Source organism: Acanthopagrus latus, chromosome 24 (assembly GCF_904848185.1).
Source record: "Acanthopagrus latus isolate v.2019 chromosome 24, fAcaLat1.1, whole genome shotgun sequence".
Taxonomy (NCBI): Eukaryota; Metazoa; Chordata; class Actinopteri; order Spariformes; family Sparidae; genus Acanthopagrus; species Acanthopagrus latus.
In genome coordinates, this window is record NC_051062.1 from 877,145 (window position 1) to 1,021,323 (window position 144,179).

Genomic DNA, 144,179 nt, shown 5'->3' on the forward strand with positions numbered 1-144,179 from the left:
AAGGTCCAAAGTTTACAGCACAGCTGCTGGAACCTGAGAGATTCATTGGGAAAGTCATGGATCTGTCATACTTTTGAAACAAAGTGGGTGAAATATTGTGACATTCAAGAAACAACATTTTTGAGATTTGAATTCTAAGGCTCTGAGTGACAAGGAAAGGCTCTTATATATACAATTCTTGGTCACATATTGACTTACCTCTAAGCAGAGGTTTGTCAAACTGAGGGTTAAGCACTCTCTGTAGTATTATTGTCCTTTTATAATTTTTTTTTAACTAGGTAGCTTACATTACATTGTTTTTGCTGACTTGTGTATGGCAGCATGATGTCATATGATTTCCAAAATGTAACTAAAGTCCAGCAGTGACGTTTTTGCTCTTGGTACAGTTCCTCTAATATCAGCGCAGACTGTGAGGGTAGGAGCATGGGTTTGCTAATGTTGATGTCTTGCTTCTTAAAGTTAAGTTGTGAGCGAATCTTCATCCAATAAATCCCAACAGCTAAAGATGTCATGTCGGAAATGTCCGGTCGCCATCAACAACTGCTGATGATGAATGAAAGTCTTAAAGAATTGTCTCATTTCAAGATTTCAACCAATAACTCTGTTCTGAGGGGCAAGAAAGCACTTTTAAATCCTTGTTGCTAAAAATAAATGTTACTTACAAAAGTAGTAGAGGTTTGATCCCCAGTCCTTGAAAGACAAGAAGGAGAATACTGTGGTTGGCCGAGATTGTTCCTTGGAAATCCGAAACTCTAACATGGTTGGTAAAACGTCAGTAGATTGAACTCTACACAGTCTGGCTGATTTACTGAGCCAGAAAATACCATCAATACCACAAAATTTCAACTCACCTCTTTTCAATTTAGCATCTTATTTACTGAGTCATTTGGTTTGTGAAGACAAGCATTCATGAAGACAGCAAGGCACCCATAAAGACACAACAAGCAATAAATCACACTTGGATTCTCACACTCAAATCTGAGCCCGATGAAAATGTTGTCAACATCACAGCTGCCATGGAAAAAAAAGAAAAGGGGTTCACTCAGCGCTGCTTTCATTACCAATCTCCGCATCTACTCTGTGTTCTCCTGCACTGAAGAGAGAAACCAGACGTATTCTGATGGAGGGGTCCTTTAAACTTTTCCTCAAATTGTGTTTCTCTGCTGCTCAGACATGAGCAGCGCCTTGATGTTGAGATGTATTGACTGTGGAGCTGTAGGACACAGATTCTACATAGCCAGAACTCCCTTGTGCCATCTTTGATTCATCAATCAGCTACAACTCTCCCGTCATTTATAGATCATAGTAGGTTCCCTCACTGAAGCTTCTCTTCATTTTGTTGCATCTGGGCTGTAGTGGATATTGATTAACACTAATCCCCTACAGGGGTGACTTCTTTTTAGTTTCCAATGATGCCTATTTCCTAAAAAGACCATCTGTAATCAGAGCACACGAGCACAGGAAAGTGACTGTTCATATGATCATTGGAAAATCTGAACAGTGTGGCATCACTTACTGCTGATGACTGTTTCTTTCAGTTAGGAGAGAAAACAGGTGGGCGCAAGATGTGAACTGTTCTGAACTGCATTCAAACCAGTTCTGGGTGACAAACAGACAGCTTTATAGCACAAACAGGTCATGACAAAGAGGAGGGCCATGAGCAATCTGGTCCAGCTGTCAGGCTTGTTTAACCCTTAGTTGTCAGGATGGAAAATATTGATTTCATCTGCAAGAAGAAAGATGTTAGCTAGATGAGGCAGGTTTAACAAAGAGGGTCACAGACATTGGAATTTCTCAAAGTGTGACTCTTTCAGGTCAAATCTGCTGAACTAATTTGGGATTTCCTCATGGCTCCAGATGTTTTTTCTTCTGGAAGATAAGACTGTGGCTGTATTCCCAAAGTGATGATTGCAAGTTTCTAGGTTTCATGAATAATGGTGACCTACTTCCTTTGTCCAAAACTTACATTCAAATTTGAATATTTTCATTTTGAAAAAAAAGGAAAACACTTCTATTTCTGAGTTATAGTTAAAACATTTAATAGATGCAGTGGCAAACATTCCTGAGTCATCATTTCTCCATTCTTATGCTTTCCAATAATAATAAAAAAGGTTTTGTTTTTGACTTCGAGATTGTTAAAAACAGGTGAAAATCTTTTATTAAAATATGGGTAAATTACTATGCATCACAGCTTGTCAAAGACAAATAATTAACAAATGAGGACACTGAACCTGCTGTATCAGCATTTTTCAGAGGCAGAGTCAAAGATGGCACACGTTGCAGTTATGGGATTATCTGACTCCACTTATGCGAATACACACAAAATGTTTCAGATGGGCTTTTATGAAAGGCACTGAAGTAAAAAAATAAAATTGCCTCTGCCATAAAAAAAAATCTTAGCAGTTTATAGTTTCAATTGATTCAATAATAAAAGTTGAATAATATTTTCCAGTTAGAGAATACTAAATTATGAAATTCTTCACAACTTGACATAATTGGCCATTGTCAGAAAGGACTGTACTTCAGCAAGTCATCAAAACCAAGCTTCATATAGAGCTGAGGATGCTACAGAGAGTCTCTGCTCACTGCTCAAGACATGATCAGACAAATCACTTGTTTAAATGGGAAACATCTGGGGGCAGAGTATGATGTAATTGTGTAGGCTGTTCCTTAATAATCACTTGCTGTGTAGGAAAGGGAAATAAAATACCTAGAACTTGGATTGTCAAATTTGCTTCAGACAGAGTGAATAGTTTATAAGATGTATAACGGTGTATTATTACCTCCAAGCAGATTTTGCTTTTTTTTCTTTATTTGTTTCCAAAAGTCTTTGGTCCAACGTGTATCTTACAACAAATGCCATGCCCATTTTTACCCACACATATTTTTTTCTAGTCATTTGTTGCACTTGTTTATAACTCTTCTAAATTGATTAAAATCTAAAAATAATTTATAAACTGAAGTTGACAAATTACAACTTGACAAAAAAAAATATTTTCTTGCTTTACTTCTATTTTAAATGGCCTACTCTTTTTCTCATAGTGTAACTGGTTAACAAGGCGTGGTCTTTCTGTCAAATTGCCATGATTCTTCAACACACTGTAAAAAAGGTTTAGATGATGCTTTGGTGCATGAAGTTACTTCAGGGGGTGGTCAAATTACTCTCGCTAATATTTCGAAGGTCAAAAATGTAAACCTGACTGAAAATAGAGACTATCTATCTATCTATCTATCTATCTATCTATCTATCTATCTATCTATCTATCTATCTATCTATCTATCTATCTATCTATCTAAACATATTGTTTTGCAAAGAAAAAATAACTTTTTAGTTTACGCTGATTGATGACAATCTACCCATAATTCCAACGGCGAACCAGTCAGCTAACTATGGTTTATGAAACATATTGTCCAGTTATGTGTATCATTATCCTAAGTGTCTGCGGTATCTTATAAGCCACAGTAGAAAGATTTGATAAAGAGCAAGATACTCTGATGAACCTTCCAGCTCAAAAACTGCTGGAGAAATTGCAGAAGGTGAGGCTAATGTGCCTAACATGAGCCATGCTCCAGCTGCTGCCAACATGTTAATGCGTGGCACTACATGAATCCTTACACTTTATTCTAGGTCCACTTTAACATGCAACAGATTATCAAACAATACATGCAGCAAGGGGTCCCTGCCCTGTCTCTCTGCCACGATGTCCTTGGCTTTAAAAATGTTAAACCACCGACTTTGTGGTGATTATCATATTATACGGAAGAATTTAAGGTCTTGTCCTGCCTTTGTGAAGGAACTTTTTTCCCAATTTATGCTCTTTAAGTACACTCCATAGAGTAGTAACAAAATTCCACAAGATAGTAGCTATTATTGATTCTTAGTATGGTAGGACTGCCGAGACACATGTTTTTCACCTGTGTGGCCCACCTCCCTGAGTGATTTGAAATATTTAGGAGTTTAGAAATGTGCCCCTATATTTTATTTTATTTTTTCCTTTTGGCCTGCCCATAGCCAATTCATTATTATTATTATTCACTATGCATAAGTGCTATTTACTTGTGGGATGAGGGATCATTTTCAGACAACAATAACAGTCATTAGCCCAAACACAAACAAAAATACAAAAACTGAAAGGTGACCCAAAATAGTCAACAGCATAGGCAAACTGGGACATATGACTTTGTCCAACCAATGCATTAATGTAGTCTGTTTTCCAAAAGTATTTCATGGCAAACATTGCTATTATGCTCAAAATTTGAAGTCCATTTATATTTCCCAGTGTTGTGGATTACCCACAAGATTGTAAAAATTATAAACTGTGGTGAACAAGATACTGCAAAATGTGGCCTCTATACAGGACACAGTCAAAGCAAGTTTCAATCATGTCATTATTACATCATTGTGACAGCAGTTTTTACAACATTTTGATCATCAAAAACAATAGCTGTTTTTAATTAGGCAGTTGCTTGGGCATACAGTATTGAAATGGACATAATGGACAGTGAAATTCTTCAGAACACGTTGAGAAATGTAGCTTTAGAGTCTATGCCAATGGTGTTTCTGGCTGTGCATCGGTAGATGCCAGTGTCTCTTTGTGTCGGGTTCTGGATGATGAGGGAACCTTGTGGGTGGAGGTACTTGTTTCCAAAAAGGCGTGGCTGTGCACTGACAGCCAAGCGTGTTTTATCAGGGGTTTCCCATGCTACGTCTACCTTAGGGATCCCTGTTGCTACACAGTTCAACTGAACAGCAACTCCATGTTTAGCATAAGTCACAGAAGGAGGACCATTTGTAATTTGAGGTGGGTATGCAATCACAATTACTGACACAGGAAGCAGAGAGCTGCCATACTCATTAGCAGTCCGGCAAACATAAGACCCCCGATCATAGACTGATACTTGTTGGATGGCAAGTGTCCCATTGGGTAGTACAGCATACCTTCCAGCTCTCTGTGGCCTGTTGAGGACAACTCCGCTGGGTAGTGTCCATGATAGCCTTAGAGGTTCACCACTAGTTAGACAATGAAGCAGAAGTCTTTCCCCATTCATGATGCTGACAGGAGTGTTATATCTGTTGACAATCTCTGGCTTTCTCCCTGGGGACAATGTGATTATCCGCTCCATAAGCCCTCGACCATTGCGTCCCAGACAGCGATACATACCAGCTTCAGATACAGAGGGGTTGCTAATGATCAAGGAGCCATCTGGCCGGTGGAAAAACTTAGAGGATCGAGTTCCACTCTGCAAAGGTGTACCGTTAGGTAAGAGCCAAGTGACATGAGGTATAGATAATCCCTCAAAAGAGCAATTCAAAATCATGGCATTCCCCACAGTCAGTGACAGGCTCTCTGTTTTGGGACCTATAATTGGTGGCCTCTCAACAACCTCCGTCACATCCAAATTAACCACCAGCCTGACCTCCCCTCCTTCATTACGGGCAATACAAGCCAGCTGCCCCGAGTCTGTCCTTTTGGGTGACCGAATTTCCAATGTACCATTTTGGTGAACTGTCACTCGGTTGCTATAGTATGGTGCGGGAAGGATCACATTTCCTGGTAGAACCCACATGACGCGAGGGGTGGGGATTCCCTTTGCCACACAGTCCACAAACTTCCGTTGATCCGGAACTGCAGTCACCTTGATGTTGTTGGCAGTTCCACTTAAGTTGTTGATTACTGGAGTTGCTACCAGGACCTCCAGCCTGATGATTTTATGGTCTTGTCCTGCATTGTTCCTGGCCATGCAGGTGTAGTTTCCTCCATCAAAACGTTGGACCTTTTGAACCACCAGTGTCCCATCATCCAGGATCTGGTATTTGTCTAAAGCAGGGTGGATCACTCTATTTGTAGGAGATATCCATGTTATTACCGGTATGGACTCCCCTTTGGCATTACATCTCAGTGTAACAGTCTCACCATAGAAAACCCTGACAGTCTTTTGGTCTTTATCCTGGATTTGTGGGGGCAAAGTTGTACCCTTGACTGTAACTCTAACCTTCATCTCATCTTTACCAAGTTGGTTCTCAGCATAGCAGGTGTAGTCGCCTTCCTCTGGCATTCCGACATCGTTTAAGTACAGCGTTCCATTGTCAAACACCACATACCTATTCACAGTTCAGAAAAAAGGAAGGAGAAGAAGGAGAAGAATACTGATTATGACGTTCATGACTGCAGCTGTCAGTTAAGAGTTATGTGCATTAATCGAATTACATATGTAGTATAAACATATGGAATTTTGGTCATATGTAGCTTTTTGTTACATATATACATATATATATATATATATATATATATATATATATATATATATATATATATATATATATATTTTATAATTATTTTTTTTTTGCTATGTGTTCTTTCCTTCCGTAACAAAAAGCACATTTAAATAAAAATGCTCCTTTATATGAGAATTGTATATGTACAAGTGGGAGCTGCTAGTGAAGATGAATACCAGAAATGTAAGTTCTGTTTTTAAAGGTACTGTTGTTTTCTGCTCTGTGAGCCTTTCTTCTGTGGTCTGTTAACTATTATGTGTCACAAAGAAACATATATAGTCAAATAACCTTAACAGACTGACAAATAGTATTTACAGTGTGCTCTATAGGTCATAGCAGGAAACAATAAATACAGCTGAAATACTGAAAAAATGAGTTTTTGTGTTGTAGCAGGACATGCCAAAATTGGTTCTTGAAGTATTTTTCTGTGGAAGTGAGGAGTCATTAATCTTAGGGTGCTGAGCTGCCAGTGTAGCACGGACTCAGGGAATAGTTGCAGATAAATGGACATCTAAAATTAATGTCTTAAATGTCTTAATTGATTAAAAGCACAATCATTGTTAAATAAAAAATGACGACACTAAGGAGTTTTCTGGATAATGATTGATTGGTTTAAGAATTAATAATCAATTTGAATTATATTTTTAAAACAAAAGGTCAAACTCCGGTTCTAACAAAATCTACACTGTGAAAACAGATATTTTTAAAAAACAGCACACAAGTTGTGTTGATAGCATTTCGACACATTTAACAATTTTAACACACAATGTGTAATTAAAAAAAAATGCTTCTTTTTGTCTGCCACACAACATGTCAATACAGTGACAATCCTTGGGGAAGAACAGTTTGTGCTTATTAAAAACATGCATATATTTTGTAAAGCAGCACATAATAATCTCTAAAATGAACAAATATAATTCATAAAATATGTGTATGAGTATATTGAATGTTCTTTCTATTCAAAACTAATGGCTTATTTATTTATATTTTCAGCCAATCTTAACATTGTCTTTATATTTGTCTTTGAACTGCTGCAACCCCCCTTTTTACATTTCCCTGACAAAAGAGGAATTCAAGCGATAGTTTGGGTTTTTTGAAGTGGGGTCATATAAAGTACATATCTATAGTCAGTCTGTTCCCTACCGCAACCACCGATCAGTGCAGCCTCAGTGTGGAGAAGTAGGGAGCCGTCAGACCTGCCTTACTTTTGGCATTGCATTTTTGTCAACCGTAGAACCTCCGTATCCCTGCGCAGTTGCACTACTGCGGAGGGATACAGAGAGTTAGGTTTCATTTTTATCGTAAGTAAACCTCTCATCCAACAGCTGGGCCTCCCACTGTATTCCGCTGCTCACAGATCAACCAGTTGCGCTAATACGTAGGGATACAGAGGTTCTAAAAAAAAAAAAAAAATGTAGTGCCAAAAGAAACGGCGGCCTGACGGTGATGTCAAGCGGTGTGAATTTTTCATATACAACGTACACTTGAACTGTTATAGATTTTTTAAGGTGAGCCTTGTTTTAGGGGGTTTATTTCACTTTTTCTCTGGACCACGTTCACTGCAGTACAAAGCTGAGTGTCTGGGCTGGAGCGACTCTCTACATCTCCAAACTGAGGCTGCGCTGTGATCGGGGATTACAGTAGGGAACAGATCGACTATGAACATGTACTTTATATGACCCCACTTCAAAAAACCCGAACTATCCCTTCAAGGATTATGCTGTCAGAATCTCTTCTGCTGAGCAGCTCATACCTGCGACTGCGCCCCCCATTGACACTATGTCTTTGTTTGACTGGGTTGACCATAGTGCCATCCGGTAGTGCCCAGCTGATCTTTGGGTTAGGGAGACCAGAGGCCACACAGTCAACCTTCAGGTCTCCACCATAGACCACCTCTTGACTAGACTGCTGCTGCTTCTGCTTGATCTTGGCTGGCCTGGTTAGCACATTGACCCGCAGAAGAACGTAGTCATCACCCATCTTGTTACGTGCCACACACAGGTAGTCACCGCTGTCCTCATCAGTCACAGACTGAACAGTTATACTTCCATTGGTGAAAACCTTGATCCTGGGGTCAAAACTGTAAAAGTAATAGCATTCTCATGTAGGCATTTATTTATACACATAATAGAGAATGCATTAATAAGCTTGTGTATTACTTACCTGTACTGAGCATCCACAAGTTTCTTAGAGGGTGTCCTCCAGATGATCCGGGGCTCTGGCTCTCCTCTTGCCACACAGTTCAGCTGCAGCCTCCTGCCATAGATCACATCTGTTCTCTGAGGAGATGACGACGTGATTCTGGCCTTGGCAGAGGACGGATTCCTCATTATGCTCAAGATCACTGTTCTCCTGCTGGACGCCACCACGTTACTGGCTGAGCACTCATATCTTCCAGCATTCCCCGGCCCTAATGTCCTTATGTAGAGGGTCCCATTGGGAAAGACAATGAGGTTGTGTCCGGCAACAAACTGAGAAGCAGTTAGCTGTACACCATCAGGTGTGATCCAGCGGACGACAGGCTTAGGGGAACCTGTGGCAGTGCAGTGGATGAAGGCAGTGCTTCCCTCTCGGAGGGTGGTGTTCTCATGTTTGGTCTGCTGAATCACAGGTGGCAATGCTGAGATGTAAAGCCTCACTGAGACTGTGTCTGCTCCGGCTGCACTGCTGCCAATGCACTTATAAATCCCTCTGTCTGTGTAAGAGGCCTGACTGATCCGGAGGGTTCCGTTACTCAAAACAGTCACACGTTGTTGAGGTATGACGCTAAGTGGTGTGGCAGTCATGTGGATATGGTTAGGGAGCACCCATGTGACTTGAGACATAGGGTGCCCCTCCACTATACACTCCAAATCCACTTTGCCACCTACATGCACAGTTATGTCACTGTGCCGAGGCTGGAGGACCTGATGGTGCTGAGACATTAAGACAATAAGATTGATTACCATCTTGTCTGTGCCATACTGGTTTTGGACTGTGCACAGGTACTGGCCCCCATCCATGGGCTGGGTGTTCCTGATGATTAATGTACCATTTGGATGAACCTCAAACCTCTGGACCCTGGTGTTCTGAGCAATACTCGCCCCTGCATGAGTGAAAAGAGAGAATTTAAATATGACAGTTATTTCTTATACATAGTATGTAATCTAAGATGTAAGTAATACTGTATCTAGCATTTAAAGGTGGGGTGAGCAATTCTGTAAAAAGAGTTGGTTAGTTGGTAGTTCACTTTTAGTCCCAGGTTGTTAAATACCAATACTTTGTGTTGATTGTTGGTTCTCGCTCCAAGTTTGTCGGTATTTAACAACATGTGTATGGGACTTCAATGGCAGTCAACTGTCTCCAGAATTGTTCACCTCACTTTTAAGTATTTCGTTTATAACAGATAATTAACAAAGGTGCTGTAGGTAAAATGTGTAGAGTATGGTAGTACTTATTAGGTAGTATTGAGTATCTTTTCTGTGGGTGCCATACCTAACAAAGGAAAGCGTAAAATTGTTCTTGGAATAGCATTCATATCTGACATATTGGATTCCTCAGGTGGGACAGTAAGGGAGCGGGGTTGATGTGAGTTGGAATTCTACAACCATATCTTTACCTATTTGGGTTTGCATTATTAAAACAATATAATTCTTTTCTATTCTTCCTGGCCAAAGCCTCTGGCTTGATTTTAGCAAGTTATCATGTTTAAGAGAAGATGAAAATAACTCAGAAGCAAGTCATAAATTATATAGATTTTTAATTTCCTGCACCAGACATAGTACATCTAATATGTTATAATTGTGTTCTTTCATTAATTGTAAAGATATCTTGCTTAGTGTGGTAATAGGGTCCAAATTAACTACAGTATATCTTAAACTGTTGACAACGTGAAGTACAATTTTGCCATGGGAGACTGGCTTTCTCCAATTAATAAGAAAGTAAACAACAACAAAAATGTGTTGTATCACATTTTACCATTATTTACCAACCTTATTAATTCTAAAAGTAATGTGTGAACATTATGTTGGACTGTACACATTTAACATCATGAATATAATGCAACAGCTCTTTACTAATTATAAATGTCTAATCATATTGAACAACAATGAACCCTAACCCAATTTATGTACAGTTAATCAAGTTAACTCAAACTGTCAGACATAACAGAATCAGTAGCTGTGATTCCCACTAATAATGCCTGGTACTGCAACAACCAGCTCTCTATGACTTAAAACCATGAAAGAGAAAAAAAATGCTCTTGCCCCAGTGCCTACAAGATCTGGTCAACTTGTAACACCAAGCTTAAAGAATTTTACAGGAAAAAAAATAACGGTCAAACTATTTGATTACTTAATATCAATATCAATCTCTCTCTCTCTCTCTCTCTCTCTCTCTCTCTCTCTCTCTATATATATATATATATATATATATATATATATATATATATATATATATATATATATATTTATATAAAATATTATTTTACTTTTGTGTGTGTGTTTTTTCCCATAGCATTTGTTGAAAATTCAAAGTTGAGTTATGAGGTTGAGTCATACATACCACTTGAAACTTTAGTCCATGACAGGAAAGGCATTGGCTCACCCTCAGCCTCACAGGGAAGCTGAGCATCTGTTTCAGCTTTCACAGTGAAAGTCTGGAAATTACTCTTCGTTATCCTTGGCTTCCCTCTTGGAATCGATCCTTGTCCAGGTAGCTGGTGCTTTCTGGACATATTCTGAGATCTTGTTAACAGTCCCTCTTTGAATGTCTCAGTTTGGTTTGAAGCAATTGTTGGGACAGGAGTGGCCATTTCCTTAATTGTCTGTCCACTGGTCAATTTTAGGGCTGGGGAAGTTGGATTTATGCTAATAAATGGGGGCGTTGGATTTATACTAATAAATGGAGCAAGTTTGTGGTCAGCTTTTGTTACAAGATGGAAGTCCTTTGTTCTCTGGGGCTCTGATGTGTTGATGGAGTGGAAATGTTGGCTTTGTCTGCGGTTGTCTGGTATGTTGTGGATCTTGGGAGTCTCCTTAGTGGTACCCATCAGTAAAGGGTCCATTGTGGCTCCAGTAGGAGACATTTTAGGTAGTGTAACATATTGCGCTACTCTTGATGGAATCAGAACATCGGGTCTTGAAATTACAGAGGGATTTATTGTTACGATACTGGTAATAAGAGCATCAGCATTCATTCCTATATTTGCAGTTTCTTCAAGATGTGTTTCTCTCTCTGATTCATTGCTTGGGGTTTTATTTTGATTAAAAGTATGATAAGATGTTTCAAGTAATGTAGGATCCTTTGTGGTGACCTGTTCTTTGTCCAAATCACCCTTGAAAAGCATGCTTGGTGTTGTAATTAAGCCTCGAGAAGTATATGCAGAGGTTGTCTTGATTTCATGCTCAATGAAGGAAGCAGTTGAGGCGGATGGGGGCGGCAGCAGGGAAAACTGCATAGCAGTCTCCTTGACAAGCATATTTCCATCATTTTCATGGGGTATGTATTGATGGCCTGATTGAGTCAGCCCGACATCTGTTTGCGCTTGTGTTACACTGTGAAAACCCCCAGAGGAATTGTTTGTGCGTGGCACAGGTCCAAGGTCTCCCGTAATACTTACCCTTTGTGTCTCTTCTAAGGGTTTAACAGGTGGAACGAGGCTGCCTGTAAACCTCTGCTGAGTGGCTGATGTGAACATTTCCAAACGTTCTGCAGGAGATGCACTATCTGGTATTCTCAAGGCTGTTGGAGAACTCGTCTTTCCGTAACCCACTCCTGGAGAGGACATTGGAAATGATGGTGCCGCTGATGTGCTTTTGAACAGTGGTTTGGCCAGGGCTTGAATGCTGTCATTTGTTACTGGGGGAGACGCTGGTAGTGAAGAATGTTTGGTGGCTGCTTTGGCATCATGCCCTTGGTCTTTGCTTTCCTCATGACTCAGTCTGCCTGATGACGCTGCTTGGCTGCCCCTGAATGGAACAGTGGTATTGAAACTGGCTAATGTAGCTTCTAATGCTTCTATTTTTAGCTGTGAGGAGGTTGTGGTCTTGACTGTTGCTAGGGGAGCAATTGTAGGTGTGGTGGCAATTAACTGTGTGGGTTTATTCAGCTTTTGTTTCCTTCTGTTTGGCCTTCTCCGACGACTGTCATTCTTTCTCTTAGAGTTAGGGTGTCGCAGGCGTGAGGATGATTGTCCTTCAGATCCCCTACTTCTTGTAGTGGTGGGTACTTGTGTAGTTGTTAGAGGTGCTGTTGTGAGCATTGCTTGTGTTATTGCAAGTTTTGTGTCCTTTGGCTGAGTATGCAACTCGAATCTTGTTGAAGTTTCAAGAAAATGTTTCCCATTGTGGTTGTCTGAAGGGATAATTTGACTTCCACTCAAAAAAAGTTCTCGGTCATTATTGGAGCTGGCAACAGCATTTGGTATATGCACATTCTCGTTCTTCTCCGACGCCTTGGACCACTGAGCTGTTTTGACTCTATCAACATCTGTATTTGTGCTAGGGTTTTCTTGTAGAGAAAATGTACTGCTGCTGCTTGCAATGTTTGTGTTCGCCTGCCAGAAAGTGACAGCGTGTAGGGGAACAGATGTGGTCTGTGGGAGGAAAATCAGACTGTTTGAAATTGTCTGTAGGTCCAAGTTCGTATCAGGGCTTGTGTGTTGTACATTGTATGCAGTCTGTGTTGTGTGTGGCTCCACTGTAGAATGTATGTTATGTATGTGCTGACTGTTTGATGTCATATCCTGTGTATCATGTGAAGTATCGCTATTAGATATCACATATGTGTCTTCGCCTTGTGTACTATGTTTATTAGTTGTGTGTAGTACTGGAATGTGTGGTGTTGTGAGGTAATCCTTGCCCTCTTTTTCCTGCACAGTTATGCCATCAGATGATCCCTCAACAGTTTCTTGTGACTTTGTGGTTTGCTCTGTCAGTGTTGTCTGTGTTGTACGCAGAACTAGGAGTTGTGTCACATTATTATGAGCATTTCTGTCTCTGATCTTCGCCAAAATATCGGCCCATTTCTCTGGGTCAATTTTACTCTTTGACATATTAATCTTCCTCCTGCTGTCAACTATATTCTTCCTATCTTCAACACGTGATCTTGTCGGTTTTCGAGGCAGTTGCGGCCTCCTCCACATATTCCTTGATGGATGGATGCCCCTCCTGCCTGTGGCCACACCTCCTGGAACTCTCCTCCTCAAGAGATCCAAGCTGCTTAATGGAGGCCCCATCGGAGGACCCTCATTATCCCCTGATGCCTCATCTGTATCTATTGTGGGGACTTTAATCTGAGTGTTGACTCCTGAGGCTGACTGAGGTCTTGCTGGAAACTTCCTCAAAGGCCTTATCAGCCCTTTGCGTCTGATGAGAATTATTTTTGTAGCTAGGGTATCCACACCATGTTGATTTATGGCAATACATTTATAATGACCACCGTCCAATAACTGAGTCTGTGGGATATGTAGCGTGCCATTGGAAAAGACCAAAGCTCTGGAGGAGTTGGCTTGGAAACTAACTATGTTGCTGCTTGGTAGAATCCAGTTAATTTCAGCATCGGGGGAACCAGATGCAATGCAAGGCAGGGAAATGGGGTTCCCGACAAATCCTTCAATAGGTGTAATTGAGGCATCCTCTCCTGGGAGAGGGCTGGAGGATTCCTGTACTGTCAGATGGAATGGCAGGACAGCAAGATCTCCATGAACCTTGGCAATGCAGTAGTAAATTCCTGTATCTGTGTGGCTGACAGCTTTAATGACCAGCTGTCCTTCACCTGACACAGACACCCTGTTGTCTGGACTGCTGTGTGGTGCCTCCATCTTGGAGCCATCTGGCAGCATCCATTGGATGACTGGTCGGTCAGAACTTTGCACGTTACAGTCCATTTGACTGGGGTTTCCCAGGATAGCACTCAACGCTTTGCGAGTAGCATTTGTTGACTCAATCATGACCCATGTCCTTCTCTGTCTCCGCACCAGCTCTGCTTCCACTGTCTCAGAGAAATTTGTGCTTAAGATCAATTTTACCATCTTGGCTGATGATTGAAGTCGGTTTAGCTGAAGGTCCGCAGATGTCTGCATCAGCCATTTGGGCTGAGCCATGATATTTACTTTAACACCTGTGTAATACAACGCATCCTTCTCAGAGTCCTGTCTATACACATAGGTTGGATGAGGCTCTTGTTTGACCATATTTCCCCTTTGCAAATGGGCAGGTACATTGCTGTAGTATGCGATAAGCCTCCACAGTCGCTCATACTTTTCTCGATCAACAGGACATTCTATATCCACTGACAAAGTTATGTTAGAGGCCAGCTGGAGCTGGTTGACCTGTTCCCAGCTGATCTCGGGAACTTCGCTTGGTTCATTAATGCTACACTCCAAATCCACCTCATTCCCATGTTCATCTGACAGGCCCAGAGAGATGTTTCCAAGTGGTTCACTGAAATCCTCTGTGGTCATGACCTCACTTTCCATGTTATCAGGTGGTGGAGTCATCTGAGGAGAGCTGATGACAGGGCTGCTGCAAACTAGGCTCTCTACCGCCTGGAGCTCTCTCCTCTTGAGGTGCTTAGGAGATGAACACATAGGACAAAGCTGCCCACCGGGAAGTGCCCTATCCTTTTTACATTTCAAGACATCTGGAAAAAAACAAACAATGCTGTCAAGTAAGATATAATATAATATTAATTATTAGGTCATCAGTATCACCAATGTTTGAACGCAAGAATAAAGAATTATCTAAATTAAACTGCTAAATTACAGTGCATAAATTTAAAGTCAAACCTGGTGAGGTTTTAATCCAGTCATGGAGCCACCTCATGTTGCAGTCGCAGGTCCATGGGTTTCCATGGAGATACAAGTTCTCCAGCTGAGGCATGGTGGCCACCAGGTGGGAAGGCAGAGACATAAGCCCATTATGTGACAGGTAGAGATGCCTCAGGGTGGAGACATGGAAATAATCCATCAGAGTGAAGGTGGTGAAGGTGGCTGGGTGCAGCTGTTGCAGTCGGTTGCCTTCAAGCTGCAGCAGCCGCAGGGAGGTGAGGCCTTGAAAGGCATCTGGGTGGATGAACTCCAATTGGTTGTGGTCCAGGTGTAACCTGGCCAGGGCCCAGAGACCCTGAAGGGTGTGTCTGTTGATCTCTGTCAGTTTGTTGTAGCTCATCTTCAACATCTAAACCAATAAGCAACAAGGAGACATAATTAGTAGTGACATTATGAACCTTTTTAACTCTGCCACACCACCTTAAAAACAAGATTCCAAGGATTCATATATTGGACACATCATCAATGTCCCACAAAGCAACGTTACAGGACCAAACAAAAGGAACATACTAACTGTAACTGTCTTTGGCCAGGAAAAAAATACTGCAGTTATAGGGTTAGTGTCTGTCCTCTCACCTGTCCTACCGACTCTTCATCACATTTCTGCCCGAAAAACAGTGTCTGTCACTGGCGAAAAACTTAAACTCACAAAGCATTTACGTTGGAAAATAAATCACTGCAACGGTCAGCCCTCCTGACTGAGACTTCAGTGATCTTTCCCCAGAAATCAGCCTCCCTCCCCGCGAGTGACAGAGTCAGCATCGTGTTTACTGATGGCAATTTTGTAATTATGTAATTTAGACCAAAAAACTTAATTTTGTCACTTTCCAGGATGTTTGGTGGATCAGTATCTCAATCACAACACATCATAACCGCATCCATTTGAGTAAAAACAGTCAACGGTTGCTTGTTTAGAGTGACAGGAGGATATCGGGGAGAACTCCTTGAAAAAAAACAACAAAAAAAAACCCAACACAGTCATCATCATGATGTGAACTGGTCAACATTTCAAATATATTCATGAGTGTGGTCTCCTCTGAAAAGGTAATGCTTTGGAGGAGAAAATATGGTAAACATGTTTCTTTTTGACTAATTTTCTTTGCAGTGTTTTGTATGACTGACTTTTTATTGTTCCTGTAAACTGTTCCTTTAACAGATGTAAGGAGCACTTAGTAATGATCCCACTGGCTGTCTAAGTTGTAAAATACCACAATCTGGAAAAAAGTCAACAGAATGTGCAAAGGCATTTCAAAAGATGCAAACAAAATAACAAATGTAGATTTACTTTGGAGTTCAGTGTAACATTTTTATGGTGTGTTCAGCTGGTGTACCTGTAGTGAGGTCAGGTCCCTGAACACTCCATCAGGCAGACTGTGGACATCGTTCCCATGGACCATCAGAAGCTCCAGCTTCCTCAGACCAGCCAGCGACTTGTCTGTGATCTCATTAATGCTATTGAACCTGAAACAACAGGAACAGAGTGGGCAGTATGAAAAACACATAATCCAAATTAATGAGATACAATATATGAGCCTGGTTATTGACATGCCATAAAGTGAAATCCTTCTCTAATCATGCATTCATGAGTGTAATCCAATCTCTCACAGTATAGCAAAGTAACAGGCATGCCAAATCATTGCTGAGGAATTGCAAAAAAAACTGACCCCAGGTTCATGCGCTCCACGTGTTTGGACACAGCAGCTGGGATGGTGAAGAGGGAGCGGAAGGTGCAGTGGAGCTCAGTGGGCTGGGGGCAGGAGCAAGGCCGGGGACACAGGGCAGAGAAAACGGGGGGCAAGGTGATCATCAGCAGCAAAGTGTGGAGGAGACACACAGAGGCAGGGTCCATCTTCAGTTGGGGGGGGGGGGGGCGTCGGTGCTGGGGCAGCAGTCACAGCAACTGTCCGTGCATCATCATCATCATCATCATCATCATCATCATCATTAATATTATTATAATTATATTGATAATATTGAGTGATTATTTAATATTGATAAGATGAGATGATTGATAAGAGCTTTTAAAAGAAAAAGGGTGATGAAGAATGAATTGACGTTCCTGTGAAAATAAATCTGGAGCTTGAATAATAAGCCTATGGTGACACAATAGTCATACTAACCCAGCAGTCGGCTTATAAGTGAATTTGCTGGAGCACTGATGCGTTGGCTCAAGTTTCCAGTGAGACCCTCTGCCTCCATCTCCGCAGCGGAGGTGCCAGGCAAAGTGCTATTATAATACTTTATCACCTCAGCTCAAATATTTGCAATGATAAAAAGATGTTCTTACCTCAAAACCTTGATAGCCTCTCTCTGGGGATCTCCTCACATTCCATTTCAACATCGATAAATGTAAATTAAAATTGAACAAAAACGGAGACCCGAGAGATGGGCTCAAGCTGGTGTTACAAACCGAGGATATCCAAACCGAGGAGAAATTCAGCACAGATTTGAGTGAGAATTCCTTAAAGCAACACGTTTTTGTCCCCGAAATGTCCCTGTGCGCTCAGTGGGTCTCCAGCCTGCAGCGAGTGAAGGAGCCTCTCCAGCTGCCAGCAGCGCGCAAGGCGGAGACGCAACAGGAGGAGCCACAAGTTTTCCTTAACGACAGAAGTGGAGGAGCGTTTCGGAGTGTGATACCGTGGCACAGCAGAACACACAGCGAGGCTGCTCAATGCAAGAGTGCTTGGTTAGCGTTGCTGGGATATATTCAATGAGTCATACTGGAACTATGAGAAATCAGACTAACCTCAGAGGCTGACAGCCTCGAGAACAGCTGGATGGGAGCAGAAGCCGGAAAACACGACCCATCCAACAATCGCTGAGCGTCATTATTTGACGAGTTGGAAAGGATACTTAAAAATCAACTTTTGTTACAAATGATGTAAAATTCTGGCATTTTACAAATACGCCTTTTAATTAAAATTTAACTAAGTCAAACATTCTGTGTGCCAACTTGTTCTGTAATATACACTACATTTAATATAATATGATATAATATGATATAATAGAATAGAATAGAATAGAATAGAACTTTATTGTCATCATACAGGTATATATCACATCCATCTGTCATATTGAGTGTTTAAAGGAAAGGATTAACTCAAAGATTAGGACAGAATAACTACTGGACTATGTGTTGCATTTAGTTCTGACATGGACCGAATTCTGACATTAACAGTCAGGTCAGGCTGAAAGGTGTGAAACTGCTGATCTTCCCTTCTCTCCATCTCTGACTGTCAAGCCTTGTAAAGAGAGGGGGGCTGGTAGATGAAGGTAAACTTCAAAGCCCTTTCATTAACACTGACTCACATGCACAGCATGCAGTCTAGACACAAACCCATTGAACAATGGGCCACACATAAAAACTAGAGGTTGACAGCACAGCCTGAGGGAAAGTTGAAAAAAACCTATTACTGCGCCATTTTCTGAAACTGGGACCTGAATATCTGTCTGATATCAGCTTCAAGCTGACTCCAGAGCTGATTTAATATCCTACTATGATATCATGTACTGGAAATTTGGGCTCATTTATGTTGATGTTGAATTTCTGCTTATCCTGCTTGAGACACTACCTGCAGTGTTAGCTTTGGCCCCTAAGCTTCCCTCCTCTACTCTGGATGTCTCCATCACCTACATGCTGCAGTCCAGAGGCCCTGCAGCGGGTGAGGCCCAGCTTTGTGATAGTGTTTAAGTTTGAGGAAACTTTAGGTCAAAGGTGACAGAGGGAGGGTTAGTGGAGGGCCTCCTGTCCTCACTGCTGGACCGAGAACCTCCATCCATCACAATGTCACTGTGGGCCCATATAGCACACCTTCATCAAGGGCACATTGAAGGAATTTCACTCAAGGTATGTGGCCTGAGGCACCAACTAAGGGGTGCTTCTGTGAATTATCGGATAATCTTATTTAGAGAATTAATATTTCATCAAACCCCTGAAACAATCTGCACATGGATCTTAAGCTTACACTTTACATTCAAAATACAGGTGATTTCTTTATGGGCGAAAAAGGTCAAAAGGTTCAGTACCAGCAGGAGGCAATAATGACAGGAGCCAAAGATGAATGAGTAGAAAAGCGCTGGTTCACTAATAGAGCTTTTACCCAAGTGCTCACGGTTTGGGTCTTGTGTCAAGCCAAGAGGGTAGGGTGATTGTTCTGATCGAAACCTTTGTTACTTTTTATTTTGAACGTCTAAATGGACATTGGATGTTTGTTATTGCAACATAGAAAAGCAAAGTTCTGTCTCTTCCAGTGTGGCCCAATATAGTGGTGTGGTCTCTGGTCTTAAAACTCAGAAATCAGTCAGCATTTTTGGACTGTTACCTTGTCTCAAAGTCTGTGAGTTCTTTGAATGTGTTGTCAGTTAAATGTCTGAAATAAGGTGTGAGGTTATCACAGGTTCAAGATATTTACACTTTTTGTTTGACAACATAAAATACATCATTAAGTGTCCATAGTTTAATTATAAAGCTCTTTGATGTGTTAAAAACGCTGGTTGCTAAAAAGTTTTTAAATAAAACTACAGAGGTTGTTGGGGACTATAAGCATCATCACAGTGAATACTGAGACTAATCTACTCATTAGCCCATCTTCACAGCCTGACTTTAGATACACACTTTCCTAACTCTAACTTTACAACTTGTACATTGATCAGTTTATAGAAAACCTGTATTGTAATTGTGTAGTTAGACGCTTAATGGTGGTGACGTTTAAGTCATGTGACCATGATGTAGTTTGTTTATAGCCTAAAATTAGCTTTTAACTGCTAGAGATCTAATTTCAGGCTTCAAAAATCACAAGGTGATGTTGTTCCATGGAGATTATCTCGGTGAACAAAATTTGTGAATATCATAAATTTGTTTTTGTCACAGAGATTATTTTCTGTCATAATCCAAAATCCAATTAAAAAATGCCACAGGCTTTTTGTTGAGGGAAGCAGGGCGATGCTAACTAGGGTTAGCCTACAAAAATACACCATCACTACACCACTCACACTGTGTTAGTTCTATAAATATAAGAAATTAGACACATTTTTCCATTTCACTTTTTCCATGTTGATCAGCAATTTAAAAGACAATGGCCAGTGAAAATCTGTCGTGATAGTGGGCATATTTCAAGGTAAAAACAACAAATTTGATAGCTTCTGGACAACAACAATGTTGGCATTCAACTACTTCCTAGAGAACATTACCGCTTTAAAACACAACATTTTGAAAACTTGGATTCAAGCCTGGGTTTACCACAAATGTTGTCTAGGCAAGAGATCAGCTACAGTGACCCAGGAGCTGATCGCTGGCCTGAAAAATACTTAATACTTACTCATGTTCCCAACAGCTGTGTTGCATCATGGCACATTTCATCAGCATCCCAGTGACTACAGAGTGTTTGTAACAACCAGCAGAACAAAGTTGTACAAATTTTTCAAACACAACTTTCAAATCAGTGCCAGGAGAACAGCTTGTGAGCACTAGCGCTAGTTCAGCTTACCCTGGTGGGCACTGAAATATCACTATCTGTACTTTCAACTTTTCAGGGGATATTTTACAAAAAGGAAAAGCCGCACTACTTGATTATTTTATATGCACAATGAATTAAATTATAAATTCTGCAGGTCCCAGCAGCTCTACAGAGCTTCTTTGCCTCAGCTCTGTTGAGCCATTGGTAAGAATTTACGGCCAATAAATGTATTGTTTTCATTCACTCTTTCTTCATCAACCTTCTAGCAGCGGCAGGAAGCTGTAGTGAAAAGCTCTTTTAAACCCACCGTACACTACCTGCTCGTCACAGCAGACGGATCCCAGTTAGCTGCTGATCTTTATGGAGTACTGAGCTGATCAACAGCCAGATACTTTTCTCAGAGGTTTGTGGAGACCAAACCAGAGATAAAAGTTAAAAGGGGGGGTAAATATTGAAATTAAATTCAATAGATGGACAAAAACTAAATTCCAAATGTTGATTATATTGCTCTATGTTGCATATGGCCAGTCAGATCACATGAGCGCACAAAAAGTACAGTGAGGAGAATCAGTCTAAGTTAATGGAAGAAATGGGTCTTTTGGGTTGTAATTTTACCAATATCTTTTTTTTCCCCCTCACCATTTAAGTTGGGTTATCTTGTAAGATAGGTCTGCCTGCTCTTTTGGGAACAATCTTTAATGATGGCACTGCATTGTCACATTTCAGTTGTGACTTTGTGGCTTTGAAATGATCATTCCATGTTTGTTTTTGTGCTGCACAAATGCAAGAGATAAGCCGAGTCTGTACTGCACTTGTAATTACTGAATATGATGTCAATGCTGCGTAACACCAACAGAAGCATAATGTCTGTTCTTTAGCAGCCACATATTGATATGATTCAGAATTTGATTTACCCACTTTCTGCACAAGTCTATGTACAAACATAAATACACATTCACAGTTGTACTGACAAAAAATAAACACAACCTCAAACCAGCGACATGGACTTGATAGGTGATATATCAAATAAGTGACATATGTGATATGATAGGTAAAACAGGAAAAAGATCACAGATGATGTCCACGTTTATTACAAGTTACTAGAGCCCCTAAGAAACACTATAGTCCAATGCAAATAGGGTTTATAATGTCATTATTAGTGATATAGCCAATGGCCAGAGCTATAAAAATAAAAAAAATCAAACCAAGTTTTTAAGGTAATTACATATATAACATCACTTTGCTGAAAGGCTGCCTCAGTCCATTTCTTGCCACACAAGGCATATTATGAGTGTAAATTGATCGATTGGTGGACTGAGACTACTTCAGCAGTTTACAGTTGAGTTTCAGCAGATCAATCCTCATGGCTGGCTAAGTGGTTGGAGAAAAAACAAAGACGTGTCAAAGGACATTGCACAAGTGTGAAATCCTAAATGGATACTGTGCTGTGCTGCTCAATGCAAAAATGGCCAATTTCCAAAGCAGGATCCAATGAACTAACAGTGAAAGCGTTCACAGCCATCACTTCCAATACAAACAACACTATTCTCCATTTTCCAGCAGTTTTGTTCCTGGAACTCCTCGTCGCTCCTCAGAGTTATTACCTGAGAAGAAGAAGCAGGTCGTTTATCAGAAATTGAATGCCAACTAAGCAGCTTGACGGATATCTCTCAGGATTGATGAGGCTTGTCTGCGTCCAGGATATTTGATTGACTTTTACCATGAGTGGCTTCCAATGAGCAGTGGGAGGTAATGTGAAATTAAAAGCAGACAGCAGACTCTCTTCTGGAAGCACCGAATGAAATGTAGGCCTGCTGTTACCTTGAGTAAACGTGTGGCTTGCTTTGTTTGTGAAACACTGTGGGCAATATTTGGGATAATCTAAGTATAAAACTAAACAAAATATAGAGCAAAGGTCCAGTCATTTTTAGACATTTTAATGTAGGATTCAAATATATTATATCTTTAAAGGTGCAATATGTAAGAATTGGCCATCTGGATGAATTCATACTCCCAGCAAATTCACATATAACAATAGGGGAATGTTTTAAACAAAAAATCTTACATAGTGCCCCTCTCATAACCTGCACCATCATAATGATAAGTTAAACTCACTAAGGAAATATCAAGCTAATTTAATGCTGCAGCACTCAGTAGTTGCACTAGCTGTAAGCAAGTTAATGCCGTATGTAATTTTTCTCCAAACTTTGCGAAATGTAAATTAAGCTGTATGAACCAATCACGACCTAGATTAACCCAGTCATAAATGAAAGGATGAAACAGGCAGCAAAGCCCCAGGTAGGACAGCGGTATCTTTATCTGTTGAAAAAGCTTCAGTGAACTGAGAGTTGAATGACAAGTGTTCTATAGTCCCCGATAGAGAGCAGCAAATGGATAGGCAATTTCATAACAACATGGTGATGATTATCCTACAAACTGCCTCTGGCTGATGTGCTGTCAATCACAAAGCAGACCCTGCTGAGCTGATTGATGGATTGAGTGTGAATGTAATACTTCTATATTCCCACGGTGAAGTGAGTGTTATGACATTTGTACTAAGACTGAATGTCAGGGTAAATTCCAGCTGTGTAAATAAAAAGATGGATGATTTCTGGAGTTTCCATGTATTTCCTCGGTGCAGTTAATAAAGGACAATATACACTGACAAGAGCTGCAACATGGCTTGGTTAGACTTAATAGCTTTAGTTTGGGAGTCATAACATGATTTTATTGGAGCTTTTTAACCGAATCACGATTAATTTTGCTGAGTTCTGTGTTTCCTCTTTATAATGAGGGATTCCTTCCATGAGGTTTGGTCACTGATTAGAGGGACAGGGACCACAGGAATGTGCTTCAGTTGCTAAAGGACACACTGAGACCCAATCTGTAAAAAGACATAAAAACAATGCAGTTGGAAAATTCTGTCACCAGTGATGTTTTTCAGTAGAGGAAGAGAGGTTGCTTTAATCTGGGGAAATTAACCAGAACAGAACATAGGGTTTCTAAAATCTTGTGATCATGTGGGTCCTTTGATTTCAATGACTGTACCAAATTCGGAAGCAATTACTCAGTATTCAGTTCAACAATGTTAAGCTATGCCAAACTGTTTTTAATAAATTATCCCATTGCTGTCTCATTAGAATATACGATAATTCATCCACCTAAAAGTGGCTGAATTTCCAAAGTGTCCTCCAAGTTGGCTGCTTCTGTTGTAAAACTTTACCGTAAATGGTGAAATTAACTGCTGCTGGACTGTGTTATTTAAGCATGGACTATAATTCTAACATAATGATTCTTCATCTTGAGTCCAAAAATGTCAAACAGTTCAGAAATTATTAATAAACACACTGACACACACAGTCATATCTTAATACAAAATACTATGATGAGAGGAATTACTGGTATCAGCTGCTCCTGTCAGGGTCGCTCATTATCAGGAGACGCTCTTAACTGCAAGTTTCTCTTGGCTTGTTTTGTAGAGTGGACAGGCTAATTGTTTGCTGCCACCAGCTGCCCTGCCACCGCTGCTTCGCCACCCAGCCTGTCCACTCTATCTAACAGTCCCAGAGACACAGCAGTTTCAACAGCCAAAGTGGTTGATGTGTGTACCAATAGGACAACTACTGCTCACAATCTGCTGCATCAGCTCCACCGCTGGCTGATGTTTTTACAAATCAAGTACAAGAAAACCACGCGCATAACCCATGAACACCAGACAACCACCGTGTTAGGAAATCATAACATGTCAGATAAAGGGTAAATTTATCATTGTCCACTGACCTTCTTCCCTCCCTCTGGTTGTAAAGTGGGACTTCTATGCCACCCAAGGGGGTGTGGCAGCCAGTGGCGTGCACAGACTTATTGAAGGGCAGGGGCAAAAAGAAGGGTATTTTAGTGCATTTTGGCTCCCAATAAGGCACTTTAGCACGTGTTTTGGCTTCCAAGAGGGCACTTTAGCATGTGTTTTGGCTCCCAAGAGGGCAGTTTATCATGTTTTAACCTGCCAAGGGGGCAGTTTAGTGTGTTTTGCCAACCAAGAGGGCACTTTGGCATGCTTTTTTGGCTCCAAAGAGGGCACTTTAGCGTGTGTTTTTCAACAATTGGGCCCCCCCTCGCCAACCCCCCCGGGACCCCTTGTGCACATCACTGGTGGCACTGGATGACCGAGAACCTTTATCAACATTAATGGTAGCTTGTCTTGTATCCATTAACGGGATAAATCTAGAGTGAACATACTCCAAGTTGAGTGAATAAAGTTCAAGAGTAAAGTTTTCCATCTCAGGGTTCATCCTAAGAAACCTTCCAAGTAGTTTCTTAGGATGAAAATTAACTATTTAAAAATAATTATAATAGTTAAAAAAAAGCACATTATGGCCGACCTGCAATTCCAAAGCATCAGTTTTTGACAAGTTGGGGAACCCAGAGCGTAATTATTTGATGGGAATTAGACATTTTTTGTCTTGTTATCTTTCAATTGATGATGTGTGGCAAGGAAAAAGTAACTTTTTTCTACATTGAGGACTAAAACTAAGCTTAATCTAACTCTAGGGGCAATTTATACTGAAAAAACTAAAATCCTGTCAGATAAATTAAATAACAAGAAAATAATATCATATAATCTGTAGCTATTTCACACAGCCCAACAGTTTTTGTGCATGTTGCTTTCTAGGTTAAACTGGAATTCTTACACTGTCTTTTCTTTAGCAACATGGTGTAGGAGTTGAAAAGTCCTGTTTCTGTTTTAAGTAGCCACATTAACTACACAGTAACTTCAGTGGCCATGTGAGGCAGATAGGTATAATATTTAGTTGAAGTACATTGTAATCCAGATGGCATTTTGATAACGGAAATAGTGGGATACGAATACACTATGTTGGATCTGAGGTAGTGCAGATCATATAGTTGATCTTATAGTTCTGTATATGGACCTTCAAACCATCAGCAGATGGCCTGTTGATGAGTAGACCCTCTATTCCCAACCAGCTACTGTGACACGGCTCAATAAACTGAGTTTAATAGAAAAGGCTGAGGTATTTTCTGACTGTGTGCCTGTGTGATAGAGAAACAGACTGAATTAGAACTGCAATAAAATAAATATCTCACAGTCAGACATATGGCTTTCATATGTACTCAGGGTGACTTTTTGCGATCTAACGATGACTTGGTTGGACAAAAGCCCACAGATCTCGGGCCAGAGTGCTTGGATACAGTTTGGACATTACGTAAACACCAAGGGAAGCCTAATGCCTGGAAATTTAGTGGGTGAAATCCTCAACATCTGCAGATTGATCCCGGGTGGTAGTGTTTGAGGCGGACGAGTCAGCAGAAGGTAAAGGGATTAGCTCTTCATCCTTCTTCCCTCAAGAGTGTTTTCAGTTAGAGGCAGTGCAAGGTGAAGCAGGATTCCTCAAGATTTATTCACACGCCCACTTCATTTCAGTCTCCGAAAGATGAGGCACAAATTGGGAACTAGAGAACTAGAACTACAGAGAAACAGCAGCTTTACAGTCTGAATGGAGAGGAGAGGAAAAAGTAACTCACTGCTGGATGGAAAATTCTCCATGACCTCGTCACCCCTGGACATTTTTATAACATGAGTCAGGCCTGTGCAACCTCAACTAATTTTCGGCCTCCCATGTCCTTCTTGATGAATGGGTCTGACCTCATGTAAGAGCCTGACCTAGCAGGTGACTGCGGGGGAGATTGATGTATGTCACTCAAACTAAAGGTGTGATATTTTTTTCTACCACAGGACAGGACTCATGAATAAGTGGTGTTTAGTTCCAGCAGTGCAATTCACAGCTCAATTAAATTACCTTTGAATGTTTTTGACATTTTTCTTATTTATTTTTTATTAATTAACCAAGAGGATGCAGATGTTTCTATGGAGACTATTAAAGCTTTGCATAAAACTAAAAATGATTTATTATTTAGCGTCACAGCCAAATTTTTCAGTAACTAAAGTTAGATGATCTGGGGGAAGTGGGGAGGGAAAGTATAAACAAGATTTTGTTTAAATTGGAGAAATACACATGTGATCCACTGCTACTAACAGTTCTTCATGCTAACCTCTTCAGGGTGCCAGTATTGTTTACAAGCTAGCAAACACTTTGCCGTTGTCACATCTAAACCATGTCATCACTGCTGATTCTGTTTCCTCAAAGGTTGCTCCCTGGTCTGATATTTTTTTGACTGGCCACAAGTGCTTAGAGCTTGAAGGCCAGACAAGATTACAAACCTGTGATATTGCGAATCCAGCTGCCCTGTAAGCTAACCATTACCCTGTGAAGCAGCTACAATTACGAATTTGTAAGAGCCTGAGGAAAGAGGAAATGGGATCTTTGAGACCGATTTAAGATGGGAAAATTTCACCAACTTTAATCAGAGTTTGATTTACCAATTGGCTCCACTGGTGGTAGCACTCTCCAACTGTTGATCCATTGAAGTTAGCCCATGGTAGAAAATGTTGCACAGATGGATCATCTAATCATCTATTCATCAATTTTTTGAAAGTACCTGCCCTTTTCAGAAAGGTGTCAGATGGCACAGATGAAAAAAAATGCAGATTTGCAAAACAACCCATCTGGTGTGTCAGGATAAAGTTCATCGAGATATAAAATGTCCATACAGGATGATCTAAAAGAGTCTAAAAGTTAGATTTAGCTCCCCAACTGTACAATAATTGTTAAAATGAGCGCCACTTCAGCTGGATAAAACAGTGAAATGCTGCTTACACATTAATGCATCAGTAATAATAATGCAGTAACACAAGCTATATAATGAACCATAGTTTATGCACTAAAAACATGATCTTTCCCAACTTTAAGCATAGTGTAGTTGTAGTTCAAGAATGCTACCAGGATACCAGGAAAAGTTACGCAATAAGGTGCTACATCTCTATGAAAGACCACGACTTTCCCATTTGTAATCTGGCTACTTTGAATTTCCTGGGGAGGGTATTGGTATAACTAGCAGTACAGCTGAACTACCATAAGGAAAAAAAATGTCATGCTAACTGACTCACTGGTAGCACTGTCAAGACTGTAGAGCACTAACTAAGTGAGCTAGGCTGGGCTATAATATTGTAAGTGGTATTCACTCAATAAAGTCACTAACCTAGATCTTCATGAATGGATGATACTCTGACCAGTCAATCTAAAAAAAGAGTTCTTCCAGGATCACCTGGTTACGGTTAAGGTTGCATCAGAAGTCATACCCATAATTTGCAATATAGTATCGAGACATCAGTTGTTTGGAGCATGTGGCACTGAGATGGACATTTTGATTTATTTTGAATCTTTTTTCTTCCATTTGCCCTGCGTCTGTGGTGTCATTGATATTTAATTTGGATCAGTTGCATATATGCTGTCAGGAAGTGTTTTAAGTTTGAAATATCACACTAAGAAACATATGAAACCATGATCAATCTCATCTCTGACTCCAAAAGAACACAAATTCAAAAACTGAAAATGTCACATGTACCAAACTACCATTCATACCTTCCACTTAAGCTGAAGACGATAGTAGATGAAGAATACCTTACTTTGAGCACAGTCATAATCATTTGATTGAATAATTGTCTGAAGGTATCTGGCAACTGTAATCTAATTTCCTGCACTGCCTCTTGCACTCCATGTGCACTAACTAGAAATCACTGAAGTTTCCATGCTCTGTGAAGTAATCGGCCAGATACTCTACCCCAGAACCCCCCCCCCCCCACACACACACACACACACACACACACAAATGCATTGTGGATGTAGGTTGTCTTTCTTGAAAACACCTCTGGGAGTAGAAATATCAAATGATAAAGACAGACATGGTATATAACAGCATCAGTTTTATATTTTGTATCTCTGGGAATTGGTTTTAATGCAATAACATCAAAACATCAGCAGTGAGCTGGGAGGAAACTTTGTCAGCCTTTATAAATCACACAGTTATTTTGTTGCAGATATTTGAATTGCTGTGAGGACTGCCTGATGAGACACACTAAAAGTTTAATAATTTAATCTGATCACTCTGGTTTTGAAATACATCATTTTGTGCAAATTAAGTTGTTTATTTGTTAAATACTTACTTTATAGTACAAGTCACATTATTGTAGGGTACCTTAAAAATATGACATTGTTATTGTATTATTGTTTATGATATTGCTGAAGTGAGATGTCTGTATAGAGCCCAAAGGATACCTACAGACAACACCCACCCCAGCGACAGTCTGTTTATCCTGCTGCCATCTGACAATAGATACAGAAGTATTAGCTGCTATATCACCAGACTACAGAACACCTTCTTTCCCCAGGCCATAAGACTCCTCAACTCTCTCAATATATTTTTTCTTGTGTAGCATAAAAAAGTGCAACTTGTACATTACAAATCAGAAGGCTATGAAACTCTTACCTTGTCTGTACAGACAGAGGACAAAACAGGGAAACAAAAAGAAATACAGAACTTGAAACAGAAAATCACTCTCGAAGGAGGAAAAAACTTCTACACCGATCTGAAAACAGAATAAACTATGAAAGGTCACATCAACAGAAGATCACTCTCGAGGAGGGAAAATAACAAATGGCTATAAAATCATGTATGCTACACTGAACTGTGAACAAACAAAATCAAAGCGCTCCACAAGGAGGAAAGAACAAAACAAAAGAGCAAAGAAGCTTTCTGGAAAAAAAAAGTTCACAACTGACCAAAACCGGTTATCAAATCAAAATAAATCAAATAAAAAAGAAGCAAGGCAATACTTATCAAAAACAAGGCAAGATTGTGGCATGGTTGAGAATGGCTGGAGATTCATGATACGACAAAATACTCTGGCGACGAGACAGGGCAAGACAAAGACAGTATATACACCAGAGAAGGGAGCACAGGTGGAAACAATCAGGGTTAAGGGGAGACTCGGACCGGTGACACAAGAGAAAGGGCAAGTGACCTGAAACGAGAGGCGAGTTACTTTTCAAAATAAAACATGAAATTCACAAGACAAAAAAAAAAATAAGACAGGATATTCCTCACCATGGTGTGACACCAACTACTATGTCCTAAAAAAGCTTGCAAGTCTTTTCGTTGGTGTTCCTGTAGTCCAGTCTAGATTGTTGAACTAATTTAAGCCCCTCTCTTTTTTCCTAAATATCATAAAGTCTAAGTCTAAACTGTTGATACTTGTTTTCGTCGCCCTTGAATACACCTAGAAGATGTTATGAGCTGTACTTTTTGCCAAATCAGACAAAAACGAGAAATAATGTGGTCTTTATTTACTAACTAACTTCTTAAAATTGCAATTTTCTCCAAGGTCAAACCTGCAGGTGCTCAAGCCCCCCTCGCGGTCTATGTGTGTACATATGCATGATTGACTTTCTACTTCAGAGCTGCTTCACAGCTGACTGTAGAGGCCACAGTAGCTCCTTTTAGATAGAAAAGGTGGCACATTTGCTCCAAGGTGAAGGCTGCAATGCGCCGCCTTGTCTTCCTAAAAGGGAGGTGTAATATTTCTCCTTTTCCAAAAGCCACCACTTGGCTGCCACTGGGGTAGGCGTAAACATGTGATGTGAAGCACGAAGTTGGGCAGTGAACAGTGACAACGAATTTGTCTTAAAAATAAAAGCTTTACATTGCACCCCATTGGAGTTTAGAACTTGGTTCTTAGCAGGGGGCTTTTAATTTGAAAGTAGTTACCGTTCGCTGCTTGCCACTACAACAACAAGCGGACAGCAAGACAGCTGCAGAGACCGAGGAGACGCTAGCATCGCCTAGATCTCAGCCGCTGTCCAGTTGCTCATCTTGATGTCTGCAGATGAAGTGATGGACTAACTGTCTCAGACGCTTTGTTTGTTATGATAATTTTTTTATCTTACTCTTGATCACCTGAAATTTGTGGCCACACACCACTGACTTACTGTAGAGCATAACCATATCTCCACATGCCACACTGACCCACCATCAACACCCAGCAAATCTATAATGTTCAGATTTTGCTATGGTTTGCTAAAATCATTCCTCTTGGAGATTAATTCTAAAATTGTACTAGAAAAAAACAATCATTAATTTGTACTGTGTGGCAACTTTGCCCAGTGACACACATACTTATTAGTACACATCTGAACAAATATTTCAAGTGTCCCCTTAATCATGAAACCTTGATTATTAAAATAGACCTACTAGTTGCAGTGATACACTCTGTTAGTTGTTGAGCAGTGACACAAATTAGAGGCTAGATCTTACTCAAGACACACCTTCAAGCAGGTAGCCTCTTCGTGGTGGAAATGCAAATCCCGAGTAAAACTGTGTAGAGCTAGGCTGCAGATGTAATGGAAAAACAGTATAAGGCTGTGAGTAGGCCTGTAGTCAACATTTCTGATATGACATTTAGGGCAAGACCCAGATGTGCTTTAAAAGTAATCAGCAAATCTTAAATCAATTCTAAAACAGACAGGGAGCTAGTGAAGACAGGCTAGGATAGGAGTGATGTGATGTCTGTTAAAACCAGTAAGAAGCCTTGCTGCTGCATACTGGATGATCCCTCTGTCTATTACTAATTATCTCGTGTGGCCTGCCCTCTTCCAGGTCATCACGGTGGAGAGGAGGTTGTGTGGTTCGAACACCACTTGGCGATGCCTAGGCCTGCTCAGTTGTCTCCTGGATCCACACACTTTACATATATTTTATCATTTGTATCAGATATCCTGTCAAGGCAATTAGTAAACTGTCATTCTGGTGTTCTATTCTGTACATGTGACATCTATTGCATGTCTGTCCTACTGAGAGACACTCTGTTCAATATGCCAGTTTTTGCTAACTCAAATCGAGGGTCCAAGGACAGAGGGTATCGTTCAGTGTACAGATTGTAAAGCCCATTGAGGCAATGTCAAGTGTAGTGCATTTTGGGTCTAATAATGCATAATGCAGTTTCTAATTACAGTGTGATTTAACTATTTAGATGTATGATTTACAATGGGATATAAAAACAAATATTATATAAATATAATATGCAAATATGTATAATATTTCTAATAAAGAACAGATTTCTAGGTTTTGCCTACTTTAATACACATCATGTATTATGATGTCTTATTAGTTTACTTATCTTTGTTACATTTTCAATAAAGACCACATTGTTTCTAGTTCTTGCCTAATTTGTAACAAATTATGACCATTATGTCATTACTTAGGATATAATTGTGTATGTTTACTGTCTAATAAAGACCATATTAGCCAGACTTTTTGGGGGACTTGGAGAAAAGCCGCTGTTCTTCCATGTTGAAAGGCGCCAAGTTGAGGTGGTTTAGGCATCTGATCAGGATGCATCCTGGGCACATCCCCTGAAGAGTTAACCTAGTGTGCATGTGTTAATGGTGGATAAAAAACAAATTACCTTGAGGAAACCCAAATAAGCACAGGGAGAACATGCAGACTCAGCACAGAAAGGCCCTACTTCAGCAAGATTTGAACCTAGGGCCTTCATGCTGTGAGGCAACAGTGTGCCACCATGCTCATAAACAGTATGTCTTATCTCACCTAAAGGTTTCCTTAGGATCTTTGGGAAGCAGTGGAAATGTTGCCGGATAGACGGTCATACAGTCATTCTTACTTAGCCTGCAACTGTAAAACTTATTAGATTAACACATGTAGAAGACAGAGACTGTTTTCTAGTTGGCTTATGCATTCATATCACAGTTGCAGTAAAACAGAATGATTCTTTCATATGGCCACATGTGATCAGCAAATGACCATCAGTAGCCCCAAGGAAGTGACTGGCAACCATTTTCCCTCCTCTTGTTTCTGTGGTTGTGTGTGCTCAGTTTTGTATTCTGCTGGCCTGCAGCCTCACTTCAGGGAATAAACAGCCTTCTCCCTGCCTGCTGTGCTGCAGCTGTGCTCAAACCCCACAGCTGCCTCATGTCAACTGGCTTGTGGACAGAAAAAAAAGGAATCATACCCCTGGCATCATAAAGCTAACAGGCAGTAGTGCCTGAGACAAAGGAGCAGCAGGTCAGACTGAAACCCTGCGACTGGCTGCCAGGTGGTGGGCATTCTTGCTCTGTGTCATTAAACTTACACACTAATTACAGGTATGTGAGAGGGTTCATAGACATTAAACACACATAGGTATGCCTACAGGCATGTAAAGGAATGCTGAGACATAAACGAAAACACACATGTGGACCAGGGAGAGGAATTTAGACCTTTACCTGTGATTGTACTTTTAGTGGCACTTTGGCTCATTCCCTGGATAACTCCAATAAACTTTATTATATTTGTATTTCACATGGGCAGCATCATAGACTGTATGCTAACTCTATATTGGATCAACAGTCCTGTACATGGATAGGTTCTAATGACACTTTTTCAATGAATTTCACAGACATCTTCAGTGATGCTGATGAAAGTTCTCATTCATCCAAGTGCTTTACTGTAGGCAACTGGAAGTTTCTTGAAACACTGAAACTGAAACATGTCCAGTTGACTACAATACAACATTTAGAATCTTAACTGACTTTATAAGCCTTATCACCCCGCCCACAGTAACATTTAAGGGGAATCTTTGGGATGAATTTTCAAACACTTGTTAGTTCTACCACTTTTGGCAACTGAACTATTGAAGTGGTTGTACTTCTATGGTGCATATATCTTGGGCAACCAAATGGTGATTTCTAGTGACTTCAGGTTGTGCCACCAGCAGATCAAACTGCTCACGCATCCAGATAAAAGTTTCATCATCTTCATAGAGACTTGGACAAAATATGGTAGACACAGAACTCTATCCCAGCATTTATTGTAGATCAGAGACTTACTTGAGAGCTCATAAAAATGAATATTTAATAGGTTGACAGATCAAAAGTGCTCTTTGGTTTGCCCTCTTGCTAACTGTAGTGTGCCTGTGCTGTGTTGTCTTGTCAATAGTCTTTCTTTATGTTTCTGCATGGATGACTTTCATTGTCACCACATTAAGTAATAGCTTTCATTGTTTACGTGAAAATTACATGAAAATATAATGCAGTTTTGTCCTGTTTAAGTCAAGTCAAGTTGACACCAAATCACAACAAGCGTTAACTCAGACAGTTTTGATATCGAGCAGGTCTGGACTGTATTCTTTATGAAATTATTCACAAAGACCAAACATTCTCCCATGATAATGTAATTGGTAACACTGGCGAGGGGAAACTACCTTTAGTTTTCAGTCCTTTATTACTCTACATGCTGTTTTGATTGTTTGCTGCACAGAGAGTCAAGGGTCAGGGTGAGTATGTAGCATAATGTATTCCTCTATATATTATTACTGCTCTCAGTATTTGAAAACAATTGCAGTGACTCTTTTACTTGTAATCTAATATTCCGTTAATAAAGGGCGTCACATCTAACCATGTATGGATGACTGAAAGGGCATACAAACTAAAATAAATTAATAATGGCTCAATATATAAATTAATATGCCACCCAAAATACATTTCAAAATAAATGTAGGCATTTGTTAATTTATAACATATGATATGGAAAAACATTTTTCTTTTAATTTGACTATTTATTTACCTTAAATGTTTAAAATGTATTTAGTTCTGTTTCCTCTACTTTTCAATTTTTTGACAATTATTTCTAACGTATTTATTTCTGGCTTTCCCCTCAACATTTCTGTAGTCATATCTGCTTCATTATTCAAATAAGAGGTCTGTCAATCAAAGGGCCAACTTTTTGCCTTTTGGTTGATCAACTGGGTGCATAAATATGACAGTTTCAGCAGCTTGGATGGTAGGGATACTATATGTAGCATTGAATTTGATTAATTTACTGTTATCGGACACAAATGAGACATGAATTAGGTTGCAAAAACAACAGACACTGCAAGACTTTAGTGTCCCTGGGGAAGCATGTGTTGCAAGACTCAATTCACGTCTGTGCATGAGACCAGAGAAGAAAGGCATTTTTGAAAGACTTTGTTCAGCTCTCAGTATTTTTTTTTTTTTTTTTTTTTTTAACTTTTTACTGAACCCTTGTAGTTTTTAGTTTTGTATCTCTCCAGTGTTCCTGTTATTACTTTCAGACTCCTGTTGCATCTTACTGTTTCACTGTGTTTGCTGTCAGCTGTTTTATTGACTGCAGGTGAAAATGCAACATTCCCTGATTTACTGCTCCATAACAAAAGCTTGAAAACAACTAAATAAAAGTAATTCAGCTTAAAGCTCAGTTAAAGCCTTTTCTTTGATAATACTCAGAAGAGTAAGACAATTTCCAGATGCTTCTCTAAACACAACACAAGACAAGAGAATTATCATTTAAAGAGACAGCACAAAGACAAATAACAAAAAAATGGTTCTGAAATCATTCTATCCAAATCTATTAGATATAACCTGTAGGCCCACATACAGTTGAATTCTTACACGTGTAGTGTGACTGGTTACATATGGGGAGGCCTTTTCCCCTCAAGGGACTAAAAGATCAGCTGTACATGACTCCCTTGTCTGGTATTTGCAGTACATGAAGATGAGGAAGGCAGCTGGATCATGAAGAAGCTTGAGGGTAATAACGATGTGCAAGCTAGAGTTTCATGGGAAAGTAGAGGATGTTTGGTGACCACCTGTTCCTGAACAGGATACTGCATCCATTATGTCATGTTAAGTTGTGTCATTGCTGAAAGATCTCATCCCAGTTGCTAATGGTAACTTGACAGCAAGGTTTGATAGTCAGATTTTTCCTTCATGTTTAGGAGAAATTGTCCCTACAAACTCATATCTCTTCTCCTGAAACTCCCTGTGAAGCTATCAGTATTAGAGACCATCATTTAAAATCTAAGGCATGCAGCAGCTCTGCAGTGTGTGTTATTTGCAAACTTTGAGCTGTATGAGCAGTTCTGGATCCCTTCACATTATTTGGTAGAGACAAATCTTTCTACTGATGGAAACAAATGGGCCTGGCTGAATTCCCTGTCCCCAGCTGAGGAAACAGAGAGGCACTGTTGGTGCTTAAGAGTGCGCTGAAACCCAGTGTTTAGTTCAGTGATAGCCGGAGTGAAGGATTGAAGGTTTGCTGAAAGGCAGCGCTTTTATGGGCAGGAAGCAGTGCTGTTATATTGTAGTGCTGTTATATTATGTGTCATTTTGCCAATATTGTCCTTTAAATACAAATTGGACATCCAGTGAGATGATTTTCTAGATTCAGCACAAACACAGCAAAACTCCTGGTGTCAATAAACTCACAGCTAAGACAGTATAACTATTGATCCATTTGTCAAGAAGACAGATTCAGTTAGTCCCAGTTCTTTCAGTAGAAGCCATATGGTGCATGGCAGGACCCAAATGTGGACAGCGAGGCAGCAGTAGACTTCAGACAGGTTTATTGAGTTCAAAAGAGTGGAAATGCCAGGCGCCATGTGACGGCTTGGGTTGAGCTCAGGGCGAGGGTACTGGTTGTAGAGGTGCAGAGGGCTGGGCTGCGGGGTGTGGAGCCGCTGGTAGCTGGAAATGCAGGTAATCGCTGGAGGGAGAACCAAACGATAATTAGATCAAGCGTAGACAAGAAGATACTGACTAAGAGCTTTGTGAAGTATTTTTGACAGGAGCCATATACTACTACGATGTGGCAAAATCATCTGGCAGCAGGTAGCGTGAAGATCAGGGCTTTTGAGCGGTCACTCATTGCCAATCTGCCGCTGGTGTGCATGTGCCGCTCTGATGAAATGAAACTCCACCCAGCCTCCCGGTGCACTTCTGCAAACACCTTAAATAGAACAGAAAGCAAAAAACACACAAGTCCGCCCCAGACCTTGATAGGCCATAACAAACTCAATCCCACATGTACTGCCCTCTGTTAGAAATACTTACCTGTACTCCAAATGTGGATTATAATGTGCAGTGTTGGGGAAGTTACTTAAAAAAGTAATTAGTTACCTATTACTAGTTACTTCTGTTAATTGTTATGAGATTACTTTACTAGTTACTGCATTTGAAAAGTAACGTCACTACTTATTACTTTACTTTCCCATTTCTTAATTTACCGAGTAGATACAGGACAAACATCATAGCCCTATCATCACTTAGTATTTATTGTATAAAGGTATACAACATGGCTTATAAAACCATATGAAAGAGCAATATCCCTGTCTGCACAAAGAAATATGCCTCACTGTAAAATCCACAAACAACAGGACAAAGGAGGCTATAGTGAGGTCAATCAGTAGCAACATGCAAGTTTCTAAACAAAGGCTTTGGGAAGCATGAGAATAAAAATCGCCTGGGCATAGAGTGCATTTCACTCGAATATTTTTGAAAGTAATGGGAATATCGCCAAAGTCCGAAACCCCCTCTCTCCTGTTCCTGTTCGCACCAGCAGCAACGTCACTCGACTCAAATCAATCTCTATGGCAACGCACACAGGCAGCACGCACACATGTTTGCACCACTTAAAGAGATCATGTAGTTTCTGGGCTGTCTTCCTCAAAGGTGTCGGCGTGTAGTATGTTGATAAAAGGCAAGGCTGGGTGGAATGATAGAGCAATCTTTATTGAAACAGACTTCAGATAGCCTAGCTTAGGAATTCTACCAAATGCCACCCCCTCAAGTCTCTACTCGTGGGATCCTTCTTAATGTCCCTTGGGCAGTACCTGCCTACTCCTGATTGGTCACTGTGGTGGGTTGATGGTCCATCTATCCAATCAACTAGAAAAGGAGGTGGTCCATCTCCCATAAATGACTAAATCTGTTACTGTCACTCCTTCGGTCTTGTACTCCTAAATTACCTAAATGAGCCCTCTATCCTTTTCTGGAGATGTATGTGTTTAGATATCATCCTCAATCTGACACAGGAGTCAGGCTCCATTTTAGTCCCTATAGTGGCCTTGTCCTCTGCTAACCTTTGACCCACACACAGCTAAATGCTGGCTCCAAGGTCCCTTGGAGCTGTGAGCCCCGTATTGTCTGCATTCCGTACCTCACACAAGGAGGAGGAACAGGTTATATTTAAACTGAGTTGAATTAAAGGCCAGAACGTGTTGCCGTCCAGAAACCTCAATCACAACTCTACACACAGGCAAACACGGCTTGGGTAACGCAGGCGCAAGCGCATTCCTAGAGTCTAGTAAAGTAGTGTAGTTACCAATATTTTTTTTTTTGTGTAATGCGTTACTTTACTTCGTTACCCAAAAAAGTAATATTGTTACAGTAATCCGTTACTTTGTAACTCGTTACCCCCAACACTGATAATGTGCTGCTGAGAATAGTCCCCAACAAATGAAGTTTTTCTCCTGTTTCACTAGCATTTGTTAAGAACTAGGAAGGACCTGCTGTTTTAAAGCTCTAAAGCGTGTGCTTAGAATTGCCCAGAACCTCACTGGTACCCATCCATGGAGCATTGGTGATAACAGTGAAGCAGATTCTTTGAGTCCAGTGGGTTGGGAGGTGGGGACCACATGGATTGGAGTGCGACCTAACAGGAAGGCTTGAGGAGCGGTCCACCATTACTCTTCTTCCTGTTATTTTGCACTCGGGGATAGACACTTTTTGTACCATGACGGTGGTGTGCCGGTGATCCAGCTCCTACAGTGAGTAGCTCAAAAACCTTCTTCAAGAGTTCAAGGGTGGTGTCTTGGCCTCAACAATCCCCAGATCTCAATCCAATTGAGCATTTGTGGGATGTGCTGGATAAACAAGTCCAATTCATAGAGGTCCCACTGCACAACTTAAAGGATGTGTGGCTAACATCCTTGTGACAGTTACCACAGCACACCTTAAGAAGTGTGGTTGTGAGTCCATGCCCTGAAGGGTCAAAGCTGTTTTGGTGGCAAAAGTGGGACCTACACAATATTAGGCACGTGTTGCCTAATATTAATTGTGATAATGTTATGGCTTATTCACACAGTCTAACTGCCGTGGTTCTGGAGATGAACTGTAAAATATGAGGAATCCTTGCCCGGTGGCTGGGAATATTCCCTGCATGATTCATAGAAGTCTGGGCTGTTGACCTCATGCTCTGGACCAAAGTGCTGGGAAACAAGCTTATTCACTGTCCTGGGGCCAAGCCCTTAGAGAGACAAGAGCCCTGATTTCATTGTTAGCCTTCTAAACCTGTCTTTCTCTACTGAAGTCTCTATTCTTAAGAGTTGATTATACATTGAAACATTGCATTTATCACTTAAAGGGATAGTTCGGGTTTTTTGAAGTGGGGTCATTTACAGTGTTAATTTCGTTGACGAAGATTATGACAAAAAATATTTGCCAACGAACCTTTTTCACGGACAAAAACTGAATGAAAGCTAAATAAAAAGTCAGATATGATGACGAAGACTGTGATGAAATATAACTGACACTTTAGTAAACGAATAAAATGAGACGAAAATGTTAGGGAGGGATGAATGGAGAAGAGATCTAATCAGAACTACTCTTTTTGAGGGGCAAGTTGGGAAAAAAATCCAATCAGACTGAATCTTTTGACCAATGCAGAAGCAGTAGAGCCATTTGAAAAAGCCTGCATTTGCCACTGCAGGCCCAACAGCTAAACAAAGGCAGCAGCAGTCACGCAGAAGGAGGACAAAGATGAGTAGCAGAACTCAGCACAGTTTTTTCACAAGAGTTTGGTTGTTTAAATTATATTTAATTGTGTTTAGTTGCACAGCTTTGGCTGCACTGCTTTCAGTTGACTTCGCCTGTCAGCAAACGCTAACGTTTTACAGTGCACCTGGTCCAAGGGCAACGGCATGTCTCATGAACAACAGACATGTCAGAGCTAGGTCTTGGTAACACTTCAGATATGATAACAAGGACAACAAGACCGTCTGTACACTGTATGGAGCTAAAATCGCGGGGAAAAACACCACCGACTTGAAGTGACTTTTACAGGCGTCTCATCCAGAAATACATGCAAAGATAAGCATACACTAAGCTAAGCTGAGGGGCTGAGGCTGTAGCTCAGCGGGTAGAGCAGGTCGACTAGTGATCGGAAGATCACTGGTTCAAATCCCAGCTCCGGGCAGTGCTGAGCTGCATGTTGAAGTGTCCTTGAGCGAGATACTGAACCCCACGTTGCTCACAAGTGAGGGCCCTGCGATGAGCTGGTGACTTATCTAGGGAGTACCCTGCCCTCGCTTTTTAGCTTAATGTGATATTTACCTGTATCTTCATGCTGAGAGAGTGGGTGTTTATTTACTTGAACATTAAGGAGTATTTCTGTGGTAGTGTGTGCATGGCATTACAGCCAAAACATATTTTATTAATGTTCTAATGTTCTGTTTAAATCTTGTTGTTTTTGCACAGAGTAGCAAGGCATTCTAAGGCATTGTAGCCTAGCAGTTAGTTTACTTCCCTTGAGGTATGTGAACATTAACAGTAGTGAATTTTCTGTATTTAGATACCTTGTGCAATGGTATTACAACCAATAATTGTATTATTATTCTTGAGAATTTTTTACAGTCGACTAAGTCTACTGTAGATTTAGTCAACTAAAACTAGACTAAGACTAAAAGACTTAAGACTAGACTAGGACTAAATCTCTTATGATATTTAGTCGACTAAAACTAGACTAAGACTAAAAGATTCAGATGACTAAAATATGACTAAAACTAAATGGTGAGTTATTCAAAAGACTAAGACTAAATCAGAATTTGCTGTCAAAATTAACACTGGTCATATAAAGTACATATCTATAGTCGGTCTGTTCCCTACCGTAATCAGCGCAGCCTCAGTTTGGAGAAGCAGAGAGCCACTCCAGCCCAGACGCTCAGCTTTGTACTGCAGTGATGGGGTCCAGAGGCAAAACGAATTTTAACCACTTAAAATAAGGCTCAAATAAAAAAATCTATATAATTTCAAGTGTACGTTGTAAAGAGAAAATTCACACCGCTTTATGTTGCCGTCAGACCGCCCTTTTTTTTGGCACACATTTTCTCAACTGTTCAACCTCCATATCCCTACGCTGAAACTCTGACCCAAACAGGTGATCTGCAAGCGGCAAAATACAGTGCGAGGCCCAGTTGCACTAATGTGTAGGGATACAGAAAAGACAGGGCAGTCTGGAAGATTGAGAGAAGTGGTCAGCCCAAACACAGAGCTATGACTGCTTTAGATTCCTTGTCTTACCGCATCTTCACCTAGGCTTCCTGCTCTTTACATCATTTTATTGGTAACAGAAATCAAGCTAGGGTTGACATCGTCCCTCATTGAATTGCATTATATGTGACATAATATAACTGTGTTAAAATAACTCACTGTTGACTTTTGCTTTCAAACTGGAGCAGTGGTCCCCTGGATGAAAATCTTGTGTTTGTTTGACCCTTCAGTCAACCCCATTACGTGGACTTTGTTGCTCTTTATCCCACAACACTTGACTTCTTTCCTTTCTGCCAATATCACTACAGCCAGAGGTCTCTGCCTTAGAGAGAACATAAACCGGTCATAATAAATTCTGTGCATGGTCAACCCATATGGTCATTTTCTGGTGAAGATGGGCTGGCATCACTTCAGAATAGCGCCTCGTCCTCTGTCGCTGCCCCTCTCTCACTAGTAATGGATCAACTAGACTGAGGTGATGGAGTTACAACTGAGCAGGAAAACTACCAGGAAATGAGGGAAACCATCTGTCCACAAAGCACTCCGATGAATAATTCTGATTGCCAGGTTCCTCATCTAACAAGGGTGTGAGTGGCTGGAACTCATTAGCAACAGAGCAAAGTGGGGAAAATAAAGGAAAGAGATGCTATGATGAATGAAGGGTGTGAAGCTTAAATCAACCTCTCTGAAGAGCCTACACCATGAAAGAAAAGAGAGGATGAAATAAAACTTAACTGGTGACAACTGCTGAGAAAATAAGGAGATCCATTTATATAAGAGACATGAAGCTGATGACCACAGACAGGATGTATATACATTCACACTGGACTTGAATCAAAAATCTGAATGTGTCCCAATTTCTCATGGCCTTGCATGACCTGAGACTGAACAAACTGCCTCCTATAGGTTTATAGAATAAAAAGAGACAACCTCCAGTGAACTGAATTCACACCTCTAACTGCTCCAGCCAGGCCAACTGTGAGACTGTCACCAACAATTCAAGTGATGATTGTAGCCTGCCTTTGTTATCATGCTCCCCCAGGGTCAGGAAATGATGAAGTTATGTTCATGCTGGGCTTAGTTTGCCTGGCTTGGTGGACACAAAGCAATCAGCTAAAGATGGGACAATATTGACTATATAGCGCTCGAGTCTCTTATATGATACGATTTTATGACTTTGAAGACACTTTGGGCCCTATATAGACAGTCTGCACATAGTCTAATGTGCACTACGGCAGTGCATTTAGGGCATGTACAAGTCAATTTTGTTTGTTGAACATTTGATAATCTGGTGTGGCACACGGTGAAAAGAGTTGGTGTTTAATAGTTTAAAAGCAACGTGTGCCACAACCTGGCATATATTAAACAATGGCACTCGCCTTCACTGAGGGACAGGGCTGAGTTCCTTGGCTGCTGGACCCTCTGCCCCACCATTTCAAAGTCATCTGTCCCATCAATAACTCTATTTGACTGCATATGAAAAAATAAATTGAAATTTAACCAAGGAGGAGGAGGGGCACTACCACATCCCTATTTGTATGCACGATTCTCAGTCTGTGGAAAACATCTTGTTTGGGTTTTAATAAGTCCATTAATCATGTGTCTTAGGTGCGGGGCACAAGTTATGGGTGAATTCCAGTATTTATACCTAGGCCCAATATCTACATCCTCTGTTTGTGTGTAAATGATTCATAATAACCAGAATCAGTCCAGTCAGTCGCCTCAGCTGGCAGTATAACAACATGGCTGCAATTGGAAACGATGTGATTAAGATTGTTAATAACAGAAAGTATCCCCACAGAAAGAGACCTTTGTTAAATTATAACATCTATTTTGTAACCAGAAAGTCTCATTCAAGGAGAAGTCTTGCTCTGATATCTCACGAGATGCGAGTTGCGAGATGTTGAGTTCCATGACAGTGGAAATGAAACAGACTTGGAGAGTTTGAATGTTCACTTAGGGGGACTGCCAGCAAGGTTTTATTCTCAAGACATGGTTGAACATTTAGCTGATTGTGACTGTCTACAAGAGACAGCAACTGTGACAACTTGCCTCATGAGATTTCAGAGTCGGACCCTGACATCCCCCCAGTGCAGATTTTTCATACTCACCTGAGTTACCCATCCTCCTCCTTTGCTTCTGCAATAATTACTATGTCCAACAGAGGTCACCATCACAATAAATGTAGATATGCTCAGGGGGAGGCAGATGGGACTGTAGGCCTCCGAGTGTTGGGAGCTGAGCAAACGCGTCTCTGAAACAGAAACACATGGATGTCTTGTGAGCAATGCTACAGAGATGCCTGGATGAGCATATGGAGAGGGGATCACAGGGAGGGAAGCCAGACAGACACACAGAGACAGAAAGGAAGAGGGAGAGGAGAAATGCGCTCCAACATCTCAGCAACACCTGCCTCAGATAATTTGACACAAAATCATAAATGCATATGTTCAGAATATAATTCAATAAATGTTGTAATTCATACAAACCAGGACCAGGAGCCAGACATAGAACAAATACATAGATACATAGATACATACATACATACATACATACATACATACATACATACATACATACATACATACATACATACATACAAAAAAATCTGTTGGCCATCCATGCGGACATCAAAACTAATAAATCACCAAAACCAAAAAATCAGAATAAATACTAAATACACAATTTATCCTCTTTTCCAGGCTTCTTTAGATAAAGTCGGCAACCTTAAACACATCAAAATTAGACAGCCATTCTCAGTTCTACTCATCTGGATAAAAAAGGAATATTTCAGGAGTCATTTTCCACTTTGCTTGAATCAAACTGCTCAGACGTTGGTTCCCCTCCTGAATATGTTCTCAACTGATTCAGGACAAAACTTTGTTTTGTCTGCACATATGTCCTTAATTCTGGCTTTGACTGGATGTGTTCCATTGGTCGAATTTAAGTTAATGTTACAACACAAATGATTTCTTTTCTGTCCTCGGTCACATTGGATTATTTGACATTTTGGTTGCACTGATCCTGGTATCATGCCCATGTCTCTCTGAATTGTTTAAACAGGAGCAAAACCTTGAGAAAATGTAGTAACTATTTTGCACGGTGTCAACACTTTTAGATTCCTTTCCCATAATCCAAAATCCCCTCTGTCTAGTTTAACACACTGTGCCAGTCACATAACTGATGCTCCCAGTCATTGCCTCTCTGGCTGCCAGTCAGCTGGGATCCACTTTCTAAAACATGTCCCACAGTTCACTGCAGAGTAATGTTTCTTTGTTTAGTTTCACGGTTAGGACAGTTTTCTTTCCCACACTCACAGTAGCTCCTGGAACCCATACAACGATTCCTGTTCCATTATTAGATAAGTTAATTAGTGATTAATTTAAAAGCTAACAGCTAATTGATTAATCAAAACAGCTCTGATTATTATTATTTTTCTTTTTTTTAATCAAGGATCAAATTGCATTGTTGTTTTTTTCTCAATTATATTGTAAAACATAGTGACTAATAGGATTTAATGCTGCAGTCACAAAACACAAATTTCAGCATTTTGGGATATACACTGTATTCAGTTCAGGGGTGGAGAGTTCAAGAGGAGATTAATATCACTCTCATGTCTGTATGGTAAATATAAAGCCGCCATCCACAGTTGTTTGCATAAAACCTGGCGTAAATTGGCATTGCCAGTTTACAGATTGGGATGCACTGGACTATTTTTATTATCATTTTTTCTTACATCTGAGTTGTTGCCATGGCAACAGCACATACTCCCGAGAAAAAGTGTTATTTTGGCTGCTGATTAAATAATTTAAGACATAACATAAGAAATTCAGTTTTGTAAAGAAAACTCATTAACTATCATCAACTGAATTATAATGATTCACTGATTTGTAGTGGGCCAACAAAGCTAGAGAGCAGGGCTTGGTTGTGTTCCTGGCTAGCAGGATGATGAATCTCTGAAGCCGTCTCTCGCTCTCTCTTCTTGCAGCCATCAGTTTTTGTGTAATGTTTGCTTCCTCTGCTGCCAAAGCGATGCCTCCAACAGCGGCAGATCTCACATTGTGCTCGACAGTTGACAACCATGCGAATGCTGAGTGGCAGGGCACCAGCGAAACACTTACTGTGTGTCAGGGGGTCACAATGTTAAGTGGGCTTAATGTGTAAACATTGCTCAGTAGTAATGGGGGGATCATTCAATTAAATGAATTCTATCATTCTATAAATAAGTGAGCAGGGAGAGAAATGTCAGGCATACTTTAAAACACATGGGAGGTATTTGGATGATTGATCCTACTGGTGCCTTGAAAATGGGCGTCCTCCAGAGAATTGGTTTTGACGTGAAAGAGCGAGTCGAGAAAGAGAGACAGCAAGATGAGACTGTGTGAAACAGAGTGTGTGTGCGTCCTCGTCTCCGGAGAGATCAGGGACGGCAGAGGAACACTCAATCACATCCAGCTGTTGAGCTGTTGTGCTGATGGATGGGAAGCACCGGGCATGTGTGTCAGTTTACTGAGAGAGGAGTTCCAGTGTGACGTGCACACACAGAGACAAGCAGCGCACAAACACGAGCCAGCTCTCAGCTCTTTTTTAGAATTTGGTAAAGCCCAAACATGTCAGTGGAAATGTCTTCAACAAAGTTGCTGTACTCAGTCACACAGTTTTCAGATGAAGATGTCGGCGTGTAGTATGTTGATAAAAGAATTCTGCGGAGACAAGGCTGGGTGGGATGAGCGATCTTTATTGAAAACAAATCTCAATGCCTGCGTCCAAACCAGGGCGGCCACTCCCTGGGGTCCTTGAATCCATGACAAAGTTCTGCCCAATGCTTTGCCCTCTGCTCTAACAGAGCAAAGTCCTATCCCCTTCGACCTAGGAAAATCTACAAAGTGCCACCACTTTTTAAAGTCTAATCACTCGCATCAGCCCACTTCTTCCAATTGGTCACTGTGTAGGATTGAGGGTCCATCTATCCAAGAGTAGAAAGAGAAGGTAGTCTGCCTCCTCCTGTACATTATCTAACTTCCGCAGTCACTTCCGAGGTCACTTCTTGGAGCTTACAGCCTAAAATGGACCGGATTGTCTCTTCATGCTTATATGGAAATGTATATTTTAAGTCAGCTCTAAACAACTAGTATGGGGGTTAGATTCAGCTTTATTGCTCCATATGGATCTGTCTTCCAGCTGAACTTTAACGCACACACAGAGAGCTGTTTAATTGCTCCGGGGCCCCTAGATATGTAAACATCACATCGGCCACCTCTCTTCCCTCACAGTAAAGGAAAACAACTATCACTATTAAAGCTTAGCTCTGAATGTGTAACTGTGCAGATACCTCATAATTCCCCCCTTCGAGGCCCGCAAAGTCTCGAAAAACACAAACACATTCACAATACTTGATACCCAACTACTGTGGCGGCTTGTCTGTTTTCAACAAAGTCCCCCTCATCCAAACCTAATTTCAGAGTCCTATTTTGAACTGAAATTTGGAATCAGCTAATTAACTAGTTCGCTCCTCAGGTCCTATAGCACCTTATTTTAAGTTACTTTATGACAAGTTAACTCACTCACTTGTCCTAATTAGGTTGAATTTGGCTACTCTTAGCCTCACCTGCGGAACTCCCTTCAGGTACACTCCTTTTCAGCAAACTCTGAAAAGTACTTCTTATTCTTGAAATTGTTGCTTATGGCTCTTCAGGTGTAGTTGTAAGGGAATCCCACAAATCAGCTGTTGCATCCCATTCCAAAAATCTACCCTTCTAAGGAGTATCAAAAAGAAATAGGAAACCTTACTAATCAACTATGGAGAATCCACGTCTTCAAGCCAATCCAGGAGGGGAAACTCCTTTTGTAATTTACAATTACCAATTAACATTTATCCACTAATTGAATGACCATATGCCAATTGGCCATTTAACTCCAAAACTTTCACAAGTCCAATTTTTTAAAATATAAATAAAAAGTGTATACATCGCTATACCATAGTATAAGAGTGAAACCTAATTAAACTATTATATTATTCAGATCATGCTCATTCCCTGGTTCATTTGCGATTATCACAGGATTACAACAAACACAACAATTTCCACATTATAATGCATACATATATATATATACATATATATATATATACATACATATTCATTTAATTCTACATAACATAACAGACAAATCATCTTGCTGTGTCAACTGCAATCTCGCTCTTCAGCAGCATTACCATCTGGTTTGGCGAGTTGTCAGTCCTGTCCTGTCCCCAGACAGGTCAATCTCTCCACTGTCATCCTGAGAAGAGAAAACCCCACTTTGCAAACAAAAATATCAGATACCATATATCATGAATACAACATCCATCACTGTTACTTTGTATTTTAGATCAGGCAGGTCCAAAATCCAACTTCAGGATTGACTCTTGACCTCGGCAGGCGGCGCGTACGGACGCAGCGGCCCCTCTCTGTCCCAAAATGGAGTATTTTACGTGTTTTTCATGTTTGTCTTCCTCTGTGTGCACGAGGAATTGTACGTTTTCGTCGCGTTTGTCCGTCCCAAGGCGCACATATAGCCGCAGGACTCTTTTTGACATCGGAAATACTTTTTTCTGGAAGATAAACCCGACTCATGCTGAGGAGCTTCACAACCATGGCCTTCTCCGGCGGCCCGCTTCAACACCGACCCCCACTATTGCAGCCCACCCACAGAGGAAGCGCCGCAAGCGGTGCGAGAGGAGGCAGAAGCGAGGAAAGCGCGGAGGTATCCGGGCTAGGCTAACGGCTAACCCACACAAGCCGGCTATTCCATCTATCGTACTAGCCAACGTACGCTCCTTAGACAATAAACTGGATTACATACAGCTCATGAGATCGACCCAGCGGACTGTGAGAGAGTGCTGTGTTTTTGTGTTTACGGAAACATGGCTGAACGATAACACACCGGACTCCGCCATTCAGCTCGACCGGCTAACGTGCCACCGAGCAGACAGAGCCCTCATAGAAGGAGGTAAGACCCGCGGTGGCGGGGTCTGTGTGTATATCCGGGATGCTTGGTGTCGGGACGCTGTGGTGGTTTGCAGACACTGTTCAGCCCTTGTGGAGTTTATGATCATCAAATGCCGGCCTTTCTATCTACCGAGGGAGTTTTCTGCTATCCTGCTTGTTGCAGTCTACATCCCCCCCAGCTGTAACAACAATGACAGAGACAAGGCATTGAGTGAACTGTACAGCTCCATAAATGAACAGCAGACTGCCCACCCAGAGGGACTTCTCATCGTGGCTGGAGATTTCAATCATGCAAATCTCAAAACAGTGTTTCCTAATGTGTACCAACACATTGACTTTGCAACAAGGGGAAACAACACACTGGACCAGGTTTACACTACATTGAGAGGAGCATACAAGGCAGCACCCCTCCCCCACCTCGGCGCTTCTGACCACATCACTGTTATGCTAATGCCAGCATACAGGCCTAGGGTCAAAGTCACCAGACCGGTTCAGAAACAGGTACGGGTGTGGCCAGAGGGGGCCTCCTCAGCACTCCAGGACTGCTTCTCCACCACAGACTGGGACATGTTTAAGCAGGCAGCCACTTACAACCACCACATCAACATACAGGAGTACTCGGACACTATTACTGCCTACATCAGCAAATGCATTGATGATGTCACGGACACCAAGACCGTCACAGTACGGGCCAATCAGAAACCATGGCTGACGGGGGAAGTACATTGGTTACTGAGAGCCCGGAATGCTGCTTTCAGAGCAGGTGATGAGGCTGGTCTCAGATCAGCAAGAGCCAACCTGTCCCGTGGCATCAGACTTGCAAAGAGGCAGTACAGCAACAGGATAACTCACCACTTCACCGACAGCAGAGACACAAGGAGCCTGTGGCAGGGGTTACAGACCATCACGGACTACAAGCCTCGACCACAGACCTGTGATAACAACATAACTCTGCTGAATGATCTGAACCACTTCTACGGACGGTTTGAAGCCGACAACAACACCTCTGCACAGAAATCAGCACCCCCTCCAGACGACCAGGTACTGTCCCTGTCCCCAGCCAGCGTGAGGAGATCCCTCTCCAGGATCAACACACGGAAAGCTGCAGGACCAGACAACATCCCGGGTCGCGTGCTGAAGGACTGTGCAGAGGAGCTCACAGATGTCTTCACAGACATCTTCAACATCTCCCTGAGCCAAGCTGTTGTCCCTACCTGCTTCAAGAACACCACCATCATCCCGGTTCCAAAGAAGGCCTCTCCATCCTGCTTCAATGACTACCGCCCCGTGGCACTGACCCCCATCATCATGAAGTGCTTCGAGCGGTTAGTCATGAAACACATCAAATCCAGCCTACCTCCCTCCCTGGACCCGTACCAGTTTGCATATCGGACCAACCGGTCCACTGACGATGCAATTTCCACCGCCCTCCACTCAGCTCTCACCCACCTGGACTCTAAAGACTCATATGTGAGGATGCTGTTCCTGGATTTCAGTTCAGCGTTCAACACGATCATCCCCCAGCAGCTGATACAGAAACTGGACTGTCTAGGACTGAACACCTCACTCTGCAACTGGTTGCTGGACTTCCTAACAAGAAGACCACAGGCAGTTCGGGTCGGCAGCAGCGTGTCCAGCACCATCACACTGAACACAGGGGCTCCCCAAGGATGTGTGCTCAGCCCCTTACTGTTCACCCTGCTGACCCATGACTGCACACCAACACACGACAGCAACCTCTTCGTCAAGTTTGCGGACGACACGACTGTGGTGGGGCTCATCAGAAACAACGATGAGTCAAACTACAGGGACGAGGTGAGCCAACTGGCCAAGTGGTGCAGAGACAACAACCTCTCTCTGAACGTGATGAAGACGAAGGAGATTGTTGTCGACTTCCGGAGAGCCCCCACCCAGCACCTTCCACTGACCATCAATGGTGCTGCTGTGGAGAGAGTGAGCAGCACCAAGTTCCTGGGTGTGCACCTCTCTGAGGACCTCTCTTGGAGCAGCAACACCGCATCACTGGCCAGGAAAGCTCAGCAGCGCCTCTACTTCCTCCGCAGACTGAGAAGAGCCAGAGCACCAGTCCCCATCATGCGCACCTTCTACCGCAGCACCACCGAGAGCATCCTGACCAGCTGCATCACTGTGTGGTACGGCAGCTGCACTGCATCCTGCAAGAAGACCCTGCAGTGCATAGTGAGAGCAGCTGAGAGGATCATCGGTACCCCCCTCCCCTCCCTCCAGGACATTTACAAAACACGCCTAGCCTGCAAAGCACTCAGCATTGCGGGCGACCCCACCCACCCCAACCACCATCTCTTCAGTCTCCTGCCATCTGGGAGGAGGGTGAGGAGCCTCCGGGCGAGAACCAGCAGACTGAGGGACAGCTTCATGCACCAGGCCACCAGGATGCTGAACTCTCTCCCAGAACTGCCCCCCCTTCCCTCTCCGCCCGCTGCCCCCACAAACTCTGGACCTTGCTGACCCCCCCCTGACCCCCCTCCTCCCCCCACGGACATTACTGACCCCCCCCCACCCAAAAGGCACCAGCCACTTTACAAACTCAGTAAAAACTCAGTAAAAGAACACTTAGAAAAATATATATATATATATAAAAATAAAAAAATTGCAAATTGCACTATGTACAAATGTTTCACATGTTTACATTCCGTGATGTCACCTGTATATATTTAAAATATATATTTAAATCTTTATTTTTTCATTTTTACTTCTACTTTTTTTACACTCATTGTGGATAGAGAGTAACAGAATTTCAATTCTCTGTATGTCTTGCACATATTGCAGCATTGACAATAAAGCCAACTTTGAACTTGAACTTTGATAAACAACACTCAAATAATCTCCCCTTTATTTCTATTTTGCTTTGTATGGCATATCATGTATGTCTGCTTTTAATATACCCCTTGTGTCAAACTAATCTCCTAATGTACACTTAATAACAGCACTGGCACACTTGTTTAATGTCATACATTTTCAAAACTTCAAATCTTCAATTTTGCATCTGGATTTTTTTTTTTTTTTTCATAATTTTTTTTATTTATTCTTCCATTCCCCCCTTTGTCCATTCAGATTCATATTCAGAGTTTGGACACCTCTGCTCCAGGCAATGCTACTACTTTCTTGTTGTTGTTGTCAATAACCACTCATCTTTTCATTTCATCTCATCAGCAAATTGAATAACACACATCAAACAACATTTTTTATTTGGTTGCATTTTACTTAAACTCCGTCCCAGGGAGTCCGTTATTGTGAATTGATGTCACTAAATATTCCTTCTTGTTCATTTATCTGAGAGGACATTCCCAGCATCCTCTTCTGCGCGCTCGAGTGCTTTCAACTTCTTGTCCCTGGTGAGGCAGATGTAAGAGCAGCTGCCTTTGGAGCTGCACTGGGTCAGCAAAACCGATATGAACCTCATATTTGCATACCACTATACAAACAGGTACAGATTAATGATGTTTGAGTTTTAGTGGTAACTGCAACATCCGTTCCTGTTTCCTAGAAAGAAAAACCCCAAGTTGTTGCCACATTTCCAGCTGCCTGAGCAGACACATTATTAGATATTGCTTATGAGACATAAGGAGATCCATTGGTTGGATGTTTCACAGCAGACTCATCTGAAAAAGAAGATAGCATTAGGGTTAATGAGTGGTGTGTCAAATAATGCTTTGTTGTTTAGACACAGTATCGGCCACTGCCACGTATGGATGTGGTTCTCCATCCCAAGCTGTGGGAAGCAAAACCTTATGTGTTAAGGACTGTACATCTTTGTAGTGGCATGCAACATTATTAGTAAGATGATTAGGTAAGTGATAATTTCAAGGAGCAGCATGCAAAACACAAACACAAAAGTTAGATGATACATGGTTATATCAGCTATGGTCATAACTTTTTGGGAAAAGCAGCTATTACAACCCTTTGACAATTTTACTATAACCCTGTCTGTGGTGGAAAGTCATCTCAATTACTGATCAATCAATCACTATTTGCCACCATGGGGCTAAGGGTTTCCAAATACACCACCACATTTCAAAAAGATTGAAGTGTCTATCTATGGTTTGAGAGGCCTAAACGAAAATGCTCAGTAGAGGTCAGTCAGTAGAGGTTATCTGCCTCACAAGTCAGTCAACATCAGTCTTAGTCAAATGTTTCCCCCATGTGTGAGGTCATACATTGGTTGGGAAATCACCACAAAATTATTAAACCATGGACAACAATGGCCTGTTAAGTCCAATGAGGCAATCGTTGAAAACTTTAGGACTGTTTTCTGCCAGAAAACAAAGTAGAGACACTTGTCTTAGTTTAACAATGCCCCTGTATAGGAGAACATACACACAACCACTGTCAACATCCCAAACATGTGCATTATCACCCAATTGCCACTAATGTCAGTTACATGATAAACACAAAATTAATTGGAGAAGAAACCCCTATGGCATCTGCATCCAAGAATAACGTTTACCATTGATAGTGAAAGCAACCCAGAACTATGAGTTTAGATGAACAGAAATGCTTAAATATGCATCGGTTAAATCTACAATGAAAACCCCATCTGATCAAATTTTTAACACTAATATTACAACATCTGCTGATCCACTCCATTTTTGACCCCAAGGGGCTTTCATGATCTCCACCCCCCTTTGACATCTTTTCAGACAAAATGAAGGCGACACATGGCAACGGGTGACAATGATTTTAACTTTTAGGGCTGACTGGATATTTTCTTTTCTATGACATAGAATTTTCTATGACACTATGACATATTTCTATTCTAGACCATGACAGAATTCAACGCACCCTAGTCTGTCTAGTCAGGCTGTATACTTGTCACTGAATGTCACCACAAAGTTTATTCTTTATACTTCTGTTTGTATATAGTTTATCACTCATACGTTCATTTTATTGTTGTGGGGCCTGGGATGGGGCGAAAACATGGTGAAGGTTTGCTCGAGTGACCTTCTATTGATGCAGCGCTATCCAGTTTAGACCTGTGTTTTGGCAGATTAAGACAATGCATTTTTTCAGAACACCATTCAGTTTTTTTCTCTTCCCGAATACTTTGGCTTTGAGGATGATAGACCTCTCCTAAACATTGAACTCCCAATTTCCATAGAATTAATTTTACCGTTTTATCCACAACCTCTCTCCCATTATCTGAGGATATGCAATCTAGAAGTCCCCATCAGCTTATGATCTCCGGACTTAAGAACTTGGCAACAGACTGAGCATTCTTACCCTTAGTAGGACAAGCCTCAAACCATCGCAAAAATCTGTCTATAACTACTAGAATGGATCGCTTACCTCCAATTGGTTTAACATATCAACAAAGTCGAAAGTCCATGATTAGCTCATGCATGAAATCTTTTGGAGTTGGGACGTAACCAGGAGAGACCATCCCCCCTCTCCTAACATTATTTTCTATTATGATCAATTTGTTCAAGCAGGTATGGTATGGTAAGGTATAAAAGCCCTACTTCTTTAACAATGTTCTTTAAAAAATGTTCAAAAATGTTCAACAATGTTCTCTTAACTTCCCTCCTTGCAACATGGGCTTGCCCATTTTGCTACGTGATTCAATCATGTGGTTCTCCATCTTCTGGGGTTGGCAAATAGCAAGCAGAATCTACTGTCTTCACCTCATGTCAAGTGACATCCTCCTAATCCTATAGCCTATAAGAGTCTAAAAGCCCTCCATGACCTTCTTTTATCATGCTCTTGTCGATTATGATTTGCCCCAGCAGCCTAATTGGGTAATCTCTCCTTAAAAATAAAAGCTCAATTTACCAGGTAGTAAAGTCATCTAGCAGGCTCATGATTGAGCCACAGCTCAAGGTGGAGACCCTGTATACAAATGTATACGTAGTTTAATATTAAATGACAGTTCCCAGCTATCACACAATAAGTTACAACTTATCTCCTGTGAATGCAGTTTTACAATCACTAAGTATAGGACAAAAAGACACAAAAACAGTTTTACTCCTACAGCCAATACACTGCGGAAAAGGTCACGGTTATATTTTGCAAAGGTGTCCATTTATTGCTGTTTTAGTCTATCTACTTTGTTACTTATATTTTACCCCTTATGTATATTTTTACAACCTAAGCAAGTTTTATTTTCTCTTTACTATTAACATTGTAGTTCAGTTCAATATCTCAGTATGATCTGGGCCTGTAAGAACTATTTAATGTATCACATTTTCATTTCCACAGTCCTAAATGACGTGCCTCTATATTTTGTCCTATTTGTGTATGAGGATTTTACTGCAAACAAATTCTATTTCTGGGTAGGATTTACATATAAATTTTGTTGTACAATGTACATCGACAATAAGGAGCTATCGATCTATGGGAACTAATAAAGTAACTGAACTGCACATGTAAATCCTCTCCTAATGCAAGCGGATACATATATTACAACATGTTCAGAGTATCCTGACAGTGCAAGCCCTGATACCTCCTGCAATCTTTATTTAAACGTTTTGAATGCCAATGAAACTTGTTATTTCCCTCTGTCCCTGATTTATTGTCTGGCTCAGATAAGTAACCTCACCTTCCACACCTTCATTCACTGCTCTTAAACTACATGGCAAGCGATAACAGTCATCCGGTTTCTCTACAGGCGGCGATCGTGTGTTGCTTTGAGGATTCAGACTTATCTTCAAGACATTTAGCAGCCCTTTAATTTGTGGCTCAATCCTCTCTTCCCTCACAGTAAAGGAAAACAACTATCACTATTAAAGCTTAGCTCTGAATGTGTAACTGTGCAGATACCTCAATGTCGAATGTATCTAGTGGGGTTAAGTGATGCTTGCCACGATTCAATAAACTAATGGGTCACAGACCTTTTTATTATAGCTCCATCAAGCATTGTTGTCATTAAAGGACTGGTTCACTGATAATAAGAAAAAAATGAAAAGAAAAACATGTTTTGCAACTAAGTGATTTCTATGACAGTTTTGGTTGTAAGATGTACACTAGCTGTTACCAGCTGTTACTATACTCAGTATTTTTTTAAGTAAACCTGAATGGTATTATGATTTTATTGTAATTCTTACATTCACACCTTTGTATGAAACTCAATTATAATTAGACCTTTAGAACAGGTGCAAAAAGATCCCTGATATCCAAAGTGTAACTGATAACATTTTGCCATATGTAGTGGAAAAGTAATGCACACCAAGGGCTGTAGTGAGATGCTGATTACTGGATTTGGACTTGAAAGTAATGAAAAGTGATAAATAATAATGTCCACTGATATGTTGTATAGGCCACACCTTAGGAACACATGTGATAGTGATCAAACGATCATCCCCCATTGCTAGGCTGGGAACAAATGATCAAAAAGCCTTGAGTGACTTTGATTTAGAAAATAATACATACATTTAGTAGTGCAGGGTAACACTGTTTCATACCACATGTAAGGATTCAAATTTCACAAATATTTTTGTTGAATATCTCCCAAAATGTAAAAAAAAATAATAATAAAATGGATGCATTCTATGTGATTTCTGGTAGATATAAGGAAAAATTAAGCATCAGAAAAATATAAACACCTTTGTCTACATATCCAATAAGAGGAATCCATTACAGAAAACACTTCATAGTCATATCACAATTATAATCTATGGTGAATCCATGAGATGCCAGCATTCTTAAATGGTGGATCCAACAGTATTCCCTCTGCCGTCATTAGACTCAAAGCAAAGCAAACATTGGATTGATGGTAACATCCATTAACAGGTAGTAAGAAATATTTCATGATCTTCAGTTCAGTTCAGTTTTTTTTTTTTTTTTTTTACATTTTGGAAAGTATTTAACCAAAACCAAGTGCAAATATTAACCTGTACCTGTAGCAGCAGGTATTCTTTGCACTTTTGAGGCCTCTGATCGTTTGTTTCTACCCTCCTGATGGACTATCTGATGTGTGGCCTGTATAACATAAAAGTGCCTCTTCCTCAAGGCCTGAGGGCTTCAGTGTCATCAAATTAAAAACAGAAATGCATATGGGGCAGAGGGGCCTTTTCTGCTACTACCTATAAAAAGTTTTCCAGGCAATAATACTTATATTGAGTGCAACTTTTAATATATTAATTATAAAAGATGCTTTCAGGAAACTTTCTGCCAACACACCACAGAGAGGTCCCCACATTAGGCAGTCCAACAAAGACAACAAATTTTTTTGAAAGACATATTGCTGTAGAGTTTTTATCTTAGCATCAAAACATTTAACACAACACGCATCTAGGTGATTGTGTTAGTTCAGATTGTTATGCAAATAAGTGTATATTTAATAAGATTGGCTAATTTGCAAACTGAGACATAAAATTAATGTATGCAATAGACTGGACAAGTTTCATGGTGAAATGTATTGGCTAAATATTTGACACTATTCACTGTTTGACACTATGATGGGGAAGGTGAGCATCTGTTTGTGGAGATTAAGAACAAGCGGGGAATGTTCATATTAAAAGTCTTTAAACTAATTCAAGCTTTTAAGATTATTTTGCACAAAATACTGGACTTGCTGAGTTTCGGTTTGTTTGTTATGTTCCACTACTCTGACCCCTGGCTGTCAGTGACCACAGCAGGCTGGTACAGTTAACTGCCTCTCAAATCAAAGTGAGCCGCTCTAAATTCCAACACCTAATTGCCTCAAATTAATGTACATTCAAGCGGATTCATGAGGAGAAAAGATTTTTCAACTTCTCTCCCAACTGACATGTTTACGGATATATTTTTGTAAAGTGGAGGTCATGTGAACAGGACCTTTTTCTTCAAATTCTGCTGCATTGTGGGTTTTTGTTTTCTTCACTTGGCTTTAATAATCTTCCACAGAGGACAGCCTGTCTCTGAATGGTCCCTGCAGAGTTCCAGCCTTGATGTACCTCTGCAGGACAGATACAATCATGACTATTAGTCTGGGTTGGTGGGCAACACCCTGCTTGGTGTTGGGTGGTGTGTTCAGGTGTCATCTCTCTCCCAGCAGGGGTGTGGTGCATTCACAACCTGTACTGATGACAGGAATCCCAGGTGAGCACTGCTGACATGACCCGAGTGCTGACTTGTCATTAGAGTGATATCACAGGGCATGTTAACGAACGCACCCTGTTGTTTGTCTGGGTGGAGCTTCACAGGGCCAGGGACATTAAATAGACCTTACAAGACAGGGTCAGATAATTTACAGTGTATACTGCCATAAATGTCAGATTGTCAGCCAATCAGTGTTTCTTCTTCTGTGATGAACTCTCCTTCTGAAAAGAGGCAATCAATATGTTCTATCTGATAACAGAGCAGCATCAGTCTTGTAGCCCATCATGGTTGAAACACAGTTTCAATGGAAGTCAGTGATGGTTGACCCAAAAATAAAAGCTATTTGTTCACAAAGACAAACCACTTTTGCTTTCCTTATGTCCCCCCTGAAATCCAATACGCACCATTTATCACAGACCAGAAGACTGGGTGAACCTGCTGGGTCCATCAGACTCATTTTGTTCCACCAATCATTATTCATACATAACTATTTTACATTCTAGTGTACCCATACAGAAGCACAGTATATGTACATATATGTGTATATATTTGTAAACCAAATATGAAAACGATTATGGCCTTAGTATATAGAAATTAAACATTTTTCATACATGTATCACTATATACGCAGAATATGAATGTATGTAATAATCATTTATCTACGTATAAGTCACATATACAAAAGCCTGATATAGGGGCATTTATTAAGTATATTACATTTTCATATGGGAAGGTCCGTGATGTCCGAGTGAACTGAGACACATGCATTATATAATGTTGATGATATACAGGAGTAAATCTCATTTTGATGGAGACTTTTCAATAAAGTGTAAAGTAAAAGTGATACCATTATACAGTGTGATAAAAACCTCCCCTTTATCTTACATTTCATACAATAGTATGTCGCACATTTCTGTGCTTTATAATTAAGAGTATGAGAAAACCAATATCAATTTTAAGACTCTCTCAGACAGGATGTGGGATCAGTGCTGGGATTAGACAAATAATTTGGACAGGTGTTTGATTTATATGAAGAGCTCAATGTGCTCATTATGAATTCATTAAAAGCTTATTTCCGATTTCACTGTTGGATGAAATTCAGGCAACATTATGTCAATTTTTTTAACCTTAAAATAACAGCATACCTTGTAACAGGATCAATGGTGTCTCTGTTGCTTGTTTCTGCACTACATATCTTCAGTGAGAGGGTAGAATCACAAGTTTACATCAACATACATGTTTTCAACATATAACATTGGTATGCTGTCATGAGTTTTGTAGTAGTAGTTAGCACTTACATTACGATTGACAAGTTCTTACAGACATGGGATTTGTACTGACCATAGTGGTGTTGCACTCAGAAACTGCGGTGGTGTGAACTCACACAAAATGCCATTTTTTACATAATGTTGATTTAATTTGTTATTTGCTGTTTAATCGTGATCATTCTTGATGCAATACAATGCAAAAATAGCACCATTACTAAGTCTGACACCCGAACCTCTGATCAACCCAATCGCCAGATTTCTCCAAAGCACAGATAAGTTCAAACATTACATTTCTTTTTGGCACTGCTTTAGAGGTCTTTGAGGTTCAGACACAAAACTTGGTCCAACTTGGTGGGAGTTAAGAAAAATAATGGTTCGGCTTAAAAGACGTGGCTCCTTAAAATTATCCCAGTTTTGTCATCAGAAACAGGGCTGGGTGTCTGCTCAAAAGTGTCCAGTAATTTCACACTCGTAAATGTTGGGTCTTCAGGTTTTTCATCTCTTTGCCTGTTTGGTAGTAGAAGCCATAACCAGGAGTGCTGAATCACAATAGCCAGTGTAGGTACCAGAGCAGGAAGATCCTGCGCTCTGCGTGTTCACTGAACAGACAGGACTGCCTCTTTAGGACTCTGTCCCAATTGGATGAATCAGGTAGGGATACCAATCAAATCTTTTACAGTTTTACCGCGTGAGAGAGGGTGAGAGACAAGGGTTCCTGACCATCCACTCTATAACAGTGATTACAGCTGGAACACAGAGCTATATAATAGTTATATTATTAAGAAATTAACACTTAGAGCAACTTTAACTATTTAGTCCAGCAGTAAGGCATGGTGGGAAATGTGGCCCGTCATCGAATAGAGTCAAGATTTAGGCCATCACAAGTCATCATTAAAAGGTGATGACTTTGGGTTGGGTTGGGTTGGAGTATCTACCTACCCTTGTTAGCGAGTTTGTTCGCAGCTGTTCACACACCATTTGTGTCACCTGCAGCCTTCATTTGTGTAGGAGTTGATAATAGAAGCTGGATTGAAGTGACAGAAGTTGAAAAAACCTTAGGAGAATCCAGGTAAGCTAAATCTAATCTTTCAGTTCTGTAAGCTTAGTCTAGCAAAGGACAGTAATGATGAAAGGTGGACTGTTTTAATGCTAGCCCATGTTTATTGTGTTTTGAGTGTGTTTTGTATCGTCCACCGAGTTACTGAGGAGGTGGTGGCCATTCGCCACAAGGTCATCCACTTTCCAAAGACCGCTGAAGACTGTGGGTTTGTAGGGCTGGCAAGACACAGAGCTTTTTCAAAAGCTGCTGAAGTGATCAACAGCTGCCATGTCAGGATCAAGCCACCATGCAGCCCTGATGGTCACTGCTGTAAGAACAGGAAACTGTTCTCCTCCATCATCCTTCAGGCAGTTTTGTGCAGTACTTCATCCATGCAGACAGCGGGTACCCGTGCCTCCAACATCCACACCCCCTCATCACTCCCTATAAGCGGTTGGTGCAGGGTGTGGCAGCCCAGCGCTTCAATGGCCATCATTCCAGGGCACGTGCTGTCACTGAGCGTGCCTTTGGAATGATGAAGACCAGGTTCAGGTCCATCCTCCTGAAAGCGCTGGAGGTGCACCACACCTTTGTGCCTCAGGTACGTCAACACTCAACAGGATTCATTTTCTCTTCTCTCTTTTTTAAACTTGTTTTTGGAGTATTGAAGCAGAGTAAATCAAAATGAATGAATATTTACGGTTTTTCATGTCAGGTCATAACAGCATGTGCCGTCCTGCATAACATCTGCTTGGGGGCAGGTGACATGCCTCCAGAAGATGAGCTGCAGGACAACATGCCAGAGGATGAGGGGGAGGAGGGGTTGGAGGCCACCAGTGATGCTCCATGGCCAGACCGGCTGTCTGCGGAGGTGTCTGCCCTGGAAGAGGTTAACCACGACCACGACTATCTGTAGTTGGCACATAACATAATTTTAAAGGCATTATTCCTAATTAAAGTGTTTGGTAGATAGTTTTGTCTGTTATTAATTATTATTATTATTATCAGATGCCCCCTGGACGCCTTCCTCGGGAGGTGTTCCTGGCATGCCCCACTGGGAGGAGACCCCGAGGAAGACCCAGGACACGCTGGAGTGACTATGTCGCTTGGCTGGCCGGGAACGCCTTGGGATCCTCGCGGAGGGGCTCGGGGAAGTGTCCGGGGTGAGGGAAGTCTGGGTGTCCCTGCTCAGGCAGCTGCCCCCGCGACCCGGCCCCGGATAAGCGGAAGAAAATGGATGGATGGATGGATTATTATTATATTGTGTAATTATAATTCTTGCCTCTTTTTTAAAAAAATCTTAGTGACATGGCAGCCTTTGGTCAAGTCAGCCCTGCAAACCCATCTGATGGACGATGTTGTAGACAGAGGAGACTGGACCCCCAAACACCCTGAGTACTGCCCCACAGCCAAGCAGCACTGCCAGGGACTCCTGCTCAGCCATAATGTGTCACTTTGATAATAAAAACAAAACTTCAATCCCTTGTTATCCCTGACTTGCATTTGATACCGTTAGCAAACCCTGTTATAAATTGTACTGTTGTAAATATTAAATTGAATTGATAACGTGTTACAATTGAACAACATTTTTATTCAAGAAATTAAATCCTCGGAACTAGCAGTCAGACATCCGCTTCTTGTCGTCGTCGTCGTCGTCGTAGTTCTCCTCTTCCTCCTCCCGGTCAGGCACAGCACCACTTGGCCCTGGTTAGTCCCCAGGGATAGAGGCAATTAGGACAGGGGGAACAGTGGAATGCCTCTGTCCTAAGATATCATCCATGAGGACAAACCAGGGCCAAGTAGCAGTGCTGGCACTCCTGCTCGTCAACCGTCCCTGGATATTTGCAATCCTAAGGCAGTGGAAATCAACCACATCAGCAAATTTCTGCATAGTATTTATTAATTTCATGAAGAAAATAAATACAATTAAGTTTTACACATCATTATTTAAACCCGCACCTACTTTGTATTTTTCTAGTATTGTTCTAAACGCACAAAGAAGCAAGAGAAAAAGGAATTCAAAGGGATTTAAAAGATTCACAAAAAGTGACTTCAGGACTGACAAATGAGCTATTAATTATTTAATACTGCCTCACTTCCATCCAGCTGCGGCAGAATGTTTGGCTCCGGTGAAAAGATGGTCGTTCTGACCTCGGAGTTTAATTAGGCTAATTGTTCCGTCTGCTCCTTGCTCCCTAAAAAAAAATTAAATGCAAGACGCTTTGTGTTATGTCAACAGACAAAAGGGATCTGATACAGCAAAAAAAAAAAAAAAAAAAAAAAAAAAAAAAATTATAAGGATAATCTTAAAATAGCTCTTTATCCAATTCAAACATTTAACTAGACTTTACAGCTTTACACTCTGGAAATAAGCGTGGATCACAGCAGATCACATGAAGTAAAAATTCTGTCGAACATGTTAACAGTAACAATAAGATATAAGACATAATCCAACCTCTGAACGTCTAATGTTTGAAAGTGAAGGCTTTTAAGGCTAAATAAAAAACAGAAAAGTGTGGTGTGCAAAAGCATTCACCCCCTGTGTCAATACTTTGTAGGACCACCTTTCGTTGCAATAACTGCAAGTCTTTTGGGGTAAGTCCCCACCAGCGATGCACAATATAGAGACTAAAATATTTGCTCATTCTTCCGTGCAAAATAGCTCAAGCTGACTGGATGGAGAGAGTCTGTCAACAGTAAATTTCAAGTCTTGCCAGAGATTCTGAAGTTGATTTAGGTTTGGACTTTGACTGGATCATTCTAACACATGAATATGCTTCAATCTAAACCATTTCATTGTAGCTCTGGCTGTATGTTAACTGTCGTCCTGCTGGAAGGTGAACCTCCGTCCCAGTCTTAAGTCTTTTGCATACTCTAACAGGTTTTCTTAGAGATTGTCCTGTATTTGGCTCCATCCAACTTCCCATCAACTCTGATCAGATTCCCTGTCCCTGTTGAAGAAAAGCATCCCCACAGCATGATGCTGCCACCACCATGTTTCACATAATGTTTTGCATTTAGGCCAAAAATGTCAATTTTGGTCTCATCTGACCAGAGCACCTTCCTCCACATGTTTGTGTGCCCCCACCATGGCTTGTGGCAAACTGCATGGCTTTGTTTCAACCATGGCTCTCTTCTTGCCACTCTTCCATAAAGGCCTGATTTATGGAGTGCATGACTAATAATTGTCCAGTGGACAGATTCGCCTACCTGAGCTGTGGATCACTGCAGCTCCTCCAGAGTTATCATGGGCCTCTTGGCTGCTTCTCTGATCAATATTCTCCTTGCCCAGCCTGTCAGTTTAGGTGCACAGCCATGTCTTGGTAGATTTGCAGTTGTGCCATACTCTTTCCATTTTCAGGTGATGGACTGAACAGTGCTCTGTGTGATGTCCAAAGCTTGGGATATTTTTTCATATCCTAACTTATCAAACTTTTCTTATCAAACTTATCCTCAACTTTATCCCTGACCTGTCTGGTGTGTTCCTTAGGCTTCATGATGCTGTTTGTTCACTAATGTTCTCTAGCAAACCTCTGAGGCTTTCACAGAACAGCTGTATTTATACTGAGATTACACACAGGTGGAATCCATTTACTAATTAGGTGACTTCTGCAGACAACTGGTTGCACTGGATTTTATTTAAGGGCATGAGAGTAAAGCGGGATGAATACTTTTGCACACCCCACTTTTCTGTTTTTTTATTTGTAAAAAAAGAAAAATTACAATTAAAACCATGTATCATTGTCCTTCCACTTAACAATCATGCACCACTTTATTGGTCTATCCCATAAAATCCCAATAAAAATACATTTACATTTGTGGTTAAAACGTGACAAAATGTGGAAAAGTTCAAGGCGGGTGAACACTTTTTGCAAGCCACTGTTGTCTGAGTATTTCTTCCTATTCTTTTTGTTCATTTCACAATGAACAAACAGCAAAAAGTCAGTCACTAATGATCCACTATTTTCATATCAGTTACATTTGTAAAAATATTATCCATGTTTCAGCATCTTTGGTTATTCTGCTAGGTTTTACAGTTAACTGATGTAAACTCAAACTAAACACAATATCAACAAACTCTTCAGTTTCCATATGATCATTAGATTTCAGCAAGTCAATGCTGAAGTCACCACAAACCAAAATAGTCTCATCATTATGTTTTTAATATAATTCAGAAATATTCTCACCACCCTTTTATTGCTCCTATTTTGCCAAAACATTTCACAACTCTCTAATCCATCATGTAGATCTTTTTAATCACTCAACCAAGTCTCTGAAATTGCTATTTTACTAAACATTTGTTGAATCTGTTGAAGGTAATCTTTAATCTTGGAGAAGTTACTGTAGAGACTCCTATTGTTAAAATGAATCACTGAAAACCCTTCCAGCTTCATAATGGAACTAAACTCATCCTCAGAATAATATTCGCAGATCATGTCAATGTTCTGGTAGAAGTGGATCTCTGGATCAGTGTCATTTTCCAACTCATAAAGCTTATGATCTTGAAGTCAAAAGACTTAAAATCTGTGTATTCACACATTTTTACAATTTCCACAAGCAGTATTTCGCCATATACCTGTATTCCATGACACAAAATACACGTTTGACATTTGATTTCAATCACATTTCATGTTTCATTTTCATTTGTATCATTCCAGGTCTTTAATGTCTCTGACGGCTATCACTTTAGCCTGCTCAGGTGTGCCATTTTGTCGTATCATTATTTTACAGTTCCTTGTCTCGAATCCGCTTTTCCTTTTATAGGATTCTAGCTTGTCTTGCAATTTCACCATTTCTTTTTGTCAGATTCTCATTTACATATACCCCTGTGCCCTTCAATTTTTTGCCTGCTTTAGCTGACATGAAATTCAAAGCTTTTTTTAACCTCCTCCATGTCTTCTCCTAGTTTCTTTGTAGCCATGTCTTTAGTTGATTAAGACAGTACTTAGGAAAACAGAACAGACCCAGGTAGTCCAGTGTTGCTGCTATGTCAACACTGCGGCCTGCCACCAAAAGCAGCCTTCCAATTACCAAATACAACTCAACGTGGATTTCAGGTTATTTTCCTAAATTTTGATGGATTGGACCTATTCAAGCACTCGAAATATGTGAGTGTGGCTCGTGAAGGCTTTAAGTCTAGGAGTTAGAGGACAGACTTATTCAGCTTTTCAACTGTCACCATTATTATGTGCCCTGCATTACTTTATTGTTTGTAGATGGCTTCTGATTTATCTGGTGTAGTAAGTGGACCCTGACATAATGCTAACTGTGTTTCTTTTCAGATCAGATAAATTCAGCTGCAAGCAAGATGTGTCTGGCTTGTGTCCTGTCAGTCATGTTGCTGATTCCACTGGTTGTACATTTACTTTTGACCTGTTCCCCAAGACATACACAGTCACTCCTGTTGGCTTGTTCTCAGATTGTCTCCCCTTCCTATCCATTATTGTTCTATTTTTAAATGCAAGTTTGACTTTTTAAAAACGGTGTGGAAGTTTTATCAGTTTAAACATTGGGTTCTACTTGGAATATAAAAGGGTTCTCCATAGATGGAGATCCCCTATAGATGGGTTCTAGATGAAACCCTTTGAATATACAAGGGTTCTCTGTGGAACCACCTTGGTGAAGTATTAGTAGCAACTTAAAATGTGAAAAGTTTCTGGATGGAATCCCTAGAAGAAGTTCTGGGGTAAACCTCTGTAGGGGCTTTCTGGTTTTCTAGGTAAAACCCTCTGAAAGGGTTCTCCTATGGGACAAGCTGGTGAAACTTTTATAGTTGTAGTAAGTGTAGTAACAAAGTGGGTGAAGTGTAAGCTCAAAGTGGGTGGTACCGGCTGTAGCCATCTTGGAGGTGCCTGGCTCCACCTAACAATGGCTAATCTGAAATGGGGAAGAGTCCCTTGGGGAAGAGCCCCTGTACTGAGCAAAGAGCGGGCTCAGTTTTTATTGTTCCATCTCCTCTTTGTACCAACATTTTCCCTCTGTTCAGCGGTCAAATAAGAGAATTACAGTAGCATCCATTACCATGGATGTGGTGATTCTGTGGCTTTTTGCATCAGAGGGTGAGAAGTGAAGATAAATCCATGTTTTAATGACAAGAGTTTAAGTAATCTCTGTGCTCTCCTCCCATCAATAAATGGCTACAGGTCAGAGCAGAATCTGTTGTGACTCCCAGTGTTTATTCCTCCAGAAGTGCCAAGCTCTGCCCACAGCTATCTGCCTGTTAATGCTAAAAGGCTCGCTCATTGATCCATAATACCAGTATGTGTCCCTCTGCTCCAACCAGTTAGTATTAATTGTCCCATATTTGTGTTAAACATGGCTGAAAGGTGAGGATCAGTGGCTGGAATTAGGTCAGCTGAAGTGGCCACACAGTTATTTTGCACAACTTAAAGCCTTAAACCTGCATTTGGGGTTTTGAGAAAAAAATGGACTTAGTCAGAGTATTTGAATGATACAGCTTCCAGGTCTTCTTCCTCTCTGCTGTGCTGCAGCCCTGCCTTCAAAGCCCCTCCCCACAGAGGAGCCTGCTGTGCACAATCAGGCTTGTATCCACGGTAACAGAGGACGCCAGATAACCAAAACGGCGCATTCAAAATAACAACAACATAAGCCCTGATTGCTCTGTTTCTGAGCAATACAACTATCAACAAATCACAGTAGATATCCCCTGTAACAAACAATATTCTTAACATCGCTATAGACGGAGATCCCACGTAATTATTTACCGGTGCAACGTCATTCTGCCTTTCTGAAGCATGAGTAGCATAATTTCTCTAAATCAATTCAACCACTTTAGAGCATATTGAACACAAACTAATGTTATAACTACACGGTCATTTGAAAGAAACTTTTGCTAACCAGTAGCCATAAACACAAATCTAAACACCGAAGTTAGTATACAAGCTAACAAGCTAGATTTAGCAACAAGCTATGTAGCTCGACTGCAACATTGTACGGCCATATGTGCTATTGCGAGTATTACTGTAACCGCCACCACCATAGCCTTGTGGTTAAAACATAGAATGAAACATATTTCAAGTATATGAGGAAGATGGCTATCAAAAAATATGTGTGCACAGTGTCACAGTTTATGTTTGTTAAAGTTTACATTAGTGTGTTCCAAGTGTGCAGTTAAAGTGTATTACTGTTAATACTCCATGCACACACACACACACACACACACACACACACACACACATTATATATATATATATATATATATATATATATATATATATATATATATATATATATATATATATATATATATATATATATATTCTGATCAACATTATGTCTCATATTAATTATTTCATATTTTGCAGGTCAGTGCTAATTAACTAGCATAAGCCAACTTCTAATGCTAGTAGTACTAGCACTAACTTAGCGTCACCAGCATGTCGTTAGTCCATGAACTGTATATTATTTAAATAGTACAATTTTCTGAAATAAATATTGGATATACATGTTATTGACTTTACCTGTGATGCTTCACCTGAGCTGGCAGCTACACCCGGTCCACTGCTGTCAGCCATCTTTGGATTTGGCGCATGCACGTTTGGGGGAATTGGGGTTCCATTATTTTCCCCTGTGACCTACGAGACATCATTTCAATACTTTTCTAATTGTACCCACAAACTTGAATTCGAGAGTGATTGACACCTCTCAGACATTCTACTTGGCTCTGATTGTATTGACCCGGGAGCAATGGATTCTTGCAAATCAAATTAGGGCCACTGGGTGGACCCACAGACAGTGGATTTTTACACAGCTGACCTGTATCATATTCTACTGTCAGATCATAATGACAATTTAAGAAAATATAACAAAAAAACTAGCAACAGACTACAGATTTAATTACATTTTAATGAGTGACTAATACCGCATTGTCCTGCTGAACAGGAGCTATAGGACCACTAGGGCTTACTTTCAAATTGTATTGAATTCAATGTGTGCAGTTGTTAAGTGTAAATACTGCAGTGTTTTTGCAACTGATACAAGATACTAGGAGTTTTTCTTTCCTCCTGATTATGACTGTTTCCTGTCAGAAGGTTTTCTGGGAAGTATCACCCTGCACTCCCACCGCTTCTGCCGTCACTCCACCAAACTCAGCTTGAAAGCACCTCATAAGGCATTAATTAGCTGACTATTAGAAGTGTGCAGCTCCAACATCCTAGCTGTCATTACTTAGAGCGAGGCTAACAGGGACTCCAGACAAACATGACTCATTTTTCCACTGTAAACATAATGATCCTCCATGAAACACAGTGTTCAGCACATTAACACCAGTCCTTCCTCTGGGTTTCAGAGACTGAGAGAGGAAATTAAAGCTCATAGATTTCAACATAGTCCATGTAAAAAGCTAAATTAAAATGTGATTACACTTAAAGAGATACAGATGATAACCGCTGCCGGGAATACAGTCACACATGGGAATTGCCACGTCAGGGTTCATCATGAGGCGGTTTTAAAAGAAAAACCAGAAACACCTTGTTGCTATCATCAAATTCATTATAACCAAAGATTCTTAATATTAACCATCTGTGCATGAAGATTAGGGCTGAAAAAACAAATGCAGGCAAGAGGACAACGTCACACATTGGCCATCCCACAAGGCCATGAGAGGATCTGCAGCTCTCTGGGGGACAGTCATAATGTTCCTGCTGCAGACACGCTCAGTCTCTGAGGAATTGGAGATCATATATGAACAATTCAGGATTACTCACAGCTTCCCATTATACCACATGCAGACAAAGTCTATGTCAAAGACATTCCTCAGAAACTTCTTCAATAATGAAGTGTCTCGTTAGTCATACTCTGGGAAAAGAACAAACAGTGACCTCCTGGAACTGTCAGGAAGTCAAGACACTCACCAAGAAGTTCACTGGAGGGGGGAAGTGGGAGGGAGTCATGCTATGAAGGGTTGAGGTGAAGTGAGTCCTGAGTCTTTTGCGGAAGATGACGAGTGACTCCTCTGTCCTGACATTGGTTGGGACTTTGTTCCACCACTGAGGCGCCAGAACAGAGCAGAGTTGCGAATTCACTGGGAAAGCTTTGTTTCCTCTCAGCGATGGCGGTACCAGCCGCCCAGCTGATGTAGTGCTCATGCTTTGGCGTGTGGTCTGACAAGTGTTTGGAGGTAGATGGGTGCAGTTCCATTGATGACCTTGAAGGCCAGTACTGTCATCTTGAATCGGATGCAGGCTGCAACAGGAAGCCAGTGGAGGTCATGGAGGATGGGGGGCAAATACAAGAATTTGGGCAGATTGAAAATGAGGCATGCTGCAGCATTCTTGACACACTGTAACAGTTTAGTTGCAGAGGCTGGGAGTCCATCCAAGAGGGAGTTGCATTGCTGCCACTGTGAGGAAAGACAGACTCCTGCAGATGTTGTAGTGGGCTGTGCAGGATCGGGCCACAGCAGTGATGCTGGGCATGCAGGATAGTCTGTCGTCGAGGATTATGCTCAATTGACAGGTCCATGCGAGAGCAGTCTTTCCCTGGGATGAAGAGAAGTTCAGTTTTATGAAGATTGAGCTTGAGGTGATAGGCAGTTGTCCAAGTGGAGATGTTTGCCAGACATTTCAAGAAGAGCGTTTAAACGTCGGGGTCGGAGGATGGGAGAGGGGAGAGGAACAATTACGTGTTGTCTGTGTAACAGTGGTAAGAGAATACGTGTGATGTAATTGCAGAGCCTAGTGATCTAGAGTATAGTGAAAACAGAAGCAGGCCTAGTACTGAGCCTTGAGGGACACCATTTTCCAGAAAGCAGGGTTTGCACAAGGAGTCATTCCACATGACCTGAAAGGTGTGATTTTCTCAGGTATGGTGTTAACCAGGTTCAAGCAGAGTCAGCTGTGATGGAAATGTTGTATTTCATGAAGAGAGACGTGAGCTGAAGTCTTACACAGGAATGTTCAATGTAACTGTTTAAAGTGACCTGCAACCTGTGACCTGTGACCTTGTCTCAGGTTGTATTATGACTCATGTAAGATATTTAATAATCACTGAAGGTTAACACTGCCTTCTCTGTGAACTGTTTCCTTAAATGCAGGAGGGAATAAATTAGAAATTAAGAGTGAAAACACATCTACAGAGACAGATAAATACCATGTTTTCTCCTAAGTCATTGCATCTACACTTTGTAACAGACCTGTGTGTTGCTCTGTGAATGCTACTCACGTACAAGATTAAAATCTTGTTTGGACTTTGAGCTGACTCCGATTTCCTTCCTCCAGTTTTAAAATATCGCAGAATTATTTTAACATCAGCAATGCAGAGTTCAGCCAGAGTGACAAGGAGGATTTGGTGGTTGACTGTCAAATGCAGAAGATCGAGGACAATGAGGACAGATGAGTGGGACGAGGGGGCTCTGGCGGATTGGAGGGATTCAGTCACTGTGAGGAGGGCCATCTCAGTTGAGTGAGTAGTTCTGAAGTCTGACTGATTGGGGTCAAGGAAGCTGTTTTGTGAAAGATAGGAGGACAGATGGTTGTAGGCGGCACATTCCAGGGTTTGAGAGAGTATTGAGAGAAGAGATACAGGTCTGTAGTTTCGGATGTCAGCTGAATCTAGGTTGGGTTTATTTAGGAGTGGCCTTGCTGTAGCTGTCTGATTCAATAATTTCCAGTGAAAAAACTGCTGTCTTCAGAGACTTAGAGACTTTTCTTACAAAGGTGTATGGAAGATTGATAGAGAGCTTCTTCACATGATGCTATGACAACTGAAGCTTAACACACACAAGTGAGTTTGTGTTGGACTGCTGCTGCATGACTGTTAAGGCCCCTACACACCAGGCTAAGGATCAGCTGTCAGACATTGCCAAGGCAGTCTATCTTGGCAATGGGGTGTTTCTGCACCATCGGCACTGGACAGCCCTTGTCAGAGGGCTTTTGACCAATTCAACATGTAGAATAGTCAGCGGCAAGAGAAATGACTCTGATTGGCTGTGTAGGTATGCAGATCTAGCCTTTGTCTTCTCCATTAGGAGTCGCTGTATTAGAGAGAGCGGTATCCAAAATACTGCTTAATCATAACAACAGTTTGTATAGTGGCAGAGAGGTATTTCCTTTAATGCAGACACAGAACATACAAGTTAGTTGACCGCCAGCTGTAGTCTTTGCAGTAACTGCAGCTTTTTGGCTGGGATAAAGGAGACATGAAGTGACGCAACAGTCCATCATTGTCACAGCTAGTTGTATGATGTCAGATTGGTGTGTTGGGCCTTATAAGTCATATTACCTCTGTGGGTTTATGATTGGTCAATAAAACACCATCTGCCCTCCTGTTACTGAGTTATGGTGTTGAGCAATTGACAGAAAAATGTTTGACCGTTTGTACCTTTTATGTCATCACATCATTTACAACCTATTAGACATTTTTGTAAACTTATGCCGTGATTAGCGTATGAATTATTGAATTGTCACCGGCACATAGGACACTAGCAGTCAGTAATCACTACAGACATAGCATCAGAATATTCCTTAACTATACCTTAATCACCTTAGTAATATGCACATTGTGGTTATACTAATTGTAACGCTGCTCCAAACTTACCTTGTAAGAAACACAAGCATATAGGTTGACAGTGAAAGCAGCATATCATTTTTAACCTCTGGTAGCTTGTGTTATGTTCCACAAACTCAACTCTCTTCAAATTAATTTCAGCAGATGGCTGTTTTCAAATACCACTACAGACTGGGCTTCTGATATGAATTGTTATTTTTTTTTGTTTAAATGATAGAGTATTGATTTTAGTCTTGTAATGTTACATGTTTGCTGTACAGATAAATCATATCCCAACGTTAAAATTTCAGACCATATCAGTCAGCTTAGTATCAATGGAAATAGAGTTGACAAAGTTTTTTTTTTATTTGTTATGTGGAGCAGACCACAGTCTGTGGAAGAAAGCAGCATGTCGTCTAAACAGATAGAAGACTGTGCTGTCTCCTGCAGTGTACTGTATACTGATGCTCCACTTTGTTGCAGCCACACACAGAGCTATTTGCAGAGAGAATGAGTATATTTTGTCATGAAAACCTTAGACTGTAGAAGCTTTCAACATCATTCCATTTCCCAAATGTCAGATTTCCATTTTGTAAATAAAAAAAGCTTTGACTGAGTACACAGGCTGCCAGCTGACCTTCAGAGCGATGCTTGGCAGCAGCTGCTGAGTGATGGGACGACAGGAATGAACAGGCAGGACAAGAGAAGAAGAGAAACGTGTTTTCTTTCATTTAACTTTTCCAAACATTTCCAAAGAGTCTTCAGTCTTCATACAAACATGAGCCATTGCTTAGAGTTCCATAATTCAGAGTATAAAGGGAGTTACCATATATTAAAAGGCAATGTTATGCACTGGGTATAAAATGATGTATGACTGTGCTGACAAAGCAAACATTTTAAAGGCAAAGGTTGAAATCTAAAGCATATCGATGGTAAGACATAATGGGCTGGGGCTGGAAGTCAAAGACAACATGCTTTGTACAAAAACTGCTCTAAATAGACGTGAACCTCACTAAGTGCAGTCCAGTTTCCTCTACTTGGCAGAAAAAGCTTTACATACAGTGTGGTATGTGATGGTACAGGCATTTCCAAACAGTGGAAAGTGATATGATGCTTTTTACATTATTATCAGCTAAATATAAACAGGAGAGACACAGGACCTACTACTGTGGGAATACATGTGTTGTGCAGGCCCATATAGTATACTGCACATGTTCACTCTAGAAGGGAGGATATGATGATGACATGATTCTTATGTTGAACAGAAGTCTGTCTCGTTGATGTTGAATACATAATGTCAAATCGACTAGTGTGTTTTAAAAACAATGGCAATGGATTCAATATGAAGCTGCCATTTCATATTTTGTTCAGACATGAATTTTATCATTTTCCAGTGGTATATCAGCATGGTTATTGATTAATATGTTCACAGTAATATCAGTATAAGTGTATAGAGTATATAGTAACAAGAAATGTCAGCCAACAATATGTACGAGGTGGTTTAATATTTGTGATGTACTGAATCATTTGACAGTTATAACAGACTCGTTTGGGGCTGTATTCACAAAGTGTCTCATCTTACTACTCAGGGTCGTAATATGTGACACTAAAAGTTCCAGCTCAAAGTTGACACTTAAAGGTATAATTTGTTAGAAATGGTCAGAATTTGAAGTTAGCTCCAAAACTACAGGGGGCAGCATAACCTCCTCTTGCTGCACAATATACAGTAGAGTGGTGTAGGGATGTATATGGTAGTGATGTAATGTATATGTGTAAGCTAAAACGGTAAGATGTTTAATGTCCCTGACAACCTCTACCGTCTCATTTAGTTTGTAACCACTGTTGTCTAAGGTGCTTAAGCAATATATAATTGAATTGTGGGACATTCATTGATGTATTTTATTTCTTTGATCAAACTATAAATATCGTAAGCCTGTGGTAACCACATACCTCAATTTATACATTTAACCGAAAACCAATTAAAAAAACAAAAAAACAAAACAAAACAAAAAAAACAACTCACAGACTTTGAGATAAGGAAACCAGATGCACATGGATGATAACTGATATACAGGCTTTAGGACTCATCAGAACACCACCCTATACTATTTGCTGTAGCTATCTTTGGTTGTAGCAACTAGCTGCAGTTTGCAAGTAGCTTAGTTAGCTGTGGAGCTAAATGGTCTTACTAGCTGAAAGGAGTCTACCTGAAGAATGTGTTGAACAAAAGAAGATAGTTATTCTTATTCAGCTAATTTAGAGAAACATTTGGCCTCAAGATGATTTGTGAATACAGCCCCTGATTAAAAATCAGCTTCTTGTGTTGTATTTGTTGTCAGTGATCCTAATTTTGTTGCCAGTTTACTGCATTTATCAATGTAGTTTCAAAGTTCAACTGTAAAATGTCCCACTCAGTACATATTTTTGATTTGATTTTTCTTTTTTTAAAATCCTGTAACAGCCACATTTAAAGGATCCTCATTCAACAGACAGACTCTACTTCTGCATTAAAAGAAGAATATCAGTTAACGTATCAGTCATTGACATTGGCTCTGTTCAGACTGATCCACTCCACATGATGATACTCAGGAACAGTTGTGACGTGAGAGAAAAAAAAATAAAATCAATCATAGAAAGAAGCTTTTGTCTTTAGTTGATGGTGGTGAGTGTGATGGTAAGTGTGAAAAAGGAAACAGTGATGAGGATGACAGGTGCCTGCTAAGTGTTTTGGCTGAACAACTGTCATCCAGGTTGGTAAGAGAAAACACACAAAAACACTTCAGTGTTCCAAGTGTTTACTCCACGCGCACACAAAGGTAACACACGCATACTGATGTCAGCTGTTGCCAGCCGCATATCAAAACAGGATCAAAACCAGTGAGACGTTGGCAGATGACATCATGTCCTCAAACACACGCTGAAAAAAACAAAACAAAACAATGGCTTTGTTCAGACCAGCATTAGTACTGTGTTAGAAACACAGCCCGGGAAGGCTGTGACACAGAGCTGACCAGCAGGACAGCTGGCTCAAATTCTGTTTCAGTGTAGTGTGACGTCCTCCAGCAGAGTGCTGTGATGATTAATCAATCATCTGAGGGACTATGCATGTTTTTCCTGGAACATTATAATTAATGTTGCTCCAGGATCATCATTAAATTTGATCAATCATGTTTTTTTGCAATGTCATAGCTTTGCAACTAAAGAAAAAGACCAGAAAAATGAACACATGGGGGAAGGTGTCTTTTCTGACACATGGTTAACTTTGTTAAAATTTAACACAAGCCATGTTATGATAAACCTGAACAAACTGTAGCAGACAACTCAATAAAATTGACAATTATAAGTGAAGTTGGTGTAAAAGCAACAGCTTGATTCAGTTGTGGATGTTGTTACTTTCTCAATTTAAACTGATGCTCCCTGAACATTATCAATTATAATGTTCTAGGAATAACACCAACATGAGTAGTATGAAATGATAAGAGATCAAATGAACCATGAAACAATTACCATTTGCACAACATGACAAAAAACTATTCAAATGAACTAGTTTTCTGTTAAAAACTTGTTTGCATTATATTTTATAGTACAGTTGCAATGAATATTGATTAATTGCCAACTATTACTATTTTGATATTCCAATATAGTAATTTTTGGACAATACTAGACATCTGAGGATGTCATCTTTGAGGAACCATTTTCTGACATTTTATAGATCAAAAAACAAATTGATTCATCTGAGATGAAAATAAACATTGGTTGCAGCCCTCTTTTATGGTCTAATGTCCTGTCTACACAGGCCACATGATAATTTGCTGCTGATGTGCTACTGTTGCTATGCAGCCAGTGTAGTCTGTCACTGATACCTGAAACATCATGCCCATGCCAAAACATGGTGCTGTTTTTAGTCCAAATGCCAATGACATATTTTTGAGTAATGAATGGGGATGTTCAAAAATTGTTGCTTAGATATGAATAGCAGACTAAATCATTTATTGTAAAGGCATTGCCCCAAAACACATAATTAAACCTTGACTACAGTAAACTGAAATGTCAATGAATACTAGCAGCCAACTTTAATGCAGCTCTGTAGAGTGACAGGTTAATTATTGACTGCCTCACATCCCAACACCTTTTCCTACACGTGGCTTGGCTTTAAAGGCATGACAACAATGATGATAAGGATGAGCATGATGATGAGTATAAAGTCAACCGGAAGTCAGTAGTTCATTTGTGGAACAGCTGTGTGGAAGTCTTGGCTGTCAATGAACTTGTTTTTAGAGGTCAAATAGTAAAAAAAAAAAAAAAAAAAACAGCTGGAGGAAAAAGTAGGAGACATGAGAGAACATTCAACTGCCTGTTCTCTGTAACAACACCTCACACCAACTTCCATTATTACTAAATGCAGCACCAATGGCTGTGAAAAGCTCCGTTTCAAGTGAACTTGATGTATTTGCAAGACATCACATCCATCATGGTGAGGTAAGGCACCTTTTAACAAGTGCTACTGGTCACGCATTTTCAAATAAAGTGGCTGATTCACAACTACATACAGTATCAGGAGTCTAACACAGCACATTAATGACTACTGGCCAGCTGGCAATTACAGCACCAGTCTAGAGTCACATTAAATATGACCGCATGAACATTTTAAAAAGAGATACAAAATTAAAACATGATTATATTAAAAAAAGACCTGATTTTTCTTTTTTAAGCCTAGAAAGTAACAGTCTTTTCTTTTTTTCCTTTTTTGCATATGAGCAGGTTCAGAGAACAGACTGTGATAAAAAACAATTAAAACAGCAAAAGTTTGACTTTGATGTCAGATAAATAAAAATATAAAAAGCAAATCATCTCTGTGGTATGACACACGTCACAGTATCAATCCTTTGGAGTTTGTCTTTGGGGAGGCAATTATTTCAGATACAATGCGACTCTCCCACTTTGATAAATAAGGATTTCCTCCATGAAAGTACCTGTAACAGTAACTTTACAATATGTTGTGTCAATTTTCAAGATATTTCATCAGTAAATAAGCCAGGCTGAGTGATCAGAAGTTCTTGAAGATCTCCAAGTCCTTCTGAGGCACAGGAGGGTCTTTCTTCCAGTCTTCCTCTGGGTAAACATCAAAGTTAGACGTGTCCCCCTCGTGGGAAACTTTAGGAGCTATGGGAGGCTGTGGAGACAACAGAACATTCAGTGCAAGCACACGTGTGTGGTTGGCTATCAAAAGAAAATGGCAGAGAGACATTTAACCAAATTTTTTATTTCAGAATTACTGTATGTATATTCTTGATCTACCATATTTGGTCACATTTTCAGAAAACCTATAAGAAATTCATGTTATGTTATTTTATATTATCACAAAGTAGTATGTTTCACTCATTCCATCACAGAAAAATGACAGGTGTAAAAATCAGTGGAACTCAAGACTGCCATAAAATACATGTCCTTTACAAGTAGATGTCCATTTTTGACCACAACTGTATATCATCATCATATTATATATTAAATATACCAACATAAGTGGAACTATTATGTCAACATTTGGTTGGGACAAAGTCAGAACAAGTGGATAGATGCATTTTTGAGAATGACAGATTCTTAGTCCAGTCCAATCCAGTGAATAATAAATGATTAGCGAGGCTGAGAATATACATACAACGAATCAAAAAATTAAAGCTTTTGTGCTCTGAGGGCCAACCTTCAAATATTTGAGTATAGCTTACATGATTTTTTGCAAGGTTCCTTGAATTCCGAATTTACATGATTCTATTGAAGAAAATCCTCGAAATGCACTGGGAAAAGTTCTGTATTCTGGTTGAGTTCATAAGCCATGACCCACCAAAATAAATTCTCAAACTTTTTTGCAATGGAAAATTGTGTTTGACCAGTTGTAACACAAATCTCACCTACTTACTGTAGTTAGAATTAATTATAACTAGGCAGATTAAATCTCTCACCTTCAGCTTCCTCAGAGGAACTGCATCCCAGTCAATTGGCTTGAACCATCGATGCTTCTTCACGTCGTCAGCTCCATTCTGAAACACAAAGCATAGCTGTAAATAAGTATTTTTATTTTTTTTTTTAAATATATATACATATATATACACATACATATACATCAAAGGAGACAAAACAGTCCACCCAAAACTTTTTCATTTTTTGGTTGTTAAATGATAAAATAATAGTTCAATTTGAAAATGAACCACCCTAAAACAAAATTAGGACTAATCCATGGAGCAGCAGCTGCTCTAATAGTCCAACACTCAACTCCCACTGATACTCAACAGCTGACCAATCAGAGCTGATGCTGCTGCTCTGTGGGTTAAACCAATTTAATTTCATTTAATCTGAACACCCAAATACTTTGTGTCAATGAGATAATATCTGTTGTGATGAGAGATGAGGTCATGGGAGTGAAGCGTACACTGTGCAGACTCATAGACAGCCAGCTGTGTGCACATATCAGGCTGATGTCTTGTCAATACAAACAGCAGGAGCGGATGAATGAATGACGATGGCCACTTCCTTCCATGTATGAGCTTAAACTGAGAACTGAAATGGATGTGCAGTGCTTATTTCATGCCTCTGGTAATGACAGAAGACTACTGGATGAACTGCAAAAAATGATTATTCTCATGGTCCCAGAGGATTTATCACTCATCACTTTAATAATCCTCTGACTTTTTCTCTTGTGCCATCATCGCATCAAAATTTTACTTAGTCCAATATTTTTGTTTATAATACAAAAATAGCAAATTACACATTCCATTGACCCGTAGCTTTAACTATTATTTAGCAATTTTAACGTTAACTGTTACTTGTTGATTAAAAGATACAGGTTCATTACAGAATGTGAACATGGTAAACATTTCAGCCCCTAAAAATCAGCATGTTAGCACTGTCCTTTTGAGTAGTATCATTTAGTAGCATTTAGCTCAAATCACTGCTAAGCCTAACTAAAGTCACAGAGCTACTAGCATGGCTCTAAACTTTTGGACTCAAAGTGTTCGACAACATTAAATACCCCACAATTAATCATAAATCTCTTCTGTGTGATAAAAATGGCGGTTGTTGACAAATGTCTAAACGAGACTACAGAGATTGTAGGGGCATTAAACCTCATCACAGTGAACACGGAGACTCATCTACTCACTAGTCTGTCTTAGCAGACCGACTTCAGTTACAGATTATTCTAAAGGGGGGTACACACATCACACATAACAATAATCGGGCAGATTTTGCTCCGATTTTAGCCCTTCCTGACCGCAGAAGATTATCTTCTGTCTTATAAGATTATCCTATACAATGAACCTGTGGTCTGTGGTGTGTTAAGAGTCAATTTGTCCTGATAATTTGCTCAGAAACGGGTCGCGGCCGACAAACGTAAATGTTAAACTTGTTCAATATTTACGACGAAAAATCTTTATGTGTGTGGGGAAAGCCGACGACTCCTGAGTCACTACTCTGTGAAATGTGACGTAGCCAACCAGCTGACTGAGGAACATGGAAGCGGATGTAAATAAAAACAGAGACGAGATCTAACTTTTCCTATGGGGGTGTTTGAATTAGCCATTTTAATGTTTTTAATGGGTTTAGAGTCGGTGCTAACGTTAAATGCTATGCGCTACTGATAACTGTCATGCTGAGTATGACTGTATTCTTTATATCTGTCGCCACAGTAAACAGAAGAGGGTGGTTAGTCAATAATATGATGTAATTGCACATTTGATCAATTTTATAATTTTTTTTAAACCCATGAACACAAGAATAAGATTAGATTAATATCAGCCCTGGAACTGTACCATACTGCACATTCTGACAGCTGAGAATATTACTCTCAGGTATTGTCCCCGCAGTCTATAACTGCAGGCTGAAAATCACAGGACATGTCTGTTCTGTCCTGAAATGTGTGTTTCTCTTCTATAAAACACATTCTACATCTTGGAGGTGACGTTTTTACACATGCGGCCCCTTCTCCTTTCAAACGGAGCAGAGCTCCAACAGCAGGAGAGACACAGACACAACACCTGAGGGAGAAGCAGGTCCGCCGCGGACGTGCACGAAAAAACAAGTGCATCGCACCGAATGTGTGCCGGTACGGTGTCGTGTTGGGTTGTTAGCGTGTATAATGCGCGCCTACATTTATAATAATGGTTTTGTGCGCACTGATGACGCCATATCTGAAACACACACACGCTTTAACCAGGATGGCGGCCAAAATCACCCAGGCATGAACGCACCGGGTCATACAGTGGCAGAGGGAGTCTCAATATGCGCAAAAAAAAGAAAGAAAGAAAAGCCAAGACTTTCGAGTCATCTGTGTCAAGTCTAAGTCAAGTCTCAAGTTATGAATGCCAAGTCAAAGTCAAGTCGAGTCTTTCATCAGTGTTAGTCAAGTAAGTCTCAAGTCCTCAAATTTGCGACTCAAGTCTGACTTGAGTCAAGTCATGTGACTCGAGTCCCCCACCTGTCATACTGGTGGTTAATGCAAGTGTTGTGTGTTGTAAGAAAAGCTCACATTCCCTCCTCCCCATGTCTTTCATGTTTTAAAACCTTTATTTACTCTTTTTTTTATATACAGTCTATGCTCTTTTCCATTTATAAAGAGCCCGGTGACGCTGGGGTTGTTGCCATTGGTTACTGTAGATCACGTTTGATCACGCGATATTTCTGGCTCAGAGGACTAGATTCTAGATCGGCCGAGAGACAGATAATCTTTAAGTGTGTGGTGTCCTGTGCTGAGAATATCGGAGCACACCACAAACGGTACGATCAAAGCTGATTTTTTGTTGAGGGAACCAGGGAGATGCTAACTTCAGGGTTAGCCTACAAAAATATGTCATCCCCACACCACTCTACATTGGAATCAGCACTGGCCCTGAAAAATTGAGTATTTGTCTGGCTCTACATCTTTGATAAACCAAATTTACACAACAGTTACATCTCAGACCAACTGTTAGTTTTTGGCAAGATCAAACTGTCATTTTCTTGAGTCAGGACTCAAATCAATCAGAAAAATCAAAGTAAATCAGATCTCAAACATAACATTTGTGAAAGTGCTGTTATTAATTAGATAAATTAATGAAAGATGCAGTTTAGATAAAAGATGCATACACAATACGCTGCATATGCTACCTGGAAATGATAAACACTGTGAGTGGTTCTACAGTGTCAATTATCAATTACAGACTTGAGATTTATTATTGCATCTTTTAAATGCAATTGTAATTAAACACTGTGGAAGTCTTCCATTGTAGTGGCACAGTCCAGCCTCTGCACATGAGAACAGACAGCCAGTGAGTACACAGAAACATCAGTGTTAATGAGCATATGACTGGAATATTGGCAGCCACAAATTAATATCATCTTGTCTGGGATTATATAAGTTAATCACTGGGTTTAAACAAGTATTTGTTTTATTGAGAGCAGCTCTCAGTCTGCAGCTCCTTTCATTGATGTTAATTGAAAAGCTCCAGTACCCCAGTTTGAACGGGAATCTACACGGCAGCCATTGATAAATGATGAAGGGGCAGGCTCCCAGTATAATGTGAAATGAGCACACCGTCAGTAGAAAGAAAGGCTCTTAACTTTCTGACGTACACAGTGAAGTTAGACTAAATGCTTTCCTTTCACATTTCTTCTTCTGTTAGGGCTCTGAAATGGTTATGTTCAGGAGGTTTAATTGGAGTGAAATTGAGCAGATTTATGAGTTCTTTAATTCCAATCTCATCATCAGGGGATTGACGTCAATATGAGGCTCTCTTAAAATACATTAACTACAGTAAATCAAATTATTGCTTTTAGGAAGGCAGCTCACTGCACATGAAAACGCTGGAGCTCTAATGGAAAGGGTCAGTTTGGGCTCAGACTGCTGCTGGGAGCTATTGTTGCTACATTAGTTCTGAGCTATTTATACTATTTGCCTGAGATCTAGGCAGTCTCAACTGTAACTGTATAGAAGTTATTGTAAAACTAAACTATTGTAGGAGAGCATCAAGTCACAATAACAGTTATATAAATCTTACATTGCACTGTCTAGGTTTTAATCATGTGCAACTCCCACATTCAAAATACAGCTAAGAGCACAGTGAAACTGTTGGGCTGTACCACTGTGTAAATGCTTTTTTAAATTTTATTTAAAATCTGACCGTTAAGGTGATGCTGGTTATCAAACATTTATATATGATTATCTTCATAATGTACACAAATGCAGAGTAAATAAAAAGGTTGTTATATTCATCTGGGTTGCACTCAGTAATTAACAAGTGCTCATAGCAATAAGCAGTGGTGAGTAAGTGGCTACACACTGGGGATTCATGCAGGCTTAAAAAAAGTACTTGTTTTGCACAGAATGTCCACTTACTACATTCTTTTGTGGCTTTCAACAACATTTCATGGTCTTTGTGTTTTTAACAGGGGTACGCCTAGGGGGTATTCAGAGTTATTGCGGGGGTACATCAAATTATAGCTTGATCATTTTCGGAAAGTTTTTATTTTCTCTCCAAATGTAAATGTGTTGCTTGGCACCTTTTCTGTCTGCTTTCACATCTCCACTGTAGACTAAATGAATTACTTAACTCACGTTTGTCCTGTGCTGGTGCTGGTTGTGCAAATATGTCTTTGTGTTGTCCAACTGTGCTCTCTGTTGTTATGGCTTGACAAGTCATTAAAAAACACTTCTGTAACTGTGTTGCTGAGAGGAGCATGTATGTTGCTTCTGACTGTAAACATTTATATTACAAGTCAGACCTATAATAGAGGCAGCCACAGGCACCCATCCTGCTGAAAGTAAAAAACCTTCTGTAAGTGTTACTTCATTTGTCGCTAATTGAGACTGTGGAGCTTCAGTCACACTGTGGGCCTTTCATATCCTGTCCTTGTCCTCATACTGCTGACGTCAAACTACCTACCAGAGGTATGAAATATGGTTCCATGTGGTTCAGGGAGACAGGAAATCTAACCAACTCACCTTCATGTTGCCTAGCCGCCGAGCTCGGTCAATGACTAGAAATTTCTTGATGAGGTCTCTGGGGGGAAAAGAAACAGTGAGTCAATCCAAAGCCGTACAATCTCTCTCCCTCTCATGAGCAAAAACTGTCAGAGGGTCCTCCCCAGCACTGTCAGCCTTTAAAAAGTGACAAGGTCAGGCTAAGTGAGTTGTGTTCTTCTGACAATCTTTTAATTGAAGAAAGTGAGCACTTTCTTCGAGACAGGCTCTTTGAGAGTATAGACGTAGATATCCATGAGAGAGGAATGAGGATGATTCACTGTGATCTTAAAATGGTGAAGTGTAGGCTGTAGGATGAAATGTGATAGGTGCTGACGAACAGAGAGCTTTTGATGAAGGTACCGTATCTCACATCCCAACAGCTGCTGACAGGCTCATAAATACAGCGGCTGGATGTTGGCAAGTCAGCTATTTCTCCGTTTCCGACTAAATCCCTCCTATGCTTAAAGACAGGCCTTTGGAATGATATGTCACAGAGAAATATTGTAATCAGCTCCAGGGGAAAATATTTGTATTCATGCCTTTTCATGGATTTCATGAAGGAGAATTTATCCAGAAATGATGGGGACAAAACCCCATGTTTGCTTTTCATTTTTCCAATTGCAATTTTCAATCTTTTTACCCCGTACAGCTGCAATAATCATTACGGATTTGATGCCATAGATGAAAATTTGGGATCAAGGTAAGTAAGGTGGTTTGCAGCAGCTGTGTTAGGAAAGGCAAATTTATTCGTATAGCACAATTCAGACACAAGGCAACTCAAAGTGCTATACAGGGGTATATAAATTACATCAATTATTCATTACATCCTATCATATCCGATCATATCCCAGCATATCCTATCATATCTCATCATATCCCATGGGGCGGCTATAGCTCAGGAAGTAGAGTGGGTTAGTAATCAGAAGGTCACTGGTTAGAATCCCAGCTCCCTCAGCAGCATGCATCTTGAGCAAGATACTGAATTTCAAATTGCTCCATATGAGCAATTGGCATATTGCATGGCAGCCTTCACCAGTGTATGAATGTGTGTGTGAATGGGTAAATTTGTGTAGAAATGCAAATCCATTTACCATTACCCATCAAATCCTATCCCATATTTAAAATTTTTAAAAAAAAATCACAATAAATGGGACATCGACTAGAAGTGGTTTTATGATCAGCAGAGGGATATCTTCTCTTTGTAAGGGTCTTAAATGAATACTGAACTCTATCTGTTTATTCGTTACAGCTGCTCCCATTCAAAGTCAAGAATATGCAAAAAAAAAAAAATCAATAAAAAAATTAAACAATAATGGTAATAATTATCATTATTATTATTGCTATTATAATTTGACCTGGATCCTATCACTGGGACAATTAAGAATAGGGCTAGAGTTAGCCATTTACCCTCCTACACATTCTTGCCAGCCCCCTGGGGAGCCAAACACGTCTAATGAATCACATGCAGACTTCCCAGCACACTGACAGCAAAGAAAGGTGTGGAGGTGGTGCAGAGGGCAATAGGTCAGGTCAACACAATGTCAACATGTCTATAACAAGTCCTTAACAACCAACAAATTTTATGGCTAATGTCTTACTGCCAGGGTCACCCTGGGACAGTAGGCCAGTCTGATGCTGCTGGAGACACAGTAGTCTCTGCTAGGCCTTTCACTTCTTGACGGATGGGAGTGTGTGACGTGGAACTGTGTAAGAGTGATATAAATGGTGGAAATATTAAAAATCCTTCTGTCTGCTGGCTACAAGATAGATGGCTTAACAGTAGGAAGCTGTGGCTTCGCTGAATTATCAGGGGAAGCAGTGTGTGTCTGGTCTCTCCGGGGCCACTTTATCAGGACTGATCGAGCGCGCGCGCACACACACCCACACACACTCATTTTGCAGAGCCTGTAATCTTGCACATTCCTGCGCCTTCCAGCTGGTCTAATGGGTGGTGTGAGTAGTTGGGGAACCTGTCCAAATCAGCTGGGTGTGTCATTAGTGGATACAGGTCAACCTAAAGCCCCTCTTTAGCTCCAGGGAGCTCATTGTCCCTGTGTTAAAGGGGACTGCAGCACTTAAGACAGCCAATGTGGCTCCACAATCGTTTTAAGTATTATGCTTTAATAGGCATTTAAATGGTGGTTGCGGTGGGGGAAGTTTGGTGAAGTGCGTCAGTGACTCTCAACAGGGAGACTGTCATTTCTTGACTGGCCACAGCTTATGAAGATGTTGACCTGTAGGCCAGGTTTTGGTTGTAGAAGGGCAACAGGGCTGGAGCTAAAACCAAGGACATTCAGGCCAAGTTCCTGGTGGGGCTTGTATATTCAAGGGAACCTTTTGGCCAATTTGAGCATTTTTTTAGACTGAGTTTATTTAAATGTGATTAGTATCTTAAAGTCAACAAGTCGCAACCAGAACATTACATGTGTAGAGGATGTCATACAGATGAAACTGCTTAAAGTTCCTGTTCCTCCCTGAATGGGGCCCTAATCGGCCAGTGACAGGCCAGAAGCTGAAGCATTATTTCGCTACTGATTCACTACCGATTTCACACCTGCCTTTGTGAAATCAGCTGTTCTTACTGTATCATTGGCATACAGTATTCGACGTGTGTGAGAAAGTTTAGAAATCGGTGCAATATAACAAGCAAAAACTTTTGTTATAAAATCATTAATTCTTGAGCGATATTATTTTAATTGTGGATTTAACAACAAGGGGAAAAACCATAAGCCAAAAAAGTTATTAGGGTTCTAACCCCAAAGGGGCAGAACCCTATTGAAGTTTGTGCCAGTTTGTTATTATGATAAGGGTTCTAACCCCGTATGGCCCAAAGACTGGAAATGGTGTGCATGGTGAGCCCCGTCAGCCAGACGGTGGTGCAGTAATTAAGGTTTGAAAATGTATTATTTGGAAGGCCACGCCCCTCACACTGTGATTCTGATTAACTTGATATTTTACACAGTCCAGCTCGATGTGCTCTACAAAAAAGCCTCTTGGACCATAAAGGTCTGCCTGACTAGAGTTTTGCAAATTTGGATAATGTGAAAAACAGTAAAATGAATAGAACTTTTGAAAGATTGACTCTATCAACACCAACTTTAGTATACGGCTTTGGAGGATGAAAAGACAAATTTCTTTTATAAATGAGCCAGGACGGGGCTTAGAAATGATGGGCCATAACTCCCACAACCTTTGCCCTATCATCACAAAACTTGGTGGGCAAGTAATAACTAATATCTTGAGTGCCATGTTGATAGGTGACAGTGGGCGTGGCCTATTCATCATTAACCATCATTGTTTGCATTTTATTAATTTATGGCAAGCTGGAAGGACCCAGAGAGACGAAACTTGGTATGTTGAGTATAAATGACGTCCAAATGCTGCGCCAAAAATTTGATCCCAATCCGTCAAATGGGGGTGTTATAACATAGGGTGTAAATTTCGAAAGGCTCTCCCTGCCAAGCCATAAGCGCTATTGACTTGAAATTTTCCATACACGTCCTCCTGATAGTCCTCTACAAAAAAGCCTCTTGCACCATGAAAGCCGCTAAGACAGCTTTTTTGCTAATTTGCATAACGTTAAAAACAGTAAAATTAATAGAACTTTTGGAAATATTGATGCTATCAACACCAAATTTGATATACTGCATCGGGGGACTGAGCCTGTAACTTCTGTATATATATATATATATATATATATATATATATATATATATATATACATATGTGTACTCTGATGCCAGCCTGGTCTGAGGAGCTTACTTGACATAGAAATCCAGATGGCGTGGGAATTCCAGTTTTCCAGCCAGGATCTTCTGATAGATTCCAAACGGATTGTCATCAAAGAATGGCGGGTACCTGTAGAGAGAAATAAATGTAATCTCCAGCCTGCTCCTCTGAAGCTGCACACACACTGTCACAGTGAGCAAACCCAATTTGTGCTTTGCGAGAACAGCATGATGCAACAAACAGGTAAGGTGGGCAAGAGCTTACACACATTCACCTGGATAAGTATGAACAAAATGTAAGAGAGGTCACCATTTAAAGTCTGGGGGCTATGAAAACTTTGCTGTAGACAGAGCAGCCGTTGTTCACAGCTGTTTTGAAGATTCGGTGTGTGTGTGTGTTTGTGTTTCTACCACCCACAGGCCCTCTGCTGCTGCACTGCACTCCACTAAATGCTTCCCCAGCTCTCCTGTTTTTCCCCTCTGCTCCAGTCTGGACAAGTCATTACCCACAAATTACATAATGGGACCAGCTCTAAATGCATTATGCATGGGGCAGACAGGCACATAATCGCACCAGTTTGTCACACGCCACTTGCCTTCCAAGTGAAAAGCTCCAGAGTCAGGGAACTGGGATGGGGGCATCTAGGAGCGCCACAGACTCTGCTCAAGTGTTTTTGTTTTTCTTCTCCAAAACTGCTGCTGTAATAGGTGGAAAATCTGGGTCACTGAGGCAAAATGGGAGGAGGATAACATGACATGACCATTTTGTAACTTAAATGATTTGTTTAACAGGAGACAATACTAATAATATCAGTAAAGGGGCTGTGGGACTTAAGGTGGAGACTTTTTGCTTCAGAATGATTCCCCTCTGAATGTTTTGTTGAGTGGATAGTAAAGGTATTAAAAAAATAATTTACACTACTCTTGACATCCTGTGAAAAAAAAATTGTATCCATCAAACAAAATATCAAATTAACTGTTAACATTACATTTAGGTCTGCCATTAGACATTTAATTGACAAGATGTTAATGCATGATGAGTGCAGACCACTTTTAGGGTTTGCATTATTCCAATTAACAGTCTGCATCAAGTTTTTATACTGAATGTTTGTTCAATATTGAATGCTTTAAACAGCTACTTCCTGTTCAGTGGGTAGCACTGAAAAGCAAATTACTTTCGTTGAAAGCAAAAATGGTCAGCAGAGAGCGTCACTGACATATAGTATCACAACAGACAGTGCACATTTAGATATACATTGCACAGGTATAGGCACACAGATCCTTTTAGTGTATGTAGCATTTCTATTCTATTGTAATTTATATGTTTGTTTGAGTATATTCTTATTTTGTATCCAAATGTATATTTCTCTTAGTCAACTAAGAGCTTGTGCTGCTACTTTTTGTATTGTATCATTTTGTACACTGGTTTTTTCCCCCTTTGCTGCTATGCCAAATTTAATTTCTCAAACGGGTGATCAGTGAAGGTAGGTTATCTTATGTTAACAGGTTAGTCACTTAAATAAGACAATACCATCTTTTTCTGTGAAAGAGCTTCCTAAAACCATGGGCTGTATGGTGGAGTTGTGTGCCATGGTGTATGTAGAATATGCTTTTCATTCTTAATATCAGCAATGTCTTTGATATGTGCTATATTTGTCTATCTTCAGTTTCTATTTCATTGAATTTGCATGGATGTGACTTGTAGCACCTGAGAGTTGGGGACATACTGAGACTATTTATACTCCCTAGGGATGTATCTTTTATTGTAATGTCCCTATGAACTTTTCTTTGGAGATAAACAGAGGAAAAAAAAAACATATTTTATGTGGAAGTTAAACAACTCGTAGAAAACATTTACTTTTGTTACATGAGTAAAATTATCTTTATTGTGACTTTTGGAGAGGTATCACAGACATTAGGTGCCAGCACCAGATAGTGTGTTATCCGTCAGAAATACTGAAGACACTTTGACTTTGTGGGTGGCAGACTGGTGTGACAGGACAGACTGTTTCACCAGGCTGACACTTCACTGAAATGAGCTGGGTGAGGAATGTCCAGTGAGCCAAGGAGAGGTAAGAGATAGGAAAAGGGTCAATTTCATTTTTATGTAGCCAATCCAGACAATGGAGCAGGATAATAGACACAATCTAATTAGAATTCCAAAGTGGTACTCGCATTCAGATTAAAATACTTCTTGATGCAACTGATTTCCAAATTTAGCATGAAGCCCACGCTGAGCCAAACATTCAGGCCACTGGAACTGAGCAAACCAAGCAAGTTGTCATGGCTATCCTACAAACAGAGGCAGGTCTTTGTCTTGGGGGTGAAGACAAAATACAGGAGGCAGATTTTCAGGGTGAGAGGAGTTACAGATCAAACACACAGCCACATGTACAACTCCATATACACACACGGTGATTGTTTTCCATTAAGACCAGAAATCTGGCCCTGAAGGCAGGATTATGGAGGAAGACCCAGTTTCCTTCTCCCATTCTGACTTGGCTTCCTCCCTTGGAGGCCCTGACCCATAACTCAATGTTTTTTCAACTTGTGCTTCAAGCCAGGGGAGGATGATCCACCATTGCTGAGTTTTTCAAAAGCAGCCGCTACATTCTTGGATCAGGACCCCTGACAAACAGCTACACAATATGGCAAGATGAAGAGAGCTCTTTGTCTGGGGGGGTCTTATAATGGTCCCCCTCCCTGGACATGTCTGCTGATGTGCTAAGGGCAGCACAGCAGCATGCAGTCTCTGCCAGGACTGCAATACTTCAAAGCCTGCACTGATGAATACTGGGAGAAGGTCACATTCCTGACAAATTCAAAGCCACGTTTAGTTTCACGTAAACAGATATGAAGAGCAAGGATTTATGGGTGATGGTAAGCCGGGCTCACACAGGTAACATTTAATTGGGACTAGAGGAAGTGCTCCACATTAGTTAAAGCAGTGGTCAATCACTGGTTTTCTACAGGAATAACTCTATATAAACTAAAGGGACATCTAATCAAATTAAAATCAAAATAACCATCCTTAACTATTTATCACATTTTTTGCTATATTTTTAAATGTGTCTGCAGTTTCTGCACCCACAACAATACAATGGTGGTGAATGGAACCTGTTTAGAATTTATTGTAGTGCTTGAAAATACAGTCTGCACAAAGTAGTGGATCAATGGGGTTGTCCTTCAGGACTATTCAATATTCTAGATAAACAACAGATTTATCAAAACGATTTTGTGTAATATGAAAGTTGATGCTTTTCCTGAAAAACATCATCCTTATTGTGAATCAATAATTTTAAAACATGTGCCGGGTCAAAAGCAATTGTTTGTTCATCTTTGTGTAAGAATTCTGACAGTTGGTTTTACGTTCTAACAAGTTTTCACATGGTATCCCGTGGTGTACAGTCATGTGAAAAAATGAGGACACCCTATGAAAGACTGTTTTTTAACATATTTGAATATTAACAATACTGAGAGGTTCAAGTAATATATAAAAAAACAAAAAAAAAACAGAAGACTTACTGTAAAATGTAATTTAAAAAATGCAATTTCTGGTGTAAATGAAGACATCCCCATCCACTTTGTCCCACTTAAAATGACTAAAATCACACACATGTGTCTCACATCAGGTGCACATGATTAGAACACCGTTGATCAGTATTTTAAAGGAGGCTTTCCCTATTTAAACCTCAGACCGCATGTTTCTATACATACTGATACAACTGTTCAGCAGTGATACATTTACCATTATAGAAAACAAAGAGCCAGATTTGAACACTTTTTTTTTTTAATCTATTCATTTAAAAAAAAAAAAAAAAACAAGGTTTATTTTTGTTGTTTACCTGCAATTAAATCACTTTATTTTGTCCTAATTTTTTAACATGACTTTTTGTGTTTTGTTACAAATCAAAGGCCTTGGTAGTTGCCAATTTGGTGAACAAAACGTGAGAATATTGTTCTACAATATGCACCCTGCCATCATGTTATCTAGCTAGAGTTAACATTTTAACATTTGCTAGCTAACATTAGCAATGTTTGCAACATTAGCTAGGGCACAAACTGGCAACTACTTGAGAGATGATTTGAACAACAGCAGTACTGTAACATGAATGCAATCGAAGTGGGGAGGTGCAAAGCCACATTTAGCGGCTGAATGTTATCAATAACACCTTTACTTTCAAAAGTGTGATCAGTCAAATAATATATATATTTACATTTAAACTGTCTACGATGGAGTCAGCTATCATCTGCCTGGCTAACTATCAAAACCAATTTTTAATCCAATGCTGATGAAAGAAATTCATTAAAAAATGTGCTACTTTGGCTTTGATGCAGCATGTAATCTGCAAAGCCACTAAAGTGATCAAATAAGTATCAGGTAAAAGGTACAATGTTTGCCACCAAAATGTAGTGGAGTGGAAGACAGATATGGATAAAATAGCAGATAACGGAGATAACCAATTACAGTACATCACTATTGTACTAATTGTACAGTCCTTAAATGTAGGTAAATGTACTTGGTTAATTCCATCACTATCTACAGGCAAAGATACCACTACAGGGCATTATTCTATTATCTATATTGGGTGAACTAGCCTTTTAAGAAGTTTAGTGCTCTACATATTGCATTATGGGCGAGCAATTTTGGAGAGGAAACAGAATACTTGAAAAGAATCAAATATACTAATGAAAGTTCTTGCCAAAATGACCAAAAAATTCAGGCTGGGCTATGGTATTTGGTTTAATCCATTAACACCTCAATCATAGAATATCACTTGGTGTGTCCCTTGTCCCAGTCAATGTTAATGTCAGTCTCACCTGCAGACCTGTTCTCTCACATTGCCAATAAGGCACAGATATTATTATTCATTGCGACCGACTCAGAACATAAGAATGAAGCAGAGTGCTTTCTAAAGGGGATCAGCGTCGTTTTTCTTCATCTACAACAATGATTCCCTTTCACAGATCAATTTGTCGCAGCTCTGCAGTATCCAATAAGCACACAAAGAATAGATTTCCCACACTGAGACAATAACAGCAGTATGATTAATTGAATAGTTCCTTGGTTGCATGTCCAGAGGCTCCTCCACTTCTCTGTACTCTAACTCACGTTCACTTGCAGGGCTGTTAGGTTGGATTGCATCACTAGTGTACAGGCGTTCATGTTATTGTGTCATTTTGCATTGTTCTGAGAGATGATCATCAGATTCATTCCAGTCACGTGGAGACTTGCTCAAAACGTTCATTGTCTGTGCTTCACAGAAGGAGATTTTCACCTGTGTGTATATATTTTGTGTTTGTTTGTGAAGTCAGAACAGGAACATTCTTTCTGCAGACATTCCTCTGATCTCTCAGAGACTCCAACCACCTATCACTCCAAAACACCACATGATTCAAGAAAAAATTGCTTTACTTAAAATAGCCTGTAACCTGCTTACTCTATAAGAGAGGTGATCTTCGGCACTGCTTAACCTCAGTTGCTCTGATGGAGTAGAGCGCCCCCTGGTGTTTAAAATGTATGGAGTGTGGCATATATTTTATGGAGACTTCAGCACTTACCCTGCCAGCATCTCAAAGACAAGGATGCCTAGAGCCCACCAGTCCACTGCTCGGCCGTGACCTTTGCTTTGGATGACTTCAGGAGCCAGGTACTCAGGAGTGCCACACAAAGTCCAGGTCCTGATTGCACATAGAGGCACAAAGGGTTAAACGTTGTACTGTGCTTGCTCCTTTTCCAAGAGGATCCTATTTATCTAATATTTATGAGCCATGTGTCTGAGGTTATGCTCAAATGATTTGTAAGTTAATCCACTGGTCAAGTGTGCATTATCAGCAAGTATTTCAAGAACCAGTAAATCATAAAGGTAATTCATCCCGATGCCCTGTTAGCTGTTAGCGTGCACCCCAATTATTAATGCTCAGGGAAGTTATTTATCCCACAAACTGGAACAGTACAATGTTGCCCATTGTTACAGATAAAATTACATAAAAAGGAGTAATGATTTTGCACTCATGGTTTTGTGTATGCGATTAACACAACAATATTTAAGTACATTCAAATAGAAAGCAAATAGTACATGATGAAAAAGTGACAATTGTATTTTCAAGGCAAGGTTGATTTTTCTCGCTGTGACTGAGGGCCTCAAGCAATCTTACTGTGGCATCATGATAAGGGTAGACCTGTTGAATGTTTATGTTTGTCATCATGGTGCATTATACAACAAAGGGCACAAAAGTATTAATACAGAGGTGATTTGGGATGTGCAACCTTTGTGAGATTTACTGACGAGGAATTGAAGCAGTTACATCCATCTCTGCTCTCTACAAATCCAGCAAAAACAGTCACTTTACCTTGCAGAACATGAGTGTCGCTGGTCTACCGCTGCCTCAATCGGCTACTTGTAATATTTCTCTGTTTCACGTCTCATTTTCCACAGTATCGATACTGATACCAGTTTGTGCTCCCCAACTCTCTCTTCTCTCCACAGCAAGTTCACACACACTGCTGCACTGCCCTTTTAGACCTGCCTCCTCACACCTGATTACCTTAAATACTACTGTACTTACCACACAAAGTTACAAAGTTCAATGTTGTGGTAACACTATAGTTTAAATGCACTTAATACATGTTAATGGACCGCACCCCCGGCCTGGACCAGAGCTCCAACACAGGTAACTTAAACAAGTGAATGCGACCTCTCTATTCATCAATCAATCAGTGCTGCAGTATTGTGGCCCTTTAAAAGCTCTGTAAGCTGGCGCTTATTTTGTGTTTGTCTTGCTGGGTCTGAGGAACAACTCATTTTAAAAGGAGCTTTACAAAGGAGCAATATGTCAGAAATTTAAGATAAAGAATGAAGAAAAAGAACTAAAAGTATCAACTGAATGTGGGGAAATTAGCCTTGACGTCATGTCAAATATATCTACGTCTTGCACTGAAGAGATATCTGGAGGTCAGCATGCAAACTAGCTAGCCCCAGCGTGTCCTTTCTTGTAATGTAACAAATCCACATTGTAGTATATCATAGCAAATTTGCTTTGCTGCCAATGTAAAGAGTTTTGTTATGCCATATACACAGGTGAGTATTTTGCATATGTCTTTGTGTAAAAGCCTTCAATCCATCTTCTTTTTAAAAAACTGACACTCGTATTTCGGAATTTTTTGGGGAACGCACTGCCAGAAATACATGCAATTATCTTTAAATCATTTGGAAATATGAGCAATTTAAAGACTGTATCAACATTGTAAAAACTAGGTTGCTCACAGTAATGTGTAATGTTCAGAACATTCCTTCTGCCTATGTACATACGTTGTGAGTGTTTTAAGCAACTACTCGCTGACACATGATAGCCTCTGCTTGCTCTGTATCTGTACATTACACACTGCACCTGGAAGACAACCCCTGAAGGTAAATTGAGCCTTCCATGCCACCTGACCAAGCTGTGTCATATTTTATAGTACTATGAGGATATATGAGCTCTGTGTGGATACAGAAGTAATAGATCTGGAGGTGTCAGTCTGTACTGGCAAGGTGACCACAGGATGAAAATGTAATGAGGGTGAGAGTCCAAATATAAGTACAGAACGATAAGTGAAGGATGCCTGTTGAGCATGAACAATAATAAGTCTAAAGCAGACTATTTGCCTCTGGCTGACAGAGCAGCTGACTGACACTTTGTGCATATGTAACAAACATGCACAGTGTTCTCTGTGAAATCCACTTGTCCTCTGATGAAGAGCACTTGGGCCGCCGCCAGCCTTTCATAGTCTGTCACCAACATCACCTGGGTAATGACCTCTTTTGGCCAGTTGCCACGGCGACAGTAATTTGTATGGAAATGATGTTGGTCCGGATGGAGGATAGGGAGGCTGCTGACGATGGGGGAGTAAAGCATGGGGTATGGAGGAGGCGTGTTCGCGATGGAAAGAAGACACATGTGCTGTTGATCTTCAGGGTGGCATGTGTCATCATAAAGAGGCTCCAGTTGCAATGTGTTGATGAGCTTGTCTGCCAGCAGGGGACACTGTGGCAACATATGGAGCACTGGGCTGTAATGATGCTCTATGATTTCCTGAACAGGGGAAAGTACAAGAGAGCTCATGGCAATGTCGTCTTCCTATTCCAGGCTATTCTGCTGCCCTCCATTTATATAAGTGAGTCACTTGCACATCAGAGAGGTATCTACTCCCCATCTGTTTTGCTCTCCCAGTCTGGAGGAAAATGTAATCTTGCTCCATTATGTTTACATGTCAGTGGGGGTCAATGCAACGCTGGGTGAAACGCTTGGGAGAAACACTGCAGTAAATGAGGCTGCAGTGCAGATATAAAGCCATCTCTTCTCCTCTACAGTGCATCTTTACAATTCTGCTGAGGCTGCCGTTAGGCCTCCCTCACTGGATATCTAATTCACATTAAATGACATCAGTTGGGGGAAGTTTGTCCTTCAGCGGCACTGTCTGGGGTTTCTTGGAGTTGTGAGGATACCCTCAAATTCCCAGAAGAAAATATGAGATTTTCAGACAGTGAACACACAAAGGACATGAGCGGCTGGCGTTTCCTCATTCCCTTTATATTTATACCCCACTTCTTATAAATTAAATTATACTAAATTAGTCATTAGTGAAGAAAACTTGGAAAGAAGATGGGCCCAGAATAGGTCCCCATTAACTTCTGGTGTAGATACAAGAGACTGTTCCAGGAATCCTTTCTCACCTTCTTGAACACTGCAAGATGTTTTTCAACATTTCTCGGGGACTAATGCATGGATCTTAATGAATCAGATATATTTAGGTGGCTGGCATCTATGATCAAGTTGAATGTGATCATAATCAAAATCCTGATCTGGCAATACAGTAACAAATGGGGATGGAAACCTGCAACTACTGCCGCCAATGTGCAGCTGAGATAATGAAGATGCAAAAACACCCCAACACATCTTTTATAGTATATGCAAACAGATATCAGGGATTTTGAGTTTGCATCAAGATCTGTGGGGAGAGGTAAACTAGACTATGCTCAGCAGCTGAACATTTTGAAAATGTTTTAAATTGTATTCCAGTAAGATATGGGTAAAATAAACGTCTGGTTGCTGAACACAGTCCTGACGTGTAAAAACTGTATATGGAGACATAAATTGGACATGGTAGATAACACAAACATTCTGATTTTAGAAATGTCGTACTAATTCATAAGAAACACACTGAACTACAAAGTCAAACATAAACAATAATCAAACAGGACTAATACAATTATCCAAGGCAAGTAAAACGAAACGAAGTCTGGATTACAATAAGCGGCAATTTTATTTTATTGTTTTAGTCTTTTTACCGACCTATTATTATAAGTCAAAGATTAGATCACTATTAAAATTTTTTCAAAATGTTTTTCTAAACCTGTTTGACATCTCCAGAGGCTCAAGTCTTTAAAGAAAGGAGAAAGTTTCAGTCTCCCAAGCTGAAACTGATGCAACCAGTCTGAAATCAATACAAAATGTGACTGTGCCCTGAGAATGAATTCTGAGGAACAGTATGACCTCCAGACTACACCAAGTCCTAGATGCGTTTCTTCCAAGTTGAATCAGGATTTTACACCCAAACCACACTGTACAAATAGAAGATAAATTGTGTAGCTTGCTTGGCACAGCCTGTGAGAGAATGTACAGTATGAGCTCAGTTGTACGGTGTGGACTGACAGCTGCCATCAAACACTGTAAACTGAGAGCACAGCATCCCCAACTGCCATTCAAAGCAGCCACACACACTCCAGGAAGACATGGGAGAGAAGCCAATTGTACCAAAACCCAAAGAAGGGGGCAGCTGTGGCTAAGGGGTAAGCCTGCATCTCGTTATCGGGAGGTCGTTGTTCGATTCCCCTGGTCATCATGTTGAAGTGTCCTTTGGCAAGATACTGAACCCCAAACTGCTCCTGATGTGCTGGTCGGGACCTTGCATGGAAGCCACCGCCATGAGTGTATGAATGTATGTATGAATTACTGTAAGTCACTTTGGACAAGAGCGTCTGCTAAATGCCCTAAATGTGAATGTAAATAAAGAAGTTTGTTTTAGGGACAAGTATCAAAAAAAACAACAACAATTGTTTGATATAAGATGAATCACGATGCGGATGTGAACTGTGTGTAAGGCACTGCAGACTGATAAACGTTTTGTTTTTGTCGTGTTTATGAAGGATGCAGCTTTCATTTTATAAAGTGCTGTAGTGCTGTAGGTCATTTTCCTTGTTGTTCTAATGTCTGAATAAATGCTAGAGTCACACTAACATAACTGTCAGGACTGCAGCCTGATGAGGTCAAAACTGTGACAAGTTTTTACCAAACTGTCACAGTAATGCAAATGCTGCAGTAACACACTGTTATACATAGGAGATAATGCAGATGAAATGCACATCTTGTTCCACAAGCTTATATTATGAATTATATTAATATTTGATATGTGAAGAATTTCGTATTCACTTTTCTAACAAAACAGTGGAGATTCGCATTTTAACACTGATTTTGGGGAGACGATAGTTGATTCCTGCCCTCTCTCAATGTTAACCCACTTTCAAAATCATCCACCTGCCTTTCAGACTGCATTCCCACTTGGTTTTTAAAAGCTGTATTTCAGATGGTTGGTCCAGACATCTTAGCCATTATCAACTGCTCTTTATCTCCTGGTAATTTCCCCTCCTATTTTAAACATGTTAAACACTGTTTACCCTCTTTTAAAGAAACCATCTCTAGATCCCTCTCTTTTAAGTACTTTTAGACCAATCTCATAGATGCCTTTTTTATTCAAGATTTTAGAAAGAAATCATCTCCACTCAACTGACTTCTCTAATGAATGACAATCATATTTTTGAAAAATTTCAATCTGCTTCCTGCTCCCTTCGTAGCACTGAGACTGCACTGGTTAAGGTCGCCAATGACTTACTGCTTGCTGCCGACGCAGGCATGTATTCACTGTTAATTCTCCTTGACCTCAGCTCAACTTTTGACACAGTGGACCATAATGTGTCTTAATCAGCCTTCTGAAAAATGACGTTGGTATCAGTGATGTGGCTATGGATTGGTTCATCTCTTATCTGTCCAACAGGTCATTCTCTGTAAGGCTAGTAGAAGCCTCCTCTTCTTGTGCCCCTCTCTTCTGTGGGGTCCCTCAGGGGTCTATTTTGGGTCCCCTCCTACTCACTGTTTACATGTAACCTCTGGGGCAAATCTGCATAGACAAAATATTGACTTCCATTGCTATGCTGATAATATGCAGTTGTAAGTGCCACTACAGCCTGGTAAAACTGATGTTTCTTGTATTTTGTCCTGGCTTGATGAGATAAAAATGGATGTCAAAAAATGTTCTGCGGTTGAATGACTCTAACATAGACATTGTTATACTGAGCCCCTCTGGCCCCAGCCCTAGTAACATTACCAATCTCTCCTCTAGTCTGGGTGCCTTATCTAACAATGTTCGAAAAGAGGTCCGCAATCTCAGTGTCATCTTTGACTGAGATGACATAATAATCTTTTGATACCCAGGTGACTGAAGTGGTGCAAGTCCTGCTTTGCCCAACTGAGACAGCTAACGAAGATCTGGTCATTCCTGTCCTCTGCAGACAGGTCATCCATGCTTTTATCTCCTCCAGACTGAACTACTGTAATGCACTTTATTCTGGTATTAGCAGGCGAAATATCCAAAAACAAAATGCTGCTGCTAGGTTTTTAACATGTACTAAGAGATGTGCCCACATTACACCAATCCTTGCTGCCCTTCACTGGTCACCTTTGAGTTTTAGAAATGATTTTAAGATTTTACAGCTTGTTTTTAAAGGTTTGAATGGTCAGGCTCCTGCCTATATTTTTGATCTGCTGACTCCTTATGAGCCTGATTGCCACCTGAGATCCTCCAGCAGGGCCCTGCTAATGGTTCCAAAATCTCGATCTGTCACTAAAGGTGACCAGGCCTTTGCTGTTCGTGCCCTTTGGCTATGGAACTCCCTGCCTCTTTTAAATCTTCTTAAAACACACTTTTATCATATGACTTTTTCTTAATTGTTATTATTAATTATTTTACACATCTTTTTTTGGATTTTTGACCCATTTCTTTATTGTAAAGCACTGTGAAACTTGTTTTTGAAAAGTCCTATACAAATAAAATTATTATTATTATTATTATTATTATTATTATTATTATTATCAATTATTCTGTCAATTAGTTTCATTGTTGTTTAGTCTGTAAAATTTCCAAACATGTCTTATATTTAAGAATCTAAAATCAGCAACTGTTGACATTTTGCTTGAAAAGGGACTTGCACAATTAATCAATTATCAAAATATTAAAATATTATGTTTTCTTTCAGCAACTAATCCATTAATCAGCATCGTCGCAGCTCCTCAAATCATATAAAATCATGAGTCTGATACTCCTACAACTATATTTAAGGCTTATTTTATAAGACTCAGATTTAGGCCTGCAGCTGAAAATAATTTTCAATGTGTTTATTCAAATTACGCACATAGGTGATAGTCTCTAAATTGTCAGAAATGAGTGAAAAATACTAATCACAAGTTCCTAGTGCCAAAGAGGATTAGTACTGATTAACTTGAATGAGACTGTGTCAGGTGAATTACCAATGTTATTTGGTTGGTACCAAGTTTATATTATGAACAAGTTGTTATTAGCGCCTACAAGGACCTATTTGTACTGATTTGATTTTTCAGTGTCATTCTGTTCCATTTTGTACAAACCGGATTTTTTTAGATAGACAGATTATATCGAGTTTTCCAAATCCACAATACAAACAAACTGAGATTTAAAACTAACGCTGGGCAGCTCTTTTCACTCAGGCCTGTCAGATTTAGAAGTGACTTGTTACCTCTTATATCCATTCTTAAACTCCATGCATGCAGAAAATGTATTACCTTATTTTTGTTATCCCTTCTTTCAGTACCTCCCCTTGTTTATATTCACTGTCAATTTGATTAGTTTCACGTTATTTTAATTTCCTTATAAATCACTCTGTATTTGCAGTTATCAAAATCAACACTGATATTATTTCTATCACCTGTCAGAGAGCTTCTTAGCGAAGCCAAAGTCAGTCAGGCGAATGTGTCCTTCACTGTCCAGCAGGATGTTCTCAGGCTTCAGGTCACGGTAGACGATTTCTTTGGAGTGGAGGTACTCGATGGCGCATACAATCTCAGAGGTATAGAAGAGGCCAGTGTTGTTGCTGAAGCGCCCACGGCTGCGTAGGTAGCTAAACAGCTCACCGCCTGGCACGTAGTCCATCAGCATGTAAAGGAAGCGCTCATCATGGTGGGTCCAAAACCTGGGAAATAATAGGATAATAGGAAGGTTAAAAAAAAAAAACAAAAACAAAACATGGACATGGGTCTTGTATAGTCTTTTTGGAACACTGTGTTGCTTTTCAGTCTGCAGTTGTCCAATGTGTCCATCTGAAGGTAAAAGTGTTAAAGTACTGTCTGACGAGTTGAGGAAATCAGATAAAATGAGAGGCTGTATCAGTCTCTGGCTCTTTTATTCCCCAGTGTGGTTTGGAGCATTGTGCAACAACTATTTCAGCTGGAAGGGCACTTCAGAGGAATAAAAACAAGAGAGCACTGTCATTGATGAAGATGGAGGAGGCTGCAATGTTTTCCATAAGTGTTGGCTGCTGGCCACAGAGACAATTACTGACTCTTTCTTAGAATGCTATTTTATCTCCACACACTTCCTTTTGCTTTCCCTGCCTTCTCAAGCTATAGATAACCTCAATCTACAATCAGGTTTATTTCTAAATAATACAGTAATGCTCTTATAACCTTGTGCACATGTTACGCTGGCAATCAACGATCATCAGACAATTCTTCAAAAGCCATACAGTTATGTCTTCTTTATTGTGCTTTTTGTTTACTTGAATCCAACAGAAATATAACCAACTGACAAAACTGCCAGCCAATAATAGCGCAATGCAAATAAATTCTAGTCAGCACATAAACCTCCAAGATATGTTTGAGGTCAATTGGAAACCGTCTCCATTTCAGTTTGTCCACCACAGAGCACTGAGTACTGAAGTGTATTCTTACACTGTAAAATGTGTCATTCTCAATATATATTGGTCAAAATGCTTAAATCAAATAAAATCAATTTAATTTATATAGCCCAAAATGACAATCACATTGCCTCTGTGGGCTTTACAAACTGCATTAAAGTGAATGACATACTCTGTCCTTAGACCCTTGTTTCGAGTGAGGAAAAACTTGCTAGCATGCACAGCATGTCATTTCTGCCACAAGGACTCACTAAATCCGACAAACGTACAACGAAAGTAGTGAGGGATCATGGGAGTTGTCTTTTTATGAAACTGTATCTACATGACACGGTCAGAAATCTTCACGGACAGGGTCATTTTTTAAACTAATATTCACATTATGTTAACTTTAGTTTGCTGACTTGGTTCCTCACTCTCTGCCATTCTGTTGGAAGTTATAGTGACAGGGAACCAATTGAAACACACAGTTAACTTAAATAAAATTAATTAAGATTTCTCTGGGTTTGAACACTGTTGGAAATATTTAGGATATGTCAGCTAAAAACTCAACTTTACATATTACAAAGGTCTAGGTGTTCTAAGACTTTAATTTTACATACTATATCTTTAAGGAATCAAAAATATTTTTTTTAAATGCATTAATCGTATACGCACATTTAATTGTTTTACGATTACAAGGATAGTACACCCGTAGTGGTTAAAAATGCCTAAGTTGTTTAATGTTGGAATTCTTTTGTGAGGTTCATGGAATGTTTTTACTGTAACAGCCATTGCACTGTTCAACAATAGACAAGCTGGCAGGGGCATGACACCATTATCTCAATTCTAACAAGTTGATTGATTAGCTGACAATTAATTACACATCAGAGTCTGTGCCCTGGGGAGAGAACTTTTCTATATTTGGAAGCTTTCCAAAGCCAAGATGTAAACAAGGAAATACGATATCATTACAGTCATGAAACAGATGAACATACAGAATCTGTTGGCCAGACCACCAACGCAACTAACAGCTTTCTACACACTCAAGATTTAGAGTTTTCTCTAGCTTTGATCACAGCTATGAGAGGATCAGAAAGCTGTGAGGTTTCTGTCATCTATCTGTTAAGGCAGGAACACACAGGCCCAACCGTTGGACGTCTGAGGCATTTGGGGAGACTCGGACAAGGTCGGGAACAAATATGTTCGGTGTGTTCAGCTGCGTTGGAAGCTTTCGGTGCTGCGCGGATGTTGTCTGCTCCAATTAAACATGTGAAGTCTGAGGAAGTTGGCTGTCGGCCGTCTGAGCCATTGGATTCTCTGATTGGTGGTGTGCTGGCGAATCAGCGCGGTGTGTGGGAGGGGCGGAATACTGTGTGCGCTTTGTTTTTCTGTGCACTATGTTCCATCATTCCCTGTTTTCATGTTTTGGAGTACTGGCACAAGACTAGCTGTTATGTCCGTTCAGGATTAATTAATCTGTGTTCATTTGGTAATGCCTCGCTGCATGTTTAGTATGCAGCTGTATTTGTCTGAAATAGTTAAGTTTCATTTTGATCGAAAGTAAAGAGAGTTGCGTGCATAAACCTCTCATCCAGCGTCTTTTTTATACACTAGTGCCACCCGTTTATTGCATCTCACGCAAGCGCAGAATGTACACACTACTGTGGAGCTGGCAGCACGCTGAAGCGGTGTGTTCAATGCAACTTTTCTGCCGAACGGGTCAGACAAGAGGCAACAGAGTGGTCGGATAAAGGCAGTTGGCTGTTGGTCTGCGTCTAGGCGGTGTAAGGGGGCCTTTAGACTTGAGAGCAGCAACATAAGAAGGAAACAGAGCATCAAACTGCAGTTGTTACTGCTTTGAAAGCTACAACGTAACTAAAGCAGGAAATTCTATTTGTTTAATTGTTTAATTAATATAACAACTCAAACCCAAACAGCCTCTCATTGTACTCCTTATCCACCTAATAAAAGCAAGAGTAACCTAACAAAACATACTGTGCTGTTTAGTGCAAATTTGAGGTGACCTTAACATCTCACCACGCGAAAATCTGTTCTTTACTGCACTGTACAGACTCAGTTAAACACTCTTTAGAAACTATTTTAATTTCATGAGGCAACACAAAACAATTTATTCAATAACCACTGTGTTGATGAAAGGAGAAATATGGTGGCTATATTGAAAATGACACTGAAACTACCAGAACTATTAAATGTAGGAACCTTTTGGAAGTTATTATTCTTTCAAGAAATGCAAAAGAAAGTTGCTCAGGGAGTAATTATCACCTAAGTACAGCATATATGCTCTAGAGAAACAGTCAAGGTATTTTATTACATAAAATACAGTCCAATATGACTGATCTGTGGGCAGAATCATGCTGATTTCTCTCCACTGATCTTCAAATTATATTGGATTTATATCAGTGGGGAAATATACTCTATTAGGGATATTTTATATCAGAATAGGTCTTTGATTCATATTATTATGAATCATATCTGCTGAGACAGTGGTCAATGATGGTCCATATTTAATGGGATTAAAACACAGTTGCTTTAAATGAAAAAATCAACATCTAAGGAAGTCTATGTGTTTGATATGGAGCTGTAGCCAGTAGCCTAGCTTACTGTCACAGTGAGTACAGTATGCCTGTTTTGGGTTATCATGCCTGTACAGTGACCAAAATCAAAACTTGTGCTTATAGATTGTGCACACATCAAACATCTCTACAGGCGACAGTGCACAAAAGTGCTGCTAAGATGGATACACTGTGATACACACTCTCTCTTCAGATACTACAAGATACAACAAGTGCTTCCAGAAGTATCGAACAACTCTCCAGCTTTGGGCGGCATCAGCAAGTGCAGGGAGGCAAGTAGAAAAGTTCAACACTTGTATGACCAAAGAGTTGGTGTTAGACTTCAGTTGGCAGAAAACATCCCCCAAGCCAATTTCCATGCAGGTGTTCCATCCATTTAATGTCTGCAGCACTGTGCTGATAATTTTGGTTTTGATACAAAGTACTTTCAGCCTGAAATAGCTGGTGCTATTTCTGTTGCTGTTGTGTGTGCCGGGGCAGCAGAGTGCGGGTAGTTGACGCCAACAGAATAAACATGTTCATCAGAAAGGCCTGCTCTATCATTGGGATTGTTGTTGATTCTTTGGTGTCTCTGGGGTGAGGATGTAGCACAAACAGCAAACTATAATGAACAATGATTCCTTCCCTTTCCATGATCTGCCAGTATTGCACGGAAGTGCTTTTGGCATTAGACTGTTACTTCCACAATTCACCACAGAAAATCCTTTCTTCCTGTGGCAATCAAAATTTAAAATTCATATACCTCTTGTCTAAAGATTGACAGCAGAAGCATGGGCAGCTGTGGTTCCCTAGGCTGTAAATAGACTCTGGGTGTTTATTCCTTCAGAGGCTCTGGGCTCTGTCTCCTCACAAGCTCCTCAGCGCCAGCAGCTGCTTGCCAGTTAACGCTGACAAGGTCACTTTTTAATACAAGACACCAGCATTTGTCCCTCTACTCCTGCCTGGTAGTCCAATTAACTGTCAAGCAAGCCATCTTATTCATCCAGATTTGCAAGAATACTCTCCAAAAGGCATCAACATTACAAACACAGTGGAGAGGTGAAGATCAGTATCTGGAAATTGCTGAGGTGAAGTCCAGCAGAGAGTTGCTTGCTGCCATGCACTTAATTAGGCAGAGCTTCAACCCTTAACATTGATCTAGGTCATTGAAATTCTGTATCGTAGGCAAAATTCAGTTGCCTATGATATAGCAACTGGAATTTAACCATTAATATAATTTAACAGAGACAGCTTTATAAATCACCCCAGTACAGTTGTCAAGAATGGGGAAAGAAGCTTAAGAGACCAAAACTGTAAACATCATTTTGCTGTAAGGTTGAGCATTTTAACATGGAGCTCAATGGGAATTGCTTTTGATAAACATATTGCTCTGTCTGTCTCAAGCTTAATAATAATAATAATATAAAAAAAAAAACAAAAAAAAACAGCCTCCTCAAAAATTTCACCATTCATAAACGGTTTCCAATGATTTGCAATGCAATGCGGAACGCGGGAAACTCTGAGGGAACTAGCTTGTTCATCATACCTGGACACAGTGCGTTTGATTGACTCTGCTTTGTCTGCTTGGTCTTTTAAAGTTTTCTTGTGCTTTATCTCAAAGTGATGCTTAACACTTAAAGTTCGGCACACAACATTCTCACAGCATAAAGTCTACACAGCACGGTCCTTCAAAAATACAAAACCAAACTGTCCTAGTTCTGGCCTTTTCGGCAGCCAGCGTTGCCATTGTTGACAACATTATGTGTGCGTGTCTCTGGGAATGTGGGAGGGACCGCAACTTCAGTGCTGCAGCGGAAGGTGTCACTCAAACACAGGACACACATCAAGTGAGGAACACTGAGGTGCCAGTGTGCCAGTGTTTATGCTGCGGCGTGCCACCCGTGGCATGGGGGCCAAAGGTTGCCAACCCCTGCTCTAGATTACTGTCTCACCGTGATTTACAGTCATTACAGATCTCGGATTTATAAAGTGCATGTGCATAATTTGCATTAAATGTGCATAGTGTGAAAATAATAAAATGAATACTGCTAATAAACCATATAAACTTGATATTGTGCTAACATAGCTATACAGCATTTCTCAAGCATATCTATGATCCATACTGTTATATTTTGGCTTTGTGTATATTTTAAATTGGTTACTTAATAAATAAAAAAAAAAAAACAAGAAAACAAAAAACAATAAAAAACAGCCTACTTTGTACTGCAACTACTACACAATAATTTCTTATATTGCATTAATTTGATTATCTACACAGTACAGGGTACTGAGTAGTAGATATTCATTCAATGTGTCAGAATTCAAAAGCAGACACTGAACTTTTAACTTCTTCATTGGAAAATTCATCCAGTAGGCCGTGACCCCTGCCACCCCCCAGTATGTTTGTGGGTAAGACTGGGGAGCACACTCACAGTCGGATGAGGAATGGGTGGTTGACCTCTGTCAGCACCTCCTTCTCGTTGTGGACATGTTGCTCCTGCTTCAGTCGGATCACGTCTGGGATCTTCATCTGCTTCAGGGCATAGAAGGCCCTGCTCTTCTTATCCTTGACCAGGAAGACTCGGCCAAAAGTCCCTGTTCCTGAGGTGGGGGAGAGAGGGTGAGGATTAACGGATGTGACGGGAAACCAAAGCACACCAGGGAATTAGACCATGACAAACAACTTCTTATCTAATGTTCTGTGTCTATTGATTATGTCTGGGTGCTGTTCTGAACCACACTAATGTTCAAACCTGTCATTTTCATTAATGCGTGCAAAAGTAAATATTCAGTACGATCACTGTTAGCCAAAAATCCATGCTCTCCATTAAAAGGTCATAAAATTAATTAATCAAAAAACGTATCTCCTCTACAGCTGTAACAGATAAGAAGAGTTAAAAATAATGACATCTTCAAATCACAGATGAAACATCCAAAACAGAATGATGAAATTCTGAATGTAAATTGGACAAGCCCACCAAATGTGACAGAATATGATCACTTTGACATCTCAAGTAGTGCAGACAAAGGATTCGCAGTGAAGTCAATCTGATAAATAACATGGGTACAGTGGCAGGGTTTGTTTTGCAGGATCTTGGGTAAAAGTTGAATCAGCCATCTGTATCATTCAATTATAAATCACCTGGTAAGTTCACATTTGAAAAATGTGAAACAAACAAACAAAAAACTAAGTTTTAAAACAGCCCAACAAAAACAGCACTTCAGCTGCACAAACACTACATTACTACTGCTCTGTAGTCTGGTGCTACAGCAGTGGATACCTCTGAATCTGTTGTCAGATGGCAGCAGGGTAAACAGACTGTGGCTAGGTTGGGTGTTGTCTTTTAGCATCCTTTGGGCTCTGTCCAGACACCTCACTTCACCGATGTCACTGATGCTTGGTGAATGCTACTAATGATGCTTGAATGCAGTTTTTATCTGCTGTGTTTAGTGTTTAAATGACACATATGGCAGGCTTTTATTGTCAGTCTTAACCATGCGAGCAATGGGAGGGCCTTCAGGCCCCAAATGAAATATGAAATGTTTTAGGTTTGTCTCTGAAATGTAATGCTAGCTCTGTAGTTGTCTACATGTCCTTTAACAGGTCAGTGATTTAAATAAGACTACCACCTCAAATCCCATATGATCTGTAAACAATTTCACCCTCACTGCCACAACACAGTTCCCTTTTCACACTTGTCTTTTGCATTTTAATTTTTCTTTGAATTTTTATCAACTGAGTTTTATAATCAATTATACTAAAGGTTGCTTATTGGGTGTTGAGTGTTGACTCTGTAGATATTTTTTAGTTAGATTAGAATAATCAATTTCCCTGTGGGAGGGAGTAGACAACAGAAAACACTGTTGGAGACAGGAGTCATCAGACTGTCAGAGGAACCAGGTCAGGATGGGAAGATGGCAAGACAAAGTAGCAGACAGTAACAGTTGGGAATCCTTCAGGAGCAGCAGGACAGAAAAAACAGGCCTCCTGAGGCCGAATGAATACATACTTTGTAGCATTATATTGCCCTGAGCTCTGTGTTGTTGTTTTCCTCCTAAGATTGAGGGGAAGCATTTGGCATTTCATTCCTGTAGTGCTGATGAGCAGTGAGGGAGACAATAAATGGCTGATGACAATATGTGATATAACAACCACTCTGAGACAGACATGGAACTGCCAGAACTTCCTAATGAAATGCTGTCTGTCTCGTTCCTTTACCCACAATGAACCTTTGTCCAAGGCTTATTAGTGTTGCCATAGCAACAAGCACTCTCCAATACACCATCTCTGTAAGGTGAATAACTAATTTCTCTGTAATGCCAAACTTTTCAAGCAATAAAAAATATTTTATGTAACTAAATCTCTTGAAACATCATGTTGATTTCGAACAGGATCCCATAAAGCCAGTAAAGGTTATGTTAGGTGAGGCTGTTTTATAAGAGCAATAAATGTGAAAATGAAATAAAAAGTAAAACCTGTATCACACCAACAAACTACTGCAGACCAACTGTTATATCAGTGATTGTACTTGAAAGTTTGAAGTTACTGGCGTATATGTCAGCTGAAAACAACAATAAACTGCAGTATAGCTGGACGGACGGACACACAGATGGACGGACGCTACTTGCCCTCAGCCGCCGGGGGGCTCTCTGGATTGGGATATTATACATCTTGTAAATTATAATAATACTATAGTAATAAATATATAATAATCCTGAAAATATCTAAAGGAGACATATTATGCTCATGCTAGATTTCAATTTAGGGCATTTAGCAGACAAAACAAAAGTGCTATGATTTAATTGCTAAGGGTATGATTTAAGTGCTAAGGGTAAGAACATACAAGCGCATATGTTTTTTGTTTGTTTGGGGGGGGGTGTTCTATGGGGGGTCAAGGTGAAGTCTACCTTTGCTTGCCCTCAGTGAAGGCAGTATCAGCCGGCCAGCTGATGCAGTAGAGCAAAGTCCTCACGCTGGGGCGCCATTTCAGGTTCATCATATTTTGGGGGGGTTACTACTTGGATAGTCATCACCCGCGACCTGGTTGTTTGTTGTTATTTTTAATCACTAGTATGACCAGCATGCCAGCAGCACAACAACAGTGCAGCTCTATCTGCAAACTGAACAGAAGGGGTTCCCAACACATCACATACACAGACCATGGAGTGACTCCCACACTGCTCACACACTCACTAAAAAGAATAATAGGTCTTGTTTAAATACTTCATTTGATATCCTCTCTTCCTTTGTAGATTTACTTTACATTTCTAGGTTTACTAGGTTTCTCTATCTACTTTTTATGACAGTGACTGCTCCCAAAACGTGAGGTGTTATCCTGAGGGGTTTGGCTGAATGAGGTCATATGTATTCACTTTTTGACACATAATAACAGTCTGTGACAATGTTCTTAACCCATAAAATAATAAAAATAATCCCCATAAAAACAAAAAAGAACATATCCCAGCCAATTCCTGCGGTCTAGCCATCAAGGCTGGAACTTGCTACGATACCAATACTAGTAAATTTCCATGATTCTCGATACTTATTTGATACCATGATTTAAGAAAGAAAAAAAAATCATTAGGTTACTTTATTTAATAAATAAATAAGTGTTTCACATCAAACTTGTATTTAAGCTCCACAGTGATTTAACAATGAAGTAAAAACAGAGTTAAAATGGTAAATATGCCTCAACACAAATGGAAAGTCATGTAGTCATTACTTTTATCTTCCAGTAGTTCAATGATAGAACTGTTGTTCTCATTCATTCACTTTTAGGCTGCTTCCACAGACTGATGCAAAACTAATCATTGTTTCATTTCATTCAGCTCTATTTTGTGTTTACACACAATTTTTTTTCTCTGCTCCCATCCCTGAAAGTAGATGTCTCTGTCTTTGATCGGGTCAGGATCTCATAACACTATTAGCAGTACTTAGCTACCGAGACGATTTCACAGAAATCGTTTCAAACCACAGGGAATTAACGTGAAATTAGATTTATTACATTTTTTACTTGTTATCTTTTTGAAGGCATTATTTTTCACTGGCCCCATTGGGCCAGTGCTTGGAGCGTTCTGGTGGCCATGACAGTTTGAAAACTACATCCGGGGCACCGGGCCATTTATACTGTCGACCCCTGCTGTGTGAGTGTTTAAAAATATACATGCTGGGGAGAGGAAGAACAAGATAAGCTATTCTCTCTGCACACTACATGATGTTGTAAATCATATGGTCGCTTCTTTGGAATTTCCTGAGCAAGGATTGTTATCAGAAACCAAACAGGGACAACGGCAGTGAGACTAGAAATGACTAGTTCATTGCAGAGAGTAATGTACTGTAACTGATATTTACCCCTCTGAAAACTGGGTCATCCCCAACTCCTCTTCCACCTGTTCTGTTTCTGGGGCTTACAGAAAACGAATGCACCTCATGCAACTCTTGAAATTGTTATATTGGGATGATGCAACTTTTATGAGCAACAGATGCTTATGAGCCAGATCAATAAATCCCTAAATACCATGTTGGAGATGGGGATGTTGCTCGTGAATTCATTTGCTCTGACAGGGCTGAAGTCGTGCTGCCTTCAAGTGATATTGTCTGGGTCATATAGGCTACTACAGCATGCAACAGCAATTTTTGATCAGTCTGGATCACTGTTACACTGTCAACTGTTAATCACAGCACAGCCGTTAATGTAGAAGATGAGAGACTGGTTAGACAGGTACGGGTTTTTGCCCATTTCCATTTGTTGTTTGGTTGGCTGGTGTAGCTGCTTCTTGTTTCCTAGAGCCGCTGAGAGGCTGATACTGGGAGAATTAACTTTTCTATTACGTGCTGCAGAAAGACTGTAGTAAGCATTAAATATCACACTATTTTGAAAGTCTTCTTTAGCTTAGGCAGTTGAAAATAGCGTGTGTGTGTGTGTGTGTGTGTGTGCGCGCTCAAGTAATCAGAGAGAAAAGAGTGAGGCAATTCAGCAGGTACTGGCATACTGGCGTATATACTGCAGAAGATGTCTACTGAATTATATTATATATATATATATTATGAAATCATAACACTAAGTATATATATATATATATATATATATATATATATATATATATATATATATATATATATATATATATATATATATATATATATATATATATAGCGCAATTGATGGAGGTATGCACTCCAGCCCGGACAAACTCCTACAGCAAAAAGCAGCACTGGAGGGGGACTGACATGAAAGAAGCCTAGATGTATCATACAGATCTATACTGGCATAAAAACTACAATCAAAGCCTTGAGGTCATACGCCTCTCCACACCAGTCTGCTATGGCACTGAAGAAAGGGAGGGACATTTGTAGAAGTAGATTAGGATGTCACAGTGCATTTAACCTCTGACATTTATTCAATTATACATTTGTGTAAAATGTTAGTATAATTATCATATGAATTCTAGAGTTAAGAAGTCATCCTCATGATCAATACATGTGTACATGTTACGGCCATAGTTCGACTATGCCACTCAATCAGGCAACTGCAACTATCAGAGTATACATGCCAGTGAGAAAATCGGATTATTGGGCCGGAGCATGTCATATCCCGGTACACTAGGTGACGCTGTACCTATTTCAACTAGTGGTAACAGAAGCACCCCCGGCTGACCTCTTTACATCATCAGCTGCCTCGGCATTCAAGAAAGATGGCGTACGAAGAGCGAGACGAAGCTACATTTTTGTACACTTCGTATATGGTGTACTTGATAATTACACAAACTAGATGCACAATGGTGCTCTTTCTTGCTGTGATTTCGGAGGAAAGACGCCACCGCCACCGTCCGTCTACTTCCGGGTCACGGCCCCGGGGAAAAATCTCACGCCTGCACAGAACGCAAAATTCAATCCCATCCGCTGGAACGTATACATGCAGGAGTAATGCGACTACCAATCAAATGATCTGGGTGCTTTAATTCGACTATGAGAAATCCAATCTGGTCCAATTCAGGTGTATACATGCATCTTAAAGATCTGATCATAGTTGGACTAACCCAGTAAGTGTCATGTAAATGCACTGACTGAATTTCCCTTTAAATTACTTAAATACTGTGTAATCCAGTGATTTAAGCGTGACTCAATTTTTGGACAAGACAAACAGTGATGACTAACTCCCTGAAGGGCAGGTCCTTGCCTGAACACAGAATAACGTCGGCATGTCATCTTCTCGGAATACTTGACTAACAAGCAAGTTTACACACCTCTGACTTGTGGATCACAAGTTCCAGTGATTTACTGGCTCCAAGCTCAACACACTCCACAAAATAATCAATCGAGCAAATTTTGTAGTTTTGTTTCACAAATTTTAAACTCACAATGTTTAATATTTTATGGTCCATACTATAAACATATCCTAAACAAAAGCAAAACATTGACTGTCTGTCTTCATCAAACAAAAGAAGTTATGCTCTTTCTAGTCCTTCTAAAAAAAAGTGTTATGATTTCTACTTAGTTAAATTACCCTTCCCTACATAATAAACATGCCCCATTAAGATGAGACCAGAAAAGTCATCAGCCTGTATCAATCATAATCAATCAGAGGAAGTTAAGAAACCATACTACAAAGAACATTTGATTCAAACAACTATCTGTAATCACCAAAATTGGTCACTCAATTTATTGTATGTATAATTTTGATGCAACATATTGGTCACATTTTCAAATGAAATCACACAAAGTGTAAATTTCTACATAATGTTGCTTTAAGTATGTCCTTCTTTGTGCTCTTTAGTTTTAGACTGTGGTGGACTAAACCCATTCAGCAGCAGTGTTTATCCAAACAAAATATATAAAACTGACAAGAAGGTAAAGGCTGACCTACTTGTCAGCTGGGGCTGGGTGACATGTTGATAAAGTGCTGATATCCTGATTTGACACCATCAGTTCAGAATGTTCACAGCAGGTCCAGAGAATATGATGTAGAATATATCACAATGAGCTGTCACATTTATCTCAATGTCATTTCACTAAATGTAAAAATACTTAAAATATGACTGAAAAAAATATTGTCTGACCCAGGTTATGGTTATGGATTTCTGGGTGAGACTTTGCCAGTTGTCTTTAATGATAGAAGCCAAAATCTATTTAGGTTTTTAGTTGTACCGAACAAGAAACTCTAATATTTGAACTTGGACTTATTCTCTATGAAGTGAGTTTCATGATTCTCTACAGTGTTGAGGTCCACGATCCTACTGTATTATATTATGCTATGTTGTATTACTGGGTGTATTATGTATTTATCTCTGGTCCTGGAGTTTGTAAACTACTCTCTGTTACACTATAGCCATTTGAAACAGTCTACTCCAGGCAATTCATTAGTGTGACCTGTTCTTGTAACTCACCAACTGTAGCAATGGTCTCCAGATCATCCAGGCAGTATATCCTGTTATTTGGTGCTGCTTCCCCAGCTAAACTGCTGGCGTTGCTTTTACTTTCTTTCAGGGAGTTGGTCTCACTGTTGACTCCGCTCTTTACTTTGGAGGACGCCATTGTTGTTATTCTTTTCGGGACTAGCAGACTATTTGGTTTTAAAAAGATTCAGTGAGACGCATACACACTTCATATCATACATTTCTGGACGCAGGGAGTTATCGTCAGTCCATCTTCTTTGTCTAGCTTTGGCAGTGCGAGCATAGTGACAGCTTCCACATTGGAGAAAGTGAAAGGGGGGGGGAAAAAAGAAGCCCACGTTTATGTTAAGAAGTTCAATTAATTAGCACTCATCGGAAAATGAAGCCACCAACATGAGTGGGATAAAGAAGCTGGTGACAGGTGCACTGCATTGGCACGTAGCGTTAGCGACTTTGGTTAGCAGCTAACAACCCATAGTGAGCTAATGGGAGATGCACCGCTACGCTGGAGGTATGAAAGGGAGAAGGTCCGGAATAAAATGTAATGTATATAATAAGAGAGATTTAAGAGCTCACTGACTCGATGAATCCCATGGCTTTCAGAATCATGTTTACTGATTTTCTTCTCCACTTCTCAACAACAGGACCTCACCCCGCAGGTTTTCCCTGCGTCCACATCAACCAGGAAGAGATACACTATTACTGACCAAATAATATCCGGGCAGGACTTTCAAAATAAAATGTACTAACGAGCATGACGTCGTTTGCTGAGTAATGCAGTCCCAGATAAAATTCAACTGTTTTCGTTAGGATGAATCTGCTCTTGGCGAAAATAAATTAATGTTCCTGTTCTATGAAAGTAGCTGAAGTGGACTTCTGTTTTTTGTTTTGTTTTGTTTTTGTTTTGTTTGTTTAAGTTACCAAGAATATGTCTGCCAAACTTTACAACTTCTTCTATTTTCTTTATGTCTCTGTGTACCTTGACAGACAGAAGGCAGGGCCCTTTTTTATAACTTAATTCTTATTTATTTAGTGGTATGTCCGTCTTACCAGTTCAATGTATAAATAAGAAAAAAGGAAGACCAACGTCACAACAGGCAATGGCAGAATAAGTGAATGAAATATATAAAGTGGTGACAGACTATTTTAGATAATGATGACAGACTCAGGCAGACCGATGAGTAAACATTAGTGACTGAAATGCATTCAAGTGGGGGCTACATGTTGACAGAATGCAGCCAATGAAATCAAAGACATAAGGGGACATAACCAAAAGAGTCCTGCATGGATGATATATATTTGTAGGCTGACCTGGAAGCTTGCATCACCCTGGCTCCCTCCACATTTATGCCAACACTTATGGGATTTTTACATTGAATTTTAGAAATTTGCAGAAACACACTGACACTGCCAGAAGTCAAAATATAACAATATAAACAAAATCCATCACAGTCATGTGACTTCAACATCACCACCACTATGCATCTACACATTGTGCAGTACACACTTTACAATAAATTGATCAATCTACAAGCCTTAAAGTTAGAGTTAAAATTGTTGTCGGCCTGTATAGACAGACTAGTGTTGCACCTTTTAATGTCTGAGGATGGGTGTGATGATAAAAGCTGGTATGAAAATCAGTTTACTGAACAAATTGCTCGGGCCTGTTTAAACATTAATCCACATCTTCTCATATGGTGGTTTGGTAGCTTGGTGTAATGAGTTATTGTCAACTTAAAACATCAGCAATGGACAACAAGAACAGCAGCAATAGAGCTACTGTATAATGGGCACTGTGATGTGACATTTAATTGCTGGTAATAGGTGTTTCACATACTTGATGAAGATAGTCTTACTGATACCTCACATTGCACCTCTTCTTCTCCAGTATCCCTCAGAACACTTGAAGAGTGCTGGATTGATCGTCCTCTGCAGACAGCAACATGTTCCCGATCAGCTTCAGTAAATACAACAAATCCAGTGGAGGAAGAGGAACTAGTGATGACTTTGAGGTGGTGATTCTTGTATGTTTGTTGTTTTTGGTTGTTCTTGCTTATATATAGTTTTTATTTTTCTGCATATTCTGGGACTTTGAATGGGAGCAGCTGTAATGCAAGCAATTTCCAATGGGAGATCATTAAGATATTTCTGTCTATGAATTTGATTGTTTCCTGATCATGTAATCTTGTTCGATTTATTCCATTACTCCCCAAGGCTCAAAGTAAGTTATAAAACATGCTGTATACTATGTGTCTTCTGAATACCCACCTGGTCAATGATCTCCTCTGATATTCAGCATTATTCTCATTTCAGGACTCAGTGGGGTGTTTTGTTTCGTGTTTTGTTTTTAATCCAATCAGCCTGTAATCTGCAAATTAACTATTGACCAAAGTTTTGAAATGTAGGGAATAAAAAGCACAAAATTATCGTCTAAGTTATTATTCAGTTCAGTTCAGTTCAGTTCATTTCAGTTCAAACCTTTATTAAGGACTCTGATGATTGAGACCTTTATTTTCAGTGACCATGAGCATGAACAGAGACATCAAGCAATAAAAAAGTAAATCACATCAAAATAGAAATGGAAATATATAGAACAATCGTGCCAGTGAAAACAATTTGTAGATTGTGGTGAATAGTTATTTATTAAAGGTCCAATTGATACAAGCAAATTCAGTTTTAGTTATATTGCAAGAGATTTCATGTGACTGCAGCTCTAACATTAAAAGCAGAACCAGGGAATATGATATATGATGGTAATCCTTCAATCAGGGCCTTAAAGATTAACAGACTTTCATGATTATTACGGCTCTCAGACAAAGAAAGCCAATAATTTCAATCAGAATCAGAATACTTTATTGATCCCCCAGGGGAAATTGTTTTTGTCACAGGTGCTCCGTGCAAAGTAGAAATAGAAATACAACGTGAAGGGAAACAAGAGATAAAGATAAGGATATAAATAAAAAATAAAGTAAACAATAATAAAATAAAATAAGATAAAATAATAAAGCAGACATTAGAATAAAATATCAAATAATAGACAGTCTGGAAATATATACAATACAATATACAATGAGATAATATATACACACCATACAGTGAAATAGTTGTTGTTAAATTACAGTTTTGCTTTTGTCTATATATATATATATATATATATATATATATATATATATATATATATATATATATATATATATATATATATATATATATATATATATATATATATATATAAGCTTTGTCTATCTAATGTCTTCTGCGCAACAAACAGGAGACTACGAAGACAAGATAGTTGACAACAGTGTTCATTTTGGAGCACTTGAGACTGTCATCTATCGCTTTGAGCTAATTGGCAAGTGGCAATGCAACAGTGGCTTCACAAACTGAGTAAGCCATTCACTGTTGTGCTGGCAGATTTGAAACCACTGTTACAAATTCAGTTATCAAGACAAAAATCTGAAAATACACATATTGTAGCATGGAGATGTTGGTAATTTGTTTTTAAAAATGATTGATTTGCTCCATAAATGAATAACTGTTTAAACTGTTTAAAAATGCTGCTCGCATTGACTACAATTATTCACATGAGAGTAGAATTCAAAATGTTCTCAAAAAGTTCAAATTTTTAAACTTTTTTAAAAATGTAGGTAAAATTCTGATATTTGTCAAACATCATCTACAATGACTCTAAAAAAAATGTTCAATTTTTTTATGAACATTGAAGATTTATTCATCAGTTTGCAGGTATACGTTTACAGTAGTGTTCACAGTCAAACATTTTAATGCACTGTAGGCAAAAAATGCGGAAGGAGATTACAGTTTAAACAAACAAAAACAGAGTGATGGACTTCACTTTTTTAAAATTTTTAATAGGTTTAAATGTACAAAAGTTTCTTTATTGAGGTTACAGTTTGTTGAAAGTGTGAAGTTCTAGTGGGTTGATTTGTTATGAATTTTCAATGTTTTGAACTTTAGATGCTTGCAGGACTATTGGCTTGGGTTCACAGCTGAGGTAATCCGGCATGAGACTGGAACTTTATGCAAAATTTGGCTAGCTTTCACCCATAGTCCAGTCCAAGCTTTTTGTTTTTATTCAATTTAGAGGCTTGCTGTGACGCCACCATCAGGACAATCATCTTTAGTTTCATGTTGAGGACATCTGACATTTTGATCTGTCATCATCATCCATTCTAGGTCTCAAACCCACAACCCCTGACACCAAGAACCTGTTCCTAACTCACTGAGCCAATTGGCTGGAAGCAAAACCTGCTGTGTAGCTTCATTTGTCGAGTCAGGGAGTCATTGTCTGGGCAGCTGTTGTCAAGGCAGATTTGGTCAAAAATGGTCAAAATGTCAGAAATTCTGTTACCTGAACAAAAATCTGATAATACATAAATTGCATCTTGACAGCATGGAAATGTTGGTGATTTGTTATCAACTCTAAGTGTTTGGCTTCATAAGAAAAAAATCTGATGTTTAAAATGCCACTCTTATATAGTAGCTATATGCTACAGTGCTGTGTTGTAAGGAGTCTGCTGATGTTGCATGACTTGCAGGTGTGAGATGTGGAGCATGTTAAGACACTTAAAACACAGTGGAAAGTTCTAACCCTATGCTGTTAGCTGTCAATGCTAACTCTCCATTCACGGAGCCCTGTAATGGTCAGACCAAATGTGTTTGCGTCTTCGGTACTGGCAAGTCAAGGGTAGCTTGAGCAATGAAGATACATGTTTAAATCAACCGAAGTTCTCCTTCAAGGCATTAGGAGCTGTTTTCAGTTGTTGGATTTGGTAGCTTGTCTTTCTTGCTGTCTGTAAGTTATGTTAACTACTGCTTCAGTTATTTTATTTCTTCATGGCAAAGCTTTTTTAATACACATAAAGTGAAATAATTTCAAGATTTATTTTGTTTTAATTTGTGTTTAACAGTTCACAGCTCCTGAAATAAAACAGATATGTAGTCCATCTGAAAAGCATATTCATTTATGCACTCAATACTTGTTTGGCGTGGCATGGAAGCGATCAGCCTGTGGCACTGCTTTGGTGTTATGGATAACATATGTCATCAAATATAGGCAGACACAGCCCCTAAGTGATGATGGTAGGACGTAAGTAAATTGTGTAAATGTCTTAAGTCTGCTTGGGTAATTGCAAAAAAACCCCAAAACAAAACAAAAAAAACCATGAATTCTGGTTCAGACTTTCTGGAGTGAAAGCATCCTGAGTTGTGGTTTGTATTTCTATCCCACACTGTATTTCATATGCACAAATAGATGTATGTCTCCTTTAGATATCCTATGGCTGTGTAGGCTATGCTTGGACACAGGGTTAAAGTTTTCAGGGGGCAACAGAGGAAACTCATGGCATGTGTGCCCCTAACATGGACTTAAAATAGTCCATACTGGGTCAGCTGCTCCCAACACTCAGCTGACTTCTTGGGAGAAGAGAACTGGAATCCTGCTTGGATGCTGTAACTACTTGACTTGTGATTTATTCAAATATGACTTAAGGTGTAGTAACTGCGCCTGCTTTGAAGTTCTGTCTGCCCTACATATGTGTGTTTTGCACCGACATAATTGTCCTTCAGTACGGCATTAGCTTCCTCTGGACTGAATTAATCAGCACAATCTGTACAGCAGATTTACACGTATAGAATGTGTAACACAAGCACATTAATTTTAATCAAAGATAATTCAAATTTCCCGATTTGCACACTGAGTTATTGAATAGTTTTAAAGTTTTGTGACAACATTAGCAATGCAAAGCAGAGTGGCGGCTATTGGTATTCATACTGCACCTTTTTTTTCAGACTGTCTGCAGCATGAATAGAATAAAGATGCATTTGATTTAGACAGAGGTTGCCTAACATTTGCACTCACATTCTCAAGATGCGAACTATTTGGCACTTCACCATGATAATCTAGAAGATAAAGTTCTGTGGAGTGCTTTTGATTTACCCATTGTGCTTGAAAGAGTTATCTTGATGAGTGAGACTTTAAGTGATTGTGTTAACAAAAAGTGTCTATCAGCTGATGATCTGTTATCATAGACTAAGTTTAATAAAATTACTTGAATGACAGTGAGGGGATGAAAAGAAGGTATTTTGACTGTTAATTTTGGTATGACACTTTATTCATGTTAAAATATATTTTTGCAACATATGACCTTTATCAAAAGTTTATTCATATAGTATATATTTTTTCTTAGTACAGGGTCCTTCTGATTTTTCCTGGTCTCCATCTAAATCCACCTAAGCACCCGAAACACTCTTGGAACCTAGGAAAAGACGTAGATGAGAAAACATGACTTTATTTTAGGCAAACGTGTCTAGGAAATTGGAGAGAACCTGTGCAGTTCACTTTAGGACAAAACTGAATGCAAAATATAAAAGTGTCAATGTTCGTTTCATTTTTGTTTCATTCTATGCATGTTTTGTAGATTTTTGTGGTGTCTTTTGCCCTCTTTTCCAGTGATGTGTTTTCACCAACCTGATTTTCCCTTCACACCTGCACCATGTCCACCTCATTAGCCTTTCCCTCCTATTGTTTTCCAGCTTTTTCAGCACACTCCCTGTTTCTAGTGTTTTTCTGTTCATTACCCTCACCTGTTTTCTCCACCTCACTCCACCTGCACCCCACCCCATCGTTAGTTTAGATTGTATTCAAGTCCCTGGGGATCTGTTGAGTTTCCATGATCCTGCTATTGAGTTTCCCCAGTCTTGCTTTCATGTTTGCTTGCTCGTCGTGTTACCTTAGTCCTGAATAAACTTCATCCAATGATTTTCCTGCCTTCCACTGCATTTGGGTCTACCCTCTCTGCCTCACTGTGACAACAAGCCTTTAATTCATGAGGAGTGCCCCCTCTGAGAAAATACACTTCACATAGATTCATTGGGCATGAGGAATACCAAGATGTTCGCCAGATGTGGATCAAGAATATAAGAAGTATTATTGATTAATTATTACTATGATTATCATTATTTCAGTTTTGACCAATGAGTGACCTGTAGTTGGCCTTAAGTTGCTCACCACCAGGCTATATAAGATTCAAGATCAACATCCATAAGAGGTACCTTCATCAGTAACCAGAAACTACTGTTTACTGTGAATAGTCCTCCTTCATCCTGCTTACACGGTTAGCAGCAGACACTGCTTATGTCCATTAAAGGTTAAGCTTATTCTCACTCCCAGTTTAGTTGGTCCAGTCAGTGGAGTGAGTAACTGTTCACACAAAAAATTACACTTGCTACAAAATTTGATTTTCATCCCACATAATTTGAACATCAAACTGTAATAAGATTGTACTAAGTCATGCTGCAGGATTGTGCCTTATACCAGTAATGGCTTTCTCTGGTATCACAAAGAGCTCACCTAGAAGCACAGATTTGTTCACAGGTTTGTTACTTTTATCTTGATAGACCTTGGCCGACACAGCAGCAAACAATAGGAGGTTTATCTATTAACACATCCCTCTCTCAAAGCCTTCTGTGCATCATATGTGTGTGTGCAATGTGTCTCCTCCACTGTGACTAAAATCTTGTCATGTGCTCCAATCACTAGTGCCATGGGTAGGCGACAGCATGCCGTGCACTTGACTGCTGCTTGTCTAATCCATTCAGCACTTTACAATTTTCTCTATTTTGAGGGATTGTCATAAACAACAGGCTCGCAGTGACAGCGGCAGACTAGAAGTAGAATCATACATCACAAGATGGTTTCACCTTGCAAGTGTCTGAGATGGAGGGAGAAGGGAAAGAGAATAACAACGATGGACTGTCCCAGGAACTCACAAGTAATTTTCAGTATCTGTTTTGCAATGTATGTGTATTAATGAATAATAATAATCGAAACACTTAAGTAAGATGGAAACTGTCCTCTAGTTGTAAGTATTTGTTTGTCTAGTATTTGTTTTGTTTACTTTACATTTTGTACTCGGTGAGTTTTTTTTTGTTTTAATATCAGGTATGGAGGTGCTATATTGTGAAATTCACTAATAAAGTGCAGTAAAGTTGGCTTGGATTTTGTTCATTTTTTTCTTATCAATAATGGTTTTACACAAATAGGTACAGAATGTTGATGAAGATTCTCAGTCATCAAGGTCATGGTAATTCTAAGTGCTATGTTTTAGGCAACTAGATTTGTTCCAGTTTCTTGAAGACATTTCACCTCCCACTGAAGAGGCATCTTCAGTTCTAAGTAACTGAAAAATGCCCACTTGAATAGTTAAATGTTTGGCCAGTAGCTTCTGTCACAGCTGTCTTGGGACTGATTCATTCCCTCACCACAGGGCCCATATATGACTGTGTGCATTACAGATGATTTAAATGTTAATACTGTGACAATTAAAGTTGCAATGTGTTCTTGAGTAAAAAGTATTTCACTTACATATTCATGTGATGCTCGAATGGGACTCCTCTCTGTGGGAGTTTTTTAGTGTGCTGCCATCACAATTATCTATCTCATAAATGCTCCTCCCATCTGCTGAAGTCAGCCATACTGTAATATGTTCATCTGACTGTGTAATATTCCTTTGCAAACTGTGTTCCCCCTGACCCCACAGCATTTCATGTCTAACTCTCCCCCTTAAGTTCTCGTCCTTCTCTTAACGTTGCCTCCTGGCTCTTTTTCAGCAGCTGCAGCATTATCAGGATGATGATGGGGCACTGAGAAGTGAAAACAGTGTTGGTGGGGTTGTAGGATTAAGCTGCTTGATGTTATAATGCTCTGACTTGTCACAAATGTGCCCAGTGGACATAATTCCTGTCAGGTTTTTTTTTTTCTTTTTTTCTACATAGTCTCTTTGTCCCAGTCCTGACATGATCGTTCCCTGTATTCAAGAATCAGGAATCAAAGAGTGAAGGGGACTTAACAAATCCAATCATTTTTTTGGAACTGCATAATTTAATTTTTTAATCAGGATATTAGAAGTTAAGATTAGAGTCATGAATGGGCCTGTCAAAATCAAGACCATAGCTTCCTAATGCCTAGTTCACACCACAAAGTTTTAGCCCTGATCTTGCTGTACCTTGCTGAACAAATGCAAAAGCCACATACCAATGTAGGAGTCACACACAAATGTAGTCACAACATCACAACAGAAATGTGCGAGCGTTAATGGAAGTCAGCAACAGCAGTTGTTGACATAGCAGTCTGTGAATGAATGAATGTCAGCTGGAGTTTGTCACTAGCTAACTATGAGGTCTATCACCATGTTTTTGTCAGAAATGAACAGTGTTGTTCACTGCTATGTCACTTAAGGCTGTTATGAATCTTGCTATGCAGTAACGTTAGCACCATGTAATGGAGCTCTACTGTGTGACAAGACATAGCGATGTTAAGGCTAATTCATTCAGTGCTTTTGATGAGCCCTTCAAAAGAAATTAAACACTCACTTGAAAAAAAATGACACTGATTGAAATGGTAAGTGACTGGTTGACTCTTGTCACTAGTATGTTGTAATTTTTGCATTCCTGTTGTGACTTTAGTATTTAGTTCAACCCTTCTGGGCCACCATAAAATTCACATTACAAGATCAACAAAGGGGTTTTGAACCAGATCCGGCAGCTGGTAAGTGTTGGTGAAGTACCCCTCCTCAAGTTCTCACTACCATTGTCCAGTCAAAGGCTTTTTAATCAGGCAGATCAGACTGAGATGACAAATGGATTAGTGGGTCTTTTTTACTTTGGCAAAATTGTGGGGTGTGAGTGATCTGAGCTATGAGGTTAGTGTGAATTATATTAATAACTGTTCTTTGCAGTTGCTGCACCATTGCTTAATAATGACTGTATTTTGCTCATTACCAACTTATAGGGAATAAGTTCCTGTGAATGCTTACTCTTTTGTATGCGCTTAATAAATGATCACTGACTCATTTAGCATCCCTGCATGACATTACTGAGGGAGCACATCACTATTCAGCATGAGGTTGTAGAGTGCTTAATTATTGTTCACTGATGCCTACTCATGTATGCAACGTGTAGGGCAGAATTACATTTGGATGTGTTAGACCAGCAGAAGGATATAAAATAAAATAGAGCAAATAAACCTGACAGGGCTCCCTGCCTGGGGTGAGTATGAACAGAGGATCCAAGTGTATACTGGGGAGTTGAAATGTGAGCTTATGTGGACTTTCCTAGAATGCGCGTGATAGGTCTGGGTGTCTGTATGTCTGGATTCAGCCATGTTACCCTGACTTGTGTTCACTTCTCAAGAAGCATACTGCCAACATGTACAGATTTCACCAAGCTGAAATACATTAATGGTACATACATTAATTAACGGTGCCACCAATTGGTCAGTTATGAAGCATTTCACGATTTGGCTAAGCTAACTGATGAAAGAAGAAAGACACAGTAGATTCCTTGGATGAAGCTGAGTCAATTGAGGCATTTAAATTAAAAAAATAAATAAATAAAATACGTACAAAATCAACAGTACATGCTACAGTTTTGAAACTTTCACCAAACTTTAGCCCCAATACTGCTGCTAAGTCCACTTATTACAAATTATGAAGTCCATCACTCAGTTTTTTTCAAAACCTGTAAAACTTATAAAACCTATCCTCCCACAATTTTTGCTCAATTGTCACCAAACTTGCTAGAGAGCATCTTCAGACCGTCCTCCACAAAAGTTGTTTCTCGGATTTTTGATTTATCAAACATTAAGCCTACAGTGCATCAAAATGTTTGACTGTAAACAGTACTGTAAACATAAACTATCAAATTCTTGCTAAATACATTTTCAATCTTTCTGAAAAAATGAGAATACTTTGGAATCATGGTAAAAGCACATTTTCAAACATCATATTTTCTCTTACGAGGCAAAACACTTGGAGTTAAAAACAAATCACCAACATTTCCATGCTATCAAGATGCAATTTAGATGCAAGATGCTCAGAATTGCCTAATTTTCCAAAAATAGCCCGGACCCGACCCATCGCTGTGTAGCAGCTATAATTTTAAGGTTGGGTTTAAGGTGATGCGCAGCTGTCGGAGATGTCTGCCAAACATTCCGAGATGTGCGATTTGGCGTATGTGGTTGTCCATAATCCGTTTTTTGCTCAGCGTAGTGGCAGAGGAGCATATCATTTTGCCCTCGTAACCCTAATAGGCTCAATCTTCTGTGGCAAGAACACAAGCATGTTGTCCGCCATTGTTGTTGTTGTTTTTATGATCGATTGTTATGATAGGTCGAAAGCTAGAGGTCAAGGGATGGGGCAATGTCTTCACTGATACGCAAAGCATTTAGATTTGCCGTCCAAACGAGACCGCATGGGCAGTGTTTTCGATTTTTTTCACCCTGAGTACCCAGTACTGCGCCGCGCTGGACTCGAAACGCAGCTGGTGGGGGTTGCTGGATGACGGATGGTACAGCAAAACCAGACCAGAGCTGGAATGCAGTGGACATGCATTGAGTGGAATTGCAGAGTTAGAATTGTTTGTAAAGACAGACTAGAGAGTAGATGAGTGTCCCTGTGATGACATTTAAAGTCCTCGACAACCTCTGTAGTCTCATTTTGACACTTGTTAGCAAATGATGTTTTTAACACATGGAAGAGTTTTATAATTAAACTGTGGAGCATTTAATGATGTATTTTATGTCATATAACAAAACGTGTAAATATCTGCAGTCTGTGGTACCCACTTACTGGTACCTTATTTCAGGCATTGAAGCAAAAAAACTATTTTTAAAAAATGGTGTTTGAAATGTAAGCGTGACAACTTACCCAGGTGACAAGATGCCCTGCACTTCTGCCCCGGGCTCTGACTATAATATACTTACCAAATGACCAACACAGAAGAACAGTCCAATACAGTCCACTTCATCTAAACTAAATAAGATTAGAAAACACCTCTATGTGTCATTCAATTGCAAACAATTTTATTTAAACAACTACTTTCCTTTAATATCTTTGGAGGACTTGTTGATTAGAATAATTTTAATTCAACCAAATGAAATTCCATACTCATGATAGCAGTTTTTTTTTTTTTTGTACAAGGCAACCAAGAGTGGTACTTTGATTCAACCACAAATGAATCTGGCCATTGTTACTATTGTTGTGTGTGATGTTTACCTGAAAAATTTGCCAAGAAGTTAAACATACTATTTGCGTTTCTTCAGCTGAGAATAACCTGTCAGATTTTTAGTGTTTTGTCTTCATAGTGGTCTTCAGGTATTTTTAGTCTACCTGCTGTACCTCTGTATGAAAATGATATGTTTGTGAACATCCCAGTGTTTGTTGTGTTGTGACCCTTTAGAAATTTTCAGTTTTCCTGCAATTTGGTGCTGGGAGAGTTTTTCTGCAATCAGTGAAACGATTTATCCCCAAAATGCTTTTCTAAGCTCTTCGGAGGCTCTAACTCACAAACAGCAGCAGGGAGAACACTGTAACACTTCTTATGAGTGAGCCCTTTCCTTCATTGTAGATTGGATGTGCACACTATAAGACATGATGTACAGGGAGAAAGTGAATGCAGGCAAAACCCCAATAGCCAATCTTATTCCCCCAAAAATCTAATCTCTATAGAGATTAGAAGGAGGAGATGTGGATGAAGGGAAGCAGATGAGCTGCAGGAGGATTTTAAGATTTGATACAGCTTCGAGGTGAGTTGTCCAAAAGATGTCCCTAATACAGAGTTTTTCCTCTCTGAAATTCACCTTGAAGCTGATTCATCCAGAATACAATCAGTCTCCAAGGAGGGCACTGCCAAACTAAACTAAGATCCAGCCAAAATAGACACAAAAAATATTGACAAATCCTGACAAAGACAGCAAAACATTTCTCCTTTCTCCTTCCGTGGTAATCTCTAAACCCTCTGCATCTGCATGCAACATGCACAGGTAAAACATGACATTGGGCTCAATGTACTGAATCAGATCTGCAGTCATTGAAATGCACATATTTACACAATTTAGATATAAAAACTAGTATTGGATATAGTAAAATAATTGGTGCCTTATACTAGTTCTCCAATTTAGAATGTGTACATGTGGTCAAGGTTGGTAAAGTGTGAATATATGAATACAATATGTTATAAAACACAGCCTGTATATACTGTATATTGTCATATTGGAAAAGTTATATAAAACATCATTAATCACATCAACCTAAAAAAATTGTCAAATGACATCTAATCAATTGCTATTCAGTATGGATAAGTGGCCCTCATGGGTGGTTTATGTTGCATCTAAAGTCTTGCTTCTGTGGCCTGGGGTTAATTCCAGCCTTCTAAAGCAAAGTCAACTTTTAACCCATAAAAAACTGTCAATAAATACATCATAATTAACTTAAAGCTAGGGTCTGTAATGTTGTTCAGAAACACATTTTGTTATACTGGGTGAAATGGTCCTGCTATCCTGATCAATACATTATGTATTCAGAAAAAGGAACGATAATAATCAGACCTCTGTGGCAGCTGCAGGACTGAGAAACAGCTGACCAATCCGTGCTTTTCGGTCTGAATAGCACGGATTGGTCAGATGCCTTCATGTCTGCTCTGCCTGCGCCCCCCTCTGTCCCTGCCTCCTCCGCGCGTGCACACGTCACGTTTCACTTATGCTGGAAATATTCAGCACACTCCTCTGCAGAAATACGGAGCTGCAGGAGAAGACGTTCATTTGGTTACAATGGCAGAAAAAGTGCAAAATGTAACAGCTCACCCTGCTAAAAAGGCAAGGAAAAGAAAACCTGAGGCAGAAATGGCTGCGACGAAAAAGGCTCTGGATAAAGAAAGAAGTCAGACCCGAGTCAACATCGGTGCAGCGTTTGAGCGGTGGAGAGAACTTGGGCATGTGAAGGGCCTGAAAAGTAATGCAGAATGTGCTCTCTTTCTGTTGGACAGGTAATGATTTGTTTTGTTTCGGAAGGGATTGTTATTTTCATGAAATATGTAAGGTTTGCCAGCTTGGCTATGTTTGTAGCTCGTATTAGCCCAATGCTAACGTTAGCTTCTTTGTGTGTTGTTTTTAGCCATGAGAAAGGCTAATGAGTTGGCCCAGTTTCCACTGGATATGGTCCGCTGCGTTGCCGCTCCGATCCGGTTTTGCTCCACCTTCTGGCAGTCCCCACCAGTTGTGGTTTGTGTCCACCACGGTGCAGTACCGTAGACAGCTGGCCTCACGATGCGTGCTGGTGTCAACATGGAGTGATTTATTTTGAAAAGTAACTGGATGTTGTTTGTTTTTTCGCAACTTTACTTCCTGCCTGCTCCGTGCTAAATTGGCTAGTTGCGTAAGAAGAAGATCTACAACTTCCGGTTTGAGGATGGTGGGCACACGCATTTCTGGTTTCCAATGCTGGCCAGTGTGTCGAGAATCGAGATAGAAACATGACTTTCTACACTCTCTGTCTTCAGGATGTTCCAAGTTTAACAATAAACGATGTTCACTGCATCATTCAAGCTACGACATCAGCGCCAAGGAGTACGTGAGAGAAGGGCTTCAAAATGTACATATCCACTTACATTGACAAATACGAAGGTAAGCTAACTTACTAGCTTATTGGCTAACGTTACCTGACATAAATAGTACTGAGCTTTAGCTATCTTGCTAACCAGCTAACTCTGCTATCTATTGTTGGGTATTTTGACAACTATGTGACTACTATGACCCGGTTTTAAGTTTGTTGATGATAACTTGATATTTTCCCAAGTATCAAATAAAGATCAACGGACAGGGAGAGTAAGCGTCTGAGTAACCTGCCACAGGTCTATGAGGAAACATGAAAAATCTTAAAACCTTAGAGTAAAAATCTAATGGTTGTCAACTATGCATTACTGATAAACACAGTCTCTCTTTCCCTTTCTCACACACACACACACACACACACACACACACACACACACACACACAGGTTAATTTAATGCTATCCCAAAAAACCATGACCAACCTTGTGTAAAAACGAATGTTTTCGTCTGATCCTGCAAGACGTTGCAGCCCAAAACGAGACTGGGGCTGTAAAGCTTCAAGCTGGTTTTGTAGCTCCTGTACCCTTTTCTTTAGCGCTTCGTTCTCGCTTGCCAGCTCATCTGACATTACTGAGGTCATCGGAATAACGCAGTAATCATGGTCAGGCGCCACCTGCACTTCCATCTCGGAAGCGGAGTCAGGCGCTGCTATGCTCGGGGAAGGGCATCGCAGCCAGCGGTCCCAAACATTAAGCCTCGGTGCGGGTATGGCATAATCATTCCAGGCAAACAGGGAAGGTACAGCTCCTTTGTTTAGTCTTCTCTGTCCCCCAGCTGTCACAGCAAAGTCACCAGTCTGGAAATGCCGACTACAGAGACAAATATTTTGGGTGGGACTGAAGTTGTCCCTATGGATCTTAATGAGCCACTGAGCCCGTACCTCAGGATCGATTGGAAATCGTTGAAAACTAATTTCCGAGTTGTATCTCAATGAATTAGCACATCATGGCACACAACAATGTAGAGACGTTTTCTTCTCTCGCTGTTGATAAGTCAGTCTCTTCTACTTAATCTTAAAAACACTCATGTTCACTATCGGCTATCCAGTACTTCCTGCTTCTCCACTACCACCGGAAACAGTAATGCCCTTCCCCAACCCGGAAGTTAAGAGACGCCATCTTGTGCACCAGGCGAATTCAGCTGAATTTCTGTGTCATGCTCTGGCATCTCCTTCTACCTGCTGAGTCCCACTGCCAGATGTGCGTTCAAGTTTGTGGGGGTGTGGCTTTGGACGGAGCACTGACGGGATGGGGGGAGAGGTGGAACTTAGAGGAGGTGCCACTTTCAAATCTTGCTGGCTGTCTCCAGAATTGTAAACCCTAGCTTAGTAACATTATAAGGGATTGTTTTTGCTTGATCCATTATCTGCATTAAGCATATTTTATATTTGATAATTGCATAATAAGGTAAGCATTAATATAGCTAATCTAAATCTAAACAACAGCTGTGAATATACTTACTTATTTTACATCCAGTGCCAATGTTTGATGGCTATGCAGAGATTGATGAGTACTCTGTGTGTCAAAGTTGAGTGTAAAAACATCGAGTCGACACTGGATGTTAAAAAGCACATTGTCACTGAAGATAAATTGTATGGAAGCGGATCTGTTCCATAATTCAAATTAAAATGGATAAAGTGAAATGCTTTTTCATTTTCAGAATATAGCTGCATTTTTTGACTCATAAATAAACTGAGTAATAAATCATCCAAATTGCATTTTCATTTTCTTCTTCAAGACTGCTCATTGTGTAACTTAATTAAAATGATATAGAACATTACATTTGAGATTTAATTTTCAAAAGATGCCCCAGCAAATAGTTACCAAAATTCAATCTGAAATGACAAATATGAAAATTAAAATGCATAAGCAGAAATGCTTTTTCATTTTAAGGTCATCGCTGCATTATGTGACTCACAAATAAAATGAGTTATAAATCATCCAAATTGCATTTTCATTTTCTTCTTCAAGCCTGCTCATTTTGTTACACGACTAAAAAGAAAACTGGTTTTTCGTTTTCAATCCCGCCCCCCCGCAAAAAGTATTCCAAAATTCAATTTGAATTTGCAATCCCAAGCGGCGCAGGAGAGTGACGTCAGCAGCCTCTGTTCTTCTTCAGGCCCCAGTCTGACCGACTGTGCTACGCATCTACGTTAGAGGGGGGGTGATGTGCATATTAGATGCTGGAGCAAGAGGAGAGAGTGAAGGCTGTTTTGATAGCATAGACTGTGGTACATGTTTTCAGAAACAGCGGGGAAATCACCCCCATGTCCAGCTCTGTACTGTGGTCAAGCTAGCCATGTTTTGCGTTTTGCGTTTGCTTGGTCAAGTCAGCCGCACATTTTTTTTCCAGTGCACAAGTATTCTAACGTATCAGTGCTGGACCGTACGTCGACGTCGCCCCCATGTTGGATGTGGCAGCTTAGCCCCGTGAACTAATACAACTTTATAAAGCTCCTTCTACAAAGTGCTACAAGTTAATGTCTCTCATTTACACATTCACACACGTACGGATATATTCAGGAAACACAGAGGAACCAAAAACAATGTCTGTGACATTTCTCTCTTTTTAGTCGTGTGACAAAATGAGCAGGCTGGAAGAAGAAAATGTCATGTCATTGTCTGAACCGCTTATCCCTTTCCACGGGGTTGCAGGGTGTTGCTGCTGGAGCCAATCCCAGCCTTGTCTCAGGGCGAGGGCAGGGTACTCCCTGGATAAGTCGACAGCTCATCGCAGGGCCCTCACTAGTGAGCAATGTGGGGTTCAGTATCTTGCTCAAGGACACTTCGACATGCAGCTCAGCACTGCCCAGAGCTGGGATTTGAACCAATGACCTTCTGATCACTAGTCGACCTGCTTTACCCGCTGAGCTACAGCCGCCGGAAGAAGAAAATGAAAATGCAATTTGGATGATTTATTACTAATTTTATTTATGAGTCAAAAAATGCAGCTATATTCTGAAAATGAAAAAAAGCATTTCACTTAATCCATTTGAATTTGAATTATGGAACAGATTCGCTTCCATAAAATTGGAGTTTTCCAAAAGTATTCAGTGTCAATAATCCTGTCTCGCAACAGGAATAAAAATGTCAACATTAATTTAGCGGCAACAAAAAGAAAAAAAGCACAGCTGCTCTGCTGCATTTTACCCACTCATAAAAGTAAAAGCTATCAATGTCATTTTAAGGCCAATTTGACATGGCCTTTTTCTGACAGCACCACTTGGTCGGTGTGTCGCAGAGTGGCCATTGTTTTTGTCGCTGCAGTAAAGTCAGCATCTGAGACGTTTAGTGGAATTTCTCCTTTGTGAGATAGAGAGTTGCTAATTCTCCCAAGAATTTTAGACTCATTGTGATGAATCAGATCTCTTTAATATATGCTGCATGGAGAAAAGGTCCAGAGTGTCCTCTGCAGCCCTCTAAATACTACTGCCTTAAACACAACAGAGTGGGGGTCACCTACCGCTATGACCCTGATCCTATTCTTTGACAAACGCATTGATTACTGAATGGAACACTGCATAATTTCTCACAGACGACACCCCTGATGTTTAATAAATAAGTCTGAATCTCTTGCAGGGACTGGGCCATACTGAATGCACCTTCTCTCCTGAACAGTCAAACAGCCAGGGCTTTGGGGCCAGACGTGTTCTTCAGAGCGAATGCGCTATCCGACCACCTCTTGAGACGAGCGTCTCAGATAAGCCCAGAGTGTTTGATGGGGCAAACTGTCTCCCTACCTTTATCAATCTCAAACAGAGGGACTTTTTGCTCCATTATTCTGCGCTCAAGCTGATAAGGTGTGGAGAGACCAGAGTGGCATGAAAGACATATTGTGCAGGCCTGCAGTTCGCAAAGATAAAATGAGACTGAACTGCAAAGGTCAGAGGCATCCTAGAACACACTGAATGAGTCTGTCTCCTGTTCAGGTTGCTCAATTTAACATCCAAAGATCATGTTTCAGTCTAAACCCTTATCAGTTAACTGTCAAGTGTTCTGTTTAATACATTATAGAAATGTTGTTACTTGAACACTATTTTGGCTTAGTTAATGGTGACTTATTCAGGGAACTGAACAATTCTCCTCTTCAAAATCCAGAATGTTAGCTTTTTTAATAATATTTTTTAGTACTAATAATTAAAAAAAAAAAAAAAAAACATGAATAAACATGTAGAACCCTGTGAGAAACACATCATATCCATCAGTTACTTAAAGTGAAACAGACCCGTAACATGTTATTTTTATAGCATCTTACCCTCATCACAGAACAGCATAACCAATGGCAGGATGTACAAAAATATATGAAGAAGTCACTGGAGGATTGTATTCAAAATGTAGTATCACATATAGGCACTATATTTGTTGTAAGTTTAAAGCAGAGTTTTGTCGATCCCATTAGCTACAATGAGGAACACAGAAGAAAGCTGTACCCCACGTGTCCTCCTCCCCACCTATATTCTTAACTTCATCTGGGCACCAACCCTCAAGTAGGTCCCAGGTGGAAAGGCAGACAAAGTTTGGTTTCAAGACCAATGAACAAGTGACACACAGTCACCTCACCTGGATAAGAGAAAAACTGGGGTGTGCCAGGCCTGAAAGTGAGTGACCAGGGCACAGGACACAGCATGGGGCTTCAACTACAGGGACGAAGCACCCACAAGGAAAGAAGTAGTGGTTGAAGGCAGTGGGATTGGTTGTAGGCAACATGTATACCAGTACACCTTACGGCCAAGCTAACAGAGCATCACTTTAGCTACAGTAGCACGAGCTGCTGTAAGTGTATGAGCCTCTGACTGATGTGGATGTTGACATGAGGCTGAGCAGGAACACAGTAAGTGGTGCGAGTGCTAAACAAGCTCTCATTTACAGTGTCTACCCACAGAGCGAAGGGGCTGCCTGGCTGCCTGACCTGATTTTGCCATCTCATGCCCCCAGCTACACTGCGGGAGAAACACAAAATGTCACAAATGTTTGCCTTTTTTTCCTTTTCAAAAGTTGACTTTAAAACCAGCTTGCTGCTTCTGAACATGACATGACATCTGATGCTATGTAACAGAGAAGTTCCTCTTGTCAGATTATCTTTTAGCTCCAATGTCAGTTTTAAACTTGATGTGCTCCACACAGCATGATGACCTCTGCTATGATGGACAAGACCATTAAATACTGTCTGAAAAGTTTATTTTAAAGTGCTTTGTTTGTCTGTGAGAAGATCAGAACCTGAAGTTCTTTCAATGATACATTTGAGCTGTCAAAAAGGAGAGTTAATTTATTTATAAACTAAACTTTAAGTTGGTCTCATTAATAGCACTGAGACAATATCAAGGTTTAAGTGCTTATTTAATTGGACAGTTAAAAGGACAGTGATTGCAACAATCCATAGGACATAGCGACAACAACAATGACAGACACATTAAGTCAAGGAAAGGGGGTCTTTTTCTCCATAGTGAGCAAAATCGTGATGGGAGTTGGTGTGTGTGTGTGTGTGTGTGTGTGTGGGGGGGGGGGGGGGGGGGGGTTATTTAATCTTGTGGTTCTTCTTGACTTTCCGCATTTTATTGGACCAAATGGCTCAAAGAGTTCAATGAATCATTTAATGGGAGTACTGACCCTCAAAAATGTATATTCAATTTGACATCTTTTACAATGTAAACTTATGGAATGTATTATTGGGCAACAGTGCATCACATAATGTTGTAATTACTATTATTCTTAATTACTGTAATTAATTTGGTTTGGCCACTATGAAAACTGGCTATAAAGCCTGGTGCTCTTCCTAGGGACTTGGGAAGAGTACAAATTAGTGTTGGATTAGGCGATGATGATGCCAAGAAACATTTTTTCACTTTGATTAATTGATTATCAAAATAGGTAGTGATCATCTTTCTGTTCATTTACTAATTGAGTGTATGCATGTGCCATATGCTTGTTAGTATCTGAGCTGATGAAAGTATACAGTACACATACTGTGGAAATGTTGATATGAATCATGGTTTGGTTGGTTTTCTTGGCCACTGAACTGGCTCCCTAACTGTGTTTTCTGAGGAGTCAAATAAAACACATTCAGTAAGTTATGTTAAACTTAAGTGTAATCATGACATCATAACACAGTTATGTGATCCTTGATTAAAACCAAAGATTTAAGTTTTCAATGATCATTTCAATTTTAGTATACGTGTAACCGAAGTTACACACAAGTTTACAATGATTAGTTTTTCAACCTTGGGTATCCATGTAGGGTCTCCTAGCCTGGGAAAATTTACTGATATCTGTTTAAAAAATGTTAGGCAATGAACACAAATTATATAAAATTATATTTTTATGACCTGTTTTATTTTCTTTTATTTTTAACTCACTTTTTATTTCACATGTTCAGTCAGCAAAACATATATATAAAATATATAAAACACACAGTCCAATCCATGGTCTCTTCAAGTCTTTTATAACTGTTAATATAAAATAGTCCTTTTCCCTTTTCTCAGGGTACTTCTGTGGTGCCAACAGTTGTTGGTATGCTGGAACAGTTCTTATCAACCTTATTCTGATAATACAGTTTGACAGCCAAGTTTTAGGTCCAAATTACAGAACTCAGACAGAAGGACATACATTTGTCCAGAGCACTAATACAAATAGAAAAATTTAAAATCAAACATCTAAAAAGTAGAAAAGAAAAAAAGAGTATAATTCTGGTATTGCTTGTATCACTGGTACCCGTCTTTCAGTAAAGCTTGTTTGTTTTCAGCTGTAATCTGGCTGTGATTTTTTTCCATGATGTAGACATTTTTTACCCTGTCTCTCCATTGTATTATGCTTGGTGCCTCTGGCTTCAGCCAAGAGGCTGTTATTGTCTTTTTGGCTATTAAAAGCAAAATCCTCAATGAGGAGATCATGCCTCCCCTTAGCAAAAAGTAGTTTATTCAAGTGTACCACAAGTATACTTATTTTGTACTAAAACAGAGACAGTATACTTGAAGTGTACTTTTTATATACTATATTTTTATATACTTAAGAAAAGTATATTGAAGTATACTTGGCTTATACTTAAAACTATAAAGAATAGTCTAAGACTAAGTACATTAATACTTAGACTTACACTTATACTTTAATACTAAAGCTTATACTTGTACTTTAGTATACTGTAACACCCCTTGTGGACTGTGGCGCAAAGACTCTTGGGTATTCTGTTGTTGGTGTAATTATGGTTCGGGAATGTGGTTGTGAATAAGATGATGTGTAAGACGGTTATGGGTTAAATCACATCCTTGTTCTGTGGTTAAATTGTGTCGAGTTAACAAAGATGATAAAAATGTTGGCACTGTGATTGAAGGGGTGTTTTCCGGGAGAGACTTCCCGTCTGTTAAATTGTTAGCGTGTGTGGTGATAAATGGTGAATGTCTGACTAGAGCTTGCCAAATTATCAATAGTAGTACTTAGCATGTCTTGATTTAAGCACAGAATAAGATCAAGTCATTGACTTGAGCTTACGTTTACTTTAGCACAGTAATAATATCTTTCACTATGCACATTTGTTTTAAGGTGTTATTCCTGTTATAAACTTACATGTTAATGTAATGTGGAATTGAAGTATAAATTTAGTACACTAGTAGTATATAGATGAGTGTACTTGTTGTATACTTGAAAGTGTACTTCTGTAAACTTAAAATGACCTCATAAAGTATATGTAAGTATACTTTTATAAACTAAAAATGTTCCAATTTAGTCCAAAGAAGTATTACATTAGTATACCTTCTAGTATGCTACAAATGCATGGTCCATAGTATACTTGCTATACTCATATTTAAGCATACCTTGTAAAATGAACTTCAAGTATATCAATTTCACACAACTGTCAGAGGTCCAACAACATTGTATCTGAAATATACAGTGTTGTATCCGTGGTCCTGGATCTCAACTGTCTAAAAGTCACTCTACTGAGCTCTTCTGAGAGCAGGCTGTTTCTGTGCCTGCACCTTTATACACTAATGAGCTCTGTCTGTCAACGCCTGCCTTGCCTGCTACACCCCTCTCAGGGAGAGGATGCTGCTTACACTAGCGGTAGCATGCGCTAATGTTTACGGTGGATGTATTGCTATGGCTCGCTGAGATACTGTCGTTCATCCATACTAGTTTGACCCAGAAGCAGACCCAGAAGGAGAGGCTCCTGAAGAAATACAGACTCTGCAGCTGCAACAGGATGTTTCAGAATAGTTAGTGTGTCTGAGTCTGTTATTTAATTTGTTCGTATGTGTTGTTACAATTACTACCATCTAGCTAATGCTAGCTCCTGCTAATGGTAAAGGTAACATAGTTCTTCTTCGGCAACAGTAAATACTATCATAACATGGCGACACTTACCTGTGGTTTGGGTGCAGTTGCTGGGTCCCGTATGGTTGGGACTGATCCTTTTACGAGGGTCAGTGTCGAGGCAAAGCCAGCTTTGTACTGGCCCTCGTTACTGAAGCAGTCCGTTGTGAAGTGGTTAGCACACACAAACAAAAGTACACGAACCATAGTGAGCAAGTTGTTGTTAAAAATGGAATGCAGGGGTTCCTCCAAATCTCCATCTGATATTGTAATATTTGTTTGTAATTCCCATTTTTCCTTGACATCCATATTATTATCATTACCTTCATGTTGAAACACTTTATGGATTTTTTAGATTAATCCATTTTTTGTCTATCCCTCCTGACATTGACATTTCACAATTCACAATTCCTCTAGTTTGGATGGTTCTGCAAATATGTTCAACCTTCTTGTTTCTGAAGGTAATGTCTTAATTGCTGGAATTTACAGAAGTCATGGGTTGGCAACCCAAATGCTGGGTCAAATTAATTACAATTCTGGGTTGTTTCAACATATATTCAGTAATCTATCCAAATGCTTGGCCAAATTAACCAATATGCCAGATTAACACATTTCAGTACAATCTGTAAGAAAGTAAATTGCAATAGATTACCCAAATCTATAAAACTGTTCAACTACAAACCTATAACAAAATACATGCTAGATTTGGTCATGCAATGCAAATATTATGCAATAAACATTTAACAATACTGGAATCTTCGAAAAAAAAAAAAATGCTATTACAAAATATCCACAATATAAAAAGTTATATCATTCATGTCAAGAACTGGAACAGTCAAACACCTGTTTGCCTGGTAGTAGAAAGCTGTCCTTGGGGCCGTTAGCTCTACTTGCAAGCAAGTATTCTAGTTTGAAGGAACTTTACCATTGTTATATTACACTCTGTAGGAATTCCCACACATGTTCACACTGCTTTGGGTATGTAATGTCTAAGATAAAGAATGCCTTGAAGCAGACATTGATGGCCTGAAGCAGTGCGTCTTGTTCCAAAGACTGTCCAGCAACAATGACAAAGGCCTGAGATGCATGCTGATCGTCATTTCCCAGTATCAGGATGTGGGGGTACACATGTTTGTTTCACGCTAAAAAAATGAACAGTGAAAGAAAGCAAGAGAGCAAGTGAGAGGGTATAAGTGAGTAAGGACCAAATGTCTATGGATAGTAGAATTAAAACGTGGACATTGTGAGGACCATTTTCCTGGTCCTCACAATGTCCACAAGAAAAATGATTGTTTTAAGATAAAGTCTAGTTAGGTTTACAATTTGGAAAATATTCAGTGCATCTCTAATCCAAAAAGTTGAACTTTAATAGTCTACCTTTCATTTCATATAACAAAATATTCCAAACGTTTTTTTTTGTTTAAGTCTTGATGGTTATAAAAAGGAGGGATCTGTTGGACATCCTGAGAAAATTGCAAAAACAGACAACACTGCAGATTTATTTATTTTTTCAGGGAAGGATGATATTAATCATAGGCGGAAATCCCCCCCCTCCAGTAAAATTGTCTCCCCCAGAATAATTTGAGACACAATTGATAATTTTTGAACAATGCAGTAGCATTTATTGAAAGCACAATGTAAGCGGTGCCCATTATAATCGTACAATAATGTGCTATTTACATCATTAAAGATTTAGTCCCCCCCCCATTCCTAGAAATGATTGAGTCCACCCCTCTTTCCAACAAGCAAAGCTAGCAGTTGCAGCAGCTGTGGACAGAGCCTGCTACTCACACCGTGCAGCGGGGTAAGATGTACCACACAGACATAGTTACATAAGTTACATCAACACAGATCCCATTTACAAAAAGCGCCAGGTCCAGGCTGTCTGCGACATTTATCCTGCATTGTTCAAAAGCCTACTCAATAACGAGTGCTGTTAAGTTAAAAGCTACAGATAGTGATAGTCACAGACAGAGAGGAGAGGGGAGGGAGAGGACAGGACAGGACAAGAGCAGTAATAATTATTTTTGATAAAATGTCAGAATCAGATATAATAATATAATAATATATAATATAATAATAATAATAAAATATATATAATAAGAGAATAGCAAAATCTGATATCTTTCATCTGGACAAAGGCTCTGATTATGAGAAATCTGATAAACAAACTTAGATGTTTGCCTGATAATTAGTTTATTCATTGCATGTGTACATGTTAATTTGATTTCAATCATTTTGTTTTAAATCTAGACATTTGCAGATGGACTCAGCCAGTGCAAAGAAAGGTCCTCTGCCTACCCTGGAATTATTCTCTAAAATGTTACCGTTTATTGTCTCCCCCCCCCCCCCCCCAACTATGAAATGGGATTTTTGCCCCTGATATAAATTCAAATCAGTATCACCATTATTTCACACTTTTGCCTTGATAATAATTAATGAACAATTGCAAGCTCATAGGGCATCACAATGTGTTGTGAGCTTGTAGAAAGCTATTTTTACTCTTTACACACCACCCTTGTACATCAAAACATAACATAGGGCTTAAGGGGTTTTTAATTTTCAGTGAAGATATGGACTCCTACCAAACAAGCATGGGGCTTAAAAGGCTAATCATATAAATGTTGTCAATTATAAGAAAATTCCCATTTCTTATCCAGGTGGAAAAAAAAGCGTATTTGTTTCTAAATTTTGGCTTTGATTAATTACCCACCCTAGTGGTGATTAAAAAAAGTGACATCCAAGTCTTAAATGTGGAACTTACAAACTGTGGAATGATGTGAATTGTTTGGATCAGCTGATTCACTGGTACCAGAGCTGCTGTTTGTTCCTCCATGGGGATTGGAGGTGTGGCAGTTGATATGACATCATAGCTTGTAGGTGGGATAGCAGGTGCAACAGCAGGTTCAAACTTCTCAGAAAATCCACATTAATATAATAAACAGTGGCGGCCACCTGGAATAGTCGGCTGAGCATCAGTATTTAAACTCCTGGATGTATAGTGAACAAGGTGACAGATGGGGTGGGGGTCAATATATAAATCTGTGCATGTTTTTTGCCACACTAGACTAGTGGACTCAGAAGACTGCATACAGTATGCATGGTGTGACAGATGTGTACTGGCTGTCATTCTCACTGCCAAAGGATTTATACTGTAGCTTACGTGGGGCAGTATATGATGCTAACTATGAGCTCCGCCAAGCTGTGCTGCCTCATTGGTGTTGCTGTTAGGAAGCTGGCTTGGGGACGCAGGTTCGAGACCAGTAGGGTGCACTCTCCTCCGTTCATTACAATACATTTGGAAACCTATATGGACAGTGGTGCAGCATAGTTTCAGACACAAAACTGCTCAGAAATTCTTCACCCAAGTGTTCTGTTTTAAGGTGTAAAAGGTGACAAGCTTGCTTTCTTGGACCATGCAGGTGTCTATAAAAAAAGTGACTTCTGAAACATAACTGTGGCAGTGACGAAGATTGTAGATGGAACACATAGGCGTTAATTGATTAAACCAAAAATACTTACATACACATTACATTAGTCATTTAAATAACATCCCAGTAGACCCATGTCAACCCATCCCAGAAGTCCAGTAGTTCTTGCCATCCCAGTAGTCAAATGCTGATCATCCTCAAGCAATGGACACTTTATGCAGCATGTATGGCTAATAACTAAACTAAAATGGGGGCGGATGTCAAGCTAGACCTTTTCAACATATAAAAAAACTGTCAAAATACTATTTACAAGTGTCATACATGCTCACAAACACACACACCTGGTGGCAGCCGGCTGATTATCTAAAATAGTCTATAGCGTAGGGAAATGTATAAACTGTCATCATCCTCTCTATACAACTTGACTGTATGGAGGGGATGGTGATCTCTCACACATCTACAGCTGCCAAAACTTGAGTGGGAATCACACTGTCTGCAAATAAATGCCTATCAAACCACTGTGTTTCCCACTTCTTTACAACAAGATTTATTGCTGGTGCGTGTGACGTTTGCTCCAGTAGTAAATTTGATTGTATGAGACCAAACTGAGGCTCGCCATATGGATCATAGGACAGGAATACAGTCATGCCTGCTCTGTAGTCAGTTCTCTTAATTGTAACCCATGCTGGCACATACAATTCACTAAAAAGGGGAATACCTTCTAGACCACTTTGGATCTCTTTACATCCCTCAGTGTTGGCCAGAAAAGTACCGTGTCCTGGACCAGCTTCTGTATTGTGGCACAACAAAGTTCAGCACAGGATATTGTAGCACTGCATCATCTGATGGCGAAATGCCATGGTTTTACAAATGTTTCTGAAGTTGCAAGTTACATGGTTAACCTGTTTGAAAAATGCATGTCCAGCTTCAAATCTCATTGCATAGAACTGCCTCAACGGTCCGAGTTTTTGAATGACCCCTGGGTAATGGAGCATGAAGTGGTGCTTTGGCCATAAATGTAGGTGAGGATAGAGCTCCAGGAAGAGGGACTGATGCTCTTCAATGATTTTGCTTAAGTACAGTGTCGCTGCTACAGTAAGTGAAGGAGAAAAGATGAATTCCATGTACAAGAGTAGGAGGAGTAGAAGTTCCCAATGCTTCTTATCCATAGAGATAAGGTCATCTATCATTGTCGGCAGTAATCTCAGTAGTCACCACATTTGAGTTGCTGACTGTCGCATGGAGCCTTCAAGGTTTCTGAGATCACTCTTGCTTATGACAGAAGGTTTGTTACCCTTATCACAAAATCCATAGTCAAAGCGTGTTATTCTGTAATTGTGCTTTTCTAGTGTGAGATGCTTTTGCTCGATTAGCGAATTCAACACAAGTTTGACTTCATAGGGCCTCACCCCTTCCAGTACATCAGACATGATGTCAACCGCCACAATGTCAGTTGTCCGACGTCAAAGACAAGATGTTCAAGACACTGTCTCTTTTCAGGCCTGTCTGAGAGGAGTTGGCTATAACCAAATCTGCCTCATAACTATTACGATCACGCAATAGTGCAGGATCTTCCAGTGTCAGAGACCGCACCACCCCGTTATCTCCTTTGCAGAACCGACACACATAATTTCCACTGAAGCTTTCAATGTATCCAAGAATGCCATGCAAGCCCAAATTATCTCCAACTACCTGGACCACCGTGAACTTGACAACACCTTGATAGTTGGGGGTATTAACAAAAATGCCATCACTCTCTAGACACCTGATGTCTTCCACAATAGGGCGCAGGATTGCATCAAGGCCATAGGTTGCTACATCATTGGATTTGTACACTGCTAAATGGAACTGTGACTGCAAACCTGATAGCAGGTCTGGTGGCAAGCTCTTCAGGATGAAATAAATAAGTCCTAACTTGTGAATCCAAGTCTTAGAACCAAGCGGATTTACTATCTCACAATCATCTTGGTAAATCACAAGTGGGATTGAAACCTCATTCTGGAACAATGGATGTGTTTTGCAAAACTCCCCATCAAAAACATCCTGACTGCATCACCCTCTCTGCGCTGCCTCTTTAACGGAATACGGTAATATGAATCAGGAATTCCAACTTGCCGGTCAATGCCAGTGGCAGAGGCTGTCGGCTGAACATAGGAAACCCCAGATAAAAGCTCCTCAACTGGCTGAATGAAGTTTCCAGATTTAGCAAAATACCACATCTGATTATAATTTGTCTCCATTCCTTTGAAAGGCTCAGCTGCTTCTGAGAACTCCATCCCAAGCTCTTTTACCTCTTGGCTTTGATCAAGACCAAACTGATGAAATAAAGACATAGTCTTTGATTGCAGTCTGCTGGCAATATCACTAATTAAACTGGAGGTATGCTGAACCACAAAGTTTAAGTTTGAGTGTGTCATACAATATTTGAACCAAAGGTAAGCTAAAAAGAGGGCCACCCACATCTCACGTCTCCATACTCTTAACTAAGTACAAGTCCTCTAAACTTCTTGAGGAACTTGAGCTTAGGGCCAGCACTTGGGATCAACTGGTTGACGGTAGCCTTGTTAGGTTTGAGTTGGTGAGGACCCAGAAGAAGAGACCAGAGACAGAGCTGATGAGGAAAAAGGTTTATTTGGTGATGGTGCGAAGGTGATAGGTTGATGCGGGGTCCAGTTGTAGTCAGGACTTCCAGATGGGCCACCCGGTGTTCGGCAGTCAGGCAGGCAGGCAGGCAGGGGAGCAGAGTGACGATGGGCTTCTCTGCAGGAGAAGCTGGACAGGATGAGTGTTAGAAGGGAAGGCACAAATCACAAGACGGGTAATAGTAAGCTTACAAATGTGGTTCTTAGTGGCAATAGTGATCACCATAGTGTTACTGGATAATCTGGCAGTGAACAGTGGGGAGACCGGGGTTATGTAGTTGGCAGGTGATAAGATGATGAAGGGCAGGTGCGCAGCTCTGCTGCTGTTACCACGTCCTTTGCCACACCCATGGGGAGAGAGCATGTGAGGGAGAAAAGGGCAGACAGGAGAAAAACCATAGAAAACAGGAATGCCATAACACTGTCCTAGCAGCACCGTGACAAGGCTCATCTAAAAGAAGAGAACTCTCCTCATCAATCCCCTCCTCTGAAAGACAAAAATAGAAAACTCAAAGACATCTTTATTCTTAAAACAGAGGAGCAGAAAACAAAAAATTATGGCTAATTACATGGAAGCTATAGTAATAAACATGCATATTCCATCATTTATTATTACAAAATAGAATGAAGCACTGAAAGCCTACAAAAGACATGGAAGCTACTGAAAAATAGAGGAAATTATATTTCATAAGAATTTATACAAAAATGGAATGCAGTCAACTCCATGATTATCCCAAATTATCACTATGAGTAGCAATGCAGATTTGATATGCTGTGGAAACAAATATTTCTTAACTTCTTAAAATCTTTCTATTAGGTCTGTCAGCTGCCACCCTGTCAAAGTGAGGATGACAAAGCTGTCCATTGATCTGAAACAAACACAAAAAGAGCTCAAGCAAAAAGAAAAGAAAGAAAATGAATGACTGCTTGACTGATGAGGAGACGGTGACGTCCTCCTATGTCATTGGCCTAATTTGCTTGATCTCCCCGGGACTTCAGACAGCGGTCGAAACGCAGACAACCTGGGCAACAGGAACTTTTTAGTTCCTTAAAAAGAAGCTCCTGAATTATTTAGAATCAGAATCAGAATCAGAATCAGAATCATGAAGTCCTGGAGAGCAACATTTGGGTGATGAACATTGTGTAGCACAATATGTGGTATTTTCATAAAACCATCACAGAGATGGTATACATGAAGCAGGTTGCAGATCTGATAACAATTCACATGTTCTAAGAATGTGTTTATATTTTGGCAGGTTTAGGCACAAGATGTCCCATAAAAAGGTGATGAAAACTACTGGTTCACTAATCTAAGCAAGCAAAAAAGGAATTGATTGGAGTGTTCTGTTGGTGCAGTTTTTATTACAAATGGACCAAGTGGGTACTTGTGGGCTGCCGTGGTCTTCTCTGTCCGACCATCCCCCGGCTGATAGTACTGTTGTGTAGGAATAGTGATGTTTTGGCACCGCGAGTACCATGCAACATGTAAGGGATAATGCCTAAGGCCTAAGAACCATCCGACTTGCAGCCTTTAGTCAGCTGTGACTAGCAGAGACAACCATGTTGCTGCTAATCAGTGTGCTTGCAGCAGCAGGGCATTATAATTCATTACTTGTGCTGTTGTGAATGTACAGCAGGTTGTAGCAAATGATATATAGCATAATTCATTACTTAGGGGAAAAGTTTCAAGAGCAATAGGCTTGCCTCCAGGTAGCACAGCACAAGGGAGAAGTGGGTGTAATGCAGAAGACGTAGCTGGCGCTGGAGCCAGGTCAAACCAGCCAATAGAAACTCTTCTCTCATCCACCAGCGTAGGCCCTGCCCATCAAGTGCAGTTGAATTCGCAAGCACAACTTTAGAACTTGCAAGCAAAGAGGACTGATTTGCAAACAAAACTTTGTAACTCACAAGCAAAGAGGACTGATTTGCAAGCAAAGGTTTTTAACGTGAAAGCAAAGAGGACTGATTTATAAGCAAAATGGTCATATGTTTTTGTTTTTTTTTTGCGTTTTTTATTTTTTTTTTCTTGTGCCAGATTTTTTTTTTTTGGCTGCTTTTTTCCCTTGTGCCGGATTTTTTTTTTTTTTTTTTGCACTGGCCCTAATCCTCCTTCGTACAGCACCCCTAAAATGAATAGTAATGAAATATTCCCCTCCATAATAAATTTCCATATTCATGTTTTTTACTTCATTAATGTACAGTCATTTCAACTCAGTGTGAATCGTTTTGCTGTCTTTTACTGTTGTACTAGTTTCTGTCCTCTGTGTGTTGCCGCATGCATACAGCTGACAAGCTTTGGAGGTCAGTCTGCCTATAAGAAACTCACTTGGGTGAGGCTCCTGTCACATGGAGCTTATTGGACTGAAGCCGGGTAGAGACAGGTGAAATAAAGATTCATGCTGTTGACAACTCACAATGTTACATCTCGTTACATGTTTTTCTGTTTTGTTATGTATTATGTGACAAGAATTTGAAGGCAGTAAAGATGTTGACTATGCTAAAGCACCTTTTGAACTTCATATAAGGCTCCAAAGAAATGTATTTTTGAATAGATGGATATAGGTTAAGATTTTTTCTCTGCAAAATAGCCGGGTTCAGGTGAGTACAGTACAGTAAAGTACCTTTTGGTTGACAGTACATAAAAGGATAGAGGAGGAGAGAGAGACAGAGAGCAACAACCAGTTGGAGAATTAGTCAAGACCACATATTTATAATACCAAATCAGCTTTTTCCTGACTATTTGTGATTTTGTTATAGATAAGCAGTATATTGATAATGGCCACAATTATCAAATGTGAAACTCCTCTTTTATTTATTTGCATCATAAATATTATGTTTAAGTCATGTCATCAAAGAGGGAGAGATAGATGAGAGGATGGAGAGTGACAAGAGAAAGAACCAGATTAGGTAGTGGGCAGACAGGAAAGATTGTTATGGAACCAAAAAACGTGACTTATAGCTGAAGAGGAAAAAGGAAATTCATTCACAGTTTTACATGTGGGAGCTGAGCCTCACCCAAGGTCTGATCCTTGGGTTACCCCAGTATTACAGTACTTTTTGGACATTGGAAATTTTCCTTTTAAGTCCCAAAAATGAGTGAATGCTGTAGTTGTTGCAATTTTGAGGCTTGCGTTTGGCCTGTGACATTTATTTTAATAACTCGACCAGAACTGTCTAATTATCTGATCCACCAGTACCACCTTGCGAGGAAGGAGGTCTTGGGGAGGCAAGAACTACAGCCTGGGGTTTCTGCAATTGTTCCCCCAGTCAAAATGACTCAAGTGAAATCTGTCTGTTTAAAAGCAGAGCCCCTACAAATAGAGCTGCCCCAACAACCTGTATCAATTTCAGGCTATAAGGGGCCACAGCACGGATGAAAGCACCCTCCAGCAGGTTGATACTTTAGGCTTTTAGACACTTTGACAGCTGAATATCTCAAACACACTCGGACAAGTCCTGCTAATGATGCAAATATTTTTCTCCAAAGTTCTCTTACTGCCTCTGTAGAAGGTATATTTCAGAAAAGAGACTCAAGAGGAGCACAAGCCCAGGCTTCCTGTTGAGAGCAAGGAGATAGAGATATCTAAGCGTTCTTTGAGAAAACGAGTTAATCTGCTCCAGCACAGCTCAATACTGGAAGCTGTCAAAGAACACTGCAGATGATTAAGATAGGGAGCTGTTGCATGGATGTGTTTTTATCCACTTTTCTGCTGCTGCTGCTTCACAATATCAGTGCGATAAATGTGCAGCTCTTTAGGAAGCATGTTTTGCTCAGTGGTTACAGTTTCAAATGAAGAATCTTTCATGTAATTTCTTGTAATTACATTAAAGCTCCAGTGTCATTGCAGTTCAAATCCTATTTTTCTTTTTTTCTTTTTTTTACTTTTGCAGCATGCACCAGAACTGTTAGAGTTTCTGTTCTTTTGCTATTTCTTCTCTCTTTTGTGGGGGGGGCTTCATACAATATTTTACCCTTAGGACCCTGTCTCAGATTGTGAACTTTCCATCATGTCTCTTGAATATGTTAATTATTCATGTATGAGTTTTACAGCGTTAACAGCTTTATGGATTCTGTGGTTTCTGGGCTGTCTTCCTCAAAGGTGTCGGCGTGTAGTATGTTGATAAAAGAATTCTGCGGAGGCAAGGCTGGGTGGAATGATAGGGCAATCTTTATTGAAACAAACTTCAGATAGCCTAGC

At 40.0% G+C, this 144,179-nt stretch overlaps 2 protein-coding genes and 1 long non-coding RNA gene across 5 annotated transcripts; all 3 read right to left on the reverse strand.

Moving 5' to 3' along the window:
* Nucleotides 1–4,241: 4,241 nt before the first annotated feature.
* Nucleotides 4,242–17,972, reverse strand: mxra5a (matrix-remodelling associated 5a). 3 transcript variants are annotated; one of them, XM_037091854.1, is made up of 9 exons: nt 17,374–17,972; nt 16,751–16,986; nt 16,418–16,547; nt 15,045–15,435; nt 10,820–14,899; nt 8,441–9,362; nt 8,031–8,357; nt 5,916–6,103; nt 4,242–5,819 (listed from the first exon to the last, which is right to left on the reverse strand). In XM_037091854.1, exons 2-9 carry the CDS (start codon nt 16,933–16,935, stop codon nt 4,513–4,515), a joined length of 7,530 nt encoding a protein of 2,509 aa, XP_036947749.1. In that variant the 5' UTR covers nt 16,936–16,986; nt 17,374–17,972; the 3' UTR covers nt 4,242–4,512. The 3 variants fall into 3 exon arrangements, with proteins under 3 accessions (XP_036947749.1, XP_036947750.1, XP_036947751.1); XM_037091855.1 differs by lacking the exon at nt 16,751–16,986 and having other exon boundaries at nt 4,242–6,103; XM_037091856.1 differs by lacking the exons at nt 16,418–16,547; nt 16,751–16,986; nt 17,374–17,972 and adding an exon at nt 15,663–15,775 and having other exon boundaries at nt 4,242–6,103.
* Nucleotides 17,973–60,576: 42,604 nt separating this feature from the next.
* Nucleotides 60,577–62,427, reverse strand: LOC119015561. The gene is made up of 3 exons (XR_005073392.1): nt 62,136–62,427; nt 61,022–61,120; nt 60,577–60,775 (listed from the first exon to the last, which is right to left on the reverse strand). It is a non-coding gene; the product is annotated as an uncharacterized LOC119015561 (long non-coding RNA).
* An 8,710-nt stretch (nt 62,428–71,137) lies between these two features.
* prkx (protein kinase X-linked) lies at nt 71,138–111,888 on the reverse strand. The gene is made up of 9 exons (XM_037091581.1): nt 111,725–111,888; nt 111,136–111,311; nt 104,181–104,349; nt 98,210–98,473; nt 90,714–90,833; nt 85,186–85,281; nt 81,403–81,460; nt 76,391–76,468; nt 71,138–75,603 (listed from the first exon to the last, which is right to left on the reverse strand). The coding sequence occupies exons 1-9, from the start codon at nt 111,751–111,753 to the stop codon at nt 75,478–75,480; spliced, it is 1,116 nt and encodes a 371-aa protein (XP_036947476.1). The 5' UTR covers nt 111,754–111,888; the 3' UTR covers nt 71,138–75,477.
* Between the last annotated feature and the right edge of the window lie 32,291 nt (nt 111,889–144,179).

Excerpts from the sequence above, each read along its gene's own strand:
- mxra5a (XM_037091854.1), bottom strand. The coding sequence starts at position 16,935 with ATGGACCCTGCCTCTGTGTGTCTCCTCCACACTTTGCTGCTGATGATC. Across the intron at positions 16,548-16,750 it reads GTGGAGCGCATGAACCTGGG|GTTCAATAGCATTAATGAGA; the intron begins GTCAGTTTTTTT and ends CTGTTGTTTCAG. Across the intron at positions 9,363-10,819 it reads ATGGACTAAAGTTTCAAGTG|GGGCGAGTATTGCTCAGAAC; the intron begins GTATGTATGACT and ends TCACTCATGCAG.
- prkx (XM_037091581.1), bottom strand. The coding sequence starts at position 111,753 with ATGATTCTGAAAGCCATGGGATTCATCGA. Across the intron at positions 85,282-90,713 it reads GTCTTTGAGATGCTGGCAGG|GTACCCGCCATTCTTTGATG; the intron begins GTAAGTGCTGAA and ends TTCTCTCTACAG. Across the intron at positions 75,604-76,390 it reads TTCCTCTGAGGAAGCTGAAG|CCTCCCATAGCTCCTAAAGT; the intron begins GTGAGAGATTTA and ends TTGTCTCCACAG.